General features: G+C 40.0%; 2 protein-coding genes across 6 annotated transcripts; both read right to left on the bottom strand.

Annotated features, from left to right (window-relative positions):
- Window positions 1-6,327: 6,327 nt before the first annotated feature.
- olfm3a (olfactomedin 3a) lies at window positions 6,328-36,786 on the bottom strand. Of its 2 annotated transcripts, none has more exons than XM_082546564.1 (6): window positions 36,257-36,786; window positions 13,799-13,942; window positions 13,249-13,404; window positions 12,208-12,427; window positions 7,816-7,922; window positions 6,328-7,551 (listed from the first exon to the last, which is right to left on the bottom strand). In XM_082546564.1, exons 1-6 carry the CDS (start codon window positions 36,374-36,376, stop codon window positions 6,874-6,876), a joined length of 1,425 nt encoding a protein of 474 aa, XP_082402690.1. In that variant the 5' UTR covers window positions 36,377-36,786; the 3' UTR covers window positions 6,328-6,873. The 2 variants fall into 2 exon arrangements, with proteins under 2 accessions (XP_082402690.1, XP_082402691.1); XM_082546565.1 differs by lacking the exon at window positions 36,257-36,786 and adding an exon at window positions 27,931-27,937.
- Window positions 36,787-72,219: 35,433 nt separating this feature from the next.
- On the bottom strand, window positions 72,220-141,253 carry col11a1a (collagen, type XI, alpha 1a). Of its 4 annotated transcripts, XM_082547319.1 has the most exons (68): window positions 140,773-141,253; window positions 136,126-136,290; window positions 135,575-135,788; window positions 133,197-133,359; window positions 126,615-126,737; window positions 125,146-125,238; window positions 124,281-124,442; window positions 123,964-124,062; window positions 122,299-122,583; window positions 121,068-121,133; window positions 120,700-120,741; window positions 120,522-120,584; window positions 118,506-118,580; window positions 118,289-118,372; window positions 117,479-117,535; window positions 116,542-116,595; window positions 116,383-116,436; window positions 115,362-115,415; window positions 115,191-115,244; window positions 114,287-114,340; window positions 113,825-113,869; window positions 113,571-113,624; window positions 113,432-113,476; window positions 112,655-112,708; window positions 111,195-111,239; window positions 110,633-110,686; window positions 108,871-108,915; window positions 108,473-108,526; window positions 108,314-108,358; window positions 107,218-107,271; window positions 107,003-107,110; window positions 106,877-106,930; window positions 106,021-106,074; window positions 104,991-105,035; window positions 104,761-104,814; window positions 104,569-104,613; window positions 102,311-102,364; window positions 101,661-101,714; window positions 98,614-98,667; window positions 98,067-98,174; window positions 95,882-95,971; window positions 94,740-94,793; window positions 93,504-93,611; window positions 93,298-93,405; window positions 92,297-92,350; window positions 92,089-92,142; window positions 91,891-91,998; window positions 90,060-90,113; window positions 89,922-89,975; window positions 89,692-89,745; window positions 89,180-89,233; window positions 87,315-87,422; window positions 86,871-86,924; window positions 86,668-86,721; window positions 85,618-85,671; window positions 83,167-83,220; window positions 81,636-81,743; window positions 81,257-81,310; window positions 80,731-80,784; window positions 79,880-79,987; window positions 78,862-78,915; window positions 78,739-78,774; window positions 78,588-78,641; window positions 78,258-78,498; window positions 77,526-77,638; window positions 77,060-77,128; window positions 74,273-74,506; window positions 72,220-73,722 (listed from the first exon to the last, which is right to left on the bottom strand). In XM_082547319.1, exons 1-68 carry the CDS (start codon window positions 140,885-140,887, stop codon window positions 73,576-73,578), a joined length of 5,589 nt encoding a protein of 1,862 aa, XP_082403445.1. In that variant the 5' UTR covers window positions 140,888-141,253; the 3' UTR covers window positions 72,220-73,575. The 4 variants fall into 4 exon arrangements, with proteins under 4 accessions (XP_082403445.1, XP_082403447.1, XP_082403446.1 ...); XM_082547321.1 differs by lacking the exon at window positions 122,299-122,583; XM_082547320.1 differs by lacking the exon at window positions 124,281-124,442 and having other exon boundaries at window positions 140,773-141,250.
- Window positions 141,254-144,179: the final 2,926 nt, after the last annotated feature.

Genomic DNA, 144,179 nt, shown 5'->3' with positions numbered 1-144,179 from the left:
GAGATAAAACTGAATGCAGTGAGCACCTCAAACAGCAACAACCGAAAGTGGCTCAAGTGAAGGGATAGCAGAGCATCTCTGGGAGAGAAACATAGCATTCAGTGATGTCCATGAATTCTAGACTTTAGACAGTTATAGAGAGCAACAGATTTTCATCCAAATATTGAAATCAATCTTCTTACTTATAACAATGTTCATTTTTTCAGTTCATTGTGAGGCTTTGAATATGGGAGACCATTGATAACAATGTGTAATGTAATTCTAAAAGACTTCAAGCAATGCTTTTTTAACACTATCCTGGGTAATGATGAAATAGTCCAGCAATCAGTGTTTTCAGGTGGTGATGTAGTGTTAGAAATCTAACTTTCTGCTCTTTGAATATATACCATCAATGATGATTTATGAGTCACTGATAAGCTCAAAATATTACTCTGGTGTGGGAAAGTGTTAAATCACTTGAATTAAATGTGAAAGTCTGCACTTGAAGCAGATCTTGATGTTTGATTTAACTCTGGTGGTGTACAGGGGTGAAATTACAAAACATGTTTCATTGTTCAAGACCTTAATGACCCAGCTGTAATATATAGAGTGACTCTTGTGTCTCACGTTCGAGCTAAATTGCAGCACTTTAAAACCCAAGAAGTGAATTGCAGAGCTGTACAATACAGCGACAATGGATTACCTGTAGTGTCCAAACATACTGCTTACACAGTGGCTCTTGTAGGTCGTGTCAGGCAGATGACAGTGATGCCTGTGATTTCTGATGGCTGCTGATGAAATTAACTGATTGCAGTCCACCCCCAAGCATGTGTCTGTGTTTGTTTATGTGTGCCAGTGCAAATGTATTTTGCCTCAGGCTTGTTTCATTATGTGTGCATGAAAACATGACTGTTTGTTTACCCATTAAAAAGAGATAGACCACACTGTGACATATTCAAAACTCACCATTGGGGACTGTAAAGTAAACATATTCTTTGTTACTGAAGATAGAGACACAGTGGTAAGGAGAAGGAAATGATAGTGAACATCCCAGCAGCTCATTGCCTTTTTATGCTGCTTGAAATGCCAAAGGATAACTCTTAAGCCATTAGAAAGTCTAATGTTGAGTGCATGAATATCCTCTTCCCTCTTACTGAGAGATGCTGTCATTACCAGCATCATCATATCTATTCATCTTTACCCCTCATTATAATGAATGAAAAGAAGGAGTCTTTTTATGTTACGTTAAGCCCCACAATACCTTGCAGCTTCCATCAATTCCTTTCCTGAAGTGGGATCCACACGAGTTAATGGTATGCTGCAAGTGTCTCTGTAAAATAGCTAAGCATATTTAGCTACTTTATATATTCTATTAGAAGCACTTAAGCTATAACACAATCTGAAATACTCTAGTTTAGGTTATCTTCAAGTGCAAACAATTCCTTCCCTCGCTACTAAAATCCAAAGTATTGTGCTAAAGTCTCGACCCACTCCTCATTTCTTCATATTTTGCTTCCAAGGAGCCAGATTTTCTTTTCATTTGTTGGAGAAGTATTCAGCAATACTTCTCCAGGCATTCTGAAGGTCTTTTGTAGGTTTGGCTGCTTGTCACTCATTGTCAGTCCAGCTCTTGTACCGGACCATTTTCAGAGGAATGTTTGTTTTATTTAGTTATTTTTGCTTGTTAAGCCATTTAATACTGACTTATGAATCGCACAAAAAGGCAACAAACACAAGCAATAAACCAGTCTTGTTTCCACATGTAACAGACAACTTAGCAAAGAGCAAATTTTAAATTGCCTCTTCAGGCAGGTTGTTGCTGGTGTTCTGTTGCAAAATTACTTAATTTATTCCTATTTCTATAGTTAAGTAATACAAATGGCAAAGATAATGAAGTCTGACAGGCATAAAGTAGTAGTTAGTTATTAGCTGAAAACTTGTCATATAGTATCTCAACATGGTGTACAGTGTGTTCTAAAAATATTTGAGGAAACTGAAACGAGGACAAAAGTAGAAGTGGCAGGGGGCGCTGGTTGAATTCAACTACATGCCATATGGCTGGGAGTGGCCAACCTGGGTTTGAGTCCAACACATGGCCCTTTGCCGCATATCTTCCCCTCTCTCTTTCTCCCTCTGCTTTCTTGTTGTTTCTTTACAGTATCTGTCAATAAAAAACTGTAAAAGGTCAAAAAAAAAAAAAAAGAAGAAGTGGCAGGCTTAAAAAACTATCTACAGCAACTGAACAGTATCTGTGTCATGGTCTGCGGTGGGTGGCTGGAATTTCCATAAGGCTCCTGAACTGACCTGGGATCCGCCCCTGGGCAGGGCCAACTCCAGCTCCTGCACACCTGGAGCCTATTGCAGGCAATCAAGCCAGAGGGATTTAAACCACACATTTATGTTCATTCACTGCCAGGTCGTCATCAGCACATGTTGGTAACAGGCCTTATACTTCAAGTTCTTGCTGTGCTCGATCTTGTTAACAAGACTCTCTTGTGCTGCAGTTGCTGTATTCACCTTGGCTCATGCTCCACCTCTGGACTCAGGATACCAAGCAATCATTTTGAAAATCTCTCTGTGCCTCACCTGCTTGCCCTCCTGCCATCACACTCCATCTGAAGCCCCGGATCTCAGGCCAGCCTTTCCACGCCACTCCGCTTCCCCTGGATTCTCATCACCCCCCTCTCAACACTCCATGTCCCCTACTGCAAGTAAGAATTGCTACTCTTACAACTGGCCACTTCAGAGCTGCCTCCACTACCTCCCTAACTCCTCTATCTTCTCTCTTAAGCGTGACTGTTCCCTGCTCAGCTCCACTCTGCATCTCAGGCCTCATTCCCTCGCCCTAGCCACGTTCCCAAGGCCACGCCTCGTCAAACTCCACGTCTTATTGTTTTTTTTGTCTTTGCTACGTTTTCTTTTTTTGCACTTAAGCCTAATAAATTGTTACATCATCTGCTGTCTCTGCTCTGGGTTTCTGCACCTGAGTCCTGTTCAGTACAGGCCACTCGGCCCCCTGACAATCTGAAAGTCAAGTCCTTAAGAAATTGAAAAGAAATCCAGCAAAGGCCTGATACAGGAGCTAAGAGATGCATGCAGCCTGTCAGCTGATCCATTTAGTGTTTGCCAAACCCTTATTAGACTTCAATATATATGGAGGGAGGTTAGGAGAGAAGTAAAACAGTTAGTGTTGGGTAAGTTACTTTTAAATTAGTAACTTAGTTACATTACTAGTTCTATCAAAAGTAACTCAGTTACTTCAAGTTACTTGTTACTTTCAAAGTAACTAGTTACTAGGGAAAGTAACTTTGGTTTTACTCAGACTTCTCTTGTTAATGTGTTGCTTCTTTAACTGGATACCCAGCAAGATTGCCAGTCTTCTAGCTTGCTTACTTGCCACAAGTGCACTGTGCCACCTACCAATAGAAAGGAAAAAATAATCTGCATATTTCCACAAGAGAAATCCCACGCCTAGACCGCCATTGACCGCCGCCATGATTCTAGCCTACGTCATAGCGTCATGTGCGCTTTTTACATCCAACACGAAAACTGCAGTCGTGGTGCTTTCGATTGTACTCGGAACTCAAAAATTCTGCCTTCTGAATAGGAAGATGTAGGTAACACCAGACTGCAGATGAGCTGCTTACATGGCTGGAGTGGGACAAAAAGTTGGCCCAGGCATTTTTACTAGAGACTGGCCCACCATTATAGGAAAAATCATAAAGCCTTTGAATGAAAACAAACGCTGTTGTGACAGTGATGTACACTGTTTTGATGGTATATATGTATCAATCTATCAATCGTTTGTTGTAAGATTCAATTATTTTTTAAAAGCGAGACATTTTAAATGAGAATAAGAAAGAAAAGTACTTTGTGCCCCCTCTCCCTGTTAATGCCCTACCTGCCCCCCTGGCAACACTTTGCTAGACCCGCCCCTGCACAGTTACAAGCTGTCAGCTACATAGAAAAAGGATCCTGGTGTTATTTGTCTCTCAGAAACAGTTCATAACTTCCCTTCAACTCATTCATGTCACCCAAAAGGTAAACCTGTTTCTCCATCACAGCTCTGATTCAGTAAGGACATCTCCTGGTTTCATCTTCATGTTTCCCTCTCACCAGATAACCAAACCGACATCATGACCAGCAGCTTTTACAGCTGTGGCTCCAACAAACATCAGCTGATACTAGAAAGTAAGATTAAATAAATTCTAACAACAGCTGATCAAGCTTAAACATGCTGCTGTTGTTTAGCGCGACATCCGCTGGTTTCTTCTTTCTGGCGCAAAGTAGGCGATAAACAAACAAGAGAGAAAAGCCGATCAGCTGATCATTGATCAGTTTCACGATTGAAGTAGCAACAGGAGAGGGAGGGGGGAGAATGAGAGAAGAAGAGGCAGCTGTTCAGTCACACACTGTTCTTTACTTTAAATCCATCACAGTACAGCAAACTACCCTGTTTATCCTGCACTAACCTGCACACAGTTGATCTACCTCAGTTTGCTTTGCAGCATGTTTCACAATATGAAAAACTAGGTTCAAATTTACAGACTCAATATCTGAGTTAAAACCATGAGGACTTACATGTAAGCTTTACATTTCCAGTTTATCAACACGTCATTTGTCTTTATGTGACATACCCTGGTGATTAATATACAAACAGGACTACCTTTCATGTGTTTCTGTTTAGGCTCAAATCGGTTTCATGTTTGAAGGCTCTCAGTGATGTGAAACAATAACTCCCTGCAAATTTGTTAAACCAAAAGTAACTAGCTCATTTTGAAAATATAAGGAGTAGAAAGTACAGATATTTGTTTAAAAATTTAGGGAGTGAAAGTAAAAAGTTGTCAGAGAAAAACTACTCAAATAAAGCGCAGATACTTGAAAATTCTACTCTTCTAGTCATGACAATGATCCCAAACACACTGCTGATAACAAAACATACCTGGTTAGAAAAACACACAATAGAGTCATGGATTGGCCTCCCCATAGCCTGGATCTCAACTTTATTGAAGTAGTGTGGGATCATTTTGACATAGAAAGGAACAGAAGGGAACCAACATCCAAAGGAAAGCTTTGAATGTCCTTCAAGAAGCTTGGAGAACTGTTTCTGAAGACTACTTAAAGAAATAACAAGAAAGCAGACTAAGAAAGTTCAGAATATAAAGAATAAAGATGGTCGTTGAATTTCAAGGTTTTAAGAATTGTACAAACTGTTTTTTCCCTGTACTCTGTATTTCCATGTATATTTAAAAAATACAGTATAAAGAAATGAGGTACGGCTTAACCCTCCTGCCATCCTTTAAAAAACTCACACCCATCACCCTAGGGACCATTCTCAGCCACGCCATAAAAAGACCATATATCCATATTTTATTCCACTTTAAATTAGCCAACCTTGTAAAACTACTTCTCCCTGAAATATTCATGTAAAGTTTTAATTATATTTTAACCCTTCAAATCCCAGTGTTATTACATGAGCGCCCTGTGTTATAAGCCCCAAAAACCAAAAAACGAAACTAAATATTTCCACAAAAAACCAGTTGAAGTAATATGTGATTGTCATTATAAGTAGGCCTTTAGATGGACCAAAGATTGGCACCAACATACATTTTGACCTGCCATTATTTTTTTTGCATTTTTTTTGCAATTTAAAAATTAAAACTTCAAGGCCCTGAGTCTTCATTGACATCCAAGAAAAGAAGAAAAAATAAAATCATATGATGATAATTTGGGGTTGAAAAATAGCGTTTATAATGGAAGTCAATGGGCAGAAAATGGTCCCCAGGGTGATGGGTGTGGGGATTTCTGCTGCTCAGCCATTTTAGGCTGATTTAAGGAATTCACACTGGAATATTAACATTGACAGGTAAAAACTATCCTGTGGCAAGTTTGGTTATATTCCACTGAACACAGTGGAAATGGCAGCCATTTAACACATAGCAGTGGCACAAAAAGGTCCCAAGAAGGCAGGAAGGTTAAGACTTGTGTGCAGTACTATACTTCTATTTTTCCATCACCTTTTAGGAGAAGTCATTTGATCAAATTGTCCTGTTTAAGATGATACAGGTTGGGTTTCAAAAGGGAGAGTCATCTGCAGCATACCTCAAACTCTTTTAGATGAGTGCTCATATGCTAATATGAATACTGCATGCCTATGATGGACACAAACCAAACAAGGCAAATGGCTTCCACTGTGGGATGCATCGTTTCCTGATTGGAATAAGCCGAATGACTAGACTAGGATGCTGACTGCTTCTTCATCAGATCAGGGGCGATATTCATTTTTAGCAGACAAAATAATTTGAATGAAATGTACAATAATTCGTTTTAATGAAAATGCGCCGATATCGTCTCATGGTTTTGGTTTTATAAAAAATACAAATGTTCTTCCACAGAGACATACATAACAATAATATCTTACAGGGCCATCTTTAAAAGAATGGCAACTACATTTTACAATCATTAATACGTTACTTTCAAGGTTTAAATACTTTTAAATAGAATTTTAATAAGACAAAGAAAGCAAACACTGTATGTAAAGCAAGTAACAATTTTGCAACAAAACACAGTCATGTCATAGCAAATCACTGTGGACAAAATGTTAACATTCATGCAAAAGCGTCTTGTGCTGGCAGACCTGACACTTAGCAAATAAGGCATACTAGTCTGATCAGCAGCAACGGAAATGTGTATAAACTGTATAGCATGTTTTTCAGTAAAGCATTAAAGTCCATGCTCAAGTCAGCCAAGAATCCAGAGGCAAAAATTAGAAAAGTTCAAGTAATGCGAAGTAAAGAAACCACAGTCCATTTCAAATAGAAGAAAACATGGTCAATAAGGAGGTCCTTGTATCACAAACGATGGTGCTGTAGTTGTAGTTGAAAAGTATCACACTTAAGAATCATCATCAGTTTTTATGACATGAAAAAGGGTCACATTAAATATTACCTGATGCCCATTATTCCAAGCGTACAGCGCCCTCTCTCTGGCATTGTAGTCGAGCATGGAGATGTGAAAGTACTGGTTGTGGAAAGGAATGTCTATGTATTCATAGGTTGAAGTCTTGGTAGAGTAAGCGTAGTAAACCTTTGCTCCCGACAGGTGAGAATTAGTAATATAAAGTGTCCCGCAGATCATGAAAGATTCACCTGCGTTCCTTTTGGAATATTCGGTGGTCCAAGTCTTTAGGACCTGCAGAGTGTCAGGGTCGATCTGAGAGATGACAACATTTCCAGCATTTTGATTGGTTGCGTACACAACCCACATTCCCAGTTCATCAGCCATGACGTCGATGTCAGAGTATCCCCCCCACGTATATGGGTACATGTTGTAGAAGCCGGCAAATTCCAAAGCTCGCTGGGCCAGCACGCTGCCCGTCTCGAAGTTATACTTGACAATGATGTTGCTCTGGTACTTGTTGTAATAAAGCGATCCATTGTAGACCATGTGATTTGTTCCCTCCCATTTAAAGGGGAGGCTGTAGGTTCGAGAAACCACCCCTGCTACAAAGTCTTCCATTGTCTTGTATTCACGTACAATCTTGCTATTGCTGTAGCTGTCCATATACCAAACCTAACAAGAGATGATGGAGAGGACAGATGGTTAGAATCAGCCATCAGCAATACAAAATCAAATCTGAATCATTCTTGATATTATGAAAAAACCCCACATCGTACATCTTTTTAAAATCACCCCTCCCAAAAATAAATAAATAAATCAAAACCCCATCTATAAATGCAAGCCTCTTCTTAAATTGCTGTGATATTCTGCCCACTTTAACAACAGAGCACATCGCTGATATTAAATGCATCGCACCCTCATGCTCTCATAACTCACCCTGTTGTTTCTGGTTGATGCGAGAGGATCAGTCATCCATGCCCCAAACCGGGTTCCAGATGTCTTTATTGTAACAGGTCCAGTGATTTTCATTAATTTCCCACACGCTGTTAATAAAGAAATGCAGCGATAAGATGTGCTGTGGTGCTTTTTGTTTCTAACTAGATTTCTGAAGCCAATTTCATGCCTGTTCCACCACAGAGTGTGCCCTCCGTGCATACTAAGGTAGCAGTGGAAGCAAGATGCTTAATTTAACTTAAAACAGAATTACACAACTGATGTTTTAAGATAAGATAAGATAAGATAACCTTTATTAGTCCCACACGTGGGAAATTTGTTTTGTCACAGCAGGAAGTGGACAGTGCAAAAGTTATGACGCAAAAATTAGAATACAATAAGAATAAATACAGTACACAGCTGTACAGAATAGAATAAAATAATATACTATATACAGTAGAATAAAATAGAATAAAAATATACAATAAGATAAAAATAGAATACGAATGCTATATACAACTGAGTAAAAATACAACGATGCCAGAAAAGATTATTGCACTTAGTGTTATTGCACATGTGTGGATGTGTGTGTTTGTTCAGTTAAAGTCTTTGTTGTGGAGTCTGACAGCAGTGGGGAGGAAAGACCTGCGAAATCTCTCCGTCCCACACCGTGGGTGCCGCAGTCTCCCACTGAAGGAGCTGCTCAGTGCTGTCACAGTCTGCTGCATGGGGTGGGAGACGTTGTCCAACAGGGATGACAGCTTAGCCGCCGTTCTCCTGTCACTCACCACCTCCACTGGGTCCAGAGGGCATCCTAGAACAGAGCTGGCCCTTCGGATCACCCTGTTCAGTCTCTTCCTGTCCCCAGCAGAGATGCTGCCGCCCCAGCAGACCACACCATAAAAGATAGCAGAAGCCACCACAGAGTCATAGAAGGTCTTCAGGAGTGGGCCCTCCACCCCAAACGACCTGAGTCTCCGCAGCAGGTACAGCCTGCTCTGCCCTTTCCTGTAGAGGGCGTCTGAGTTATGAGTCCAGTCCAGTCTGTTGTTCAGATGAACACCAAGGTACCTGTAGCTGTCCACAGCCTCAATGTCCATACCCTGGATGTTCAGTGGTTGCAGTGGAGAATGCTTGTGCCTGCGGAAGTCTACCACCAGCTCCTTGGTTTTACTGGCGTTGATCTGGAGGTAGTTCAGCTGGCACCAGTCCACAAAGTCTTGAGTCAGTCCTCTGTACTCCTTGTCGTCCCCATCAGTGATGAGGCCGACTATTGCAGAGTCATCAGAGAACTTCTGCAGGAAGCACTGGGTGGAATTGTGGGAGAAGTCTGCAGTGTAGATGGTGAAGAGGAACGGAGCCAGAACCGTTCCCTGTGGGGCCCCCGTACTGCAGACGACCCTGTCCGACACACAGCCCTGAGTCCTCACATACTGTGGTCGGTCGGTGAGGTAGTCCAAAATCCAGGTAGTGAGGTGATGGTCCACTCCAGAGTTCTCCAGCTTGTCCTTCAGAACCGAGGGAAGAATAGTGTTGAAGGCACTGGAGAAATCAAAGAACATGATTCTCACAGTGCTTCCAGCGGTCTCCAGGTGAGCGAGGGAACGATGTAGGAGGTGAATGACGGCATCATCCGCTCCAATGCCAGGCTGGTAGGCAAACTGAAGTGGGTCCAGTGATGAGCTTGTTAGGCGCCGAAGCTGAGCCAGGACCAACCGCTCCAGGGTCTTCATCAGGTGGGATGTCAGAGCCACCGGCCTGTAGCTGTTGAGGTCCTTGGGGCGTGAAGTCTTTGGCACTGGTACAACACAGGAGGTTTTCCAGAGCTGTGGGACTCTTCCCAACCTCAGGCTCAGGTTGAAGAGGTTTGTAGCTAAAGGAAACTCAACTTATGTCTAGTGCACAGTTCTTTAGAGTATCTGAAGATTAAAAATGTACACATCTCTTTCTCTATGCAGACCTCCTCCACCTGTTATTTTGGTAAGTTATAACAGGCTTGATTTAAGCACAATTAGTAATGGAAGGTTGATCTTCAAGTACGGAACAAGTGTCATTAAAATTGCCATCATATTAAGAAATCCATCTTCTGCTTGTTCACTTTGCCCCCCACTCAAAGCATAAGAAAACAGATCCCTGAAAGTCACCATGTAATTTGAATGTTGCCTACTGTACTAATTAACAGCTTAACTTCCCGGGAGAAACTGTGCTTGTAGATATTAAAGGCACAAAGTGCTTGCTTTTTGGCCCATTAGGAAGAAATTAGGCATGGCACATTACTCTCACGTCCCTCAGTTAGAGATTTTAGAACATTTAATGTTAAAGGCCAAACATTACAGCAGTCCTTAAAAAATGTCTTTCACCAGCATGAATTCTAGATGAAACACACTGACATTCACAAGGTTTTTTATTTCTCACAGTTGTTATATCTCAGAGCAACATTTGTCACTCTGAGATGTAACAAGAAATAAGCAAAGAATAGTAAAAGTATCTGAAGTTGGACATTCAAAGATTTTGAAGCTTTGGTTATATTAATTATATTATATTAAAGTACTTTGTGAAACTGTGTGCAAGTGTAAAGCCACTGCTCATTTTTTATATATTTTGCTTCCAAAGAGCCAGATGTTTGTGTCATTTTTAAGTGATCTTGAACAATTTAATCCAGATTCTCTTAAAGCCTTCGGGAGGTTTTCTTTGGACATTGGCTGTTTTCCCCCCCACTCATTTTCAGTCCATTTCCTGCACCTCACTGATTTTCTAGGGTTTCAGGATACAACCCTCAAGTTGCGTCTGGCAGTTCAGCTGATCCATCTACTGTTTGGTGAAGCCTCATCACCAATGGTCTCAGTGGAAGAGTGGCTGCCTTTCTTAATGAAGGAAAACGCAGTATGCCACGTTACACAAAAACTGGACTGAAAATCTCACGCAACAGGTGATGGAGTGATGAATCCACATTTTTGGTTCAATATGTTGTCAATATATATGGAGGAGATCAGAAGAGAGGTACAGCTATCTGTAAAACACCGTGGGGGCTCTGTCATTTGGGCTGCATTTCAGTGGTCTTGGGGATTTTTTCAGAACTGATGCAATCATTGATGCAGGCAAGTGATGCTGGATTTTGATCCATCTGGAAAACATCTAAATGGTAAAGGCTTCATTTTTCAACATGACAGTGATTCTAAAACTGCTGTAAAAGCATGTCTGCATAAGAAAACACACAATGTAACTGTGTGTTTTGTATTAATTAACATTATCTTATGTTCTTGTTTATTCTGGTTATGTATTCTGGTAAAATTTTCCTAGTTCTTCGGTTTTGGTTCTGAGCTTCTTCTCTTTAGTCTAGTCTAGTCATCCCTGCCCGTATGTTCCCTCTGTTCCCTGTCAGTATCTTGTCTCTGATTTCTGTCAGTCTGTCAACACGTTCTCACTCCCAAAGCGTAACATTTTACGCTAGGTGACAAATCATCGGTATATTGCGCTTACGGTCACCCAACAGGTCCCTATTTTACGAGTTCGGAAAAATGAGGAAACATGAGAGAAATGAATCTACACATTTACGTTTCTGTTACTTAAATCACTTTGGAAAACACTATCTAACACGATTAATGTGGTGGTTAAGATTAGGGATAAGGTTATGGTTAGGGTTACACGGCTGGAACGTGTTTTACTGCGGGAGTGTCATTCTGTTCGATTTCATCCACAATCCAGCGCGTAGCATAGGAACACAGAAGGTCACCTTTCGCATTTCCATGGAACGCCTTGGAATGTGACAAATCGTTGGTATATTATGCGTCAGGAGTGAGAATGGGCTGTGCTCTTAGTTCTGTCCTGGACATTCTCTGCTTCTGCTTGCATTTTCACCTTTTGGAATAAAGTTCACTCGCATCACAGCCTGTGCTTGCATCTCGGGTCTTTCTCATAAACAGTAACAGTATTAGTTCAAGAAGACTACTTAAAGAAGTTACAATAAAACTTGTCTAAGACAGTTCAGACTGTGATGAAAAATGAAGGTGGTCATACCAAATAGAACTAGTTACTTTTGTTTTCCACATGTTTGAATAAGTTGCTGCACTATTTTCCTGTTGTCCTAGCAACATACACAGAAATGAGCGATGGCTCTAGACTTAAGCACAGCACTGTGCATTTCCCTAGGTGGTTAATTTCTTTAGCAGGATTACTCACAAGTACACCATGATGGCAACACCTATAACATCAATACTCCTATGTGAACTTGTTACAACATACTAATGCCATTGTTTTTACCACACACAGTAGTATTATTTTTAGATGAGCACAGTTTTCTCAGTACACATGTGGCTTCTTATTTTAGTTTATTGTGATAACAAGAAGAATTCAAACTTTTTGTACTATCAGCAAAATGCAGTGCACACTACTCACTCAGCTTGCCCATACAGCTGCGGAGCCGACTGTCTAGTCGCAGGACTCGCTGATAAAGCTCATCGTAGTCATACGCCCCAAGTTCCTCCTGTATGCCTGTCAACACCGCAGACAGGTTTCTGATCTCATCCTTGAACTGAGAGATGAGTGCAGCATCCATCTTATACTGCTCCAACACAGGGATCAACGGCTTCAGCTCGTCCATCTTGTCCTTAAGCTCCTACAGAAAAGACAGCAGCAGAGATGAGAAACAAAGGGGAAGAGGTGGGAGATCGCGGATAGGTGCAAAAGTTAGGAAGAAACGAAATTACTGTATGTCAGGAAATGTCCATGGTAGAGTTTTATTGTACTGTAGTAGAACAGTCAGCCTTACATGAAAGAATAAAGTAATGCTAGCACTGACATCTAGTACTATTAAACACAAGGAAATGGACCAATTTCCTATTTGCAATGATACAATGACATTGGAATTTGTTGGTGGTCAACCAACAGCTCAATTTCTGATTTTCCAGCTGCTTGTTGCGAATCTTTCAGTTCATTTGGTGTCAGACAATTTGCCACACCAGAAATAATCCTACTCCCCTACCAGCTGTCCAGTACAATCCACACGGGGCAGTGACAGCAGCGAAAAGAAATCTAAGATTTGAACCCTTTCTGAATGATTTCTGAAGGGTTTGTGGTAAATATGCTATACATTTTTATTATTATGGTGAAAATTCAAGGGAATCTGTAGGGTAGTTATTAGCCAACTGCACTAAATTAAGCCTCGGACAACAGTGGCTTTCTATTCACAGTGTCAATTAACTCAACTAGTAAACCCTTTCATGACTTAGTATTTCTTGGTTTTCTCTTCTTTGAAATATATTAAGTTAAAAGAACTGTTAGATTGAACTTATGTAAAGACTTGCATGAGAAAAGATACTGAGCCTGTTTACACTTTAACAGATTCATGGTACAGAAAGGCATAAAAACAACTAATTCACATAAATGAAAACAAAACACAAAGATCCACTGAACATTAACCAGGTAAAAATAAAACACCTGGAAATTTCTGGCTATGATGGATTTCCTGTCATCCTCAATCTGTCTGAACTTGGTTCTCAGACCCTTCATCTGGTTTTCCATCTTCATGACATACTGGAAATCCCTCTGAGTGCGCAGGTTCAGCACCTCAATGGACTGAGACATGTTCTGCACCTAGAATAAAAGAAGCCACGTTAAAACTGGAACGGGGGTTCCAATGCACAAACTGAGACGCTAGCTACAGTCCATGATATGGTTGTAAAGTAAATATATGACCTCTTCTGTTCTTTCCTTCTTTCCAGCCAGCGCAGCTAACTGAAAGGCACTTTGATGGGTTTCCCTGGTGAGCCTGTGTGTGCCTGAAATTTGTAATGGGCTATTGTTGAAAAGAGAAAAAAAAATCCTGGAAAGGCCTAGCAGCACCCCACTTCAGTTAAATTTCACAATAAAATACCTCGTATCGGGAGATGAAAGGAAAATAAAGCTTATAGAGACTTGTTACGTCTTTATTCCTATCCTTTATAAAACAACGTGTGTGTGCAGGTGTGTGGTAAAATCGTGTGTTTACCTTCTCTAGTAGCTGGCGGAGCTGTCTGCTCTTGGCGTCTCTAGAGCACAGGCTTTGTTCTGGTGCCACCACTGTGCAGATGCAGCGCCCATCAGCATCCTGGGCTGAGCTGTACACCTGCCAGCCCTCCTTTGGACCGATAGTCTGTAAGACCCAACAAATATATGTAGAGTCTAAGGATGGATAATATATTACATATACTCTAGTATATATATGGAATATGTATAGACTAAGGTCTGACATCCTTCACTTGTTGTAACTACCTATGTCCCATGCAGTATATGATACATGACTACATGACTTGCCCGAAGTGACGCTCAGCTTGATTTTTACGAACATTTATAGAAATGTAAGTTTGTAATCAAGTGCAGGTAGTTGTAGAATGAAAGGGAATGAGAGAAAGCCTAAAAATATTAAATATTACTTTATAATTTTACAAGAGGTAGTTTAAGAGGCATGTGTCCATTGCTTCATCAACTAAAGCTGCTAAATCAGTCTTTTGCACTTTCTGTGATTTTATGGACCAATATCAGTAATCAGATTTGTGACTTTTATTTTTTGGGGATGTGCAGTTTGTCTGGCCAGTCTGAGCAGGTGTCGCACACCTAAAGCTTGTGTTGGCTATGCTGGTGTGTAGTATAGTAATCCACTCTGAATTTAATAACACCTGAAAATCAAAAAGAAATGCTGTTTAGCTTTGGAATTAATCTTGATACTGGGTTTGGTCACTATTGGTAGCAGTAAGCTAGTAAATAAAACTGCTAAACATTAGTAACTTACATTTAGAGCACACATAGCAACTCTGTTTTTTTGGAAAGGTCAAGAAAGGCCTCTATTCTGCAAGGTTCCTATACACACAGTACAGTATTCAGAGTATTGCTCCTGCGCCTGTGCACACGTCAACATCAATGTGTGGAGAAACTTAAGCCCTTACTAGCCTGCTGTCATGCTTGCCATGATTGGATAAGGCAATTCAAGGATGTCAATTAACCTGTGTTGAGTGCAATACTTTTCACCACATCTGTCAGAATAGCTTCTAACACATCGATTTGTCAGCAATCCCTTCGGTCTTTTCTTGTTTAATCTCTGCGTGGATACATTTTTTGACACTATTCCCCAACTTTTAAGTAAGTTTTTACTGAACTGTTATGTTATCATGTTTAAACTATGGGAATATCTCAGTATAATGCATAATATATGACCAGAATCAAATACTCTTAATAAAGTAACACAACAGATCTAAAAGTCATCTATGAAACTCTGACAGCTTTGAACTGTGTGTAACTTACGTAGCTTCAAGTACCTTTTTTCAATTATTCATAGGACTCGGGGCCATGCACTCTCTAGCTATAGAGATTTAGCTGACTCTCCAGTAAAGCAAACAGACAGAGGAGCCATTAGATGCATTTGTAATGATATAAATATTTATGTGCTTGTAAACCTTCTCATTCACTGTAATCTGACATCTGAAGAAAAAAAAATGGGAAGAGGAGGGATATGAATAGACAGAAGAGTTGAAGAGGTGGTTATGTAGGTAAACAACATCTGAAAAAGGGAAAGAAAACAGAACATTGCTGACAAAGAAGTACTTTGTACAGTAAGCACAAAATGCTGAGATGAGGAATAAACAGGTAGGCATTCAAAATGTACTGAGGAAAAATGAAAGAAAATTGCAAAAAGTTGCAAAAGCAAAAACATTAAAAAACTAGGGCAGTGCAGTCCATCTCACTGATGCTTAACTATTGATTGCTAAATATTGATTTATTAAAGCTGCCTACTAATGCAAGACAGCACAGCTATAAAGAAGTGTAACAAATCTTTTACAGTAACGTCCAACACGATGTACATATCTAAACCTGGCGAGCTACTGCCGTATCATTAAAATGTTGGGGTTTTTTTGCCTGTCCCGTTTGGTTCTTTTGCCATCAGAATTATTGTCTAAAGGCAAAGAAAGATGCCCAACGGATTTACTTTATTTACTTTACCAAATTGACCATCCCAGCCTGGGATGGTCTATTTGATTCTATTTGATTTGTTTATTTTATTTATTTTTTATTTTCACTTGCTAGATAGGGGACAGACTTGAATGAGGAAAAGAAAGGGGAGAAAGGAAGAGGGGGAAAAACTGCGGAGAAGAGGGACGGGGATAAAGGGCAAAAAACAAAAACCAACAGAATAAGCTGAGAAAAAAATACATATATCAATCACCTGGATCACCTGTTGAGAAAGAAAAAAGAAAACAAGCAGAATAAAACGAGAGCAATACAATAAACAACATCATGATGATTTATGGGAATATAACAGTAAATACTAAATATTAAACATTATTGTGCAGCACGTAAGATCGACAGTGCACAGTGTGCTTTGAGGAAGGAGCCCAAAAGGGTGTATGTGTGTGTGAGTCCCCGTGTGTACACCTGTGAGCGTGAGCGCGCTTGTATTTAAAAGGTTCCTTCATGTAATGATCTGCTAGAGGGTGTGAGGAGCCACAGCCCCGTCCTCCAGGGCATGAAGCAGGTATGGAGGAGAAACTCCAGACATCCAGAGGCCCCCAGAACTCAAGAGACCAAGGAAGACCAACAGAGGGGCAGCCGCGCCACTGTCCCAGAAAGAGCTGAGGAGAGTCTCAGATGAGGGGTCACTCAGCAGCCGCGGAGCAGAAGCCAGGGGGAGTTGCAGTGACGCGCCCGTGAGCTCCGCCGGCAGCCAGCTGCACCAGAGTGACCGAGCCCCAGGCCGAGAGGCCGAGGACACCCCATCCCCGAAGTGGCCCGAGCAAGCCCCAGGCTCCAGGCCCCGACAAGCAGCCACCAAGGAGTGAGCCTGGACGCCCATCCCCGGACACCAAGAACCACCAACGCACTGATGTCTGAGGGCGTCTGCCACCGGCAGGGGAAGTGGTGGTGGGGGGAGATAGGCCTCCAAACCTTGGAGGGCCTGAGGTGTCCCCAGAGAGGTGGCGTCTGATACCCAACCTGACATATAGACACAGACATACAGGCACACACAGATACAAACATCCATTCCCACCCTCATGCTCTCATATGCACTTACTCCACACTCAACCAACGTGGAGACAGACATAAAGAGACGCTGTACACACGATCACACTCCCCAAGCGTACTCTACAAACCGGGTCTAGGTACCCTTGCCCCTGGAGGGGGAACTGCACCCAGACCCAGGTGGTGTTACCCTTTTCCCTGCAGTGGGGAGAGGCAGACCGCCCCGACTCCGCAGCAGCAGGGAGGCCCCACACTCCAGATCCCAGTTGGATGGCCAACTCCTCCTCCCAGCCCCCCCGCTCCAGCAGGCCGCAGAGAATGGGGGTGTGTGAAGACTCCAAACCTCCCTCCACCCGCTCATTGTAGTGTTGATGCATGTGTGTTCTAAGGTGCATTTAAAACCCAGGAGCGCATGGAGCTACCTGCCAGAGAGCAGCAGGTAAGCGCATAGCCCCTCCTGATAGGCCTCAACGTCTACGTGTATTTAAAATTGAGAGGTGGGCAACGACACCAGGGGTGCCGTATCATTAATAAGGGACGATGTTTTTAGCTTGTTCAGCACAGTGACATTGTGTTTTACTTGTGCTGCCGTGTAGCCGATGAGGCAAACACTAATTTTCCGATATATTCTTCCTCCAAAACACTAAATACAAGAAGATCTTGCTCCAAGGCTACATGGGGTTTCACAGCTCTGCACACCAAAGCTCAGTCATTTATCATCCTTACAAAACAGCATCCAGCAGCCGAAAGCTCTGCCCGCTCATCCAGCGAGGTATCGCTCTCCTTGCAGGAATCATAGACATGAGCGCAGAATTGCATGAGTGGTCACATGCAGTATTTAACACGCACACAAGACACAGTATGAGAACAACTGTTTCCTGCAGTTGTTCTCATACTTGATCTCCCTATGTGTCTTTGCCAAGGTTTGACTCATGGATTTTTGAAAGGATGATTTACAGCAGTCATCAATATTTCTGGAGTTAGGTTGCCAACAGACACTATTTTGTGCCAGCTTTCAATATGTTTACAGTCGAAACCAGCAAGCAAGCCCAGAGTTTGTTATTTCCCCATGATTTATAACAAACCGGAGTAAAAACCTATGACACATGCTAACATAGGCACAGACGATTTTGTGAAAGCACTCAATTTTTAACAAACCTGTTATAAACATTTATTTTTCTATGTGACTAAGATTGAGGATTTTCAATAATATCTGAGCTTTTAAATAATATGTTTCAATATGAAACTGTCTCTATAGCCTCCTACTCTCTGAGTGACCTCACAAATCCAAAGAAAGTCCTTCATAAATAGCAAATCTCGGTTCATGTCATTTGAAAGAAAGCCCCTTTTGACATTTTATTGTGTCTACTGACAGATTTAGACTGTTTACTACAGCTTCCTGCTTCCTGGGAGATTTGGAAGTTTCTGCACTAAAACACAACATGTAGAAGAGTGTTTCAATGCAGAAAACACATCATGACATAATAACACAGTGAAATGAAAGAACAAACCTTTACTGGACCCATTTAACAACTATGTACCTGTCTCCAAGTCAGATCAGCAATCATCAAAACTCGTAATATTTTAACTTTTATTACAAATGTGTTCATTCAACATAGATGTAAACAATGTTTGCTGGTCTTGATTTACTGACTCAAAGATTACACAACACCTAAGTAATGAATGAATTGTTTTCGTTGCTTTTATTGCCGCCCACAAAATCAGTCTCACTTCTGGTCCTCTTTATTGTTGGACTTGTGTCAGGCTGCCTGAATGAACAGTGAATTTGCCCCTAAACCTTTTATGTCTTAGTGAATTCCAGAGTGACATTTACAGTACTGGATCTGTCATCAGGCCAACAAGCAATAAGCCGATGACAGGAAAAGAATGGAGGCACCCCTCACATAATATGACATGCAATACTGATGTCATTTCACCAGCTTCATGTTGATTGTTTTGTCTGTTGTTTTTATGGTTTATTGACTAGTTTACTGTAACTGCTTGTTTATCACTTATATTGCTACCAATATTTATTTTTGCCCAGCGGTCCTGAACAGCTGCATCTTCTGCTGAAACAAAGCTTGCTGCTCATGCAAGGGGCTGTGAAATTACAATGGTTTGATAATTTCAGCACAAAACATCTCACAATCTCATGGAAGAATGGTGGGATTTCTTAAAATGTAATGTAGATTATGAATCTTAGTTATTACGTTAATGATCCCCTGCCCTTTTCTTACTGTGGGACTGACATTTGTGAGTTTGAGAAAAACAAGGCTTTCAGTAAAGGCTGAACATATGCTGGTCAACAACCTAATATGATTCTTTATATTTATAGTAATTGGTTAATGTATACACAGAAAAAGCAGGTCAGTGTCATCTGCCTAAAATACCTCAGTACAATACACTGTGCTTTACAAAAGCTCAACGCGACCACCAAATTGCAAACAGTAATGATATAAACTAATCATGGTTAATACATCTCAATTTACTTGTCGCTGCTGAGTGAACCAATGTGTGTCCATTATATACAGAACAGTGAGTGAGTAAACAAGGAGATGATTCAACACAAACCTCCAGTCACATCTCACATTAGTGCATACAGTTTGTTCTACACCTCATGGGGAATTCATGAGAAATCACAAAGAGAAAAAAAAAAGTAATTGCCTGTTTGTTGCCTTGCACCACCAGAATCAAGTTTGTATGTTGAAATGCGTAATTGTATTGTCCTTTCATGGTCCAAGGGCTTTGCTGTTGGATTCTTGGTTAATACACTGTATTCGAGTTTTGGGTTTCTGTTTGGTTCTCAGTTGTGGATTTAGTGTTTCAAATAGTTTTAGAATTTTGATTCTTGCTTTAGTTTGTCATTCTAATGATGATTGACTTTAGTGATTCTGAGTCTTAGTTCTTGTGAAATTGAGTTCTGATGTTTGTTTGGCTTCTTGTTGTCATTCGAGCCTTGTGAGATCTCCCTATTTGTGTTTCCTCGGCCTCGTTTGTCTGTTTGTGCGACACTGTCTGTTATCACTCTTAGGTTAGCCTCTGGTGTCAGTTATCTTTTGTTTATTTCCTGCTTGATTACTTTATGATTACGAAGGTTACGTTAGACTGGTTTTACGTGCTTCTCTTCTGTTTTGTCTTTATAACGAGTTCCCCATTCATTTTTAGCATTTGTGACTTTTTGCTTGAGTACTAGTTTAATGCTCCCTGTTTTCCTTTAATATTTAGTATTCTCTTGCATTTTGCTTTTGGATACCCTTTAAGGTTAAATGATTCTGTCATGAATCGCTGTGCGGCAGGCGGGAGTTGGACCCAAAATGCAGGACTCACAGACTCGAGGGAATGAACTCAAAACACAGCTTTATTTGCTGGTAAAAACATACAAACTAAACTGGGAAGCCACAAACTAACTACAGCGAGACACAGGGAGATCCACACACAGCATGAGGGACGACGTCACACCGACTCAGCGAAACACAGGGTTTAAATACACTGGGGAGTAACGAGGGGAATGAGACACAGAAGGAGGGCACAGCTGGGAGAAATCAGGACTGACGAGACAAGCAAAGCAGGACGCATTCACATAAGAAACGGACCTTCAAAGTAAAACAGGAAGTATCACACAGACGCGAACTTGACACAGTGGAGACAGCAACTAAGAAATACAGAGACATAAACCATAAGGCAGAGGTCTAAGAACCAAAATACACAGGGAAATACTCGCTGGGAACACAAGAGACTAGACTAGAGAGAGTAACAAAAAAACCAACCATGAGAACATAATGCACAATGCAGAGTGACAGAAAACAAGAAACTCAAACATGCAAAGACACAATTACACAGAACAGAGGGGACACAGAGAGACATGAAGGGCAAGGGATCAAAACTAGAAGCCATAGAATAAATCACACACACAAGTACAATAATACGAAAATCACAAAGAACTAAAAACGCTGGGTCAGGAGACCCAGGACCGTGACAGTACCCCCCCCTCAAGGGCTGGCTCCAGACAGCCCAAACACAGAAAAACAAAACCAAACAGAAAACAACCCAGGGCGGGCGGCGGGGGCCCAGGACGGAGGGCTCGGAACAGAAAACAAAAGAGCACAGCAAACACCGGAGCCCAAGAAAACAACCCAAACACAGCAGTTCAGGGGGCCGACCATGCGGAAGGCAACGGCGGAGACGTGGAACCAGTTCAGGGGGCCGACCGCGCGGAAGGCAACGGCGGCGATGCGGAAACAGTTCAGGAGGCCGACCGCGCGGAAGGCAACGGCGGCGACAAAGGAGACGACGGAGCAGTTCAGGGGGCCGACCGCGCGGAAGGCAGCGGCGGCCCTCCAGTCTCAGGCGTGCTGGCCATGGCCTGGTGGGCACAGGACCAGACGAGGCAGGACCAGACGAGGCAGGACCAGACGAGGCAGGACCAGACGGTGGCGATGCGGGGGCCGGACCAGGCGTAGCAGAAGCAGAGGCTGAGGCCGGACCCTCCAGCTGACGAGGCGTGAGGCTGGACGGGCCCCTCGGACCCTCCAGCTGACGAGGCGTGAGGCTGGACGGGCCCCTCGGACCCTCCAGCGGAGACGAGGAGGTGCTGGCTGGGCTCACTGGAACCCCCAGCGGACGAGGTAGATGGCGGCACGGGAGCCGCGGAGTGCTGGATGAGCTCATCCGAGCTTCCAGCAGGAGCCGATGTAGAGCCAGAGAGAATTGGGACCCCGGGCTCAACGTTAAGCTGGCTAGAAAACTGCACTGCTACGGGGAACTGGGCCAAAGGTTCAGGTGCGAGCTGAGCTGCTGGACACACGGGGACCTGAGCTGCTGGACACACGGGGACCTGAGCTGCTGGACACACGGGGACCTGAGCTGCTGGACACACGGGGACCTGAGCTGCTGGACACACGGGGACCTGAGCTGCTGGACACACGGGGACCTGAGCTGCTAACGGTGGAGAAGTAAATGACTTTACAGGGGAATGAACTAGAGGTAGTGACGGTTGTGGTGCTGGTGGTTGAGTGGGTGACTGTGCTAAAGGAGGCTGCACTGGGGACACTGGAGACTGCACTGGGGAAAGCAGGGCTGCAGGAGGCTGCACTGGGGACACTGGAGACTGCACTGGGGAAAGCAGGGCTGCAGGAGGCTGCACTGGGGACACTGGAGACTGCACTGGGGAAAGCAGGGCTGCAGGAGGCTGCGCTAGAGACTGCAGTGATGGTTGTAGTGGAGGTGTGACGGGTGGAGGAGTGGCTGAAGTGGCCGCGGGTCGGGCGGCTAGTGGCTCAGCTACAGAGCATATTAACGGCAGGGCTATGGGTTGAATGTCTGACTGAGTAGCAGCCTGAATGGCTGGGTGTAGTGATGGAAGGGAAACAGGTGGTAGTGTGGATGACGGAACTAAGGGCGACTGAGTGGCAGACCGAACTGATGACTGAAGCGATGGTAGAGGTGAAAATGGAGCGTGTGGTGGAGTTAATGGCTGTGCTAGCGGGGACACAGGAGGCCGGGCAGCTAAGAGAGCTTCAGGAGGCCGGGCAGCTAAGAGAGCTTCAGGAGGCCGGGCAGCTAAGAGAGCTTCAGGAGGCCGGGCAGCTAAGAGAGCTTCAGGAGGCCGGGCAGCTAAGAGAGCTTCAGGAGGCCGGGCAGCTAAGAGAGCTTCAGGAGGCCGGGCAGCTAAGAGAGCTTCAGGAGGCCGGGCAGCTAAGAGAGCTTCAGGAGGCCGGGCAGCTAAGAGAGCTTCAGGAGGCCGGGCAGCTAAGAGAGCTTCAGGAGGCCGGGCAGCTAAGAGAGCTTCAGGAGGCCGGGCAGCTAAGAGAGCTTCAGGAGGCCGGGCAGCTAAGAGAGCTTCAGGAGGCCGGGCAGCTAAGAGAGCTTCAGGAGGCCGGGCAGCTAAGAGAGCTTCAGGAGGCCGGGCAGCTAAGAGAGCTTCAGGAGGCCGGGCAGCTAATAAACTGTTCACATTTCCATCCGTAGCACAAAACACAACCCCTGAACGAATAGTCCCACGGTTCGACACAGAAAAAGAGTTCTTATTCACCATAGCCGGCGATGTACAAGTCTGAATGTCCGGCTGTGGGGTGGCGCGCTGGCGGCGTGATCGTCGTTTCTTTTTTGATGATGGTTCTGACGGGCCGAGCGGCTCCACATCCGGCCCTTCAGGCAGGTGGGTAGTAGCAGCTGGGGGATGAAGGAGGAGTTCGTTGTGGATTAAATCCTGTTCAAGTGGGTGGAGCGCACTGAGTAGCCAGGGAAGACCAGAGATTAAACGCTGTAGTTTGGTTTCCACAGCACGGCGAAATTCCTTCCCCTCATGTTCGAGCCACAGATGCAGGAGTCTTTCCACGGAGTAGATAATGTCCAGACGCAGTTCTTCTAGTGGGTTGAGTGCTGCTGGGTCCATATCTGGTGACGTCGTACTGTCATGAATCGCTGTGCGGCAGGCGGGAGTTGGACCCAAAATGCAGGACTCACAGACTCAAGGGAATGAACTCAAAACACAGCTTTATTTGCTGGTAAAACAAACATACAAACTAAACTGGGACGCCACAAACTAAGAACTACAGGGAGATCCACACACAGCATGAGGGACGACGTCACACCGACTCAGCGAAACACAGGGTTTAAATACACTGGGGAGTAACGAGGGGAATGAGACACAGAAGGAGGGCACAGCTGGGAGAAATCAGGACTGACGAGACAAGCAAAGCAGGACGCATTCACATAAGAAACGGACCTTCAAAGTAAAACAGGAAGTATCACACAGAGACGCGAACTTGACACAGTGGAGACAGCAACTAAGAAATACAGAGACATAAACCATAAGGCAGAGGTCTAAGAACCAAAATACACAGGGAAATACTCAGCTGGGAACACAAGAGACTAGACTAGAGAGAGTAACAAAAAACCAACCATGAGAACATAATGCACAATGCAGAGTGACAGAAAACAAGAAACTCAAACATGCAAAGACACAATTACACAGAACAGAGGGGACACAGAGAGACATGAAGGGCAAGGGATCAAAACTAGAAGCCATAGAATAAATCACACACAAGTACAATAATACGAAAATCACAAAGAACTAAAAACGCTGGGTCAGGAGACCCAGGACCGTGACAGATTCCAAATAATTATGACATATCTTCAATGGTCTTTATAGATTCCCTTTAAAAAGAAACAGATCCCTGGGGCTTATTCTTTTCCTGGCCACTAAAGTAATAAGCTAGCCAAATACACTGGTTCTCATATAGTATTGTGCGTTTCTATCCTACAAAAAGCACTCAATACAACATACTTCATTGCCCCCCATTTATGCAAGCAGTTTTTTCAATGCCCAAGTACTTGCTTCCTAACATTCATACCCTGATACACATAACAGAGAGCAGCAGAAGTTCAGTATTGTGCAAGGATCTAGGATGCAGACTGGAGCAGCCAGGGATTGAACTATCAACCTGTCAAATAGTGAAAGAGCTGCTCTACCTCCTGAGCTGCAGCCATGGAGAGGAACTGATGCATTGGACTTCACCAGCAAGGCTACTCTGGGAGAGTTTCGCCAAAAGATTAGCGGGGTCAGCATCCAGAGGTAGACTGTCAGAGGTAGACTCACCTTAGCACTGGCTTAAACCAGTTTCTGCATGGCCTGCCAAGGAAGAACACCCCTTGGAATCAGAAATTCCCTTTAAATAGAGAGCCGGTCCACACTTTTCCCTAACCCTCTAACCTTAACCCCTGTATATGGGTAACTGACAGATCCACACACCTCCCTGTTGGACTTTATTGATTGCATTCCCCATATCCTCTTCTCAATTTAGCCTTCAGTGTAGATAGTCCTGTCTTACTTGAAGTATTTTCTGCATTGTCTGTGAATGTTTCTGTCTTGCTCCCTTTGTGCTGTAAATATATCAAGTCATGGATGAACAAGTGCCATATGGGAAACTGGGACTGTTGTGGTTGGACCAATAAACTTAAAAAGAGATCAAATAATTTTGAGCAAAACTGATTCCATCTTAACAGAGTTCATCTTGAGTTTAGTTGGTATAACCATGAATAGTGTAATCATACATTCTGCCAGCTTCACACCTAACTGAACCTCCACCTTGGCTACTACTCATTTGCCTTTAACTGTTTCTTCATTAACCTTTTTAATTCAAAAGATTTGGGAGACTTAGCTAGAGTCATTAGATTTCAATCACTTCCATTAATGATTGCATTTCTGTCCTGATCTGGTCTCTGCCCTCTTGCACTTTTCTTTTGCATTTAAAATTTTTTTCCCCTTGTTTGTGAGTTGTGATCAGTTTATCCGGATAAATTTGCACGTTGAATTCTGGACTTTTTTTTTCTTTGCAAGCATTTCTATAAAGTCACAGCAGGTATAACTTGATAGAGGATACTGTAGCTCTTTTTCAAGTGCACCCTTGTGTGCAAAACTAGCTGGGCTCTAGCAGCGGAATGATTTTGTTCAGTGCTGAGTAGATCTGTATTAGCCGCTGCCAAGATTCACAGCAAGTCTATATACCATAGCTGACTGTCTGCACTAAATGAACCCCCCTTCCCCCTGCTGTGTATCGCTTTGGTCTCTTGATATAATTTCTTTAGCCATTTTCATGATGGCTTATTCTATTTGCTACGCTCTAGCAGTATGAGTCTGTGAGCAACCCCTCAGAGGAATAAACCAGGTGAGATGCTGGGGCTGAAAAAATTAAAAGCTTGTCATTGACAGCAGCAGAAATCAATGCGTTATAAATACAGATTAATAGCAAGGTAACTGACTCCCTCAACAGTATCAGTCAGAGCTGCAGAAAAGCCACAAATAGTCTAATTCTGATAAGCTGTCATCACTTGTTTGTCACAGTACTGTAAAATATGGAGTTATGACTATATGAGGTTCATTCTCAGATGGTAATGTCTGAAGTGGCACTTCCATCTCCACAGTGTGAAGTCTTGACAGAAGAAGGTGACAGACTGGAAATCCCTTCACTGTCACACACCTTAACTTTACTAGTTGTCACTACAGCTCGTCTTTGTCCATTATGTTGTCGAACATTTGAATTCCACGAAGTTACGGCAAACATACATGTTTGAAAAGTTTCCCATATTCTTTGCATTTCCTGTCTTTAAACTCAGATTAAAGCTGGCATTGTGTGACATTAAAAGACCCGTAAATATGTATAGAAACAAATCTAGCTGCCAGTGATACCGGCAAAGCTAAATCTCATATCACAATAAGGCTGCCGTTCTGCCTGCGACAAGACAGAGACCTAAACAGATGCTATCTCTCCAGTCATCTATCAGCCTGTCCAAACAAAAAGCCACCAGGGTATTGGAGGCAAGTGGAGTGGAATGCGCATGTCGGTGCTGTAACTGATGATCATACGGCTTAAATGACTTAACATTTTAACTCTAATGGCACGGGAAGATGAACTTGCATGTGCAGTCTGTAAGCAGTCTAATGCAGACATCCAAAACAGCGCTGACAAATGGTGATGCCCCAAAACACAGGAGAAAGAGCAGCAATAATCCTAAAACCAAAAAAGGGTTTCGGAAAGATAGTGACAAAGAGATGCCGCATACTGTGGAGTAAAAAAGGGAGGAAAAGAAGACGCAGCAAAAAGCAAAAGCCATCTTTTCTCTCAGATGTGACTATAGTGAAAGGCAGCGAGATTATTTTTTCTAGAGGCGTGCTACCTTCTTGCCTTTTCTGACCCCAGTGAAGAGACGATTGAATAGATAATTTTGCAGGCGCTCTGCACATTTTGCCCTAGACAGTCTCTGAATGAACCACAGCATTATCTTGTTCACACGCCTGTGCTTCTTCTCCGGGGGGGTACTTCGATGAGTCTTCTTACTGAATATGATGACATGTCAGTCATAGGCACCACGGAGGATGATAATGAAACGGTCATCAAACATTATCAGTGAAGTAAGGCCAGTGGACAGCTTCAGGCCACTGTGAATGGCACATGCATACACAAGCAGAATACTAAGGAGATCTCCCATGTAAATTTATTTTGGGATACGCTGAGAAAAGCATGTGGATGCTGGGTGCCAAGACTAGAATCTTTGTTCTTTCGGTCTTTGTCAGGAGTGTCCACATTCAGCTGATTCATAAGAGCTAAAGCTATGGAGCCTTTTTGAAATGCCACTCACATCCAGTCTCAGGACCCAACAAGGATTATTTTAAAGTTAATGTATAGTAAATCTTGTAAAGCAGTCTGCCACAAAAAGAATCTCCATTTAATTGATGTTCAAATCAAATCTGTGTCATTAGCAATTACATGTCTTGGCAGCTTCTAAGGGTAAAAATGAGAGCATGCTCATTAGTATTACATAAGAAGGTTGAATCTTTGAAAAAGGACACTGCTGCCATATTAATGTCACAGAATCTGTAGATGGTCACATTTTACGAATTCTTGCTCTTTAGTACCCTTTGAATTCTCGCCTCCTAATTATGCTCTACGGTGGTGGTGGTGTCAGTAGGATGGGTAGGATGCTGAAGCTACAACGCAGATTCTTCTAGTACAAATTTAGACCTGGGTGCTGTGCAGCCCCTAGACCACATCTGGTCTTCTGATTCTCCATAACCAGTCGGTGTGTAGTCAGGAAAATTAGGATTAAAATGTAAATAAGTATACATCAAGCAGTTTGTCCCATTTCAGTCAACAAACACTCTTTTAAAAACTCCCCATCAGAGAATGCCTATACTGTTATTTGCAGTTTTGTGGAAAATCCCAATCCCAATATGGTTATGTTGCTTTTATTTTGAAGGTGAGAGCTCGCCATACTGTGCTTTAGAAATTTATATGATTTCAAATCATTTTGAAATATATTTAAAACGTACAAAAAAGTGAATTCACTGAACTACGTTTTCATACCAACATTTGAGCAGCCACACTGGATTCCTGTAAAAAGTCAGAAATTAATCAAGCTTAATATTCAACCACTAACCCAAATGGTTCTGATCAGGAATGCAAGCAAATAACTGTAATTTTGCATATTTATCAAAACAATAACATGCTTTACTATTTTTTTCTGCTTTTTTTGTAAAACACACCACCAAACAAAAATGTCACAAAAAGTATACTGATAAACCACGTGCACCAGGCATAGCGGAATTGGCTCGGTTTGTCCCCAGTGTACCTTTTTTGCTTTCTGCTGACCACTACTCAAGCTCGGGCCTTCATCTGGGTCGGAATTTTCTTCCAGGTCATCCAGGTCATATTGACTAATTTTTCTTCTCAAATATTTATCTATTGCTATAATGTATTTTCTCACTCACAGGATGACAATTATGTAATATCGTCTTCTTCTTCTTCTTCTTCTGTTTTAGTGGCAGTTGGCATCCCCTTGAATTAGAGCAGGTAGTTGTACTGCCCTCTAGTGGTAGAGAATGTAATTGTTCTCCCGCTACCCACACTGGTCGCTTAGAGTACTAACTGCTGGAACCAGACAATCTTCATCGGCACACCTGATCATTTCTTATGGCACACCTATGTGATAGTGGTTGAGAAACACTGGCCTAAGTACTCACTCAAAGAAGCAAGAGGTAACGCTGTGTGATTGTGTGTTTAAGGATTTTACAATCTGGATCTCCATTACAAGACTAAAGACAGAGAAGCAGAATAAGTTGACCAAAAATGTAGAGCAAAAATAGAGATCTGAATCTTTGCTAGCAAAACTGTAAAAGCAGCAAGCACTATTTTTTTTTTTTTTACCAAGCTTTGCACTGCAGGGATGTAGCGGTCAATTTATCAAAGAGTATTTGGTGGACTCTGATGTGCTAATAGAAAAAAAAGAAGAATTTCTAATGTATTTGCCTCTCCAGGCAAAGCGTAACAAGGTGGTCCAAGGAGCTTTAGCTGAAAATGTTGTCTTTTTCTTCTCGTCTCTGGATGAAAGCTGTGATGTAGTGTCCATTACACAACCCAGTTACTCATCTTCGTACATAGGAGAATAAAACATTTGATTTTAGGAAGAGCTAGCAGCAGTGTGATCAGTGAAAGAGAATAGGACAGGGAGTAATTTGTTCAACTGCATGCATGGACAGGCTTGGGCTGAAATGGGACAAACTAGTAGGTTTTACAACTGCTGGGTGTCTGAATCTGACTGGAAAATGTAGGACTTTTGAAGCAGATACAATAGAAGATAAAAGGACTGAAGTGAACCCTGAAATTGGTATTGTTTAATTCTATTATACACCAGGATGTGTCGTGCATGTCGCTGATGTTAACAAATTAACTTAATCAGGGCAAGAGAATCACAAATACTTTGTTGCACTACGAGATTGAACATGGTGACATAGGCCACCACATATCTGTCAGGTAGCTCAGGATGGGCAAAGTACTAAAAAGAGCATAGGACCTCAGTTTTGTGAGAAAGAAATTATGGATTTCCAGAGCTCTCAGATGCAGAATGGAAGGCAGATATTGTTCAGACAATGAACTTTTCAGTCCCAAAAAAGACTGTATTTTACTCAGTAACAAAGGAAAGGGAACTGAAAAACAGCAGATGAAGTAATTAAACTACAAGAACTATAGCAATAGCACACTGGATAAAGTTAAAAGTCTTCAAAATTTTGAACATTTTGCTTAGTTCATATTTTTATTTGCTTATTGTAACATCTACTCTCACCAGTAACTGTTTATAAAGAGATAAAATTAACATTGAGCAGAACTGAGTTCAGCTTATTGATGCAGCCCATCATAACACTCCCAGTTTCTCATGTGACCCCTTGGGAAGAGAAATGTCCGCCTCTGGTCCAAATCCTGATGTAAAAGCAAGAGAGCACGAAGTCTAAAAACTGCCTTTTACCCACAAAAACCATCATATTAGTATGTTCAGTGCATTTCAGGCGGTTCTTTGAAGTTGTGTTGCAATTTATTTGCTCTAACTACTTTCCTTAAACTGAACTCCAACATTTCTACTTCAGTTAATGAGTTCCTTAAAATGTCTCTTAACAACTTTTTGGGAATATGCTTATACTAGTTGGCTCCAATAAAGCAGCATATATAGATATGGACAGTACTGCCAGTGTATAGCAGTATGTAGGTTGGTAAATACTTTTTAAACTCTTTAAGGTTGTCTGAGGCCACTGCCAATGAAGGAATTGGTGAGATTCTCTCTTATGAAAGCTGGGTGTGTGTGCTGACGAGTGGAAGAAGAAAGAAATGATTTTGAAGAAAAAAAGCAATACCTGATGGTTAAACTTCAGACTTTGGACTTGTACTGATCTATTTTGTACACAATTAATTCAAATGACTCTTTGCTTAACCTTAACCCTAAACAATCTTTGTCCTATTATAGCGTAACCTGTTAAACTCTGTATTTTGTTGCATGTTAAAAATGAGTACACTGAACTGTACTAAGATCAGTCACTGATATTGAAGAGTTTCTGGAATTATATTATAAGAGCAAGCATGTAACACTGATTGTGTGCCTGTCTGCTGTAATGCGCTCTACAACATCTGTTATCAGTTACATGCACAACATTGGTTGCAGACTATAACAAACATGCTGAATCAGGCTTGGAATTTAACTTCATCTGGTAAAATACAGAGAGACGGTCTCCGATAAAATCATTCCCACCTCCACTGAAGCCACCAAAGCTGTTGGCAAGGTTATCTACAAGCTGAATGTTAACTGACTGATATGAATTCCCATGTATCTTTTCCCAAAGGGTCTGTCATCAACCACACTATCTGGAAAAGCCCGCTAAGTACAGCAACATTAAGAATGCTGCTGAGGCTGCTGCTGAGGAACCCATGAAAGGAATCCTCTGATACACAGAAGACAAGGTGGCACCTAGAGGCTTCAACGGTGACCCTCACTTCTCCATCTTTGATGCTGGAGCTGGAACTGCACTCAAACCACCACAGCAACTACAGAAACCTGCTGTGTGACCCATTCGTGCATAAGGAGTCATCATTCTGGATTCTAGATGTTACAGCATCTGCACCAAGAGCAAACTCGTATACCTGATGAATGGGGAAATACCTTTTAAACGATTGTTATCTTTTCTGTTCAGTACTAAAGAATGTACAGATTCATTGTTGTAATGTTACTGATCTTGCAGCTCTTTTGCACTTTGAACAAAAGGCTGTAAGGTAGTTTACATCTCTACCTAAAAAGCAAAAGGTCCCCAGTTGGATTCCAACATTAGCACCCGTTCAAGTTCAAGTTCCAAAAATATAAAGACCAATTTCACGGCACATTTATTCCTCCTGCTCCAGTGCCTATGTACTGGGCAAAACGCTTGTGAACAAGTGTATTAAATAAACACTGACAGTAAAGCACATGAGTGGCTTTATAATGATGCACATTTGAGGTCCATGAAAGTTTCAGCTGTGTTGTAGCAGGCAACAGTCATATGAAAACATATTAAGCCAAATAAAGCCCTGACTCAAAAGCTAGTAGAACCCTGTTAAACGTAACAGCAAAAACTAAAAGTGATTGTTGTGACTGTTTTTTTTTTTTTACAGCATTGCTTGAGTGCTTGAGTCTGGCTTCCTCCCACAGTCCAAAGACATGCAATTAGTGGGGTTAGGTTAATTGATCAACCTAAATTGCCCATAGGTGTGAAAGTGGAAGTGAATGTGAGAGCGAATGGTTGTCTGTCTCTGTGTGTTGGCCCTGCGACAGACTGGCGACCTGTCCAGGGTGTACCCCGCCTCTCGCCCTATGACAGCTGGGATAGGCTCCAGCATCCTCTGCGATCCTGAAAAGGATAAGCGGAAGCGAATGGATGGATGCTTGAGTTCATTGAGGTTTAAGGGCTTTTGTTTGCACATAGCTCTCTCGAGGTCCCACCATAGCATTTCAGTTTGGTTGAGGTTTGGACTTTGACTGGGTCATTGCAACACTTTGATTCTTCTCTTTTTCAGCCATGCTGTTGGATTTTTGCTGCTGTGCTTGGGATCACTGTCTTCCTCCAAGACCCACTCTAGATCACGCCTTAACTGTCACAGATGGCCTCACAGTTGGCTGTAGCATTGGTATTCTGGTATACAGAGGAGTTCAAGGCTTAGTCACCGACTGCAATATGCCCAGATTCTCATCAAATCATTACGCCTCCACCACGGTGCTTGACAGCTGGTATGAGGTGGTGCACATTAAAACATCTCCACTTTGCTCTTTTCTGCCCAAGGATGTTGTTCCAAATGTCTTTTGAAATATCTTGTGGTTTGTTCAGAGGCAACCTTTCAAACCTGCTCTTTCAAAAATGTTCTTTTTGGAGACATGCCTATCTCTACTAAGAACAATCCTATTATTGGCCCATTTTAGAAACACATCTGGTAAACACCGCTTAGAAAGAAATTCATGCATTCTGATGCATGTTTACTTTGACTCTAATGACTATTTAAATTATTGACATCAGTCTAAAAACTCAACTCTGCTCCAGTTTGTCAGCATCTAAGTAAGACATCAGGAATTATTGTCTTTATCTGGCTCTAAATACCTCTGAAAGTATAAGATCCATTTTTCCAGGCTAAAAAGGTCTTCCAGTCCTCTCATGTTAAGCCTTTCAGCTCTTATCCAGTAATATGCAGCTGATATACGCTTGGGCTGTAATTATAGTAATCAAAAGGGGAACAGGGAGAGGGCTGTAACTATGCCCCTGGTAGTTTCAACATCATGTTTCAACTCCTGTAATTATGCTTAGACTTATTATTAACTAAGCTGCAGTCACTCAGATGAGAGGGGAAAAAAACTACAAGTAAAATAAAACGAGGAAATGTCACTTCAAGAGTTATAATCATCACCTATATACAAAAAGATGGAAACTTTAAGCGATTGATAATTGCCCACATAACTGCAATCTCTTGGTAAGTATCTGTTTTTGAGTGAATATGATGGCCAGTCGCCAGAAAAGGGAGAAGCAAAGGTGCAAAAGTAAAAACTTCTTCAGGGCTTGTTTGTGGGTGTCTATAGTTGTCTGTATTTAGACACCGTGCTGCTAAACAAAAGGATGAATTCAACCGCTACAAACACAAGGTCAACTGAATTCTTCCGTCAGCCTGCCACATACTTCTCAACAGACAGGTACAAAACTATTTATTTTTCTTTAAAAACTGACAGAAAAGTCATTACAACCTCTCAGTGACTCAAAAGGTCTAACATCTCTTAGTCCAAAAAGTGCCTCATATTTATCCTGCTGTTTGCACAAACTGTCCCCATCCATCATCGGTGACTTGCTTTCTTTATTTCCAGTCCAAGAGCCCTGACAACCTCCTTCCTGCTTCCATCATGAAACAAGCAGCATCAGACTAATGACTTTGCGTGCCGACTTGTGGCTAACAGTTTGGTTGGTTTATGTTGACACATAGTTAGAAGATGTCATTTTTAATTTAGCTCCTGGTGGAAATAGTCATGTGAAGTGTAAAACCTCCATTGTTTAACCACTGTGTGGATATGAGTAGGTGTGTGCCTATGGCACCTCTCATCTTTTGATATGGCATCTGTGCTCAACAAATTTCCCGGAGTGTATCATCCATATAAATGCTAATCCAAGCTGAAAAACTGATTTCAAACAAGCAAGAGACAACATCAGTTCCTGACAGATAGCCTCCTTCAGCCCCGCAAAACAATAGCTACATAAATGCCTTTCTGTGTTTAAGATGATTAATGATCAGTGTTGGATCAGTCACAGTATGCTCTCCCATGCACCCATGATCATTTTTCATTTCATATTATTCATATGTGATCAAAACCTGATTAAGTGACCTGAAACATTTCAGCCAAAACTGAGGCTGAAAACAGCATCTCTGTAAACTGACAAACCTGGCATTTATATTAATAAAAGGGACTATTTGAACTCTGTGTGTGTGTGTGTGTGTGTGTGTGTGTGTGTGTGTGTGTGTGTGTGTGTGCGTTCCTGCAGGTTGTGTACTCCTGCCTGCCACCTACTCACAATGGCTACCAGAGAGGGCAAGTGCCTACACAAAGCTCCATCCCACTGGTGTTGTAACAAAATCCCCAGAAAAATTCACATTATTCACACCAGTTATGTTTTGTGCAGTCGTGCACATCATTTGTCATTTATATCCAAAGAAGAATTAATTATTCTAAGGAAACTGACAGGGATTTGCTGTTTTTGTCTCACCAAGAAAAAACTTTCCACAGGAAACAGCATTGCCCCTTTTGTCGCAAAAGACATGTCAGTCATTGATTACTTTAAGCCTCGCCATGAAAAAAAAAAGCCTATCGTGTTAAGCACTCGCTAAAACATGTTAACACGTAACACCTTACATAAAAGCACTGTGTGATTATTTATAGACAAAATTGCTGCTATTAGCTTGGACTATGAGGAAAGATATGGGTGTTGAATTTGAAGTGGGCAGTTTAATTTTTGGCATCAGGACTGATGTCAGACTCTTCAGGTCAATTACGTCTCTCGTTCTTCTTCAATCGATACGTCCTCTGGGTGCAGACTATCACGTGTAATCATAAAACACAAATCCCAGTCATCATTTTGATCATAATGAGAGTAACACTGTGCCGTTAGCAGCCACTGTGTAATTACCCGGCTGGCACAGACCATAAGGGAAAACTACACTATGCAAATATTTCATTTTCTCACAAAAGCTCTTTAGGGATCCATTGTCTACACTGCAGAGGTAATATCTGCCAAACCAGATTGTGCCACTCCGCAACAAAGGAAAATTCATACCATTAGCCTTAGTTCTAGCCTCTTTGTCCAAGGTCTGGTTTGTAAAAGGTTATTTTCAAGTTGCCCAACTGAACATTTGAGGGGTAATGAAGGCAGAATGAACAAATAAACTTAAATGCCAAGAAGTAACAGCTGCCACCACTTACTACACTGAAGAAAGCATTATGTATAAGGTCTGAAAACATGTGAGTGACAGCTTAATAATTTCCAGCTTAGTGTAATACCATAAAAGGTTTCCCTTTCCAGATCATTTTTAAACACTGAAGCTGAAAGGCCTTTGGGGCCATGCAAGCAATTTGCATGCAGCTCTTGATCAAGCACAATATCTCCTCAATGGCAACGGTGTATTCATCGATTTAATCACAAAGAGATAAAAGATAGAGAGCGAACTGAATGATAGTCAGAGGAAACCACAACTGCCTTTGCAGAAAAAACATCTAAAATATAGAGAGAATACCAACGAGCAGATTTACAGAGTTCACTAGTGATGAAATAATGAAAACATATGCAGTATATAGCAGGGATGAGCTAATCAACTGATTAACTTATAAAGTATACAGATAAAAGTTAGAGATGAAGAACAGAGGAATCATGAAATCATGTGAAGGAGAAAAATGAGGCAGTATTTTGAGGACGTATATGCAGGAGACACTGTCATCTTGATGACATAAAGAATGAACTCATTAAAAAAACTGCCACCTATTCATTTTCTGTCTGTGCGCTAATTGATTAATCACCTAATTGTTCCAAGACTAGTAAAGGATCAAGGAACTCACCCCTATGAATAAAGCATAGAGTGTTCTTATTGCGCTTTTGGAAACTGCATACAAATGTTGGATGAAGTCGATTTTCTGGTTTTCCAGTTGGGAAGAACCACAGTTTCAGCACCACAGAGTGGACAGCTCCACAGAAAACCTTGAGCTCGATAAACTGAGCTTCAGACTTGAATTTTTGAGCAAAAAAACTACACTTGAAATTCTACTTTCCTCCAATTTTCTGAAGGTTAAACGCAAAGACAAACCAACAAATCCTGACAGAAACAGCGTCACTGACAAAAGAGCGAGACGCTCCTTTGTGGAAGATTTTGCTGCTGAAGTATTCACCATATAGGGCACGGATGGTGGCTTAGGGCTGAAGCTTCACATCTATTAGACAGGAAACAGCCCATAGCTTACGGTGAAATGCTGTGCACCTTCTCTCACAACTGCATTACAACCTGTTCAGCTTTCAAACGAAATGACATCCACAAGTGGCCAAGATGGGTGACGAACCAAAATGTATTATTCACAAAAGAATGATTTCCTTTTATTTTCATAAAGAAATTGAACAAATTAACTACGTGGCCGTTTTTTGGCTTATTGGGAAAACAGACCCAGGTGAATTTAAAAAAAGAAAGAAAAGAACGCACGGTGTATTTGGTAATAAGCCATACGCATTTTCTACTAACTAGCACTGCATTTAGAAAAAATGTGGGACGGCTTCAGTTTACATTTTAGAGAATGGCTCCAGGCATTATATTTATTCAAAGTTTTCATGGAAATAAGGGCAGCTATGCGCACCAAACCCAAACCGACGTGCTGTACTTCCTGCACATTCGTGAACCTCATTAAATCCCGTTAAAGCACTGCGACTTTAGAGCGAAGTTGGGCATACCATCGTAGAACAAACTGTGGCATCTATCAGTGCGAGGGTTACTGTGGAGAAACTACAGGTTGTGCATCCTCACCCCTTAGCAGGCTAGTGCGCGGAAAACGACATCCTCGCTCTGTAACGGAACAAGTGTCAAAAAATCAAACTCACCATAGAGGGATACAATCCGAAGATGGTGAGGGAAAGGACCGGGTACAGGACGCTCAACAGGACCCGCATGCTGACGGGCTCCGGCCAGCCACTTTTCTCCAAGATACAGTCCTTTATCATGGAGCTCCTGTCCTTTTGTTCACCTCACGCGTTTTTCTTTCTTTTTTTTATTGCTGTGGAACCGCAGAGAGAGCGCTCCGACCGCGGCACTGCAACCACGCGTTCAGCGGCATCACACACAGCGCTCCGACTGAGGGCAGTGCCGAGGAAAAAAAAGTTTTGAGACAGGGGGAAATATTCAAATATTTCAGTTCCAGCAAGCTGCAGGGGAGGCGCTCCAACCATGTGACTGCACTTCTATCTATCTGCCTGTGCTGAATGCCTTGTGAAAAGCGACCAGATTTTTCATTTACACAACCTTCACGCAGATAATGTCTTAAATGGCTAATGAGGCCATTGTGGGACAGGAGGTTTCAGGTGTGAGATCATTATCCGAATGCTGAAGAGGTAATGGTTTATCAGTTTAGTAATGATGGGGGAATGATTGTTCGGTAGGATATACAGTGGGGCAAAAAAGTATTTAGTCAGCCACCGATTGTGCAAGTTCCCCCACCTAAAATGATGACAGAGGTCAGTAATTTGCACCAGAGGTACACTTCAACTGTGAGAGACAGAATGTGAAAAAAAAAAATCCATGAATCCACATGGTAGGATTTGTAAAGAATTTATTCGTAAATCAGGGTGGAAAATAAGTATTTGGTCAATAACAAAAATACAACTCAATACTTTGTAACATAACCTTTGTTGGCAATAACAGAGGTCAAACGTTTACTATAGGTCTTTACCAGGTTTGCACACACAGTAGCTGGTATTTTGGCCCATTCCTCCATGCAGATCTTCTCCAGAGCAGTGATGTTTTGGGGCTGTCGCCGAGCAACACGGACTTTCAACTCCCGCCACAGATTTTCTATGGGGTTGAGGTCTGGAGACTGGCTAGGCCACTCCAGGACTTTCAAATGCTTCTTACGGAGCCACTCCTTTGTTGCCCGGGCGGTGTGTTTTGGATCATTGTCATGTTGGAAGACCCGGCCTCGTTTCATCTTCAAAGTTCTCACTGATGGAAGGAGGTTTTGGCTCAAAATCTCACGATACATGGCCCCATTCATTCTGTCCTTAACACGGATCAGTCGTCCTGTCCCCTTGGCAGAAAAACAGCCCCATAGCATGATGTTTCCACCCCCATGCTTCACAGTAGGTATGGTGTTCTTGGGATGCAACTCAGTATTCTTCTTCCTCCAAACACGACGAGTTGAGTTTATACCAAAAAGTTCTACTTTGGTTTCATCTGACCACATGACATTCTCCCAATCCTCTGCTGTATCATCCATGTGCTCTCTGGCAAACTTCAGACGGGCCTGGACATGCACTGGCTTCAGCAGCGGAACACGTCTGGCACTGCGGGATTTGATTCCCTGCCGTTGTAGTGTGTTACTGATGGTGACCTTTGTTACTTTGGTCCCAGCTCTCTGCAGGTCATTCACCAGGTCCCCCCGTGTGGTTCTGGGATCTTTGCTCACCGTTCTCATGATCATTTTGACCCCACGGGATGAGATCTTGCGTGGAGCCCCAGATCGAGGGAGATTATCAGTGGTCTTGTATGTCTTCCATTTTCTGATGATTGCTCCCACAGTTGATTTTTTCACACCAAGCTGCTTGCCTATTGTAGATTCACTCTTCCCAGTCTGGTGCAGGTCTACAATACTTTTCCTGGTGTCCTTCGAAAGCTCTTTGGTCTTGGCCATGGCGGAGTTTGGAGTCTGACTGTTTGAGGCTGTGGACAGGTGTCTTTTATACAGATGATGAGTTCAAACAGGTGCCATTCATACAGGTAACGAGTGGGGGACAGAAAAGCTTCTTACAGAAGACGTTACAGGTCTGTGAGAGCCAGAGATTTTCCCTGTTTGAGGTGACCAAATACTTATTTTCCACCCTAACTTACGAATAAATTCTTTACAAATCCTACCATGTGGATTCATGGATTTTTTTTTCACATTCTGTCTCTCACAGTTGAAGTGTACCTCTGGTGCAAATTACTGACCTCTGTCATCATTTTAAGTGGGGGAACTTGCACAATCGGTGGCTGACTAAATACTTTTTTGCCCCACTGTATATATGGAAATGCAGTTGTGGTGCACAGCGCACTTGTTGAAAGGAAAAACGCGAAATTAAATAAAAATAAAAAGCTGAGGAAAGCAGTGCAGATGCACGACTGAACTTATGAGAAAGAGAGAGAAGCTTTAATAGTAAATGGAGAAATCTGTCCATGTTGAATATCTAAATATTTCAGGTACAGTGCACTGAATCTGTACACATGTGGTTCAGCTAGAGATCTGTGGATATAGTGGATGGAGGATTATGAGTGAAAAAGAAAGTTTTTACTGGACTCCGTGAAGTCCTGTGAGAATCTAAGTACACCCCATGATTTAGAATCACTCATAGCAACAACAGCTTTAAATAATCATTGTCTATATCATGCTGGCAGTGGTAGTCAGCAGGGCTGTTGATGATCTGGTCATCTGGTTTGTGACACTGTGTTGGGGGTTCTCGTTGAGTTCTGTCAGTCTCAGTCTATCCAGACTGCTTCTCTCGCTCTTCACTGTCTTACACTGATCTATGTTTCTAGACAACAAGCCGGTTGTTACGAGCATCCTTTATTCTTCAGGATGTTTGAAAGCTTTTGAGCTCTGTTCTCAAATTTCTAAATTTCTTATTTTTTTATTGAAGCAGCTACACACACTCACTTTCTACGTTTGCAGCTCCCCACGTTAAGATAAATATTTCAAAAAGCAAAGCACTAAAAGTGAAAAGTTCATCCTTGCTATTTTATGAATTGGAGATCATGGTGAGAATGCTGAAGCATACTTTGAAGCAAACTAAAAGCATAAATCAGTAAAATGTTCTTCACAGGGTCATCAGTTCGATGCTTTAATACATTTGTACTTGAACTTGTACAAACTTTAACCTTTAAATAAGGAGTATTATGGCTAATGTACATGCACATGATGATTAAAATAAGGTTATTTTGATTCAGCTGCAACACAGATCAAACAGACATGCAATTCAACCTTATCTTTCTTAGACCGATCTTAATACGTATTTCGTGGATGGATTTCCATGAAATCTTGCACAAACATTCATGGTCCACATGTGATGAATGCTAAATACTTTAGTGATAGCCTGGCTTTTGCTTTGGTTTAACCTTCACGTCCATGTTATCTTTAGATTAGACAAAGTATTACAGACTTCTGGGCATTGTAACGGTGGTGCAGTGGTTAGCACTTTGACCTCATAGCAATGAGCTTCCAGTTTCAATTGTCCTCTCTGTGTGTAGTCAGCATTTTCTACCTGTTTCTAGTTGTTTATATGGGTTTCCTCCTACAGTCCAAAGACACGGAAAGGGTAAACAGTGACTCCTGTTAGGTAATGGATGAGAGGTGGATAAAGTCCTAGTGTATAGCGTCTAGACTTGTGATCTAAAACAATTTAAATAGAGAGTAAGACTAGAAAAGCATTACATTGCATTCACACAGAATTTGCATATTGCCTCTAGAAAAATTGTAATAACTTCAGCCATGTATAATTATTAGCAGCATCACAGTTTTATGGCATAAAAATGGCATTCACATCACTATGTAATTAGAGGTAATTGACTGCTCTTGGTGTGCTAACACTCGAAAGTGGGATGATAAATATAATGGGATATAATCTTATAGCTATCTATATAAATTAGAGATGATGTAACATAAGCATGCTGACATGCTCGCTTTGAGCATCAAAGAGCCGCCAGGATGAAAGCACAATAGAAAAAGTGACATACAGTAAAGACAAAGTGTCACCAGTGACACTGTTGCCACTGTGCAATGATGCGCAGTGTTACACTGTGTAAACACAGGGACTTATGATTGGTTGATGCCTCAACATTATTTCTGTGCTAGAAATGTTGATCCCAGCCAACTTTGATTGGTCACCTTTCCTCTTCATCCGTACAAGGTCAGTCAATCCTTAAAAAATTAACTTAAATCTCCAGTTTGTCCTACTCAGAATGCAGTTCAGTAGATGCTGGTGTAGCTGATGAAATGTTTAATTCTGAAATTCATTCAAATAAGCCACATCCAATATCGTGTTATTATTATTCATGCTGCTACAAATTACGGGGTAGCTAAGTAGAATTGTGCAGAGGATTATGGCTAATGTACATGATGATTAAAATAAGGTCATTTTGATTCATTTGCTACACAGATCAAACAGACATGCAATTCAACCTTATCTTTCTTTCACCCATCTTAATATGTATTTACATATATAGAAGGAGGTCTATAAAAAGAAGAAAACATTCTTCATTCACTTCCCAAGCTCTAAGCCTTAAAAAAGTTATTATTGTTATTTTCACCTGGAAAAAACACCCCCAGATTTAGTCAACAGTAACATTCAAGCAAAATCTTGAGCTCTCTGAATAAGACACACTTTAGTTTCCTTATCCTCATGCCAAAGTGAGATTTCAAAAATACCAGAAAAAATAGTTTTACTTCTGAATTATATTATTAAACGTGCTTAAAAGACATGACAAAACAAAAAATCTAATTTTAAGCTGTAAATATTACATTTTTATACTCTGAGGCAGTGTCATTAAAATTAAACTCTAGTTTTCAGAAGTTTTACCTGAAAGAAAGAAAGAAAGAAAGAAAAACCTTTATAAAACACACTGAGCAGACAAAAGCAACAGGACAACTTAAACAGATAGCACCCAAAAAAGGTAAAAAGGCAATAAAGCATTGAGATCTCCAGGGGAATATAGTAATTTGAGGGTAGTTTGAAGGTAGTTCAAAGAAGTGAGAAGTCCATACTAACTGAAACCACCTTCATCAAGTGCAAACATCGGGAATATGAAAGGTTAAATATTAATTGACTCTTTATAAAGCTTTTAAAACAAAACAGTTAGGACACACCATAGGTGGACACTAAGCTTGTGTCTGGTTCACTCGTGATGCCCCCAAATGCTCTTAGAATAAATGTGTAAAACCTTTACCATGAACAAGTCTGGATCATGTTTTCCCCACCAAACCAATTAGATTACACCAGGTGAGATCAGATTAGCATTGTGCTTTGTGGCCTTTGCTTATTCACCCCCTCATATTTTACTTCTAATTCCTTAGAGTTCCTTAAAGGATGTTTTTCAGCAGTCTGCTGTTCCCGGTGGTTTGCTGTATTCAGACTGCAGCACAGTGTTTCTTCAGTAGCAGACAGAAATGTTGGTCATAGTTTTACAGCAATGGGGAGTGAAGCAGTTTTCTCTACACCACCATAAACACTGCTTACCAATGAGCCCCACAAAGACTTTCTCAGCCCTTCTTTTTTAGATGAAGAAACACTGACAGTGAAAGGAAAAGCAGCTTGCATCCGTGTTTGCATCTTAATTAAATGCGACCTCTAGTTTTTTTTTCCTGGGACAATTAAAGGAATTAAATCTGTAGTTGAACAGAAAAGAAATACCAGAAGTGATGCGATGCCTGTTCCCACCAGTATAATGGAGTCTTAATGGAGCAAGAACAGAGCCGGTTCAGACGGTTAAGTTCGAGTAATTAAAATTAAACAGACCTGCTACTGCTCGGAGAGCAATGGGCTTATTTCTATATTCTTTAAGAAGATTGTGTTTGGGAACTCCAGGCTCTGCTGTTTGTCATGTGCAAAGCTGTTAACACACATCTATGTACAATGCTTTTGCGTCATTCATTGCTCCATCTCTGAATAGTGCTATTTGTTTTGCTAATTTAAAGCTTCCATCCGATCGCTGTTTTTTACACCTTGAAACAGCTCAGTCTCACACTCTCTTTGCTTCTCATCTCCCTGTGGTCTTCAGTTCTATTTTGGACTTATCAAAGGTCATCAGCAAAACACAGAAGTACAGACGTCCATGATGTATCAGCCGTTTAGCTGGTGTATGAGACACCATTAGTGTTATTTCACATTAGCTGACATGTTTGCACATATGTCTGTGTGCTTACCAGATGTAAGCTGAGGTTAAAGGTTAATGCATCACTGAGGGATAAATGTTTGTGTGTGAATGCGTGTGTGTGTGTGTGTATGTTCATCTACATTAGTTTTCTTTGTAGGGCATCTAATAAGTAGTCTGGGGAGCTGGCCAGTCAGAGTCTCAGTAAACAAGATTTACCAGCAGCCACAGTGGGTTTTTTTGTTTTGTTTTCCCAGTGGTTTTGTTCAGAAGGGGACTCTTGAGCTTTAGCTCAGCATGGAAGGGCCGACTTTTAAAGATAGTTAAGCCGTGGATGATAAGAACACACCAAGTCCAAAGGAAGTGTGAGCACTTCACATGGACACATCTTAGTATGGGCACGTTTTCACTCCAGCATGGACTGTTTTTTCTGAGGTACTAGGTATCTGTAAAGCCTCCAGATATTTGAAGTAGCAGCATGGCTGTTAGATAAACACTGATGTCGACGGTGTTTTTAACTGTTTAGTACTTACCTTGTTCAAGCTGAAGCTGCCAGTCTCACTTCCAAAAATCAGACACTCCAAAGCAGGGCACAGCGGTATGATCGGGGCATGTAAAGTATATAATGGTACACAGACAATAAGAGCCGCAGTTTTATAGATCCTTTGTGTCTGATATTTCATGGCACCAGATCTCTACTGCAGTGAAAGAATTGTGAAAGATATGTTTGAGATAGGTTCGTTACTCATCAAGGCAAGTTTCATTACAGTTTATACAAAAAGTTTGAAAAAAGCACCAAAAGCGATGTGTGGATTCCATATGAACATGACTAATAATTGAAATAAGTAACTTTAATCCACTGATAACATAAAGCTCATGGTGAAGCCAAAGGAAAGGTCAGCAGAGCAGTAAAGGCTGTAGGATTCATCACCTGTGAACCTGTGAATGTGTTTTCAAGAAATCAATGAGTGGTTGTTAAACTGAGTCACCCATGAGAGATGAAGCATACCACGAAGCATGATGTGCTGCTTCATGCAAAGGAGTTATAGAGTTCTACTGTGCAATGCAACATTTTAACTTGTTGTCATCATAGTGGCAACAGTGACATAATATTTGAAAAAAAGTGCTTTGCATCCAATTTATACCATAAAAACAATGTGCCTCCATGGATTTCTCCAGTCTGGTTTAAAAGACGTAGACAGCCTGTCCATGACAAGTGTCTGTCAGAAAAAAGTGTTTGTTCACATTAATGAAAAATAAAAATGTTTCGAGATATCTCATAGAGCTATAGGTAGACTTGTAGTCAAGACCGCCTAATCCGAGACCAAGACAAGACCAAGACCAGAGGGTATCGAGACCAAGACAAGACCAAGACCAAGTCGAGACGAGACCAAGACCGAGACCAAGACCGGTCTCGAGACATCCAACTCTATCTATAGGGGTCTTGTGTTCTTTTAGTGAAAGGTAACACAAGAGCAGCACTTGTGCAAATCAGGGGGACATCTGAGTCACCAGGGGGCACTCTGTTTTACACTTTAGTTTTAGTTTTACACTTGAATTGCTGAAGTTCTTTTCTGTAACATGATTGATGTCACACAAGCATAAACACTGTAAGCTGATTAAAGGTGTTTATCTCCAATCAGAGGAAATAAGGAATAAACTGATTTTCTTTAAATAACTTTCCACAATAAAGATGCTACTTAAGTGTGTGTACAGTTAATACTAATATATGTTAGATATATATGAAATATATCAAAACTAACACAGTTAACAGGCATAAAATAGCAGTTTTTCGCCAACAAGGTAATTCCTGAAGACCCATAACCTGAAAACTTGAGCCTGGATCTTGTAATTGTTGAAGCAATGTGGGATAATCTCGACAGAGAATAGAACAAAAGGCACAAAAGAGGTTCGGTTGTCCTTCTATGTTGGAGAGCTATTCCTGAAGACTACTTAAAGAGAGTACAAGAAAGCTTGCCTAGGAGAATCCAGGATGTGTTGAAGAAGAAAGTTGACTTTCAAGCTCATTATAAAACATGCAAACTCTATAAAAATATAAAGAAAATAGGTTAGCTCAAGACTTGCTCAGCACTGCATGTTTAGCATTTGGTGCTCTATACCCTATTTAAGATAAGATAAGATAAGATAACCTTTATTAGTCCCACACGTGGGAAATTTGTTTTGTCACAGCAGGAAGTGGACAGTGCAAAAGTTATGACGCAAAAATTAGAATACAATAAGAATAAATACAGTACACAGCTGTACAGAATAGAATAAAATAATATACTATATACAGTAGAATAAAATAGAATAAAAATATACAATAAGATAAAAATAGAATACGAATGCTATATACAACTGAGTAAAAATACAACGATGCCAGAAAAGATTATTGCACTTAGTGTTATTGCACATGTGTGGATGTGTGTGTTTGTTCAGTTAAAGTCTTTGTTGTGGAGTCTGACAGCAGTGGGGAGGAAAGACCTGCGAAATCTCTCCATCCCACACCGTGGGTGCCGCAGTCTCCCACTGAAGGAGCTGCTCAGTGCTGTCACAGTCTGCTGCATGGGGTGGGAGACGTTGTCCAACAGGGATGACAGCTTAGCCGCCATTCTCCTGTCACTCACCACCTCCACTGGGTCCAGAGGGCATCCTAGAACAGAGCTGGCCCTTCGGATCACCCTGTTCAGTCTCTTCCTGTCCCCAGCAGAGATGCTGCCGCCCCAGCAGACCACACCATAAAAGATAGCAGAAGCCACCACAGAGTCATAGAAGGTCTTCAGGAGTGGGCCCTCCACCCCAAACGACCTGAGTCTCCGCAGCAGGTACAGCCTGCTCTGCCCTTTCCTGTAGAGGGCGTCTGAGTTATGAGTCCAGTCCAGTCTGTTGTTCAGATGAACACCAAGGTACCTGTAGCTGTCCACAGCCTCAATGTCCATACCCTGGATGTTCAGTGGTTGCAGTGGAGAATGCTTGTGCCTGCGGAAGTCTACCACCAGCTCCTTGGTTTTACTGGCGTTGATCTGGAGGTAGTTCAGCTGGCACCAGTCCACAAAGTCTTGAGTCAGTCCTCTGTACTCCTTGTCGTCCCCATCAGTGATGAGGCCGACTATTGCAGAGTCATCAGAGAACTTCTGCAGGAAGCACTGGGTGGAATTGTGGGAGAAGTCTGCAGTGTAGATGGTGAAGAGGAACGGAGCCAGAACCGTTCCCTGTGGGGCCCCCGTACTGCAGACGACCCTGTCCGACACACAGCCCTGAGTCCTCACATACTGTGGTCGGTCGGTGAGGTAGTCCAAAATCCAGGTAGTGAGATGATGGTCCACTCCAGAGTTCTCCAGAGTTGAGAAAAGCATTAAAACTTACAATGCTTCTTACATCCTCTTCAGTTTGTCAAGACTCTCTTCTTTTCTTACCAGAAACATCACACAGGCAGACATTAGTGCACCATCCATAGCTCTGAAAGCTACAAAAAGTGAGTATGCATGTGAATTGTGTTTTTCATGCCAAAGCTTAATAGACCAATATCCTTTTTTTCCCCAAATTGTTCTTTTACTCCTTCCTCTATTTCCCCTTTCTTCTGTTCTCACCCTACCATTTTGCAGGAATTGCATTCCTTTTGCTGTGCTCATCTAAAAACCTTATATGCTATTGCTTTGCTATCCTTTTACTGTCATTCCCTCTGCTGTGCTATTCCTTTTTCATATGCTTGCTTCCTCTTTTCTGGCATTAGTTGCTCAGCAACATCAAGTGGTATTTGTTGGTACAGGAAAAAATAGTGAGGCAGAAACAGCAGTTCATTGTGAGGGGTCTTTTTTCATTTTGCAGAGCTGCAGGGTCCAAAAAGCAAATAACTTTGAGTGGAGTTATACCGAGGCTGTCTTTTAGCGATTAAACATTTTGCTAGTTATTATTTCAAAACTTAGAAAATGAAATAAATATTGAATTTATTTATTTGATGTGTACATTTAAGTATAACCTTTCTTCTGATGTGCAATGAGTGACAAGCACACTGTTAATACAGGAGTGCACATTACTACAGCACCAGTTTGTGGCAGTTATCCACCGTACAATACTGGGTTTTATGGGATGATGCCAAAACCACATTCTTGATGAGACAATAACTTTACCAGTGATCTGCCAATATATGTATACATATACAATGGATACAGTGAAGGCTGTGAATATGAGTATAGTATTAAAGTGGTGGATGAAGCCACTGTGACATCATACAAGGTTATTTTAAAGTCACAACTGCAGTTCCAGTGCGGAGCCCTGGTGGGCAATCCACTGTTCCAACACATATGTGAGAACAAACTGCAAATTCTTTATAGAGTTTATTAATTGCACACTGACAATATTCACTTGTAAATTCACCTCTGGGACTGTTGCAGTATTTTAACCACTAAAAACAGTGACATGCCTGCCAGATTTCCACTTTGAAGATGTTTATATATATATATGCCACATCTTTTAAAGTCTCTCCGGTTACTCTGTCATCAAAGTGTACAAAAGTATATGCAGTTATATGTATCACATCAGGATGTGTCAGTAATGTGGATGAGGAATTTCTTCATTTTCAGGCCAAAGTTGCCAGTTAACTAGCTAATGTAAGTTAATAAACAGTTCAGCATTATCAGGATTAGTTCTCAGGACTAACATCAAAATTACTCAGAATTCTGGGGCAATAATGACAAATGAGAAGGTTATACAGGGAGTGCAGAATTATTAGGCAAGTTGTATTTGTGAGGAATAATTTTATTATTGAACAACAACCATGTTCTCAATGAACCCAAAAAACTCATTAATATCAAAGCTGAATGTTTTTGGAAGTAGTTTTTAGTTTGTTTTTAGTTTTAGCTATTTTAGGGGGATATCTGTGTGTGCAGGTGACTATTACTGTGCATAATTATTAGGCAACTTAACAAAAAACAAATGTATACCCATTTCAATTATTTATTTTTACCAGTGAAACCAATATAACATCTCCACATTCACAAATATACATTTCTGACATTCAAAAACAAAACAAAAACAAATCAGTGACCAATATAGCCACCTTTCTTTGCAAGGACACTCAAAAGCCTGCCATCCATGGATTCTGTCAGTGTTTTGATCTGTTCACCATCAACATTGCGTGCAGCAGCAACCACAGCCTCCCAGACACTGTTCAGAGAGGTGTACTGTTTTCCCTCCTTGTAAATCTCACATTTGATGATGGACCACAGGTTCTCAATGGGGTTCAGATCAGGTGAACAAGGAGGCCATGTCATTAATTTTACTTCTTTTATACCCTTTCTTGCCAGCCACGCTGTGGGGTACTTGGACGCGTGTGATGGAGCATTGTCCTGCATGAAAATCATGTTTTTCTTGAAGGATGCAGACTTCTTCCTGTACTACTGCTTGAAGAAGGTGTCTTCCAGAAACTGGCAGTAGGACTGGGAGTTGAGCTTGACTCCATCCTCAACCCGAAAAGGCCCCACAAGCTCATCTTTGATGATACCAGCCCAAACCAGTACTCCACCTCCACCTTGCTGGCGTCTGAGTCGGACTGGAGCTCTCTGCCCTTTACCAATCCAGCCACGGGCCCATCCATCTGGCCCATCAAGACTCACTGTCATTTCATCAGTGCATAAAACCTTAGAAAAACCAGTCTTGAGATATTTCTTGGCCCAGTCTTGACATTTCAGCTTGTGTGTCTTGTTCAGTGGTGGTCGTCTTTCAGCCTTTCTTATCTTGGCCATGTCTCTGAGTATTGCACTCCTTGTGCTTTTGGGCACTCCAGTGATGTTGCAGCTCTGAAATATGGCCAAACTGGTGGCAAGTGGCATCTTGGCAGCTGCACGCTTGACTTTTCTCAGTTCATGGGCAGTTATTTTGTGCCTTGGTTTTTCCACATGCTTCTTGCGACCCTGTTGACTATTTTGAATGAAACGCTTGATTGTTCGATGATCACGCTTCAGAAGCTTTGCAATTTTGAGACTGCTGCATCCCTCTGCAAGATATCTCACTATTTTTGACTTTTCTGAGCCTGTCAAGTCCTTCTTTTGACCCATTTTGCCAAAGGAAAGGACGTTGCCTAATAATTATGCACACCTGATATAGGGTGTTGATGTCATTAGACCACACCCCTTCTCATTACAGAGATGCACATCACCTAATATGCTTAATTGGTAGTAGGCTTTCGAGCCTATACAGCTTGGAGTAAGACAACATGCATGAAGAGGATGATGTGGACAAAATACTCATTTGCCTAATAATTCTGCACTCCCTGTATGGCATGAACCTAGTCAAAACACGAATAAATGACATACTAACAGCCTTGGCTGTTATACTATGGAGGAGGGATTGTGGAATTTGGCCACAGCATTTGCATGACAGCATTAGCAGTGTGTTCACATTCAGAGGCTTACCCTATGTTTTCCTAGCTGTTGTGCAAAGACTGAGTGGTCAGTTGTTAGCATTTTGGCTAGACAGTCCTGATAAAAAAGCTAGAAAGCACAAATAGGAGCTCATTTTGCCTTTCAGCTGTATTTTCCCTTAATTATGTGACATCATTTGAAAACAACAGTATGAAACTATTGTTTTATAGCAGCAAGAGGTGATGATACTTGGACAAGAGTGCAACGTCAGCCGAAAATGCTGCCTAGCTTGGATAGCAAGGTGTATCCTGTAGACTGCTCTGTCATACACTGTGCGTGCATACAGTCTTAAAAATAAATCCACTCCTGTAATCAAAATCAAATCAAAAACAGATGTGTGGCATTGCTATAGCTATGCTAGTCTTTTACTTGTTAATGCAGTTTGACTTTATTAACAAAACTTCCACTTTCATATGTCAGGCTGAAAAAAGTCCATTTGCAGAAATAACTGCTCAGTGAATAGCATTTAGCTGCAAAGCTAGGACTGTATTAGTGTACCTTATCACTGTGAGTCATTAATTTTGCTTCAGATGATGTCATTAATAGGAAATAGTTGTCATATTTTATTTATTATTTTTTTGAAAATCAAAAGCTCATTATTTTGCAGATTAATGTTAACCCACTATGTGAGAATAAAGTTTAAACATGTTTTATTTGACCTCTTCTCTGCTCTGATTAGCATTCTTGGCTTTATGAAAGGAAGTTTTGATAAATTCTCATGGTGAGAGATAAAATAGACTCATTGAAATGGTGTTTTCTATTCAAATGAAGCTCAAGAACCTTCAGTAACACACTGATCCTACTGCGCATAGCTAATTACAATGTATAGTGTGCCAATTAGCTTATACTTGGATAATTGGCTCTTGAATGCTGGAAGTTGAGTGGCCTCTTGAGTATGACTCCTCCTTTGTTTGAGCCAAATAAAGATCTCTTTATTACTCACGATAATAAAATAGGTTTTCGCTTGTTAGTCAGATTTGATATTTAAGACAGTTAAGATCAAACTTAAGAGTGTAATGCATTCTGCCCCTGTATCTGGTATTTACAAGATTATGCTAATTTAGCCAAAGGATTAGTTCGATTAGCTGAAAACCAATTTTATTAGGGAATATATATTTCTCCATTATACTTAAAGCTAATTTACCAATAGCTGTGCATTTAGGGAAAGAAATGCAGGATTCTCTGTCTGGATTTCCCACAGATGCTGAGGTTAAAGGTTACTATGTACGCATTTGACATTATAGAAAGGTATACTGTGTGGTACTTATAGAGTAGTAATGCACAATAAAATTAGAGTAAGCACTTTGCTCAATATGACACAGACAGTAAGTTATTCAGTTTTGCTGTGTCTCTCATTTCTTTATTGATTTATTCAAACATGCACAAACAAAAATGTAAATGCAGCATATAGGGAAAAAACCAAGTCATCTTTATTCTTCAACACAGCCTGAACTCTCTTAGTCAAGCTTTCTTGTATTTCTTTAAGCAGTCTTCAGGAATAGTTTTTCCCAGCTTCTTCAAATACATCCAGAGATTTGCTTTGGATGTTGACTGCCTTTGGTTCGGTTCTCTGTCGAGGTAATCAACACTTCTTTGATAATGTTGAGGTGCGGGGTCTGGGGATGTCAGTCCATGCCTGTTACTGATCCATATTGTGTTTTTCTAACCAGGTGTGATTTTACTGCATTGGCAGTGTGTTTGGGATAATTGACATACAGAAAAAGACGTTCCAGATAACACTGCATGCTGGACTAAAATCTGACCACACTTTTTTATGCATTCCCAGTCCATTTTGACAAAATCCCCAACACCACCACTGTGTCTTACAGGCACCTATAAACACTCATTGCTTTACCTCTGTCCTGACCTCCTCAGTTCCCACATATTTGATGCTACAGATAAATCTACAGCAAAAATCGTTAATTCGATGGAATCTTTTAATCTGACTCAGCAAGCAGCAGGCCACACTCATAACAAGGAACATGTTTTAGAGCATGTTTTTCTCTGGGCCTGAACACGGACTATTTTTATATCTGAACACACATGTATTCTTTTTAATTCCTCCTCAGATCTGACTCATCCTACCATCTATTTATCTCTCGCATCATCTTTAAGTAGATACATTTTCTGCTGTATTTAACCTCAATTATCCTTTTTTGTTTTCCTGAACAATTATGCAAATTTCATGGTCCAGTCATTTAATGATTACAGGTTATCTGTTTTAAACGAAGCAGCTCCTTTTAAAACCAGAAATGGCCCTTCTGCTAAATCCTTACCCTGGATGAATGAAAGTATTGACTGTTTCAAGTGTAGCTGACAAAAAGTGGAGCATTTGTGGAAATCCAGAAAGCTCCAGGTTCATCTTAAACATCATTATCTAAGAGAACTCCTACACTGTTTTAATCACGAGCGACCCAGTGTTTGAGTTTTATGTATCTTTTGTATTTGTGCCTAGCTTAGTTCACCTAGTTAATTTCTAGATTGCTGTTTAGTCTTGTTCCTTAGTTGTTTATGTCATCTCCCCCTGTACTAAGTCTCCCTGGTTCATGCGTCATGTCTGCGTGGTTATGTTTAGTTCATGTCATGTCTAATCTCCATGTTTCGTGTTTTACTTTGAAAGTCTGTATTCAATGTCAGTGTATTCAGTTTCACCTCTCAAGGTTCAAGGTTCAAGGTTCTTTATTATTTGTCACATGCATAGTTATACAAGTATAACACACAGTGAAATGTAGCCTGACACGCTCCTCGACATGTGCAAAAATGTCCTGTCCTGTCGTTAGGTTCATGTGTGTCAGCTGTGCTCCCATGTGTGGCCACTTCTCCTGATCATCCCTCATGTGTATTTAGTCTCTGTGTTTCATGTAGTCTGTGTCGCGTCGTCTGTGTTCCCACTCTCCATGTTGTCACAGCCAGTCTTTTGAATTCATAGTTATGGTTTCCTGTGTCTTCATAGTTTATCCTGGTATCACTTCCCCAGTTTAGTTATAGTTTAGTTTTGTCACTGCGCTTCTGCCTTGTTTGCACTCCTTGTCTTCAGCCACAATAAAGGCTCGCTTTTCGTTCGACCTCAGTTTTCGTGTCCACGCCTGTGTCTGCACCTGAGTCCTCCACACTCTCCACACTCTCTGCGACCGTGACAATACATACATACGTACGTACGTATGTATGTATGTATGTATGTATATATGATCCTGTGGGACTTCCAGATACAGACGGACAAAATGGTGGTGGCTAACCTACCGGACATGGTGGTGGTAGACAAACAGAGGAAGACGGCCGTAGTGATCGATTTAGCGGTTCCGAATGACAGCAACATCAGGAAGAAGGAACACGAGAAGCTTGAGAAATACCAAGGGCTCAGAGAAGAGCTCCAGAAGATGTGGAAGGTGAAGGTGACAGTGGTCCCAGTGGTAATTGGAGCACTAGGTGCAGTGACTCCCAAACTAGGCGAGTGGCTCTAGCAGATCCCGGGAACAACATCGGAGATCTCTGTCCAGAAGAGCGCAGTCCTGGGAACAGCTAAGATACTGCGCAGGATCCTCAAGCTCCCAGGCCTCTGGTAGAGGACCCGAGCTTGAAGGATTGACCGCCCACAGGGGCGAGTGGGGAATTTTTATATATATTTTAATGCATAGAGACTGGAGAAGTCACTTGGATGAGTGACAAAACGTTCCTCCCACTGGAAACGCTACATCCAGATGAACAGAATCAATTTTGGGTGATTTAATGCAAAGAGTTTAATATTTTGCTCCTGTACTTTTAGGTCTTTCTTCTGCCAGCATCTTTGGGTTAGCGCTGAATTGATTCTCTCCCTGTCACTCCCGTGCTTCCACTTGGACATCCTGAATGATTTTAAGGACATGACATACCACTGTTACACAGATGATATCCATCTATATAAATCATGCAGAATATACAAAAATGTTCTAAAGAACTGGATGGCAGCTAATTATTTCTCTTTAAAAAAATCATTTTTGTCTCTCTTAGCTTTTTTTCCCATGGACTCATTTCATCCTCCTGTGAAAAATGTGGGTGTTTTGATCAGTATTCAGCTTTGATAAGCATCTTGGCTGTTTTGTACAAGTTTCTAAAAAACAGCCAAGATTATCATTATGATTATATATGCTTTTACCTGATCATGCATCGATTATTCCAATCCATTATTCCTTTGCCTAAGGAAAACATCCCTGGATCACTTACAGAATGCTGCTGCAAGGCTTCTCACCAGGTCATCTAAAAGGTCCCATGTCTAAGGTCAGCTCATCAATGGTTGTTGGTGCTGCCCAGGTCCAAGTTAAGGACACAAGAAGACTGTGGAGACAAGGAGACTTAAAGGTTGTGACTCCCAGGTTGTGGACCTTGCTTCCATTGCACTTTCTGTGGCCGCTGTTGATACCTTTAAAAGAAGCCCAAGATTTACCTGCACATGTGTGCTTTAGTTTTTTAATTTAGTTTTGTCTATTCATACTTAATGGTTGTATCTCATTTTATATTGTAACACGTTTTGTGACTTTTGTTCTTGAAAAGCTCTATAAAATTAAACTTTACTACTTACTGACATAAGAACAAAACAGCTGCCCTTCCATTGAGGCCATTTCAGATCAAATGAAGAGCCAGTTGCGTCTCTCAGGACCTGTGTCAGGTCTTTATTGTATTTTTTTCCTATTTCCTAGGGACTTTCAGATTCATAGGTTCTTCTACCATATACAGTTTTAGATCTACCTACTACTTATTTTGTCACCCACTTTTCTCATTTCCTTAAAATGTTCATGAGCACAGAGCACACCATACCAAGTTTTTTGGCATATAACTGGTTAATCACCTTGTTTGTTATCACTGGCATTTTTAATAGATTCTGCTAAAGAAATGGGAACAAATGATATGTTTTTGTAACAGATCGCCAGCAACAAAGTGCCAAAACGTACTATTTAATATAGGTTCTTTACTCAAAACCATAAAATGAGGGGTGGCTAAATACTTGTGCATGGTAACGGATTATTTGTATTGTTATTTGATCCTAACTGGCCACCCACCAAAATGGTAGTAATGTCTAATAATTCAACCCCAGTGAATAAGCATAGCCTACATATTCATAGTGGTATCAGGTAAATATTAAGAAAAGTCCTGCTAACACAATGCAGCCTCACTTTCAACATACCAAAGGCGTGGATCTCTGCTCACTCACTTCTTTAAGAGAGCTGCTTTTCTGTTTGGAAGAGAGACCAAACCCTGAGACAGAGATCACAAAGCACTGCTAATAAACACTAAAATATGTACACTCTATGAATATTAGTGCAGACTTATGTCTGGATATAAGAATCTACTATCAATTTTTTGATGCCAACTAGAACTCTTAAGTTTAATATCGCGCTTATAAAGAACACCCTGAGTATATCTGATGACATGGGTGAATTATTCCATTGATTTATTCCCACTGTTACTCACCAGATTCTGAATGATTCACAGTGGCCTGGATCCTTGCTGCAAATATAATTAGTTTGTTTTCTATATCCTCTCCTCTTTTCAGCCCACTTTTCAGATCTCTGTGTTTTTTCTTCTTCTGTTTTGACATGAAATATTGTATACTACTGAGATGCGTGGACAAGTAATTTCACTACTCTTGCTGCATGACTGGCAAGTCTTGGGGAAATGTCAGCTTGCTCATGCTGAAACACTGCTGAATCAGTGTGGATTACAATTCAGCAAAATTAACAATAAAAATATGGACCAAAGCTGCTGTTGGCCTTCACACAGGGGACACTGGCAGCAGTTAAAAGTCCAGTGTACCCCGTTACTTTGTACACGGTACACCTTGGCACACCAAGTATTGTAATGACGTCATATCTTTTAGTAATGAAGTAATTTAACGTGTTAGAGCACTAAAATCAGTAATCAAATTACAGTTACAATTTTGTTGTAAGTTCACTTAATTTTTTTTCCTGTAAGTATCAGCTCATCAGCTGATACTTACAGCAGCAGGAAAATGGTGGTGTGGGCTACAGCTGTTCATGAGTGAAGATATGAACATTTCTTTTATTCTTAGTGCACGAAAGAAGAAGTGTGGAATGGTAAATGGCAAACTGCCACCACAACAAAAACACAATGGCATTATACTGCTAACACAACTTTGGCTCTCTGCAAGCATTTGCACATACAGCATGCTAACAAAAAGCTAGCCAAAAATCCAGAATGATGTTCAAGCTGAGTGTATGCTGACCCCCAACCCAACATCCAGAATCTGAACTTAAATAGGCAGCAATGAGAGGTCAGACCTGCAGCATTCATTTCTACCTGTTCATGTTTCTCAGCAGAATAACTGTGGAGATCGCATTGAAGTCTAGTTAGGCTGGTTTTCAATTTTGCCTTGTGTTGTCAACATTATGTTCACATGTGAGCACTAAAAGAAAGATAGTGTGTCCTCATTAGGGGCAGGGATAACTCAGCAGGTAGCGTGGTGGCCCCATGATTGGAAGGTCAAGGGTTTGAATCCACTGAACGGCTACCCTAAGGTACCGTCCCTACACACTGCTCCCCAGGTGCCCAATAGCTACCCACTGAGTGAATGGGTTAAATACAGAGAGGAATTTCCCCACGGTGATCAATAAAGTATACGTTGTTGTTATTATTATTATTATTAGGAGGAGGATCTGTATTGGTGTTTGGGACTGTAGCTTTTTATGGAGTAATACGAATATAATCTAATGAGTAGTACTTTCTCCAGTGAGTAACTGAGTAATTTAATGCAACACTTTTTAGAAAAGTAACAAGTAATGTGCAACAAATTATTTTTTATGAGTAAACACCCCAACACTGCTTATTAGTCCAGCACTAACCCATCTTCAGTATCAATTGCTTCCATCTAATGCAAAATGTTCGAGAGCATTGTCAGAAACATGTGGACCCATTGTGCGGCTGTGAAGAGCACATCTTGCCACACTCCTTTACTTGTGAATGACTCCTGCACTCCTTTCCAGCTGTACTATTAACCAAAATTTGGATTCAACAAGGACTTTTCTTAGGGGATTGTTCAAAGTCCTTCTGGAAAAAGAGGTTTAGTGAAGGAAGTAAACTGAAAGGGGCTAAAACAGCAGAGTAAATTTAGACATTTTTCATCACACAAACTCCTAAGTATTAAAGCTAAATGTGTGTGAATGTTTAAGCTAAGACCCATACAATTTTTAGGCATGCATTTTTAAAAAATCCCCTTAAAGTTCGTTTGAAGAGAACTGAGTGGCATCAACAAGGCAACGATTTTTCACCTTATTCTTAGCACCTATTCATTGTGTTAACAACAGCTGCCGTCTTTTGAGTATTCTTAATAGCTGTGATTATTGTTTCACTGTGATTTAACAGAGTAGAGACATCAAGCAAGAAATCATGAATTTGCTTTCTACATTTTTATAAATTACCTGTCTCCTAATTGTTTTGCAACCTAATTAATTTTATGACTAATTAGTTCTAAACTACAATAAAAGACTGCTGGTTCTTGTACAGTGCTTTTCTACTCTAACTGGGCTTTTAAAGCACTTTACACAACTTGCCTCATTCACAGAAGCACTTTTATCTAACATTCACGCTCTGAGCGAAACTTTAAGTGTCATGCAGACTGGAGTAGACAGGGATTGAACCATCAACCTTCTGATTAGTAGGTGACCTGCTCTACCACCTGAGCTACAGTCACAGAAATGATTCGTTTCCCCCCTCTGTCTTCTACAGGGAACAGAATAGCGTGCTTCATAGATGTCATTTTCCAGGTAAAATGTCAGGCTCCATGTCAACATGCCCTATCTCAAAGGTTCCAGCATCCACGATCTTCTCCTATGTGTAAGTGTTTGTGAGATTAAGGTGAAGATCAGTTCATTTTCTTCGGCCTCCTGAGAAGAGAAATGCTGTGACACTTTTTTTTGTTGCTCAGGCTACACAGAGATGAAACTGCTCTGGAGATGTATCATTAAAATGTCAGGCCAGATGGATCGCGGTCAAATGAGCAATGATTGCTTTCAATTCACCTCCATTCCCGAGGGTCTTAATTTCAAGTCTCAGTGGGAAAAATGCCTCCCAAGTTTTTCACATTTAAATGCAAGAATATCCTTTACTCCTGTCTTTGGTCTTCATCTACTTTAATTTATTGTCAATAAATGCAGTAATAGTGAGAGGCTGAAACCTCTGCCTCTCTTTACAACCACCTTTAATCAACATCCGTTGAGGTGATGAGGCTGTTAAATGAAATTTGCAATGTGTGAACAAGGTTGATGTCTTTAATTTTGAACTTTGCATGGACATAAAATGAAATTCTATCAGCATTTGAATGCAGGAACAAATGCTTTCATATCCAAGAACATTAATGTCCTCTACTCCAGTGGTTTTTTTTCTCCTCACACAATCTGTGCTGAATGTTGTGGAAAAATTGTTATGTTATGTGAAGGCTGAATGAGGACAGCCACATTCCATCATGTCATTTACTGCACCGAGGGCCTGTTTAAAATCAGAAAACAACCTCTGTGTTAATGTATGTAAGGAATACATAAGGGATAAGAGCGGACACTTAATAAACATAAAGGCATTGTCAAGTAGGACAATATAGTCCACGTTGTGCAGCCATGGAGGGGGTTCTCAGGTCAAAGGTTCAGACTGTTGATGTGAAACATCATCAATTTTTGGCTCAATTAAGAGATTTGGTTCAAAACAAGTTTTTCATTGCAGGTTGAACACAGTGATATTTACCAGGGTGATTTTCTGTAGATTTCTAAACCAATTTTAATGAGTCAGAAAGTTGTTAGTCATTTGAAGGTCATCACCATTCAGCAACACAATTTCAATAACAATGATAAAAGAAAAAATAGTGATAGGAACCCAACAGGCTAACCATCTACAGCCATATTGACAAACAAAGAAAGCAGCTGGCTCTGAAAGGATGACAGCATCTCAGTGGCGTATAGTTTATGTCCAAATGAAAATGTCAGTCTTTCAGGTAGACTATTTTGGACGTCAGGACTTCAAGTGGTCGTGATGTGAATAAGGCTGTCGAGGAGGTGCACGCTAAAGATCAGATCCATCAGTGGTGGGTGGATATGTGCGACCTTGTGTAGAACATTCTTACCTGTGAAAAGCAAACGGCATTCTTTGCAGAAGGAAGCAGTGAATGTGAAAGTGAATCCTGTCAGAGTTTCATGGCTTTCTCTTATTTTCCAGCCATCCTGTGACTGAAGAACTATTCAGACCTTTTTCTTCAATTAAAAAAAATGTGAAAGGACCAAGTATAATATCAGGAAATTTGTTAGAAATACACTCAAGTACATACTGAAAAACAGTAGTTAATATGCAAATTAAATGCATATAAAGTTAACACAGATGTTTGATAAGCATGCAAAAAAATGGACAGTCAGTTTAAAAATAATATTTTAATGCAATATTTAATTATATATGAAGGGGAGTAAAATGATTTGTTAGACCGGGGGAAAAAAAGTATCATTATGTATTATTCTGCTACACAAACTGCTGTTGTGAGTTCAGTAAAAAGGACCTGATTGCAAAGATGAACAGCAGTCAGTGAGGTAGAATAAACCAAAGGTACTTGGATAAAGTCTGTGAGAGAAGCTAACAAAGGTTGACAGTGAAATAACAACAGGTGGCTGATGAGTTGCTGGGTTAGGGTTTAGGTAACTCCTACACAGCAAACCCCCAGGGGACAATGTGACGGCACAAAGAGACACTCAGAAAGGATGCAGGACACACAGACAGTTAAGCAGAAGGGTGCCTTTAATTCAGCTAACATGTCTACATAATCTTTTCACTCGACTCTCATCTCCAGTTTTGAGCTCTTTCTAGCCAATATGTGAGTGAGAGCTGGAATCAGGAGAAGGAAGAGATGAAAAGCCAAAGCTGCCAAATGACTTTGGCTCTTCAGCCAGTCACAAGACTGAGGAGGCGTGGCTTTTTGTCACATGGCGCACCACTTGATAACAAATCTCTGTAGAATACAAATGTGTTCCCATTCTCTAAGCTCCTCCAAAAGCTGCCTCTTTACTTTCACCTTGAAGTTCAATTAAAAAACTGAAAGCTTATCCATGATGATGATGATGGAGGATGATTTTCCAGATCACAGGATGAGAGAAGTTGTGTAAGTTAGCATAAAGAAAAGGGGGGAGGATATGTGGAAGCAGGTGGAAACAATCCGAAAAAACAGGTGAAAAAAAAGAATGTTAAAAGCTCCAAGTAAGAGAACAAAGATGAAGGGAGGGAGATGCAGCAGGGATGGGAATAATGTAGTGTGAGTTTTAATGACACAGTATAGTAAACACACACACACACACAAACACACACACGCGCATACACACACACAAACTGACCAGGTAAGCAGAAGTAACTGCAGCATTTTCAGAGAGTTAATATTTGATGTAATCCTAGAGACAGACCACAGACTTCACTCAAGATGCTTATAATACACTCAGACTATGCAGGTTTTTGCTGAACTTGTTTACTTTGAGGTATTGTTTGTCTGACATCAGCTTTATTACAACTTTATAATTAAATGTAAATGCAGAGCCTCAATTCCCTCTCTGTATCGCCCCTTTGTTTCCTCAGATGTATCCCTGCCCTTTCAAGTAAAGAAATTACTTTTGAAAAGTCGACTTGTTAAATGTTTTAACAGGTGCTGCCAAGATCTATTCCGCCTGCCCTGTCTTCCCCCAGCCTGGGGTATTTGAATCCCGTGTCCTTGGCTGGTAAACACAATCTTCACGCTTGTCCCTTACCTGCTATTTAAGAGCGTATCGGCTCACTACTTCCCAGGAGATGTACTAAAATTTATTGGTAGTGAGGTCAGAGAGCCTGCTGTCCTGTTCGAGATTCATGGCCACGCACCGGCTGCAGCACCCGGTGCATAGAATGAGAGGGTGGAGCGCAGAACTCATCTAAACTTATTCAAATGAGAGTGTGTCTTTGAAGCATTGCATGGGGTGAGCTTTGTTATGGTTCCCAGTGGATGTGCCGTTGACAGTCTCAGGTTTTCTAACGAGGGGAGCCTTGACATTTGCCTTAGGGCTTATTCACAATCACTTCGGGTGCTTCTCTGATCACTCCCTCTGCTTCTTTATACCCTTCTTTTTAATTGTGTGACCTTGAAGTCCACTAGAGGATTTTAAAAGGCAAATATAGAACAAGAACAAATACACTAGCTACCAATTCAGGCCATTTTATTCAATGAATCACTGATAACAGTCCAAGGTTTTTCTCCAAGGATGTTCTGAGAGTGACTGATACCAGTCTGTCCACTCGGACTCCTTAAACTCATCCAGAAAACTCCTACATGGTTCTGTCTTTGCAGTCAGTCTATGACATGATTAAGACTGCAGACCTTGAGACATACCTGATGATGTTCAGCAAGAAGAAAGCATTCCACTGATTAACAATCAAGAGGGCATAATATTAACATATAATAAGTATGTCTGTTGCTTTCTTCTTAAAGAAACTGAATTGAAACGACACTGAGCCCTTGTGTGTCTGGAGTGTTGTTGGAACAGCTCAGATGCATATTGAAAAAAGTCTTGTGACTTCTAAACCCCAAAACACTCTATACTAGAAATCAGTCCACCCTACGAATCGGATCCCCCGGCACAAACAGACCAACGTAGCACACGTAGTTAAGTGCCAAGAGGATTTACATGAATTATACACTCAAACAACCTTTACCTAAGTGGATGGCTCAACACAGAAGAACTACCTTAGACCCGAACTTTGCATTTACATCCATAGCCCAGTGACCACTCTTTCAATGAACAGGATGTACATGATCCGTGAAGGGAGGGACACTGGTTTGAGCAGGGAGTTAGAGAGGCCACTTACATAAAAAAATGAAGTCTTAGTGTACATCTTCTCTGGATTCTCTAGTTCTCAGTGAAAAGTACACATTACCATTGGACAACAGTCATGGTTCTCAAAATCTAGACTCAACTCCAGATCAATAATAATGAAGGAACAATAACGAGGGAACATACATCACCAGCTTGTGGTAAACCTTTTGAATTAAAGTTGTAAGTCTGCACTTCAGCCACAAGTTGATTGTTTTATTTAAAGCCCACTGTGGTGAAGTACAGAAAAAAATCGAATTGTACAAACCTTTAAGGGCCTAAATTTGAAGTCTTTTAAAATGTGAAATTATTAGGAAAATAAACAGCTACTTGTTAAAAAACCTGATACTGGACTCCCCTCGAGGTCTGTCAGTTTAATTACAGGGAGTGCAGAATTGTTAGGCAAGTTGTATTCTTGAGGAATAATGTTATTATTGAACAACAACCATGTTCTCAATGAACCCAAAAAACTCATTAATATCAAAGCTGAATGTTTTTGGAAGTAGTTTTTAGTTTGTTTTTAGTTTTAGCTATTTTAGGGGGATATCTGTGTGTGCAGGTGACTCTGTGCATAATTATTAGGCAACTTAACAAAAAACAAATATATACCCATTTCAATTATTTATTTTTACCAGTGAAACCAATATAACATCTCCACATTCACAAATATACATTTCTGACATTCAAAAACAAAACAAAAACAAATCAGCGACCAATATAGCCACCTTTCTTTGCAAGGACACTCAAAAGCCTGCCATCCATGGATTCTGTCAGTGTTTTGATCTGTTCACCATCAACATTGCGTGCAGCAGCAACCACAGCCTCCCAGACACTGTTCAGAGAGGTGTACTGTTTTCCCTCCTTGTAAATCTCACATTTGATGATGGACCACAGGTTCTCAATGGGGTTCAGATCAGGTGAACAAGGAGGCCATGTCATCAGTTTTCCTTCTTTTATACCCTTTCTTGCCAGCCACGCTGTGGAGTACTTGGACGCGTGTGATGGAGCATTGTCCTGCATGAAAATCATGTTTTTCTTGAAGGATGCAGACTTCTTCCTGTACCACTGCTTGAAGAAGGTGTCTTCCAGAAACTGGCAGTAGGACTGGGAGTTGAGCTTGACTCCATCCTCAACCCGAAAAGGCCCCACAAGCTCATCTTTGATGATACCAGCCCAAACCAGTACTCCACCTCCACCTTGCTGGCGTCTGAGTTGGACTGGAGCTCTCTGCCCTTTACCAATCCAGCCACGGGCCCATCCATCTGGCCCATCAAGACTCACTGTCATTTCATCAGTCCATAAAACCTTAGAAAAATCAGTCTTGAGATATTTCTTGGCCCAGTCTTGACGTTTCAGCTTGTGTGTCTTGTTCAGTGGTGGTCGTCTTTCAGCCTTTCTTATCTTGGCCATGTCTCTGAGTATTGCACACCTTGTGCTTTTGGGCACTCCAGTGATGTTGCAGCTCTGAAATATGGCCAAACTGGTGGCAAGTGGCATCTTGGCAGCTGCACGCTTGACTTTTCTCAGTTCATGGGCAGTTATTTTGCGCCTTGGTTTTTCCACACGCTTCTTGCGACCCTGTTGACTATTTTGAATGAAACGCTTGATTGTTCGATGATCACGCTTCAGAAGCTTTGCAATTTTGAGACTGCTGCATCCCTCTGCAAGATATCTCACTATTTTTGACTTTTCTGAGCCTGTCAAGTCCTTCTTTTGACCCATTTTGCCAAAGGAAAGGACGTTGCCTAATAATTATGCACATCTGATATAGGGTGTTGATGTCATTGGACCACACCCCTTCTCATTACAGAGATGCACATCACCTAATATGCTTAATTGGTAGTAGGCTTTCGAGCCTATACAGCTTGGAGTAAGACAACATGCATGAAGAGGATGATGTGGACAAAATACTCATTTGCCTAATAATTCTGCACTCCCTGTAGACAAAGAACCAAAGAAAATGTGCTGCCTGTTGACATAATGACAGTCATTAAATCATAATTAAATCAAATCAGTGAGCATGCAACACTAGTGAGTGACCCTAATTGCTTACTCCGATATACTTGTCAAGACAGTCGAGCCCCCCCAAAATGCCTATTTACCTAATAATGGAATTATTTCCCAAATGCCCAGCAGTGCACAGTAAATATGGGAGTACTGAGACTGAGATTTTCTTTTAATTGGAACCAAGAATGTGCAACTGTGAGAGGCAATGTCTTGATGCATGCTCAATCACCCAGGTAAGGAATTCCCCCAAATGTAAATGTTTCCACCTGTCATGCGCCGCGGCGCGCGTGCACAAAAGGATCCAGACGCAGACTCCGCGCTAACAAAAGACACTTTATTGTAATAACGAAAGGCGACCTGGGAAAACTAGGGAGCAAAACAAGAAACTAAAAACCCGGGGAAACAATGACACGAGGAAGCCGGGATCGGGACCGTGGGAGGCTGCAATAGAAAGGGGAAATGATTACTAGGGAGCCGGGAAGCGGGGAAAACACATCAGGACGGAGTTAGAGTAGGGGGCTTACGATAGAACGGGACCGTGGGAGCTCGGGAGGGAAGTGTGGCAGTCCGTGAGCAGGAAGTCCGTGGGGATAGCGAATGGGCCAGAAGATGCACCGAGTGATCCAGTTGAGCCGGAGGACAGGCAGGTGGCAGACGCCGAGTCGAAACCTGGACACAAGTAGGCGGATTAAACACAGTTCCAACCAGAAGTGAATGCACGCTTTCGTGGAAGTCTAGTTACCACTGTGGGGGTGACTACAGACTGGCGTGGAGCATCCGTCAGCGCCGGGTTAAGTAGATCCTCGTGTAGTCACCGTGATGGAGAGCAGGTGTGCCGGTGATGGCCCAGTGTGTGGCTACCCGAGCATCACGCATTCCACAGACACAGGACCACGGACCATGACACCACCGTTTTAAAATGCCATGCTAAAATACACTTGTGTCTTGTGGCTATGTCTTCAAACCCTCAAACACACAATAATAACATGGACTGAACCACCACTCACAACCACTAGCACTTTATATAGCCTCTGTAGGAATTATATCTCACTTATCTTAACTGCACTACTGTATAGCTCTGTTTAAATAATCATTCTGTACATTTGATCATTTTTAATCCTACAACTGTTTACAACTTGCATAGTTCCCATTTCTGTATAACTGTATATCTCAGATTTCTGTAAAGTTATTTATTTCATATTCTGTATAGTTTTTCATATTTATATCCTGTTCATATCCTGTACATAGCTTGTACTCACTACAGCCTGTACATACTTATAGTTATAGAATATTCACAACATACTTCATACCGTGTACATTATAACATACCATAATAGACCCATTTCTGTAATATACTCACATATCTATATTATTGCTAATATATATTGTAATATATCTATATCACTAAAGCACTTCTGGATGGATGCAAACTGCATTTCGTTGCCCTGTACCTGTGCATGTGCAATGACAATAAAGTTGAATTCTATTCTAAAATACACGTTCTCCCCTTCAGCAGGAAGTGGTGGTGTGGTCCAATTATCCCTCTTTGTATTAAAGGCTTCAAACCACCTTTTGTCTGGCAACCCCCAGGGATCATGGCAGGTAAGAAGCAAGTAAAGAAACAAAGGTTAGTCAAAAATCAAACAAAGTAATAAACTGGTATGAAGACATAAGTAAACTAAATGTGCATGCTTGCAAATAGAACAAATGTACCTAAACCAATAAATAAACTTACTGGAAACTAAAATGTGTTATTGTGTTCAAGTGAAGAAATAAAAATACACAAGAGTTACCAACTCTAGAGTGTGGCCATGGGTTTGGCCATCACAGTCTTCTTTGGACGTTCCCTGGAATTACAGGTTCATTTATGTTTTGCCAAAGTCTGATGGTGTTTAAAATCAGATTTTAAAATACATATCAGGCATTTGATGCACCAAGTAGTACACTGTTTCATCCAAAACATGTTTCCTCTTATATCCTTTGAAAGACCCAAATATCTTTGTTGATGACACATTTTTATCCACTGCCTTGCTGCTGATATCTCTAGAATGTGACACAAATATTTAGATGACAATCTAGTGTTTTTGTCATTTTATTTCACATTTCTTCATCTTCTTTTTTGTTTGCTTTTGTACTGAAATTAGTTTTTTAAATAACGTGTAAAGCATATTTTCAAAGTCTTTCAGCTGATTACAGACAAGCTTGTAAAACATTTTTTAAAAAAATGTTTAAAAAGTCCCATGTAACTGCTAGTTGTTATCGATGTAATTTCAGCTCACCGGCTTCCTTCAGCCCTTTCATCTTCTTTAGACAATACAGTAACATGTGGGAATGAGGATGCTAATTAATTCAAACACAAAAATTGCTTAGAGCACACACAAACACACATAAAGTTGTCCATGTTTGAATGTGATAGTGACTGTCAGGAGATCATTTCCTTGAGTTTCCCAGCCAGTGTCTTGTGTTTCCTTATTTTTGACTATTGCATTGAGCAGAAATCCAGGCTGGTGCATTCAGATGATTGCCACTCACGTTCTGTGCTGACTGAGCAATCAGCCAGCATGTGTGATGCACTGTTTTTAGTTGCAGAGTCATATAGGAGTAGTAAAAATGAAGAAGTGCACATCTGGCGATAACCCAGCTGTCATGTAGAGATGTCCTGAACAGAAAAGAGAGTGAGAGGAAATTTGGAAGGGAGAGAAATAGCCGTTCAGAGCTGAGCTTTGCTGTTATTTCTTTCATTTGGGGGAAATTTCTGCTGTAATCATTTATAGTTTGAGGATTAGCCAATTTTAATTCCATAATAACAGTTGAAGTCTGTCTTTGAACACTGAAACCACAAACTGTCTGGTCAGATTTGAAGTGAATAACACCGGTCCCGATTGCCGCTAGAAAATTCAGTTTGCATTAAAGCTCGAGAGTCTCCGCTTAGCTAGTTTACCTCATTTGAACCATGAAGCTTCTGTTGCTTTCAGCCAATCAGAGCCTACTATTGTGGCACTGACAACTCCCTATTTTCAAATTGCATTCGATTTAAGTCATTTTAAGTAAATTGCACTTTTTTTTGTGAAACATAACATTGAAAATAAAATAATGATAATTAAGTAATGGAAAACATGATGTGACTCAGTAAGCCATCAGCCCTCGTGATTTAGCCTTTCAGGCTGTGTGTATTGACAAAATGACAAAATTACCTCCTGCAAAGGTAACATCAAAGTACCAAAATGGTAATAACGTCATTCAAAAATGCAGTTTGAATCAGCAGGATGCAGTAGATGAATGATCTCACTCCAACACAAGGCACACTGGCATTGACGCACAAGTTCCCTGCAGAAGAACGTGATTTGCTAAACTACTTTACAGCCAAAAGCAGCCAAGCCTGCGCAACAAAGAGCTCTGTAATTATACTGACAAAGCAAGATCTGGAGAGGTAATCACACCGGCAGACATTACCAGACTTAGAAATGTATTTGTGTGATCTACTGACGGCGTTTGAATGTATGAGAACAGACTCACCTTTATCATTTCCGTATTGTTTTGCAATCAAGCAGACCACAAAATGGTGTGAGTGATGACTAAAAATAAGTACAGGTTTTATACACGTTTTTATTTTACAGAACAAGCAGAGGAACGGCTCGGTGTGGAATAACTGACGTTAGTGGAGGAATTGATCAAATACAGTGGGGCAAAAAAGTATTTAGTCAGCCACCGATTGTGCAAGTTCCCCCACTTAAAATGATGACAGAGGTCAGTAATTTGCACCAGAGGTACACTTCAACTGTGAGAGACAGAATGTGAAAAAAAAATCCATGAATTCACATGGTAGGATTTGTAAAGAATTTATACCTAAATTAGGGTGGAAAATAAGTATTTGGTCACCTCAAACAAGGAAAATCTCTGGCTCTCACAGACCTGTAACGTCTTCTGTAAGAAGCTTTTCTGTCCCCCACTCGTTACCTGTATGAATGGCACCTGTTTGAACTGATCATCTGTATAAAAGACACCTGTCCACAGCCTCAAACAGTCAGACTCCAAACTCCGCCATGGCCAAGACCAAAGAGCTTTCGAAGGACACCAGGAAAAGTATTGTAGACCTGCACCAGACTGGGAAGAGTGAATCTACAATAGGCAAGCAGCTTGGTGTGAAAAAATCAACTGTGGGAGCAATCATCAGAAAATGGAAGACATACAAGACCACTGATAATCTCCCTCGATCTGGGGCTCCACGCAAGATCTCATCCCGTGGGGTCAAAATGATCATGAGAACGGTGAGCAAAGATCCCAGAACCACACGGGGGGACCTGGTGAATGACCTGCAGAGAGCTGGGACCAAAGTAACAAAGGTCACCATCAGTAACACACTACAACGGCAGGGAATCAAATCCCGCAGTGCCAGACGTGTTCCGCTGCTGAAGCCAGTGCATGTCCAGGCCCGTCTGAAGTTTGCCAGAGAGCACATGGATGATACAGCAGAGGATTGGGAGAATGTCATGTGGTCAGATGAAACCAAAGTAGAACTTTTTGGTATAAACTCAACTCGTCGTGTTTGGAGGAAGAAGAATACTGAGTTGCATCCCAAGAACACCATACCTACTGCGAAGCATGGGGGTGGAAACATCATGCTATGGGGCTGTTTTTCTGCCAAGGGGACAGGACGACTGATCCGTGTTAAGGACAGAATGAATGGGGCCATGTATCGTGAGATTTTGAGCCAAAACCTCCTTCCATCAGTGAGAACTTTGAAGATGAAACGAGGCTGGGTCTTCCAACATGACAATGATCCAAAACACACCGCCCGGGCAACAAAGGAGTGGCTCCGTAAGAAGCATTTGAAAGTCCTGGAGTGGCCTAGCCAGTCTCCAGACCTCAACCCCATAGGAAATCTGTGGCGGGAGTTGAAAGTCCGTGTTGCTCGGCGACAGCCCCAAAACATCACTGCTCTCGAGAAGATCTGCATGGAGGAATGGGCCAAAATACCAGCTACTGTGTGTGCAAACCTGGTAAAGACCTATAGTAAACGTTTGACCTCTGTTATTGCCAACAAAGGTTATGTTACAAAGTATTGAGTTGTATTTTTGTTATTGACCAAATACTTATTTTCCACCCTGATTTACAAATAAATTCTTTACAAATCCTACCATGTGGATTCATGGATTTTTTTTTTCACATTCTGTCTCTCACAGTTGAAGTGTACCTCTGGTGCAAATTACTGACCTCTGTCATCATTTTAGGTGGGGGGACTTGCACAATCGGTGGCTGACTAAATACTTTTTTGCCCCACTGTATATCCTACCGAACAATCATTCCCCCATCATTACTAAACTGATAAACCATTACCTCTTCAGCATTCGGATGATGATCTCACACCTGAAACCTCCTGTCCCACAATGGCCTCATTAGCCATTTAAGACATTATCTGCGTGAAGGTTGTGTAAATGAAAAATCTGGTCGCTTATAAGCAGGAAATTGACCAAAGCAAAGTTGTATGATTGTGTGACTGTAAAGCCTGTATGATTAAATTTAACCCCTAAATGTAGCTGTTTGAAAGGGGAAGCCTACGCCTTTCCATCACACACCTTTAACAACTTTAGTAAATCCTGAGAAGTTTTGTAATCCCCAGAAAGGGTTTGTTCCATTGAAAACATTTAATCTTATTTCCATTTATTCTAAATATCTTTTGCTTTCAATACTATATGTTTTCTGTTTTTAGTGGTATGAGGTTCCCTTGTATTATAATTGTATGAGAAACTGTTGGAACGTCTACACCCCAATCTCCAAATAAATAACATGTTCCTCATTTTCATGCCACGGTGTCAGGCATATTAGCTTGCTGTATATGAGCTTGCTAAATCAATCCTGTCTTGTTTTCATTAAAAAGGAGCTGTATGCTACAGTTCAAGGTGATTTTGATTAAGAATTACCGCTTTCTTGACTCACTAGAGTATCTTAGCCACACTTAGTTCTTGCTGTGACTGTGAAGTCCCTGTGTGATCCTAGGGGTGCCGTGTAATCTTTTCATATCCACTGATCCAGAGGAATAGAGCAGTAATTTGGACAGCCAAATGCTTTTCCTACCTCTCTGCTGAAGCAACTGAAGACTTAATGTTCCCTGTGAGTGGTGTCCTTGTAATTATTTACCTTCTGTATACACTGAACCAACACAAACATTTGCTGAAGTCAGTAAAACCGGACTTGATTAGGTCTATGAATGAGTTTAGAAACAAACTAGACCCATCAACAGCTTATAAAAGTGCTGTGGTTTTAGGTTTTGGATATCTTATTCCAAAGCGATCTTTATCATATCCAGTTAGGGACATGAAATAAAGATTTATGTTATTAAAAAGCTGCTGGAAACATGATCTTGTGTTAGGGACAACCAGAATATTGTGTTTTCGCTGAAATTTGAGGGTTTCCCCCACTTGACATTTGGCTTCTTTCAAGTTGCGCAGCTTAGTGTATCTTTGCTTTGTTGTTAACAAGCTATTGTTGTGATGCTTTTGAGCCGCGCTACTCACTAATCATCAATCATTCATGCAGTGCAATTGCAGCTTGTTTTGCCCATTGATCTCCTGTTAATAAAGAATGATGTTCTGTCAGCGGGACTCTTTGAGATCTTGTTCACCTCACAGTGTACGACAGCAAATGCAGCAAAACTGACATTTATATGGTAATGTAGGAGATTATTATTACAACTATCTTTCACAACAACTCCAGGAAGTTTGATTGCTTCATTTGAATAAACTCTGTGAATTGAATATTTAAAAAGAGCTATTAAGGGTGTGAGCAATCTCTTGAGACAAACGTGGTATTTGCTAAAGGACTATAAAGAAGGTGCGTGAGTTGTGGAGCTGAATTTGCTTCTGAACCCACGGGGAGCATTTCTTGATTGTTTTGCTTGTGTGCAGTTCCACATGAGTATTCTCTTTGGTCGCTTCCCTACAAAGACCCACTATCTAAAGGGGAAAAAAAAGATAAAAGAAAATGCAAAGTCCATTTCTTTTGCTGCCTAGCACAGACATGTCAGTTGTTATTATGAGGATTTCTTCTACACCTTTCAAGGAGAAAATAAAAGGTTTAGCGGTGGTCAGTCCTTTGAAGTGACACAGGCCATTGCTAACATTTGTTTCAAGAAGGCACAGGAGGACTGAATACTAATTAGGCCTGTTTTGCCCCTCATAATTTCAAGGAGAGAAGAGGAGCTGCAGAACTGCAGTGATTTGGCTGGAACAACCTACACAACTGTAATGGAATTACATTTATTAGAAAGACAATGGGCACTTTCAGGATGACTTAAGACTGTAGAGCAATAGTTTTACATTTGAAATGCATTTATTTGATTTCTCATTAGATAGATGAGGCCTGTCTCTGTTTTCGTTAATACAATCACGTCTAGTTACTGTGGAGTCCAAGAGGAATCAGCAAAGACACACAACACTGTATACTTGCCATACACGCTTTCATTCAGCTTTTTCAAGTTACTGATAAAAAAGCAAGGCCAAGTACCAAGAACTTTCAACTCTAGAACAAACCTGTGGAGATCAGCTATATTCTAATGACCTCAAAGGCTAATTTAAACTCATGTCTCTATTAAACAATGATAAAACTAGCCAAACTTTTCCTTCTCTCAGTGCACCAAAGATGTACTCAGAAACTGGATTTTCTCTTTTTGATTACACTCTGAAAATGTTTTATACACCAGAGTTAGTGATTATGTGGTATTTTGCAAATACTGTTTCCATGATTATATTTCGATAGCAATTTTAATATTTAATTATTAATTATTGCACTTTTAATATGCTCCTGATTTGATTTTGCTACCTTTGCGCAGAGGCAGACCAAGCTAGCTGTTCATTGCGTTAACTGGTCATTACATTAACCAGCAAAGTGTTTCTATTACTCTCTGACACAAACATTGAGCAAATTAAATGGTCAGGTTTGATGTAATTTGTTTTTGGGAATTTTATTGCTAGTGGACACAGCCAGGATAGTTCATTATGATTGCATATTTTCAGTTATTCTGTTAAGCAAAGCTAGCTAGCTAGCCTTCTGGCTCATATTTACAACACTTGATGGTGGCATTTCATCTTTATGGTCTATACACATTATGGATTGTAGGAGTTAAAACAGGCCTTAGCTCTCCAATTCTAACTTGAACTTAACCACTGTACTCACAATTTTCCTCTGTTTAAAAAAAATGAACTAGCGATTTGATGACAAAGTATTGCTAGTAGTAGCCATGTGCTGTTAATCATATGCACTTGATTAAGCTTAGCAGTTTGGTGGTCTGGAGTGTTCACCAGAATCTCACCAGGAATGGACCACCCAGCAAATTCACTACAAGGTCAAAGTGTGCACTTTGCAGAGAAATTGCAAAAAAATCCAAGCTCTACATCTGAGACTCAGTTAGCATGTGAAATGTTAAAGTTCATGTCAGTGCCATTAGAAAGAAGGCTGAAGTACTGTAGTTTGGCTTGTTTGGAAGAGTTGCAAGTTGTACAAACAACAAGACCTCTGGAACAATGACAGATGAGACCAAAGTGGAGGTATTTGGCCCAAATGTGCAGTGCCACAGTCAAGAAACCAAACACAACACATCAGCTCAAATACCTTATGCCATCTGTCAAGCACAGTGGTGGAGGTGTGATGATTAGGGCTTATTTTGTAGACACAGGGTCTGGGAACCTTGCAGTTGCCATGCCAACTGTGACCTAGTCAGTGCACCAAAACATTCTAGAATCAGATGTGAAGCCATCTGTCCAACAGCTGAAGCTTGGTCCAAATTGGCTCATGCAACAGGAAAATGATCCCAAGCACAGCAGCAACTACAACAGAATGGCTAAAAAAGAAAAAAAATCGAAGTGTTGCAGTGGCCCAGTCTGAGACCAGACATAAACCTGACCAAAGTGCTATTACTGATAGTCCCTGCTGCTGATGGTAGCTCTACGAGCAACTGAATCATGCGGCGTATGCAGTTTCTCACAGGTTTGCAGAGTGCTATGAAAACTTTCTTTTTACGATTGTATTCTTACTTATCAGATAGAAAAAAAAGGATAAAAATGCTTTAATGATACTGTAGAATGAGATTGTAACCTCATTCTCAGCAGTTATAAATTCCACTTTATTTTGTAAGAGTTCTGTAAAATAGGAATATCTGCTGCTCTAAATCCTTTTCGTTTAGGTAGCTGTTCTTGGCACCACACTGAAAGGTCACAGCATATCTTGGTATATCTATTTTTAAAGTACTATTAATGACTTTGGTGAAGGTCCCTCCCCCACCAGGGCTAAAAATATTTCAGGAGAGGCAAGGATACATAGATGAGTGGGGGAAAACCCCTCAAGTAAATTGCGCCCAGCATGTAACATCTATATGCAAAGAATAATACTCTAACCCTACTTGCTGCAGTCTTTACATCCTTTTCTGTATACGCCCAGTTTTTTTTCCACCAACTGAATGAAATAAAGTGTATTCCCTGGAATTAAGTGTTATTGTGTGCGCATGCTTCTCAAATAGGCATCATAGTGAAATACAGCATGTATTTCACAGGCTGATCAGGGGTAAATAAGCAGCAGATACTGAAACATTTAAAAATGAAGGCAGGTAAGTCTCTTTCATCCATTCCATGGCAAATAAAAAACATTTTATGTTTCCATTCATGTACTCCAAATGAACGTAAATTAGTGTAAGATGGTACTTTATTGGTTTCAAGAGATGGAATTGCACCAGCCCAGAGTCTTAGTTGAATGAACATATCCTTGATTTAAAGCATTTCACATGTACAGTAGGTAGATCTTCTCCAAAATCATCTTACACAAACTGTTGAGACATTCAGTTCACTGTTGTTTAGAATCCGGTTTTTAATATTTAAATGAACTATAAAAAGCACATTAAAACATCTTAGTTACAAAAATGGGTCACCGAAAGGGATTCTCAATGCATTCACAGAGGGATCTGAACAGTGGATCTCTAACAGTTAATGTATTTCTCTCTTTTAAAAAATCCCCACCCAAATATATATAAACTTAATTGCTTAACCAAGGTATATACAGGGCATGGCAACCTTGCATCTTAAAGGTTATCAAGAAAGTTTGAGGTATCCAACCAAAATGAAAGCCTGTCAGAAAATGGAAAAAACAAAGAAACAAAACAAAAGAAAAATAGAATTAAATAAAAGAAGATGAATGCCATGATTGCTTCCTACTAGCACGGGATCACAACATTAGTGGGAGATGTTGTCATATACGTGCAGGTGTAATACTTCCAGTTGTTTCACCTACGGTCACAAGGGCAAAACAGCAAGTAACCTCAAGCTTTGGACTGTCAATATATACAAAGGGCATACAGTCTAATTTAGCAATAGAGAACTGTTTGAATGCTCACTTTTATTTTCTTCATGACATGTACACAGTAAGTGTTGGAACAAAAAGACAGAATTATAAATTGACTTGACTTAATGATGCCTTTAACTTACACGGTATGTCTTTAAACCAGCGTTGAAATGAAAGAGCCAAAAGTGAAATCTGATACACATGCAAGTTTTGAAAGTGGATTTAGAAATAAAAGTTTTGTACAAAATAATAATTACAGTATTTTATAATTAGCAAAATACACCTTCTTTTGTAGCACCTCTTTTAGACTTTGTGTGTGTTTTGAACAAGCACCATTGTTGTTTTCATACAGCACCTGGAGAGTCCAGAGAGGAGACGCGTGTCACCCCCCTCGGTTATGTCCGATTCACCCTCCTCTGCCACACGATTCGATTGTCCTTCACCTTTGCTCCGTGACGTGGTTAAGTCATGTGGTTCGAGCCCCACAAGGGCAACAAGTATTTTCCTGGGTTACACATACATACATGGAAAGACATGTTTGCTACACCATCTCTTATTCAAAACTTGCATGTGGCATGGAAAAGGGTGGGGGGCTAAAAATGGGGTTTGGTAGTACCCAGAATGTCTCAACTTGACTTTCTTTGTTGGCCCCATCAAGTCCTTTTTTTTATTTTTTATTTTTTTATTTGACTTTTTCATTTGTATTTAGCCAAGGAAGCAGACAGGCCCAACTTCAAACCCAAACTTCTGGTTCGGATCCCCAAAGTCAGTCAACATGACATCGATAATTGGAACCTGATCAATTTTGGGAGTATTAATCTCCATCACAGTCTTTCCGTAGCCCTTCCTCGTCTGCAACAAGAGAGAGAGGAACACATTAAAAACAAGCAGTCAGATGAGAAATGATCAGGAAAATAAACCGGGACCTTCAGCTGTGTGCTCAATCTGTAAGCTCATCATAAAGCCATTTCATTTATATCTTAGAGAAAAAAGCTACTGGAAAAACTCTGTTTGAAGGAAGATGTTACCAACTGATAACTTTAATTGCATGAGTAATAAAAGTTGTAATTAAAGTAATTAAAGGTGCCAGCAGCTCAATTTTTTATCCATTCTCTGATATTTTCTCATTTTTCATATTGTATGAAGGTTTGGAATCAGTTGAATGATTTAAATTGTGATTTAGATCATTCAACTGTGGATGTAAAAGCCCAACAAAGGCCAGCATTGGAACCATGTCAAACTGCATTGTCTCTTTTAAGTAAATGAAATACTTAAAATAGCTCTATTCAACAAATGTGAATTAGATAACAAACAGAGATTATAGCCATTCAGAACAGGACTGCTCTTTATCTTTAATTTAATACACCGCAATAAACATTCTTATTTAGGCGGTCAAGCTTACCTCGCATCCATCTGAGATGGCCTTGATGTAAGGGTTGTTGTCGTAGGACATCTCCTCATCATTGGCACCCAAGAAACGCAGTGCCTTGTTGTAGCTGTCGCTAGAGGCGTCGTACCACGCCACAGACTGGTGGCAGCTGTAGGTGAAGTTTTGCCTGGCTGAGGCTGTCAGTAGTCTGAGGAAGGTCATTTGTACCATGTTTATTGCGTTCCCATCTGCGTCGACATAGGAAAACTGGACAGAGATGGAAAGAGAGAGAATGAGCAGCAATTACCAAATGTTTGTGAAATAAATCTAAATAAATGTGATGACTGATACTTGATCTTATTTAACAAGAACAAAATGTTCTGTCTCTCCATGCAAGATCGTACAAACTATGTGAAAAACAGTGCAAAATAATTTCAGATCCCTAAATACTTTAAGTTGAAGGACTCATGTGGATAGTAATGCATGTGGATAGTAATGCATGTGGATAGTAATGCATGTGGATAGTAATGCATGTGTATGGATGCTCTGCATCCATACACATGCACAGTCTTGGAAAGCTTCAAGAGAAACAAGACCTTTAGACACGACACAGTTCTGACAGATACTTTGTGTAACTCATGTCTGAACATGTGCATTAAAAGCACTCACTATCCAAAGTCAGGAAATGCACCGGGCTTTCAATACCTCAAAGTCGTGTCATTTTCTGTCACAGCCAGCCTTTGTGCTGTTGTGGAATGAACCATGACACCAGTTTGATGGAGCGGGACAAACCTGTTTCTTTCATTGGTGAATACAGTAAATAGATGACGTTTAGAGAGAGATTTTCACTGTCCAGGGACAGAAGGAGGACAGCTGGAATGCTAACATCCTGAAGAATTCTCCTCGGCTTCACTCTGATATTTTAGTGATACTTTCTTCTGTATATGGCAAAGTCTGGTTACAGAAATGTTTCAACAGTAACCATTTATGTGTGGTGTTACTGTCTAAGCAAGTTTTTGAAGTTCAATGAAAAACTTCAGTGTATGCACCCATAAAAAGCAAATCCATACCTGCTTTAAATGTGATTGCTTTCACTCTCAAGGTCATCTTCTTGTAAAGCAGTGCAGTGCTTCCAGCACCTCTGTTACATTTACATTACTCACTAAGAGTCCATTTTTGACTCCTTGACTTCTTGCATTTGTGATATTATCTTGATCTCAGGTTTGGCAGAGATCAACTTCTGTGTCAAACTGACTGAAACTTATGTTTAGGGATGGGTATCGAAAACCGGTTCTTGTTGAGAACCGGTTCCCACTGTTTCAATTCCTTGGAATTGTTTGCCATTTTTGCAAACGATTCCCTTATCGATTCCAGTCGCCCCGAATGACGTCACCACGGTGCGGAACATCATTTACCTGGCAGGAAACACGGCGCGTAAGCGGCTCAAACGCTCAAAAGTTTGGTTACACTTTACTAGAACGGATGACAACAGGGCAACTTGCAATACTTGCAAAGTAGAGATTTCATTTAAGGGAGGAAACACTACGAATATGCAAAAGCATTTGCTCAGAAAACACGTGATAACCTTAAATGAATGTCGTGTTTTTAATTCCGCTCCGGACTCATGAATCTCAACCCAGCAGCAGCGGTAACGTTTGCACGTCCTCTCCCGTTAATGCGGTCAACTAACAGTGCATATTATGTTAGCGCGATCTGCCTTATTACAAAACCTGCCATTACTGTGCATTTAGGTGACCATGATGAGAGAGACAGACAGAGTCTGGCTCAGATGCTGGCAGTTCTCACTGCAGTCTACCGGTAGCGTCTCCTTTCAGGCCAGGATAGACGAATGTCACCGAGCAGTGACTAAGTTTGTGGTCAAAGGCTTGCACCCATTTGCCACAGCAGATGCCCCCGATTTTAGGTAAGTGAATGTGTTTAATTGTAGGCAGGGACATTACTGGATATTCTTGTATAATTGCTACTGAATAATTTATGTTATATTTTGTTATTGCTACAGAAGAATATTTATTTTATTATTTTACATTTACAAATTTTTTTTCCTGGGGACCCTGTGACACCCCATTGAAGAGCCGTAGGCTGTGGATCTCTTAAGATCTCACTGTTGGGTTTGTAAGGCCATGTTACTCCTAAATTTCTATCTTGTTCAAAGAGAAGATATAAAACGAAGTTCCAAGCTAATCGAACTTAGTGTTCTCCTTTTTTAAAAAGAATCGATAAGAGAATCGATAAAGAATCGAATCGTTAAACAGAATCGAAAATGGAATCGGAATCGTGAAAATCTTATCAATACCCATCCCTACTTATGTTGCAGTTTGGGCCTCCAAGTCAGGAGAAAGTGCATTAGATCAGATCAATCTTTCTTTCTTTCTTTCTTTCTTTCTTTCTTTAAAAAAAAATATATTTTTTTTACAATTACAACTGTGAATCTTGCCCAAAAGAAAAAACTGGTAACAGGTTTTTGCATTTTTTTTATTGAAGTTTTTGCTAAAACAACACAATGATGGGACACCGCCTGGAGTATTTGCCCCTGTTTTGACACACTGGAGTTGATCCAGCAATTGGGATAAATGAACACTTCCAAGTGAAAATGGGACTTTGACTGAGTGACTGAAACCTAGCAGGACTGCTCAAAGAGACAACTTTGAAAGAGTTTGCAGCCAAATTCAAACTAAGCTTCTTTTTTTATTTTAATAGGTGCTGAATCATATTGTTGAACCAACAGCTGACTAAATATGTTTCAGTTTATGTTAGATCTCTAAGAGATGGATGAGAGATGAAAACAAAAAGAAAACTTACTATTTTACCACGCTTAAATTCACTAAACCATGATCCTGGGACTTCTTTGGGCCACGAAGATATTCTGACCTTTGGAAAATAAAAAGACAAAGTCTATTAATATTTTAGATTACCACAGGCATAATATGTGAACATTTCTGCTGTATACAGCAATGCCTCAAGCATAGCATCAAAGTTTATCATCTGGGAAAGAAGATAAAACTTATATCTCCGAGAGAACATTTTCACAAACTTCTTGAGTTGTGTGTAGTGTTTGCCTGTCGGTGGTGTTTGAGGTGCTTGCACAAAATCAGATCTGAACAGGTTTCTACCTGCAGCAGATCAAACAAGTTCTTATAAACAATGGCAGCCTTGTGATGTGCCTTCTGTTGCGTCATTGTCTTAGCATAATGGCTTAATAGTAATTTAGAAAGGATGATTAACAATAGTCAGTTTGAAATAACTCGTAAAAACCTAAGTTACTTACTCCACTGGACTTCTTATCTGGATAAATGCAGGTTTCGCCTCCAGCAGTGAAGTTACAGTAGACTTTGAAGGAATCCCCTGAGCAGCCTTGATTCGGGTCAATCCAGTACTCACCTGAAGAGAACCAAGAACAGCCAAAATTTCTCTTCAACTTACATCGACAGAAAATTGCAGAAAGCTCAGTTTCAAACGTTAGTGTGCTTGATTTCTTTACCTTAAGTAAAAATTTGTTGCTCATTTTCATGGCTCACACACAGCTGGATTAAATGATGTTTTTATGCCTGAGCCAAGGTACATTTTATTCCTCAAAGGAAGTAAAGCAGCAGTAATAAACCTACTGCGCAGCAACAGCTATGGTTATAGACTTTAGAAGCAGATAATCCCACATTGTACCGAGAGGAGAGACGGCCTAAAATTCATGCATTAATTATAAGGCAAAGACAGGGCACAAAGGTTTAAAAAGGAGATATACAAAGAGCTATCAAACAAACACTAATGCTCACTAATGAATTTAATTCTTTCAGAGCAGGTCTGCCAATCACTGTTATACCGGTTTTATTTTTTTCAATAGAGAATCCATTTGTCACAATAATGGCTGTTAGGATGAGCATTAGTATCTGAAAACATGAGGAGAATCTCTGGTGGCTGCTTCTCTCTGCTGATACAATGAAACATGACAACAACATGGGTGTGTTTTCCTTTCAGGCTGAAGTCTTGCTGGGCTTCAACTTACCATCGGCAAACTCTGGGTGGCAGAGCTGCAGATCTTTACATGTCCTGGCGGGGTTGTTTTGGGTGCCCATGGGGTATTTCATGCGTTCAATATCTTGCTTGAGGTTGTTGAGGGAGCCAAAAATGTCCTCCATACCCTCGCCATAATCCATGATGGTACCATCTGACTGGATATCACTGGAGCGCTTTGTCTTCTTTGGTGACTGAATTGGCAGAGGCTGGATAGCTTCACCTGGTGGGCCCTGTAAGGTGTTTTAGATTTCATACAATATAAAAATATACAACAGACTTTGTACAGGAAACAATGAAAACAGTAGTTTGAAAGACTCACAGGAGGACCAGGAGGACCAATTGTACCAGTGTCTCCTTTTGGACCAGCAGGACCCTTTAAAGTTTACAAACATGTTATTAAAGCTCCATTTAAAGTAAATGCTGATTGTCGCAGCAGCAATGCATTATTAGAAACATGGGTTTGTACTCACACTTGAACCCTTGGCTCCTTTGGGACCTTGAGGACCCTGTATGACAAAGAACACAGTACAGCAATTTAGCAAAGTCATTCTGTTATGACATTAATATATAAGTAGAATAAGTAACAAACATACGGGCAAACCAGGTGGGCCTGGGGGACCAAGAGGACCGCTGGCTCCAGCGATACCCTGTTATGAGATCAGATCGAAGTAGAAGGTACATATATTTGAGAAGAAAAACAAAACAACAACAAAAAACATTGCAGGGAACAGAATTACTGTCAAGCTTGAATAATTGGTGACATAAAAAAAAATACGATAAGAGAACCAGTGACATTCAAAGAAAACTATCAAAAGTGGTCAAACACTGCACTTGTGACAGGCCTGTTGCTTCTCAGGCCTTAAAGTAAACATACGAATCTGAATAAAAATGTTTACATTCTTTAGCTTTGATAAAAGGAGGCAGTGCAGTATCACATGGATAGATAACCAGCACACCACCTTAAATCACTAAACGAAGGCAGGCTGAAGACTACAGCAGAATGTGTTACAAATGTAACATATTCAGTGATCCTGCAGTGTGTGTGTGTTTTTAATGGATGAAGGCTGTCATGTCCTCCTTTCAGTACTGCTTCTTATTTAAGTGGAAAAGACAGAATAAAAGCGGTCTGATTTTTAATGATGTGGCTCAGAATGAAAGCAGTTTTTCACATCACACAGTGTGATATTATAACAGCAGTGTCACACACACATAGGAACTGACCACGGTGTTAATGAGTCGTCAAAGAACATCTATACTAGTGTTGATGCTCATATACTTGAACTGCTCGTTTCCATGATGTTGATATTCTACATGCTAAAGCAATGTCAACTAAAGAGTTTGGTTTAAACACCTCACAGCCATAATTATACAGTTTTCTCTACACATTTTAAGCAATTTGCATCAGTAATCCAATGAGACAAATGTTTTGGATACAGCAAGAGAAGAGATGTGCAGTGCATTGCAGAGCTCTAGTAAAAAGCTGTAGTCAAAAACAAGTGACTGTGGCAAGATCTGTGGCCACAGTAGAAGGGCAAATGGGCTAAAAATGGCAAGAGGTGCAGGGCAAGTGGCCTGTGGACCAGTGTGGGAATAGAGTCATCAATCACTTACACCGTCGCCCTTGCCACCAGGAGAACCTTGAGGCCCGGGCAAACCTCGGTCTCCCTTCTCTCCTTGCTCGCCAGGGGGTCCAATCAGACCAATCAAACCTGGGTGACCCTGCAGGATGAAAACAAATGTCACTTGTGAACTCTACCATAAAAAAATGTTCATATCTCCTGACAAAGGTGAAGTTATTTCTTTATCCGCAAAAATGAAATGCACGTGGGAGGCTGCAAAGGGTGAAGTTTCATTACAGTACAAATCCTCAGGGATTAAAACTAGAATGCTTTTCTTACAGCACACACCGAAGAACTTCTCTGAAAATCAAACATGAGCCAGGCCAATTCACAAGTACGTGATTACTGAGAAACTGGTGAGTTCTAACCGGGCCCGCTAAATTGACAACATGCAACACGGTGCCTAAATTGTGCACTTTTAAACTGCTCACTCCCAAGCCGACCCTGTCAGTGGGTGGGAGGCAATTTAGCTTAGCAATGTGTGCTGTCTGAATATCCTCTGCAGTTATATTTCATCAGCAAATTTGACAGTGTTTAGTTTAGACAGATTTACAGTGATACATCACATTCAACTGCATATTCAATCACTTTAAGGCATTTTTCCTTACAGAAAGTATGACAGAACTCATTTTGGTTCATTTTAATTTAAGGGTATAGTGGTCTTCTTAATTAAATCTGTTGCTTTTGATAATTTCCAAAAGGCATGGAAGCTGGGTAGAAGTTGTAGTCTTGACTCACTTCTGCCCCAGAGTTCCTCTCTCTAATTATAGGGTTATCTCCTATATCAAAAATGAGAAATGAAACCAGTCTGCAATCAGACAAAGAAGAAAGTGCTACGCTCACCTTTTCACCTTTAGAACCCGGGTCACCTTTCAGGCCAGGAAGACCGGGAGGACCCTGAAGAACAATAACTGAAGTTAAAAATCAATTTTCACAGAGACGAACAAAAAAAAAAAAAAAGAGAAAAGAACTCATGACAGTACAAGCAAAACTGTAAAGTTACAAGACTTGATTTTTTTTAAATGAGGCAATAAAGAGAAAGAAAGAGAAGACGGTAAGAGAGAACTTGGAGTGTCAAAATGAGAGGGAACAAAATAAGTGACTCAAAAATCACACGTTTCACAGAGAGGGAAGCAAAGAAACAACACAAAAGATGAAAACACTTTCAATTGAGACATTATTTAAGGGGATAGGCTATGGTTTTGTTAAACAACCAAATCTGGAACAAGTCTAATGTGAGTTAACCTCTGCAAGTCTGGAAGCAAGACTGTTTCAAAAACATCCCCTTCCAACAGCACCAGATCTAGTTAGACAGATAAATGCCAAGGGTAGAAGGCAGGAGAGTGTAGGGGACGCTATGCATACTAACCATAGGACCTGGTGGGCCATCTTGTCCTGGGGAGCCGGGCATTCCTTGTTCACCCTGTGAAAAACCATTCAATTGTAGTGAGCATTATAGGCTGCTGTATTTTCTCTGGTCTGCCATTGATTTTCTGTGCCCAGCATGATGATTAATAGCCCAAACAGGGAAGAAAAGTGTGCTGGAATAAACAAGCGAAACTAAAGTATAAGTCAAATGGGAGTATTGATTATTCCATGAAGTCTATCATCATGCCTTAGCCGTAGTTTTTTTTTTTTTAGAAAAAAACGTGTGTGCACTTTGAGTGTGAGTCTTAGTTTAAGCATGCGTATCTCTCTGGAGTATATCGTATGAACAGGAAGGCATCATTGCTGAAGCTTCAACTTACAACAGGGCCAGGGATTCCACGCAGACCCTCTGGACCAGGTTTTCCTGGAGGTCCCTGGGGGCCAACTGGTCCTGTTTTACCTGCTGGACCCTCCACACCTGACTCACCCTGTATGTGGACATACAAATGATCTAATGGTATAACTTAAGCAAAGTTTTGTACAGTTGAGCAAATGCAGGTTTTAAAGTAGCTAGTCCAAAGTGTTCAGTCATTGAAGAAATTTAGGAAATGTGTCCTGGAGCCTACAAGCAGTAAAACAAACAAATAAATCAACATGCACACGGTTTTTAGGAAAGCATAGCCTGCAAGCACTCACCACAGATTCAAAACCAGTGGTATAAAGCTGGTTATTCATAAAAGTCTTAATGTGTAATAGCAGTGTGTAATATAATGGGATAGATTAAAAACTGTATGTGGCGTTTGAGATCTGCAACACACACACACAACCTTATTAGCTTATTAAGTATTTTTCTGAAGCGACTCAGCACTACAGACTAATTTCAACTGCAGGCTGCTTTGAGTTTTAAATTATGCCGAGAAAGTATCTCGTCTTTAGACTGGGTAAATGGGGGCCAGTAAAAAATTCATATATAAATAAATGAATAAAATTAAAAAGATCCTGAGTTTTCAAAGTTATGTTGCTGCTGCTTTACACAGGGTTGAAAATTGGCCCAATAGATGGAAGTTACTCTGGCCATGTTTTTAATAAAAAGCTCATGAGAACATAAAGTCCTCATGTTCTACAGCTGAATACTGACAAGCTGTATTCTGAAACACAGCATTATGCAAACAGAGCACATGGAAATAAACCATGTCTGAGCTGCAAGGCACTTACAGATTAAAGGCTTATTGCAAAGCTGTCAGAACAACTTTACTGAATTTATTATGACCACTGTGTATGACATATGCAATGTTTTCGATCAGGAATCAGATAGTTAAGGCCAAATCTCTGTTTTAAGAACACCGTAGAGTGTCATTCATTAACAGTGATTATCAAACATGTATGCAAAGTGTGCAACACTACTGGCATTAAAAAATATTATTTTCTTCAGGTTAACATCCACATCCTCCCTGTTATCCATAAACAGAGAGGCATCTTGTTGCAAGCAGCATCTGGTGTTAAATGATTTTGCCTATGCACAAAGCAGCAGAGTATGTGTGTACATTTAGACAATGATGAAACAAAGAAATTGGCTTACAACAAGTGCAAACTCAAGAGGAATTTCAGCGAGCACAAAAAAGAGAAACGCACGATAACTGAAGAATACCTGAGGGCTATACGTAAATAGCCTTGACTTCCTTTGTAGGCCTCGAAATTAAGCCACAGAACAATAGGAGAAACGAGTGAATCTTGGTTTTACTCAAATAGACTGTGTTCATAAATTTCCATCTAATCTGCGATGGAAATTAAATGACTTCAGCGCTTTTTTTGCGATTTTAATTCCACAATGTGGGCGCAGTGAGGGAGGAGGAAGTCCGAGGGACTTGCTGAGACGGCTCTACTTTGCAAAGGAAGAATTGATTTTCCTACCTTAGCGCCCTTCTCTCCTTGCCTGCCCTCTGCACCAGCAGCCCCCGGAGGTCCCTGAGGAGGATGATAGTACACTGCTTCAGCATTCCGACATAACATCAGCACAAGCCAACTGTACAAGAAGACTGCACAAACGCGTACAGGAAATGAACACCAGAGTTATTCACAGAAGTTGTTACTCTGTCTGTTGGCTCATTTTTTCAAGTTACATGCAACTCTGCATCATGCATATTTTGGTCTCAAAAGGGGAATCGCTGGAAATTTTTGTCAGTTGTCTTTCTAATTAAATTCTTGGTGGATATTTTCTTCAAACAGGGTGGATCTTTCTCTATCATCCATTGTGAAGTACAACAGGTCTATTATGCAAAGATCTATCTGAATGACTCTTCTATGTCTGCCTTCAATAATTTGCAATCAGCCATGTTAAAAACAGAAAAAATCACATTTAAGAAACACAGGCGTCTTCGGTCAGAGCCAACAGTTGTTGGATCCTCTTATCTTTCTGGTCAGGCTCTTCGAGGCCCACAATGATTTCTTTCAACTCCACCCTCTTCAAATCCACTCTCCATCCAAATTCCACTCTGATCTGGCCGACTGCAGCCTGAGTGCTATTGACTGAGAGCCTATAATGTGAGCTTGCCTCCTGTCTTGGCGCTTTCATCTTCTCCTGATGTGCACCTCTTACTGGTGATGAAGAGGCAGGCTCTTGATCAGCACAAAGAACCATTTCAGTTGTGGCACAATATACAGCAGCTAGAGTCAATAAGTAGGTTTATGTCAAGGTTTCTAAAGCACCTTGACATATGCCATGTGTTTAGGACAGAGATTATTAGTGTTCCAGTTAAAAAAAAAGAAAAAAGAAAGAAAAGCTGTGGCCTGTACCCAAATAAAAAGAATTAAAGCCAGACGGGGTTAATACGTTTTCCCACCTCTCTTTTTTCAGGGAGCATAGGTGAATAAATTTCCAGCATTAACGCATTATAAGAATAAATGAAGCTAAATTTGTGGACAGGCTCAACCGACTAATTAAGAATCACAGGCTGAAGCAGACAACGATTTAAGGACGGTTACAGATTTTTAAAAGGCCAAATGCAGAGAAATTACAAAAAAGTGTTAGGAGGAGTTATGTATGAGCGACCGGGCATGGACTACCAAGGATCTGCGTGGAGGGAAAAATGGCCCTTATCCTAACTATAATCCCTAGGACATTAAGGTGCAGCATATGCTGATACCATGCTAAAGACTCAGAATATAAATTTGACTGTAGACATTAGAAAAGCAATCAACCCTGGTTTATAAATGCACAACATGTTTTTTTATCCCATTGGACCGAAGCCCAGTGCTTTTCTTTGAAATGCAGTGAGGCACTCACGATTGTAACTTTTCATTCAAATTTGGGAGAATAGCTGCTCATTTTCATGTGGACTTTGAATTTAATGTGGGATTGAAAATATGTTAATGTTCAATCCTTGACCTGCACATTCTGTTCAGCAATTTATTTTCTTTGATATTTTTCACCGAAATCTCAGCCTCATGAAGTATATGAAGGACATCTGCTTTACTCACGTTGTCTTTTAGTGTGGCTATATGCTTTTTTTTTGTTTTTTACATTTTAAATCAGGCCTGCAACCTTGAGAAGATTCTCCCAACGTTGAAATCCTCTATTATGGCAGCCAAAACCGCAGTGGTGACAAATCTCAGCTGTCACACATACTTTGACTGGTTGCTGTGCACTGTCCTGGCCTTGACATCACTCAGCTCTTCTCTTTTAATAACATCCTAGCAATTTTTCCATGTCCATGTTTTTGTTTTGCTCTGCCTGTCAGTCTAGCACCCATGGATCAATAGTGTGTCAGACTCGCTATATCTCTCTCTCGCTTTTGCTCTTTCTGCCATATGGACCTAAATGAGTTTGGAACCCACAGATTCTCGCTTTTTTTCTCCTCTTACCAGCAATTTTTTCGGTAAGCCTTTCCAATTTCTTGCTATGAAAAAAAAAATTGATTCATGATTTTCACATCCTGACGTTCATCTCTCAGTAGGCTTTAAGGTGGCTTCTCTTCGCAGACAGCGTAACGCCTTGACCCCTTAAATCTCCCACTTTGTTGTCCCCATTCTACTTTTAATGAAAATGAGTCTCTCCGGGCTTTACTGCCAAAATTGAGCTGTCGAGGAGGAGTTGTCGCAAAGCGAGGAAGAACACTCGCCCGCTGGCTAAAGAGGCTTTGTACAGTGCCAACAGAAATCCCACCTCCTTTATCTATTTTAAAAACGACCTAATACACATCTCAAATGAGCATAATAAGTTAAGATGGTGTAGCTGATAAAAGCATTAGTCAGCAATGACAACTGTAACAATGGGACCATCCGATTGGTCGATTGTGGATTGTAGCTGGAACCATACCAGTGATGCAAACAGTTTGAAATGAGTTTTAACTGCCTCAGGCTTACTCTCTTGCCAGGTGGTCCAGGTGGGCCGGCTTCTCCTGATGGACCTGGAGGTCCCTAAAAGAAGCAAGCCAAAAAACAAAAGAAAACAGAGAAACACTATTAACAGTTTGCATAAACAAGTAAATCTGTACTGATTATGATTTTTTATGAAAGCACAGCATTCGTCTTCTGTCTGCCAGAAGGATAATAACACAGAGGCCGAATACACATTTTGGGAATGCTAAACCCCTCCATAGTCTGTAAGAGTTACACCCAGACCCAAAGTTGGATGGTGCACAGCACTGCTTGAAATAATACACACTGTGTTCCCTGAGATACTTTCATCCAATTATCTCTGAGTTAATTGCAGACAATCAGAGTGTTTTTTTTTTTAAACATTCAAACTGGTAAATATTCACAGTGTTAATCAGCTCATTTTTGGGATGACTGCACAGTGACATATAAATACAAAAGTCATTGTGTGTAGATCTGATTTCAAAGAAGGGGAAGCCATCATATGAAGTTCACATTATGTATTAATATACCTTCTAAATCAACATATTTCACTGCAGCATTCAAAGATGCAAACCGGCTTCATAAACAAACAAACAAAAAAAACAGAATATGTAACATCGGTCGAGTTTTTCTCTGGCAATGATAAAGGCTTATTTACATCCATAAATATTCAGAGTTGTCATTCGTTGCACTTTACACAGGGCCAGCACATTAATACGTGGATTTTATTTCTAATTATACTTAATGAATCTACAAAGCAGATAAGTCCATTTACCCTACACCCATACCTATGAGGTAACTAGCATGAATTAAAATGCCGCAGTGTAAATTATTTACTCACTAAATATAATTAGAGCATTTAGTGGCAAACTTGTGGTGGAGTACTAAAGTCTAATATAAAACTAAAAAATTAATAAAAGCACTTTGACAGAGAAACTGACTATTAAGCTGATGTCCTCATATGATGTGCTTGCACCAAGTGTACCAAATGTTATACGTGATATAAGGTCATGCAGTCATTTCTTCATTCCAAATTATAAAAAAGTGTCAACTTACCGGTTGGCCAGCCTCTCCATCCTCTCCTTTCTCTCCTGGTTCGCCATCAGTGCCCTGCAAAAAAGACATTAGAGATTAGTCTGACACTGGAATATCCATTAGGACCATACTCTTTAATTCTTGCATTAAACATGATCCACCTGGAACAGAGTTATACGTACTCTGTACTCTATATAGGGCTAACATAAGGGTTTCATACTTACAGCTACACCTGGCTCTCCAGGAGGGCCAGGGTCTCCAGGGAATCCAACAGGACCCTTTGGAAGAAAGAAATAAGATGATGAGATGCATCCGTGTTTAAAAAAAGACATAATTTTCCTGGCTTCAAGCATTAAGGACATGGTTAGTAATTTCGACAGTGATTTAGACTTGGTGTACTTGGTTACAGCCTCTGAAGGAAATATGATGGACTTAATGATAATGTTGCAAATCTTTGAGAAAAGGCTTCACTGCATCCCATTTCTATGCAGGTATAAAATATAATCTCCATCAATAAAAAGGCTTTTTAGCTCATGAATATGTTCTAGGCTAAAATTGCCTGCCTTATGGCTGCAAGAGATATTTCCTTTGGAGCAGTAAATTTAAGCTTGTCTGAGTCAATCCTAAAAAACTCTTATAGAGATATTGAGAGTATGTGCCAGACGTACAGGGTTGCCCTTGGGGCCATCATCTCCAGGGGGTCCTTTGGCACCAGCAGGTCCAGCAGCTCCAGGTGGGCCAGCTTCTCCTTTCTCTCCCCTCTCACCTTTAGGTCCCTGTAGTGATGGGGGGCAAGGGAGGGCATTCATTACATCAATTCCACAAGAGGGAGCATTTTTTTCTTCCAAGGCTGACACTGAACAGGATGGGGTGATAAAAACAGACAAGCAGTCAGAGGCTGCTGAGAGACACTGGATCCAAAGATCATCCCAGTGTTGGTAACAGAGCACAGCAACCCTGGATGGTCAAAAACACTGATGTGAAATGAGGTGCAACATATATATTTTTAAAAGCCTTATTTAAATTATATAGATAAATAAAATATATTTTAAAACCTCCCTGATGAAAAAATATGCTGGTTATGATTTTCAAGTTTTCAAACCGTGTCTATTATTTGCAAGTCCAGCTGTTAAGTGTTGTAAAGGATTAAAGCTGATTTGGTGAGAAATCAGGAGAAGATTTGGATACATGCGAAAAAATCTTTTATTCTGAAAATTCTGACTTTAAAGTAATTTGATTGTAACTTTAATGGAATCTGGTCAGTATATAGTCAATTTATACAAAGATCCTTACTGATCAATAATTTGAGTAAATAAATCTTTACTTTTACACATTTCAGGCTATTTTTACTTTTTGCTTCATGTTTATGTGGGTGAAAAATCAAGTCTTTGAGCGTACGAGTTGGTAATTAATGTCCTTGGTTTCTGCAACATTTCTTAAAGTAAGATGATTCACAGTTCAGTTAAGATGTGGAAACAAGCAAAGAAACAGAAAACTAGAAACTCATGTAGTCCACTACTGTTTCATTTCTTAATATTTGTATTATTAATTAATTTATTGTGTCTGAATCTGATGTACAGCATGTAAAGGTTCATGCGTGTAAGCAAATAGGATGACAGCTAGATTTAGATTTATTTTATACTAACTAAACTATACGGTACCAACACTATTGCTTATGATAGGAATGTAAACTTCACCCTAACTCTGAAACTGTCACACCAGCAATTCAAAGAGGAACTAATAGAGGGCATACAGACACCTATAATCACACTTTTTTTACAACTTTTCAATCTGCTGTTGTACCTCAATAATGATAAGTTAAGAGCTAAAAAGCAAACACTGATGGGTGTTTTTCTTCGACAACAGCAAGGTCAAGTGTATGACTGCAGTACGTTAATGAGTTTAAAGCTTTTAGAAGTAACTCCAAACAAGTATGGCACTGAAGAGCACTTCCGATTTCTTGTGCAACAGCCCCAATGTAACTATCAAGGAGGACAAATCACAACTTAAGCTGCATTAACACGGATGTCTGATGTTTTAAAGGCAACTTGCTTCAGGGTTGCTGCAATCATTGTTCATAAGGTCAGAAGCAGTGTGCAGATCCTCCTGCTAATTAGGCTGCATGTGGATCCAGGGTGCAAAGCAGAAGAGTCATGCTGAGATGACTCTTCTTCTGTTAAATGTGAGGAACAATTACTATCATGGTGATGAATACACAGTGTCACTTACAAAAAACAAACAAAAACACCTCCTCATTAGGTTGGAGTTAGTGGTAAATATACCAAAAGTTAGTGAGTCTTGTTTTTTTTCCTTGTCACCATTCAATTGCAATGGTGTGCACAAAGTGAGTTTATCCATTTTAAAGACGGGCCCTTCAATCATGCTACAGTGCTAGAATCTACAGTAAAATACTGAATGTATGTCGATAAGCATGGTCCAGTGTGTAAACATCTAACATGTAACACAGTGACACAAATATACATTAGCAACACATATTTAGCTTGACAGAAAACAAAAACAAGAGCTTACTTACCTTAGTTCCAGACTCTCCAGGTGGTCCTGGGTTTCCAGCCTCACCTTGCTCACCCTGTGGTTAGACAAATGTCAATGTCAAAACAAATAAATCTTCAATATCACACTTTTTTTTTTTCCAAATTCAGATATGATATCTGAAATTGAGCCATAACTACGTAAGTCATACATGAGAATAAGTATTATTGTCAGAATAAATAATGATATTACTAACAGTTAACTCTATTAAGTCTATAACTGTAGCTGACTAATAATGTGCTACTATATTCAAAGTATTCGTAGTCCTAGTCCTGGAAGTGCTATAATTATTATTTTTTTTTTAAAAAACGACATTGTGTCCAAGCTCTAAGTCATAAAAAACATACTGAAATGAACACACGGTGTTAAAAAACAAGAAGGTGACTGGGTTGTCTGAAGTTGGCTGGAAGGTGTAACAGACTCTAATTCAGTCTCAGTGCCTAACATCCTTCAGTGCAGGCACAAAACACTGGGGTGCCAAGTTTTGATTCTTACCTTCTCACCTACAGATCCCATGGGGCCCACACCACCTGGAGGACCTTGTGGACCCTGCAGCAGGACATAAGAAAGAGATAAATCATCATCAATCACTACAGGGAAGGACAAGTAATGATATAAAGGCCTCACAATGTAAGTTGATAGAAGTAAAAAAAAAAAGTCACAGTCTAGTATGCATATGAGTATAGTTGTACTTAGTACAGTTGTTAACAACTATTTGTACGTACATCAGCTCCACTAGGACCCTGAGGACCTCTGGGACCAGGTGGACCAGGGGGGCCCTGCAGGAAAGAGTCAGAGAGTGTTACAGTGTATTTAACAAACTTTTATAAGTACTAACAAATATCGAGTGGTTTCTCTCTTACCATAGGTCCAACATCGCCGTTCTCACCCTTTTCCCCAGGAGGTCCTGGAAGCCCCTGTGGACAAATAAAATGAATAAATGATCATGTTATTAGAAAAGAAAACAATCATTTTACTAGAGTTGTTAACTGTAGTCACAACGGCTGATACTACTGATGCAGTGATGCTGTAAAATATTAAATGTATCTGTGAGCCAAATGTGCACAAATGAATTACTTGAATTCATGTTTCACCTGCTGTCCGTGTTCAATTAAACATCCAGTGAGTATGATCAGTAAGGTCAAGGAAAACTGCTGCCCTGAAAGGTTGAATTTGTTAGACTCTATGTTACGTACTTGTTGCCTGAGCAAAACGGGGGGGGGGGGGGGGGGGGGGGGGGGGGGGGTTAAGCTCCCTTATGAATTCTTCGGTGAAGGTGTCATGTTCTTATTCTACAATTCTTCCTGCAGCTCTGCAGACATGTAAGAGAGCACTAATCTATTATTTCTTTCTCCCTTTTGCAGTCAGTAACTTGTACATCCTTATTCCAAGGTGCAGGCATAAATCCTGCTCACTAATTCTTGTAAAATAAGCTGCGTGGTCCAGACCTCACATGTGTTTTTGATCTGTGACATTTCTACCAGTAATTGCCACGATATCACTGCTGAAGGTTGCTTTGCTTCTGTGTGATTTAGGAGTTGATCGTGAGTGAGTGGTGGAGGTTTGCTGGGGGAGATCGAAGAATTTATTTCTCCCCACATTACACTGAGGACACACAATGAAAACAAAGACCCTGTGCTGACTGTTTTGAGCTTGTGCATGCATGCGTCTCAGCATGTGTGTGCTTGCTGGGTGCTGAAAAAACGGTGTGTGGATGCATGCTAATGTCTCCTGTGCTGAGTAATATAATCTGTGTAAAGGTCCCGTCTAGTCTAAGATCATTAGCAGTGCTACTCATTATGTAGAATAGTAAATGTGCTCAATGAGGCCAGGCTATTGGAGTGGGTTAGTCCATGCAATTAATGGAATCGTGATGGGAAGTGAATTACTCCCAATTAAAAGTCCATTGAATAAAATCCTGCAGAGACAGGATAGCACCTCGGATTGATAAATAGCAGTCTATGTAATTTGATCAAGACAATGACCCCAATCTCTGCAGTAAATGCCCAACACGTCTAGCTTAAGAAGTTGATTACTAATAAACAGATAATTACAAAGAAATGAGGTCTATCTATGGGAAAGGTCCTACCTCGTTAGAATATTATCATAGTTCAGGAAAACATCATTAAAGTTTATGTGTATCTTTTTGTGTCAAAGTGTTGGGTTTTTAAAATGCACCCAATAACTTTAGTCTGGCCTCAAGTATTTCCTTGGATGAATAACCCTCACCAATGAATACATAGAAAAGAAAAGTACGCCACTGATAATAATCTATTTTGCAATACACGCACTGGCAGGCCTCGTTGGTTTTTGTGAATTCTTTGCGGGGGCTGAGACTGGCACTGCACAGAGAAGCCAGGCCGTGATGAAAAAAGGATTTTGCCGTTGAATGGAGGTGAGAGGTGCAATCGTTGCAGGTCAAAGCAAGTTTACTGGACGTGACATTCCAGATCCAATTAAAGTGCTTAAGCAATAGTGTAAATATGAATTTGTTTGTGTCTACCATTTTTCCACCGTAGCTTGTAACCTGAAGGTCACAGTGTAGTTAAAAAAGGTAAATGAGTGTTTCTGACTATAACGTGTGACATCATTAGACACACTATTGCAGGCAGACAGAATGGAAAAAAATAACGTGAATATTATCCTGTGTGACAGCTATATATTACAATTTGTATTCATAGTTATGGCACAAACCTGCAGACCAATAGGACCAGGAGGTCCAGGGAAACCTCTGGAGCCCTCATCTCCCTTCTGTCCGAACATGCCCTGTTGTCCTCTGGGACCAGGCTCTCCATCACCTCCCTTATTAACAACAAACAAAAGCAAAGATTTGAACAGCACTGCTGTGACCTCCTGCTCAGGTTTAACTTCTCATTCTTTGTCAGTACTTACAGCAGGACCAGGAGCGCCTACAGGACCTTGGAGACCGGCTGGACCAGGAGGACCCTGAAACATACAGTGAAAATAATGCCACCAAAATGCACATCCCCACAGAGTCAAAGACAAATCCAAGCACCCACGAATCACTTCCTGAGTAGAAGTCTAACGGGCTATTTTTTATTTTGAAGAAGGATGGATATAAATGTTCTGTATCACCTACCTGTTCTCCCTTGTCAGCTTTGCTTCCTTTCTGACCTGGTTCTCCAACTTCTCCCTGGTAAAGAAACAAACACACAGTCAGTTTTTGAGATAATGAAAAATGACTTGACTAATAAACAAAACATGTCCCAAACCCAACAATAAACAACAACAATAATAGTTATCAGCTAGTGCTGATATTCTTCTTCTCTGCATATTTGCAAATTCAAGCCCAAACACCAAATGTAGGATTTAAGACTTCTAAATGAGCACAATACTACATTCTGTTATTGCAAAATCATTGAAAACCTCAGCTTAACAGAAATATACATTATCTATAACTGTAATGGTGAGAGGGTATACCGACACAGTCTGCACAAATGCACTCCTGGGACTAATTTTTAGACCTGAAACTAACTATGTCAACCTTTCTGAGGGCCATAAAGGTATGCATATGTATAATATTTGTTCTCGATATTAAGGTGGAATATCAGAAAATGGTTAGGTTAGGCTGAATATTGTTTTCATTCCCAGTTTCAATTAAAGATAAATTACAGCATTTAATACACGGTGACAAGTTTCATTCTTAATCTAATTTTGTGTAATGGAAGAATGAGGTTCAAGAAGAAAATAAGTGCTTCCTGTCAAGGTGCAATTAGGTACTTTATTTCCCGAGAGTTCACGCTATGTATATACAAGTACAGAAATGTATTTTGTCAGTCAAAGTTAATGCACTGCAAATCTCTGCATGAGCATTTGTTTGGCAGCTTTTATAGAATGTCTGATAGTAACCCTAAAGGCCATAATAATTACAAGAAATGAATGATGCAACAGCATCTCCTGCAATTGTGCTTTCTGTTACATCTGTTTATGAAGATGGATAAGCAACAGTTAGAAAAAGAGGAATATATTTTTGTTGCAGATTAATATGGGAAAATGATTGATTTACCCACATGCCCCACTTAGGGAACACAAGCAGCTGTAACAGGATGAAATTGGTGGTGCTGAATGTAGGTAACTGACCTTGTCACCATCCTCACCAGGTGGGCCCTGGGGTCCAGCAGGTCCAGGCAGACCTACAGGACCCTGGACACCATCACGACCAGCTGGACCTTGAGGCCCCTTCTCACCCTATAAGAAGACAGAAATGTCTTTTAATTATATTCTGAAAATTGGTAACCAAAGCAAGGACAAGAAGAATGAAGCTTTAGGAGCAAAGTAACACTTACAGGTGCTCCCTTCTCCCCAGCGGGACCTGGGGGACCCTGAGGGCCAGGTCTACCAGATGGGCCAATTGGACCTCCTGGGCCAGCAGCACCTCTCTCACCAGGAGAACCCTGTAAGCATGAGCACAATACGGACAATATTAATGAAAAACAAGGGCAGAAGGATTTTTTAAAGATTTCAGTTTTGTTGGCCTGGTTGCACTGAACAAACACCGAGGACATTAGGAAGATGGCAAACAAAGACCCCACTGTGTCTTTCTGTTAATAATATATCAATAGATACACAGCTACACACAAAACCCTCTTTTTAAAATGGAAAGTGTGAAAACATTAGCAGAAACATGCAGTATCAGGTGGCTTTCAAGTTCTAAAAGAGAGCAAAGCTCATTGAAAGTAGTCAGCATTATCTCCTGTCAGGGAGCCGATGTCTTAGTGGTTCTCCAAGCCCTGAGCAACTCTCACCTGCAGCTGCATTACAAAATGAAGCAGACTTCTGTTGCATATATATTATACTACTCAGTGTTCAGCTCAATCCATAAAACATGATTATGAATGACACTCAGCACTTTTTGTTTTATATTATTGATGCAGTGAACCAACCTGCATACACACTAATTTTGGTTACAGAAACACAAGATAAAAACTCTGAGTATAAAAGCCAAACAGATCATTTAGACTCTGTTTTTATTGAACAAATGCTTTATGTAGAGACAGGGATGCATCTTCTTTTTTTAAATGATAAATTCATACAAACGACTGGTAGTTTTGGCTTACTGAGGCTGTTCTAGGCAAGGCAAGGCAAGGCAAGTTTATTTGTATAGCACAATTCAACAACAAGGTGATTCAAAGTGCTTTACAGAGACATTAGAAACAAGAACAAATAAAAAGCATGATTTAAAATTGATTAAAACTACACTAATCAAACTTAAAACACTACAACGTTCAACATAACAATAACCCTAAATATGTAAATAAATAATAAAAACTTAAATCTGGTTTATATTCTATTTAGCCAGTACTGTGTTGCGCAAGTGTCATGATGACACAACAAACAAATATCTGAATTAAAGTAGTATTTGAATATTCAAGTCTTAATAATACTTCAAATGTATAGTGTGGAACTATCTAGAATAACTATCTAGAAGAATCTAAGATGATAATATAAATGGCATGCAAACCAACACAATCCAGAGAGCATAAAAACAGTTATCTTTACATAGCTCTCAGTACTGTACTTACAACAGGACCAGGTGGACCCTGGGGACCCTCTCCTCCCTTCAGACCAGCAGGGCCCTGAGGTGAAGATGGAACAAGAGACATAAATACCTTCACACAGCTGTTGAACTTTGTGTTTTAATTGCATTTAACCAAGCCAATCTCCACTACAGCTGAGCGCTGAGATTTTCATCCTAGTAAACACAAATCAAAGGCCAAAGCTATAGATTGCTAGTGTATTGTAAATCTAATATCTGTAATACATATCTCAGTCACAATATACAACACTTCAAAAAACACATTTCATCTATAATTGTGTTGTTGTGAATACTGCAGGGAAAGTGTAGTGGGATTCTTTTGCAGATAGATGGCTGCTTAAAGTTGCAAGCGATTGTATGGGTGCATACAATTTTCTCCATCTTGTTCTGCATATGCAAGCTTGTAAATTCAGTTTTGCTCATGCAGGGGTGTGCATAATAGGCTAGACGCATGTGTGCTGTTTTATATATTTGTCAGTTCCCATCATGTGCATGTGCAGCTCCCCAGTGGGCCACAAAAGAACACATAGCAGTATGGGTAATGAGTTTTTGCTGGCTCTGGCTGTTTGCTGGAGTAAATTACAATGGCAGAAAACAATCAGTGGTGCTGCTGTCCTGCAGAGCCTGACTGACCTTGAGGATGGAGGAAGCACAACACTTCCTCTCCCTGCAGTATATCCATTCCCAGATAACCCAGTCTAATTGCCAACATTTCTCACTTAATAATTTATTAGGTAAATAATGCATATAGAAACAGCACATAACTTTGCCCTCCCCACAAGAAAAAATGTTTGAGTTAAACTTTTACAAATGAATCCCTAATCAACAATTCCCAATTCTGTAATACAGGCCCAAGATCCATTGCGGCTGTTAAAACAGCGCCGTCGGTGGCAGCAGAGCAATGCCGAGGCACGCCTGTTCATTTGTAAAATGTCGCTTTGGATTTCCTCTGCATCGGATTGATCACTTGGTGTGAATTCCGGGGCCGGAGTCGGTAATGAAGTGACTTGCTCTAGATAGATGCTGGTTCATTTATTATGTAGCTATGTTCTGTCACTTTCTACTAGCAAACACGTGTAAAGGAAAACTGATGATGATGAATAGATGCAGGTGAAATGGAGCACTTACCGGGGCACCGGGTAAACCTCTCTCTCCAGGGAAGCCACGAAGACCAGGGGGACCGTCTTTACCAGGGGATCCCTGTGGCCCAGGATCACCCTACACAAGCAATAACATGTGTTTAATTGGACTTACTATAATTCAAAATGTTGCATTAATTTTTGAGTATAACTACAAATGTGTCATTTGAAACTTTCCTGTACCATACTAATTCTTTACATTAAGACTGTTATAAAAGATGAATCATCTGTCACCATTCACAAAGATTAATTCAGGCACTGTTGCTGAATAACAAAAGCTCACTTTCCATAGAAAAGTATTGAATAGCTTCACTCTTCGTATAGTCTCAGTCTGAAAAGGTCTTCATTCTTTACTGCAGGAGTATGTCCTTGTAATAAAAAAGACTTACAACTACTGTTTTGGTATGTTTGATATATATAGAGAGATTTTTACACAAAACGACATCATCTACATAACAACTGCTAACGTAACTTTACTGCATAGGAACTGATGATGTTAGTATGGGTTTGGAGATGCAACACATGTGAAAAAAAAACCAAAGGATTTTTAGTTGCACTACAAAGAAAACCTTGAAATTGAGAAACTTATGAAATGACCAAGTCACTTAATGATTCTCATCCCACTGGTGGAATATGCATTGCAGCCATTTATGTATTTAAAAAAGGACTATACTGCAGTGCTGGCTGCTGAGTAGCAGGAGGTAGAGAGAGAGAGAGAGATACATAGTACTGGGAAAATGAGCAAATATGTGTACTAATGCCTCTGAACTCCCCGGCAGGGACAGGAGTGAACCTGTTTCAAAACTGACAGCCATCATGAGCTATTAGATGCAATTAGTTTTACAGACACATGTTTCCTGTGGATTCATTAGTACTGTCATTACACAGTCAATAAATAACTCTTAATACCAATGCAGTATTGCTTTTGCATCATCAGGCACAATATGAAACATAAAGACTTCAGTCAGATTTTAAAAAGAAAATCAAAAATCAAGAGTGCTCCACTCCAGCAGCCAGTTTCTTGCTGCAATGAAGCAAAACAAAAACCCAAAAAACAGAGAAAAAAACACAAAGTTCACATCCTTCTGTCTTATGTTAGGGAAGGGTTGCACAAACTCAACCCTTCCCTAACATAAGACATCTCCTTCAGAAGTTCTTTTGTGTTCTGCCTACAAGAAAAAAAAACTTTGTACTGCATCCTCACTGAGTACAGATTTTTATTCTGGTTTGTTTGTTTTTCTTTTTCTTTTATATGGTGCAATTCTAAAACAAGGACATTTGACTTCAGAAAAAGTAACTTCTGGCTTCGTCTTCTCTTCTTTAGTGCTGGCAGGCTGACTTTATCTGCAAACAGGGAGGCAGAGAAGAGTAGGCTTGAGAGGTATAAGAGGATTTGGGCTCTGCTGCCAAGGTCTCTTCAAAGTGTCCCTGGCATACTGATGCGCAGGTCTGAACGGAGTAGACCTGACTGGCACAGGGTTTGGAGTTAGCCGACAGACTTGATTAAACTGTCTGCTTGGGGAAGACAGGAAGAAAATGAAAGAAAAACACATGAGGATTTGAGGGTTGTGGGGGTTGAGGAGCAGGGTATGCTGAGTGGCCCTAGGAATCAGGGGGTTGGTTAGGAGCAGCCCATACGTCTACAAAATGCCTGCTGTCTGCTCCTAATGGGAACTCACTTCTCGAGCAGGGAGGCCCAGTGAGAGAACGTAGCCAGACACTGCTCAAATCTCATCCTCTGTATCTTCAGCAGTCACTTCCTTCAATTTTGCACTGTCTAGCATAGAGAGCAATGGTGATAGTCGGGTGATTGCTGCGAAACACATCCCACACTGTTATCAAAGGAATATGTAATCTATCAAGCATTGTATGCCCCCCAAAAGTATAAGTGTTTATGAGGACAGCTGGCTCAGTCTGCAAAATCAAATCATGTAGAACAATGTGTAGGTTTAATTTGCAGCCCGTTTATACCCTCTTGAACTTCCTATCAATGTCATGAGCATCCTCTTCTTCAGTTTACAAGAAAAGCCAAGGCCACTTTTCTTGTTTGTTTTTGAGTGTTTTCAGAAGGTTAGTGTGTAAAAGTGTTAGCTGCTAGAAAAGCATAGTTTGCTATTATACTATATCTAAAATCAATTGGAAAAGTAAAATTAAAGGGAATCCAATATGCATACCTTGGCTCCCTCTTTGCCAGCAGCACCTGGAAGACCCTGCTCTCCAGGTGGGCCAGGAGGTCCAGGGTGGCCTCTCTCACCGACGGGACCAGTTTCTCCTGTGGGTCCCTAAGATGTTATCACGCATTTGGATTTACAGGTCAACGTATGAAAATGACCACAAATCAGTAAGTTACATTTAGAAAATAAGTAATGAAAGGTTGAATTTCACAGCTGTTTTTTAACTTTTCTATTTTCGTAACCTTCTTTAAAATGTGCCATATAAATAAAGCTTATCAGTTTTCACTTATAATTTACGCCAGTACAGTAGAGCTCAAAGCCAGTAGGTGTCCAAGATCCAACTGAGTAAATGATGACCTATCTACTGTATATGAGCAATTATGTGTTTTCTTTTAATTGCCCACAGTACTTCTTGTTGGAATAAAATTGTAAAATAGAAGAATTTGATCCACAGCACTGCGAATACAGCACTTACTTTATATCACCTTCTGCTTTGCTGTTTGTTTAGTAATATATGTATTTGCCTCTTCTGTATATCTCCTCTTACCTGGGGCCCAACAACACCTCCTGGTCCTGGAGGACCGGTCTTTCCTTGGAAACCCTGAAAAAAGAAAAGAGAGAGAGTATGAAACCTTATTTATACAAGTTACAGCAGCATTGGAGACATAAATCGTATCTATTCAAGCCCATGTGCAGCAATTACTGTGATATTATTTATGATGATGAGCAGGGATTTACTATATGTTTGGGTCTGACGTTTCCTTGATTCTGGAACAAGAGTTTTTCAGCTTCTATCTACAGTCAAGGATATATTGTTTTGCAATACAGTGCAGGGTAGTAAATAACTAGAGTTATATGTACAGTTGTTTAATATGTTGTATATCTTAATGTCTATGTGGACATTAAGTCTATGCAATAAGCTTTGCAGCTTTTTTTGCTTGCAGTCCAAAGTAGACATGAAAAGGAAGGGTCACACAACATACGCCTCTTCTTTAAACCAAACCAGGCAATAAAGACACTCAGACAATAAAGTGGGGTACCTGTACTTGGATGCTGTAATTAAGATTTGAAAATAACACAACAACAGACAACAGATTTGACATGACATTTTCATTTGTTTGCTATGAGAGTGATGGATTTCTACATGAGGAATAAAAATGTGCAAAATTATGAACATTTTGGCTTCTAAGTCCTGTCCTTCTTCTTACACTGGGCTTTGGTCGCTAACAGAACACGTCACTCTTAGACTGCAGGCTAACTCGTGGTTCATAGTGTATATAAAAGCCTTCAACTTTCATGCCCCTCTTCTGTGGAACCAGCTCCTAGTCTGGACTTAGGAGACAGCCACACCCTGCACTTTTAAGATTAGGCTTCAAACTTTCCCTTTTCGATTTTGCATATAGTTACCCTTAAACATCCCTTAGTTATATACGCTGCATTTAATCATTAGTTATTATTAATCTCTGGCTCTCTTCCACAGTGTATCTATTGTCCTGTCTTCCTCCCCTCACCCCTACTGGTCAGAGCAGATAGCTGCCCCTCCCTGAGCCTGATTCCGATAAAGGTTTCTTTCTGTTAAAAGGGACCTCCTATGGTCCCTTGAGCAAGCACCAACTCATCTGATTGTTGGGGTTTTTCTTGAATTTAATTTGAAATCTTTAATAAAATACTGACTTTATGTCATTGAGGTGACATAAAACTCCTGTCATGTTGTGTATCAATGTGTAACTAGCCAACTTCAAAGCCAGCAGTATAATAGTGTAGCTGCTCTACTACTACTGCATACAGCGTTAAGTGTACAAGTCACCATTAAGTTATATGTTCTCTGGGAGAATACAGACCAGTTAGTTGTAGTTAACTTTTAAGTTTACATTCACAGCATATGGCTGATTTGCATTGAAGTACTCCCTGTGGATACGTTTAAGCACATTTAAACAGCAAAACAGGACGTGCCAAAAAAGATCCAAGTTCAGAATTTCCGAGCATTGAATCCGACAGTGCAGTGCAAATCCGATGAACTTCTGTCTTCAGGGAGAGGAACAATCCAATCCACATTGACCAGAGTCCAAGTGCACTCCAGTATATTCCTGAAATACTAATTAAACAGTTTTCTTAAAACACACTATTAAGTGTACTGATACAAGCAGATAAAGAATGGTATCTTCTACCTGTATCACAGCTGTAATAAGGCTACACACTTGTAGACAGTGAACAGTGTACAGCTTAATTAAGCTTCCTGAGAGTTACTGAGAAGCAAACAAGTACAACCCCAGGATCAGCACAAGAGGAGCGTTAGATGAAATCAGCTTTTTCTATTGGATCCCTCATTCTCTGGCCTTTTCTATAACCTGTACACACTGAGGTATTACAATCGCAGCACATTTGATTTGCAACTTATTATCCTATAACTAAACAAAGTTTCAAATGCAAACTTCTTACAAAGTCAGTACTGAAAGACTTATGACTCCAGGCCTATTGATCACTATGTGCTGTGATTTATGATGATGTATTTTTTAAAGGAAGCCCTCAAGCCAGGCTGCTGCAGCATCGGCTTAGAGACACCGGCTCAAATCTTTATTTGCACTTACTTAAATGTAACTTGCATTTCTGATGATGTGCATCTATGAGCATCTTTATTGTTGTTTGGAGCCCACTCATCAGCACATAAACACCTTAATGAAGACTACTATTGGGGCCTGAATTACAGAAAAGGCAGGGAAGCACTTGTGTGTGTTGTATTATATTATCTAAGGGAAAGAGGCAGATGGAAAAGGAAGCTTTGATAAAGGCAAAGTCAAGCTTTTAGTAGAATCATTGTCCTCCGAGCCTCGTCAAACCATGGTGCACTGATGCATACCAAGCGCAGAGGAATCGAAAAGCGGGGGATTCTAACTTCATTTGATCGAATCTTACTCCGCTTTGTTTTTTTATTGTTGTTATCTATGTGACAATTCAGCCATTTTTCATTTAGCTCATGCACATTTTGGAACAATAAACAAACAATACAAATAAAAAAGCAACAAACTGTTTTATCCTGCTGCAACAAATATTATGCTGGCTTAGTTATCTGTAAGGTGTTATTGTTAGACAGTAGGCAGTGATACACAAGTAAACCTTAGTGGAACTAAACAGTCAAGGCTTAGCATCTATTCATTGGATATTTGCAAATATGCCAAAGTAACAATAAGATAGAAACTCCATCAGAAGTGGATGGCTACACAGCCCACAGTCTGAGCCCTGTGGATTTACCTCGACGGTGTCTGTGTGTATTCTGTCTGTGTGAATAAAGACCAGCTGAGCAGCAGACTCAGGCAGTATTCACAAGGGCTTTCTCTTTTAGAGTTTGCTTTACGAAATGGGACTGCACCTCTGGCATCCCACTGAGATGTTGTGCCAACGATTTCATCGTTATCTACTGCATATGAAAGCACTATACATATGCTTATGTATAATAATATAATAATAAGTCTTGTTTTGAAGTAGTTTAAATGTAGAAAGCTAAAAAAAAGCCAATATGTATAATTCTTAGATCATGCTGGGTTTAAGTTCAACGTGAGGTCTGTAACGTTCATACAAGATATTGCAATTACTCACTGTTTCTCCGCGCTGGCCAGGGTGTCCGGGCAGCCCATCCTTGCCAGGTGGTCCCTGTCAGGTAGAAAACAAGACATACATTCACCAGTTTTTTCATTCAAAGTTTTTTTTCTAAGCAACAAGTTTTATTACTACAATTTTGTGCAAATGGTTTGTGGGCAGTGTAAACATAATATTGAGAAAGGAAAAACCCTTGAATATCTCGAAGTAGTTGAATGGCATGAAAATAGGCTCAGGGCTAGAGTTTTTTGTTTATTTTTGTGTGAAACAAACATCGTTACGGGCTGAGACGTGAGAGCCAGCTATGAATGTAACCGGAATCAATAGGTGGAAATTACCACTTGTCTCCTGCCTTGACTGGGTAGTGAGAAAATGAGCTCTGCTTCAATAACAGTTAGAGTAATGACCTCTGAACAGAATTAGGGATATTGCTATGTATTACTACACCCTATGAATTCTTCAAATTGAATCAATTGTGACTTCTAATGTTTGAAAACAGGCTATTTTGCTATTGCAACACCGAGGAAGGGTAAATAAAGTAAGAGATTAGACACAGAGCCTTGCAAAACCACAAAGCCTCAGCGTAGATGCTTTTTTAGTCTGAGAGGCCAAGTGGCTTTCTTCTGTTCCAAGGATGGAGAAATACTTACAGGGGGGCCTTTTGGTCCAGGGAAACCTACTGGTCCCTGTGGTCCTTGAGGTCCCTGCAATCAACACACGGTCAAATTAAGGTTATGACATTATGCAAAAAGGCAAAACAAAACCTAAAAGTGAAAAAGTGTCAGGCTCTGGGATTGCTTATGGCTAATTTCGAAACAAGGTTGGAGAAGTGGAGCTTTTCGAATTGAAAAACTAGCCTCACCCTGAGGTGAGTAACTGTGCCTCAGGTCATAAATGATATGATGTGACTACTGGTAAGACTCGCCTCACTTTCTAACCACACAGAAAAGTAGTGAGAGTAAAAGTGTATCTGGAGTTTTTCTTTGCAATGATTTATTTGTCCAGCTAACCTTAAAATTTCAGTAGCATGGATATTTTTTTGAAATCCAATATTATATTGTTATAAAGATAACTTCAAAAAAAGTCCCTATCTGATCTGACTAAATCAAGCAGACAACATCACAGGGAGGATTATAATCATGGCAATAATAATAAGCCAAAAATACCTTTTGAATTCTCCAAGTTCATCAACATAAACATTAACTCCAAATAAACTTTGTTGTATCCTAATATATTACTTTTCATTGTTGTAGAAAAGACCAGGGGGACCTCAGCTTATATAATTAATGAGGGGTTGAAACCAGCTGAAAGCTAAACTGCATGTTAAAAAAATCAGGGTAATGACTAAAAGCTGTTATACAAATAGTATCTTAATTACTTAAGGGGGGAAAAGTGTCTTGGCCACCCACAATGTTACAAATAGAGACATTCATATTGTGGGGTTGTGTATCCGAGTCTGTAGAGTCAAATATGCTAAAGAAGGATTTCAGTTACTTTACATTATTGAGGTAACAAGTGTTTTATTTAAGGAGATTAAACATAAATCGATGAAACATCTAATACAAGTTTAATGTTCTGCAGTCTAATAAAAGCTTCAAAGCTGACTCCATCATTTAAGGTTATCTTTTAATCATCCTTATTCATCAGATTCAAATTTATTTCACCTCACTTGTCCATGTTCATAGGAGTTTAACAAAAGAGGATGTTCATACTGTTACAGAGTTCATGACACTACATCTCAGATAGCTTAAATATCAAAGAACTGTTGACAGCAGTCCATTAATATCTGCTTCAATCACTGTGCCATTACTGTATTAGATCAGTAAAAAAGAAAACTTTAAGTCTGTGAAAGCATATCTATGATAAACATTTACCTTTGAGACTGAAAAAACGATTTTATGACTGATTAATGATGAAATCCCTGTACCTAGCCGAGGACAAGTAGGAGCAACATGTGCCATTATTTCATTTCTGTTGTTACCAACTTTCAACTTTCAGGAAAGAGGCTCAGTTTTCCCGATCAACTAAAATTCATCACACTGTGTCAGTACAAATAGTGCTGGTAGGTAAATGCTAATGGAAACAGAGCATTTGCTGCAGGTGCTTAACAGCCTTCCTTCTTTCAGGCCTTCACTAAATCAAGCCAATGTTTCTCATTTCTTTGATACACAACAAAATCAAATTCCACTAAAACGGCACTAGAAACCTAACAAAATCTAATGAAAGTTATTAAATAAGGTGTCACTGCTGGGAATCTCTTTTTGTGCAGCAACTGCACACTGTTTCCTTTCCTTTGTTTTGCTGAGTAAGCCACCCAGCACTAAACATCTAGTTTTGAAGCGCTTTCTTTCCTTTCTTTCCTCCTTTCCTTTCGGAGTGTCAGTTTGAAATGCAGCAAAGGAGCAATTTACTTTATTGCAATGCTGGGAGCCAAGTGATAGGGTGAAAAAACACAAAACAAAAATGCTGCTGTCTGTAGGAACAGTGATATAGCATTAAGGCAAAATCCCAGCTGACAACAACGTATAGAACAGAAGTCTTATTATAATATTATATGATGCCTGAATTACCCCTCATTAAAAATGAAACAAACGATTTATCGATTGATTAACTAATTTCTTAATTATTATTTATCCTCCTGTTGAACTAGAAAAGTAAAAGTAAGGCACAGCCATCATTTTAGTAGATGCTAGAGATCTACTGGGAAGAAAAAAAGCATATAGGTTAGCATCTTTTCTTACTATTTATCTTTAATGCTTAGAATCCAGTTTGATGAGATAGACCTAATACCAACAATTACAAGTATATTTCTAATGCAAGGACAACAAAAACAAACTGGTATGGACCTAAACCTTGTGTGCTTTTAAAATGCATAACAGCTACTGCAGGCTCAGTGTGTTGGACTTACTCTCTCACCAGGTGGGCCAGGAGGACCGTCGTTGCCTGCTGTGCCCTTCAGCACACAAGAACAAATCATCATCAGCTCAAATAAAAAAAAAAAAAGCAGCTCTATTTAATTATGTGACAAAGTAGCAATTTAATTGAAAAGTCTTGACTCTTTGTGAGTAGTGTTTTGTTGTAACGGCTATAGCATCAGGACCTTGGGTCCAGGTTTTCCTGTTGGACCTCTGGCTCCTCGAGCGCCCCTGGGACCCTAAAGAGAGAGAGAAACAAAGTCATGTTAAGCACACGACTTTATGGCAACAACAGTCTAGATCAACAGCTATAATATATGCACATAATTTGACTGGAAGAATAATTTAAACGATTCAACAATGTTTACACTAATAGCCCATTAATCACAAAAAATATGGCGTGAACAGGACCTACCGTCGGACCTCTTTGTCCTCGCGGACCAGATTTGCCAGCAGTGCCCTGTTAGGTAACAAAAAAATTAAAAAAGGCTTAAGCACAGATTCTGCTCGTCTGTCCTCATCCAGCATTAATCCACTTAACATATGAAACCCCATTAACATGTGTTCCACACAAAGCATCTCTTCTACATCGAGCAACAACCAGAGAACAGTGTGTTCCCTGTTCAAGCAGGGAACACACTGTAGTGACTCATTATTTCCTTTTAACTGATAAATAAACAATAATTTGTAATTACAGGACACAGTGCAATGTCATTTACCTGTATGGGCCTGCTAAGAAAACCTTGAATTTAAACTGTGATCCCATTAATAAATGTAAACGGCTCATATGGAAATATAAATAAAGAGTACAGGAGTTATGTTCATTGAAAGCAAAGAATTTTTAAGTAACTATTTGGCTTCTCACATTAGAAGAGAAATTTTGACTTTGGCTGGATTGCTTTATTTCACAAAATAACCTCTGTGTGCCAAATAAAGCTGTTAGATGGACCTGGCTTTGGTCAAATAATACAGTTTAAAGTATCCACTTAATAAAAGATTTTTAAGCCAATTTATTTAATAACTTTTTATACTTTTAATAATCTTTATATTAAAGTGGATTTCAAACTAATACTCTCTCCCACTACCTCCACCTTTAATAAAACGAATGGTGTTGAGCTGGGGATATCTGGCTTACTGCACACGTCAGTGGTGAACGTGCAAATATGAAAACTCAAACAGCGTCTCAGCAACTCTCCAAAACTGCGTGAGTGCAACTCTTTTTCAAGCCAAGAAATGAGGCCATGGGCTCAATGAAAGCACAATTGTTTCCGCACCTTTTGTTCTCTCCCTGACATTGATTTCGCTGCTGTTATTCATTTATTTATTTATTTTTGTGCCGAGTCACCGTGCAGATGCTTTGTAATGGGAATCAATTTTCTTTTGTGCTGGACCGTGATGTCGTGGTGATTTTCATACACAAAAACTTAATGCATGTGTTTTCTTACCCTGCCTCCTTTCTCGCCATTGGCTCCGGGGAATCCAGGGAAACCGCTTGAGCCCTGTCGACAGGAGGTAGATATGTCGTGGAGGGAAAGTACAGAAACACAAGAGAAGCTGTGAGGGTCAGCACGTGCATAATAATTAAAGCTCATCCTGTATTTATCTGCACTGCTGTTGCATGTCATCTTCAGTTACTTTTACACTGTTAACCCCACGCTCCTGTCAAATAGCCTGAATCTAGAGTTTGAAACATAAGGGGGTTAAAAAAAGCTGTTCCTTATCTATACTGCACTATACTTCTTGTTAAAGAACATTTTCTCAGTCCATATAAAATAATTGACACACTGAAACAAGAAGAGGGAAACTTTACAACATGGCACAAAATATCTTTAAACACGAGACAAAGTGACATTTTCTGTAATCATACTGTGAACAGGGGGATTTTTTTTTTAAAAAGCTTACCTATTCTGCAGAGCCTCAAATGTTGCATTGGGGACATTCAACAAAAATTGAATCCATGGCAAACTTTACCTCCGTAAAGCAATAACACTAAAATTTTGCACTGCCAAAATAAAGCTGTGTTGTTTACTCATTTAGGGAATTATAGCCTTGTTAGTGACACCTTATTAAAAAGTGATGCCAATTTTTTTAAAATATTTTTTTGAAAAATAACTAAAAAAAATAAAAATAACCAGCGTGCTATAATATGGGATGTTTGTCAGCTGCGTTATTTCCGAGTAACCTGGCAAACCCGATGACTTGAAGTACCACAGCCAACAAAGTAAACCACCATTTAATATTTGTTATCTATTATTATCCAAGAAAAACACCAACAAAAAAACTTGATTTTTACAAACGTACCTTAGGTCCTTGTCTTCCAGGATAACCTGGCAATCCTGGGACACCCAGTTTACCCTGAGAGACATTAACACCACAAGTAAGCACAGGAATACAATTTTAGCACAACTGCAGTCAGAGCTATGTTACCTTTTCTCCAGCAAGACCAAGAGGACCAGATTCACCAGGGGGCCCAGCTCTGCCTTTAGGACCCTCAGGACCATCCTCTCCACGGGACCCAATCAAACCAATTTCACCCTACAATCAACAAATATATAACAACATATCTTAATTTTCCATCCAAATAGTAAAGATTCAACTAAATGTTGAGTCATCAGTGTTTTTATTTCAGTCAAGCTCCTCACCCGGTCTCCTTTGATTCCCATGTCCCCCTTGAAACCCGGGAAACCGTCCTCACCCTGAAATGAGAGAAGTTAGTGAATTTTCTGGCATTTTTGGGGTTAATTTACTATATTCTTGCTAAAAGCATTGTTTAACTGTCTGAAATTGATTATTTTTTCTAAGAAACTCCCTGAAACTTTTTTTTAAAAGTTATTTTTTGAAAATCTTTTAAAGCTTCAGCCTTCTTAGGTTCACTGTGTAAATCACAGGATTGACAGTGCTATCTGCTGGTCAGATAGTGGAATAGCACCTGCATGGAAACGTAAAGCTGTTGACATTTTCATCCTCTACATTTGCAGCAGTGCCCATTCACTTTTATTTGTGACTGTTTATATACCGATGTACCAAATTAGAAAACATTATATAATTTGCTCTAGTTTTAAAGACACAAGACACTCAGTATATCTACAATACACCGAATGATGCTCGGGTTTATTGACTTTGTGAATAAATGGACTGAAGGACACGATTGAGTTCATCCAAACTTATTACTCTTTTCTTTGAAACTTTCACTTGTCCATGTTTTCAACTCTCTGATGCATAATGCAGTACTGAGCACGTCTGTTGCCACCAACTCGCATCGCAAAGACCACACGCACACACCTCAAGAAAAGCACATCCTTTATTCATAACAAACGCTTTCTCCTCGAGGTTTTGGCTTTTGGATCTCTTGCTATAAATAATTCAATAAAAAATGATATGAATACCTGTCATTGTAGTAAGAACAACATCTCTCAGTCAGATAATGGATTTTTTTTTACAGTGACACAGCTGTATTGATCTTGAATAAAAGTTATGCCTATCTATATATAAAAAATATTAGTTTAAATTCTACATGGATACATGCACAGTTCAACACTTCAGAAACTGCTTGGAGTTGATTGTAGTGGGCTTTCAAAAATATTCTAGAGCATGACAGCTTTACATTCAACAGTGGATCAAGGGTCACTTTAAGAAAGTCTCCGTCTTTGCTGAAGAAGGCTATCGACTGACCTGTTTATATTTTATATAAAAAAAATTGTGTAAAATAATATATATATTTTAAAAAGACATATATACCTTCTCTCCCTTTGATCCCTTGAGACCACGGACACCATCTGCACCCTGCAGGACAGAAGCCAGAGATTAGAATGATGACAATGATGTCTAGCAGGACAAACTCCTGTAGAATAATAAAAAGCGTTTGGACAATCAAATTTGCCTCATCAAACATCATACCTTAACACCACGAGGACCAGGATAACCAATGGGACCCTGTGGGCCTGATGGACCCTGGAGCAAAGAAAGAGTTTATGATTACTGGGGCTAACGCTTAGCAGATAAATGCAGATGGCATTAATAATAACTTGTAATTACATATTTAAATACCCGATTAGTGTCAATTTAAGATGGTTCGCCATTACAATTGCATCGTAAACAATCAGTGTTGGTCAATTATTGAACCAAGCTAAACTGTAATATTAAATACTGGCACAACATAAGCTCAGTTAACAAAAGGTTATGTGATCTGAATATGAATAACAATTAAAAAGTGAATGAATGAATAAATGAACAAATGAAAAAAATAAAAAAATAAATAAAAATAAGATAAAATTCTGTGACTTCAAAACACCTACTTGGGCTCCTTTCTCTCCAGGTGGCCCCTCCTTACCAGGATGACCCTGCAAAACAAAACAAAGACATCACAACATGGTTAAAACTTGCAAAACTATTGAACTTAGTGAATGCTGTGACCTAATGTGTGTCACTGAGCTACGTGATGCAACCGTTTATGATGTTGAAGCAACTTCACAAAAAAGAACCCCAGCGTTTCTTTCTGAATTCATATTAAGATCAATTTCTAGCTTTTGTGTTGTCCTTCAAACACATGGCAAACCAACAAAAGAGTTACTATTTCAGAGCAAAGCTGAATTGTAGTGCATTCACACAATGCTGCATTAATTATAAGGGTAAACTTGTGTGCTCTATGGTGCTTTTTTGCAAACAATAGCATAGTATATTAGCAGATATACTACAAGTACAAGTTTTTCTAGTAATAATATTAAATTAGATATTTGTGTGATGGCCACTGATGAAGTAAGGTTTATCGTACAGACAGACAGGTTGCCCACAAACATAATGGATCCTTTGGCCTCTGACATCCCGATCTGAAGTGTGACATTGAGGTAGAGGGCTGTAAATCACCAGGCTCTGGCGCCTGAGGCCAGCTAAGCCTGTCTGCCTGTTGAACTTACACACCTCTCCAAGTAAGGGCAGTGAAGGAGGTATGACATGAACAACTACGGGTCGAAATAACAAATCCCGTAGGCTATTTATCAAATTTCTGGTGATGGAAAATGCCACGAGAGATGTCTGAGGTACAGTTCTGCCATGTTGCACAAAAAGGATTAAATAAAAATCAAAATATTGTCCATGTGCATTTTTTGAAGCACATAGCTTGCACAACAACTTCATTTATAGTCTCAAATGCATATGAGATATTTCAAGAAAAACAAACAAACAAAAAATCGGGCCATTTCCAAAAATCATTACCAACAGACTGAAGGTATAACACAAATAAGTCAAGGAGTCACTGTATATGTGTGCATCTGTGTGTGCGCTGTCTGTTTTCTTAGCAATCTACTTTCCACTTGGTGGGTTTATGCAGAGGATTCAATAGAGAATACTGTTGTTTCAGGTCATTTGAATGAATGGTTCTTATTTTACGGTATAAGCTTTTTATTTTTTCTGCTTTCACAACTTCTGATAACTTGCAGGTGAGACGTGTGAGACGAATATTCTCAAAACCACCTCCACATGTAAATTTTCAATCTGTGTGAGTTATGGCCACCACAATTTTACAATGTTCCAGACATGGTTCCTGACTTTTAAGGGGAAGCATGTAACTAATTTAACTTGGGTTTTGGTTTGATTTTTTATTAATGACTGCACTTTTTGTTTGCATACTTAAGAACAATTTTTAGCAAAATGTCCATTTCATCTACTCAGCACCCATAGTTAAATTCTTAATCTATGGGAACTAAAACTTCCCTTTATTTTTGCAAAACAAATAAAGGAAAGGCTCTCAAAGTGGATTGTCCACAAACTAAACTTTGCATGTCTATTGTTTCGCTAATCCTCAATGATCTCGTAAGTACTTTAGCTGTGCAGCTATCTTTGAACTTGGTGGTTATATAAAAGTGCACAATTTCCCCATATTTAAACGGCAGTACTAAACTACTACTAATACTAGTACAAAATAAAAAGTAAAAAATAGCACCCACAATTTTAGTGAATATTAAATGAGTAAAGTGGTGTTAGATTATCTTTTTTGTGGGATATGTATGTATGTAATATTGATATACAGTATGCATGTGTTTAGGTCACAAGAGCACTCACAGGGGGCCCATCAGCTCCAGGTAATCCAGGCAACCCCGACCTGCCCTGAGGTCCCTGCATGAGGAAAAGAAAAAGACAGATTTAAAAAAACGTCCAGGATTCTTATGAAGGTCACGTGCAGGTTCAAATAAGCTAAATGCAACTTTTTGACTTTAGCATAGATTCTTAGTTTTGATGAAAGAAAACTCAAGGAAAAAGAAATTCTATCATAAACAAAAAATAAATAAACTGAATTTAAATTTTAAATTGTAGTTAGATAAATGCAACTAAGCTTCCTTAACAAAGAGACATGACAAAGAAGCATGCAGTACATAGCATACTTAGCATGAATCTTGCTAACCTGCAGATACCAAATTTGCCTTATTTTGCCAAATAATGCAAAAGTTACATCAAATCATGGGTCTTTATATCTTATATCAAATACAGTTTACTGATTCGGCAACTTAATAATTCCTCGCACAAGACTACGTTTTTTTGTACCAACAAACATTTCATTCACCAGGTACAAACCGTAATGCTTTAATAATAAGCTTTCAAATAATGAAGACAGAAATAAACACACTTTTTCTCCAGGTGGTCCAATGGAGCCTTGAGGACCAGGAAGACCCTGCAAAACAAGAGACAGATAGAGATGAGAGTCGATATAGCAACAACAGGCATGCTCAAACACATGCGCAAGCTGGATAAACTGAAGCATTTGTTGGAGCTGTAAATAGTTTAGCTGGTAAAGAAATGTTAAGCCTGTGTGTTTAAGTGTGCTTGTTCTTTCTAAGTGGGGTATATTGGTCCTTAGCATTCTTGCAAATCCTTAAATATTTGTTTATGTGCTCCCATATATGCATTTCTGAGTCCCTACCTGCCATTGCCCTTTATATTTGTTGGTTTGGTTGTGTTTCTGTCCTTGTTTCCCATGCTTTTGTCTTCATGTCTTTCAGCATTAGTTATTTATCTTTTGGTTACTTTCCGTTGTACTGTGAAAGTTCGTCTTCCCATTTGTCTTGTATTTTTACTTCCCACCTTTGCTCCTTTGCCTTCTATGCCTGACAGTCGGCCCATGTGCCCTTTTCCCCACTTGTGTGTCATTTTTTAAACCAATGCTCAGTGTATACAGAGGCTACAAGCAAACTGTCAAACTTGCTTAGGAAGAATCCTAACAGAGGGAAGTGACACAGAATCTCTCTTAGTGGCAGCCATAATAACCCTTAATAAAAACTGGATGAATTTTCTAATGACTAAGGAAAGGTGCTCCAGTGATTCTTTCATCCCCTCCTTCAGCAGTAGATAGACTAGACCAATCCTTTTATGAAGTGAAAGGAGATAATGCCCTCCCATTATTCATAGCGACATAATACATGAACATCATTAACTGCAATGAGCATCACTGACATGTGACAGCTAAATGTTCATTAGTAGTGCCGTTTCTATTTGATGCCAAAACGTGCTGATAAAATTTGAACCTTCAATGAGAGGTGACCTCTCCGGTGAACGTTATTTGTATTTAATGATGAGTCCGAATTCCGTCCTTTGTAACAAAGTGATATTTTTCACTGATTTCTCTCTTTCATAAGACCTGCATGTAACAGCACAGTAACACTGCATGAGGCATCTAAGATGTATTTTCTGTAGTCCATCTTTGAGACACTGTTTCACCACATCAACAACATCCGCTGCCACATTATTAAGCTGTCTGAGATTCTCTGACCGCTGCACTTCTCTTTTCCTAGGTCCTTATGAATTCTGCCTCACACTTTTCTTTGACCTCATAATGTTTTCCACTGAAGCACAACATAACACTATCTGATATGTGCTTATATATTTATGTGTGTGTATGTGTGGGTGTGTGTCAGCTTGAAGCAACAGTTGTAGAAGCTTTGCAGGAATTAAACCAACACAAAGACAATGAAAACCAAACCAAACAAATAGTTTTTCTCCTAAGATAAGTCCATGGAAAATATCCCTGCACTGCACTTGTCTTTGCTTGTTTCAGGTGCAGTGATGACACCTCGTGATTGATTCGTTCACCTGTGTCCCAGGGATTCCCTGCTGCCCGGGTGGGCCTGGCTCTCCTTGAGGTCCCTGAAAAAAAAAGAAGACTGTCAAAACTAGACAAGAAACATTATTCCCGGAGCAACTCTCACAAATACAGTGCAGTTGAATTACACCCAGTGTGGCACTGTTAACAGGTGTGCTCTGTCGCCAGGACTATTTACTCTCCAGATCACAAAGAAAAAACAATGATATCTCAGGGGATAAGTTACAGAAGAGTTTAATTAACTAATTGAAATATTTTGGTATGCCTACTTTTCCCAATCTGCTTCATATACTCCAATCTGGAATATAGCTGCCTTTTTACTGAGCTTAATGTATTTTACTTTGGTTACAAAAGCAAAGTCCAAAAAATTCCACTCTTTCCTAAAATACCGCAGCATGTTTACTTAGGAGTCCAGGACAGAAATAAATGAAAGAGAGGCGATACTCTTGGTGGACATTTAATTCTCAAAAGCAGCAAAACTTATTAATAACACATTTCTGTAAGTTGTTGTTATTTATATATATTTATCTTAACATAATGTAACTTTTAACACATCTTTAAGATATAATGATCACAGCAGACTCACAACTGAGCACTGAACCTTTGATCTCACAGCTGTGCATTCTACAACCTAAAAGTTAACTTTAACAATGCGCACTGAGTAAAAGCATCTGTATAGTTCAGCCCAGGGTCTGAAGATCTGCAGCACTAAAAGCTGATATGGTCACATGTTGGTGACTATAATAATGAGGAAGCTGTGTTTGTACCATGTTTCCTTTTGGACCTTGAGGACCATCAACTCCAGCAACACCCTGCAGAGGACACATTAAACAAGACTCGTGACCGATCATATTAATTGCAGGCAGTGATACTACATGGGGACATGGTAAAAGTCAGAGTACGTACAGGTGATCCAGGGGGTCCTGGAGGACCACGAGGTCCCAGCAAACCTCTTGGACCCTATGAGGAACAAACGAGTTCAAGTAAACTGAGAATTGTTTTATGGTCATAATATTCATGAATAATTGTCAGAGGGGCACTACTGCCCCTGCTGGATGCTTGTGTTAGCTTTTTTAAATGACTTAAGGAAGATCATGTTGCAGCTTGTTGTAATTTCATAGATCTGGGATGGCATGATATAATAAGACCAGGAGCCTTACACTCTCTCCAGCTAATCCTCGAGGCCCAATCTCTCCATCCTCGCCCTGAGGGAAGAAACAGACATAATCAGAGAAAATGAAATATAATGATCTTTACGGAACTTTTAGCGTTTATCATATTAATTCAAATAAACCAGACCAGGAAGTAAACAGTGGCATCTTGCATTATATATTAGTAATCATCACTTTTAATTTTAGGTGCTCAAAATCCTCTATCAGTTACAGCTTATGTTAAACCACTGCAAACATAACTGAATGCACCAACAGCCAGGAGTTGGTTAAGGTAGTTTCATAAGAAGAAAAGGTTAGACACAACCTCCCCTCGTTCCCAGTTCCCAGTCTCAACCCAGCTGCTGCTGCCTGAGGGCTGAGCTGGTGAAGCACATCTGATCTAAATAAGTATGTTGGTGATGCATCTCAGCTGAGTGCAGGTATTTGTGAGATAAAAGAGGAAGCATTTACTCTCTGTCCATCCTCTCCAGGGGCACCTGGGGGTCCCATTGGTCCTGGTTCTCCCTAAGAAAAAGAAGAAAGAGATCAGAAAGACACACAGGTTGAGGTTAATATCTCACATTATGATGTTCTTTTATTTATTTTGTAGAATTTTCTAGTTGGAGCTTTTAATTTGAAAACTACATTAGTGTCCTTTCAAACACTGGTTACTTTTTTGTTTCTTCATCCTTGCATACTAAACACATTATGTTTTCACTTCCTGCTGCATCTCACTATACTGTAAAAGCCTTCATACCAAACCTTTGATGCTATAAACCATTGCTCGGAATGAAACAAATACGACATCATAACACAGATTTCGAATAACCAGGTGACAGGCAGGATGTCGTACTCGACAGTGATTTCATTGGTAATTTTTCAATGTACAAACCAATTGCCGAGCTTCAGTGCGTGATTAATGCAGGTACATTAGTGGAAGCCATGTAGCAAATTATAAATTGTTAATCCATTTTCCCCTCTTGGCATAACAGTTCTTCACTCAGCACACTGAAATTTAAGGATGTTACTCAACATGATCTTAGAAAGATACTGAAATTCCAAACTACATCACCCACTACAGCCAACTAAAAGAGATCCAAGATATCCAAACCTTTGGTTATTATTGTAATCTAAGACGGCTAATCCTGTATAACTGAGAGAGTTTGTTTTAATGCCAGTTTTGTGACTTATCACACGAGGAAGCAGTGTTTTGTTCACCTGCTCAAAAACATCTAGAGTTGTTTCTCGGGCAAACGATGCTCTGTTTTATATTTACTCTCAGTGGATAAATCTCACAGCTATTCTAAATCAGAGAGCTCTGCAAAAGGAGCAGACTGCACATGATTTAACGTATGAAGTGCCATATTATGCTCACCCTGTGTCCTTTTTCACCAGGCAGCCCAGGAAGTCCATCAAATCCTCTGTCACCCTGTAAGGAAACAGTACGCAATATTACAAAAGCAATCTTTATATGGACAAGAGCACTTCCACTATTTGCTCTTTTCTAGTGAAATAAACTTTAAATGTTATGTAGCAGCATTTGTACCTTAGAACCTGATTCTCCAGGCATCCCACGGGCACCATCAGCTCCAGCACGACCCTTAAAACAGAAGCGAGATTAAAAATATGAACACAGATTTTGATACCGCGGAGACGTTCAGAACATAACTATGGGATTCTAGATAAGTAAGATAATATTTTTTTTTGTTATATCTGCTTTAAAAACACGCACTTTTCTATTTTGTATTTTAGTATCAGTCTCCTTTTTCATTTCTGTAGAAAACTACCAGCGACTACGTTCTATTTATATCATCAGATAAAATGTCAATATTTGTTTTTTCATTTAGATTTACTCTTCCTGTGAACCAGTTGGCTTCCTGGATGTTGCAAATTCTTACCGATAGATGAAGAAAATGAGTATTTGTTTGGTTGTTATAATCAGTAAATAATGAATTAAAACCAAAGAATATGTTTATTTTTCAGATTTGACTCATTTTTGAAGGGCAGCTTACATTTCTCTTATTAACTCTATCTCCTCCTTGCCTCACTAGTTTTTAGGGAAAACGTTAGAAATGACAGTGCAAGATACATTTCATCCACTGCATCCATAAATAACTAGCTTGCATACTGTTTATTTAATTAAGCAATATTTAATCACATTTTGTGACATTAAAATCAGCTAAGGTCCTGCATTTTAATTAAGCTTGTATTACTAACTTGCAAATGACTGGTTTATGTTTATTAGTATCCAATTAGGTCACGATGTTTGGCCCTGCAGAGGGACTGAACCGTGACACTAATTGCACCCTACATTCATAGTCAGTGTTAATGTTTTGGCATTTTCAGACAGATTAACTGCCCAGCCATTGATCCGAGGATTGGAGGGACCACAGGCCTTTAAGCACATCTCAAGCAATTGTTTGTTGGAGTGGAAATAAGCTTCTCAGCTACTGAGGAGAGACGACAAGTACAAACAACCACACAACAAACACAGAGGCATGCAAGCACACACACACACACACACACACACTGCAGTGCGAGTGCTGGAGGTGAGTGAGTTCACTCACCCGCTTGCCTGCCTTGCCAGGCTGCCCTGGGGGACCTTGGGTGCCACGAGGACCCTGTAAAAGCACATGAGGACCAGTTTGGTGATCAGCAGCACTATTTGTTTCTCAGTTTGTGTGAAATGTTTTCACTCATTCATTAAGTCATAACTTATCCCTCACCTGAGGACCAGGGTCTCCACTTTCACCTTTCAATCCAGAAATGCCAGGTGGACCCTAAAGTAAGAGAACACAAACCAAGCATGCTTATATATACACATCTTTTCAAGCTTTTTTCACAGTTTCCTTCAGGAAAGATTATGGAAAACAGTTCTTTAAAAAAACAGCAGATGGCGACATTTTACAGCACTCAAACCATATACCAATGCTCATCAAAATAAACATCACTGCACCGATTATTTTTAAGCACAAATTGGCACATATGATATTATAAACTGCAAGACACTCCTATCAGATTTTTGAATCATGGATTATATCCACCTGGCTTAAATGCTGATCTTTATTTGCTGCAAACAATCAGCTTCTAAACGCTTTGTGCCAAGTTAGAGTTCAAACTTATTTGCAAGACTAGCCTGATAGCTCCAGGTCTAGCTGGCACCAGAGGCCTAAGATTACACATACAGGTACAGTGATAGATCGGTGTTTTATCTGGCATTCATCTCTGGGCAAGTCTTTTGTAGGGTCTTTTCCTGGAGATAAGCTGTGGATCTTGTATCAACAAGCCCAAGAAAAAAAAAGTTTGCCCAGTTGCAATATGTAAAGCAGCTGTTAACATGTGTATTTTTCCTCTGTTTCACTGAGCAACAAAAAAAACGTACTACTCTGTATTTGATTGTACTTTCTTCTAGTACCAACAGTACAAAGAAAAATGCACAAGCAACAAAAGAAGATATTTTATAATCCAATCTAATAAAACACTGCATTTTTAAAAATATGCATTTGATTAACTTGATCTTGAATACTTGTTCCAGATATATACAATGGCTGTAAATGACAACTTTAATGAATACAATAAACACAAAACTATGAATAATAAACATATTTAGAGATTGAAGAGCTGTGTTGCAGCATAAATTCCACAGGATAAATTCTCACTCACCACTGGCCCCGATCTTCCCGTCAAACCCATTGGCCCAGGGGGTCCTCTCATAGCCAGCTGCAGGTATGGGCACAGACAAGAGCAAGGTCAAATTTCACTGAGGCAAAAAAAACATTCATAATACTTTTTGCAAACTGCATAAACAGCACATGACGCATATCTTTATGCATTTTTCAGAATTTTCCTTCCCATTTTACATATTTTGATAGTCTGTTTTCTAGTATCCTGGCATGTCTGCACTTAATAATCCTTTTTTTTTGGTCTTGGTTAAGAAAGTTGTGGCGCTGCTCACACTACATGATCACTACATCCTATTCTGAGATGCCTCTCATCTGGACTGCAGTAAACATTCTTTATCATCCTCCAGTTGCTGTCTCATTGTGATGACTTTAACATTTAATAATCAGATTTAGCAATTATTCGGTTTACCTGTTCAGTTATTGGGTCTAAAGTGAATTGTCTCTTTTTCTAAGTGCCCATCTCCTCTTCCACAAAGATGCAAAGACTACACCTGTTTCTTAGCCCACCCACAGACGCTGAGCCCCTGAAGTATTTTTAACAGTCTCTCCTGCCTGTCCACCTGTTCAAAGTGGCCTTTTCATGCTGTTGCTCTTTAGCCCACTCGGCATGTCTCCTTTTAGCCCCACAAGGACAACAAAATGCAGCACAACCCCTCCTCACCAAAATGCTGTCTCTGTCTTCCTTCCCCTCCTTTCCCCCTACAGCTCTATGTAGCCAGCAAGAGGGGGTAGGGGTTTGTCCACAGCCTTTTGGTTTCCCTGTGGCTTTTAAAATGTTGTTTCTACTTACTCTAGCCTGTGAAAGGATCGCCTGCGCCTGGGCTTCTTGGGCCGACACCACTGGACCCTTCTCACCATCCCCGCCGAAACGGAACTGTTGGACACACACAGACAGCGCATTTTGTTCAGCTCACTCTGTCATCACTACGCAATATCCTAAAAATGATCTTGGTTATGGATATATGATAAGTTTGGATGGAATGTAGTTCTGCTGTATGAGCACTTACTGGAAGCATCAGCATGGTACCAGGGGGCCCCGGCAAACCGTCAGCACCAGGCAGACCAGGGCGTCCAGGAGGACCCTGTGATACAGAAGAGGCAAAAAATTATTAATAGCATCAACATTGAAAACAAATTATGGCACGTGAAAAAAGTGTAAAAAATACATTTCCATAGCTGGTTATGTTTATAACATCTAACCATTAGCAAATCAGTTGTGGCAAAAGCTCTCTGGCAGTTTCCTGTGGACTTTGTCACATCTTTGTTGCCACTGTCGCCAAAGTGCTTGCTCATAGGGGGTCATAGGATTGTTGGGTTTTTCTCTGTATCTATTATTGTGCGATCTACTGGAAAAATATAAAGCGCCTTGAAGCGACTTTTGTTGTGATTTGGCGCTATAGAAATAAAATTGAATTGAATGGAATTGAATCTTTGTATGTACTACCATTTATATTTTGGCTGAATTCAAGAATTTATGATGGTACAGATCGCTAAAATGACTCAAACACGAGGGGGTGGAAAGCAAATTTATACAAAATGTAAAAACATAATTATCTATATGCTCTGCACTTTCATCAGTGCACCCTGTGACTCTTTATGTGTGTGTGTTGACACTTAAACAAAATGATTGCCTTTACTAATTTGCTGGGTGTTTATATATCTCTCTGTCGATCTATAGATTTTAACTAAACTGCATAGTTCATGTTCAGATTAAGGCTCTGGTCAAAGATGGGTTACACTGACCCTCACTGAGTACTTTTTTCCTCTTCCCAGATTACAGCCCTGTTTGACATTTTTTACATTTTCTGTCCATCTGTAACTACATAATAAGTATCTTTATCTGAGCTACAAAATTACAATTTTTACCCGACACACTGATGTAGCTAGTGTGGCTGTAATCATGTGTCTGTGTATGTGTGTGTCATCACGGCAAAAAGGCAGACGCGCAGATACCTGCTATACCAGGATTCACAGCAATTTGCTGCGTGTTTGTTTGTCCATATGTCTGTAGACAGGCTGTGTCATGACAGCATCAAAACTATACTATTTACATTCGGGACACTGTTTAGGTGTATAGATGGCAACAAGAAGATGTCAACTTTACAATATATATAGACTAGTTTGATGTTGGACACACAAAACTACTGAATCTCTACTCAGGTGATTTATTACTTTTTTTGCTCCTTTTTAGTTTAAGTTTTAATCTTATATTGTGCTATTTCTATTCATATCATTAACATAAATGCTTAATTGCACAGATACTAGGAGTGTCCATCGGTGAGCAACACAACCATCTGCAATCCAAAACTAACAACCTTTTTTCCATCTTTTCTTTTTAGCCGTATTTGTGCACATGTGTGAGCGTGCAGCAGAACTGTGGAACAGTTGGTTTTAAGACTTTTATAACAATACTTTACATCTCAGGTATAGTCTCACTCACCTTGGCTATTGCTGCTTATGCTAATGATGAGCAGCAAGGAAGTGAAAATAACAGCTCAAGACTATTTCTGTCTACTGACAATAATCTATTAATACACTTTCAAGTGCACTATTGTAGAAATGAATGACTGTCAGAGTTTGAATGTGCTAAAACTTGCTTTTAACCATTCTTACAACAAGAAGTTTAATTTCAGTGAACTGTGTGTAGCACAAGTAATGCCCCCAAGATCACTAGTGTTTGATATTCATATTAACTTTTAATGGTAAGCTACACACAGTTCATTCAGTATTATTCTCAATGCAGTTTTCAATGCAATTAGTGTGCTATAAAATTTCTATTCCTCACACTGCCTTCCTTTCACATATAAAACACTGACACAGATCGTTATTCTTCAACGCGTAAATGAAGTCTACCAATAAATGAACCTATAACAAAATAATTTCACTAATTCGGAGTGTCTATTAAGCTGTCCAGACATTCATTTTCTGAAAGAGTATAACCGGAAAGAACATAGTTGAATTCAGAATTCAGAGTAAATCCACATAAAAAACTATGAGCTTGGAGACATAAATGATAAACCTACCCTGTCCCCAGGATCTCCAGAGGTGCCTGGGGGTCCTTGTAGGCCTGCTGGTCCTGGAAGACCCTGAATAAGCAAAACAAAGTTAGCAGACCAACGGAGTGTCAACTCAGGAAATTCTGACAAGAGTTGATAATTTCGCATAATTAGGTCTCTTTTTTTCCCAAAAAAATATACTCACTGCTGGGCCGGGGGGTCCTGGTGGTCCTTCAATTAGCATTCCCTTAAAATACAAGCAAAGTGTTTATCACCACAAATAGTGGGATATGCAAAAGCAGTATCATAGATAAGTTCCAGATTAGATAATAATAGGAAAAAATTGTGTTCTGGAGATGTTTAGATAGCACTGCAATGGGATATTTAAAGAAGTATATAAATAAAACTGTGGTTTGGGTTTGTCACTATTTCGTTTGGGTTTAATATGATTTAAAGTTCTAATAAAAGTGAGACTGCTCGCTCTGAGAATAACATTTTTCTAAAAAATATGTGTACCAGGAAAGTGATAATAAGTCATAACATTTGGACAATTATCGACTTTTTGGAGCTTACAGGTTCAATCACAGCCGGCTCGCCCTTCTCTCCCTTCTGTCCAAAGCCTGCTACGGAACCAGCGACCTGCAGTTAAGCAAGAAAAGTGGAGGCAGCTTTATAAATGTAAAGCTAAACCATGGAGCAGTTATTCTCCACAGGTACAAATAGCACTAGACTAAGTAAATCATGGATAATACAAAGCGAGACATTAACAAACACTAACAAAGAAGAAGGGTAATCCTCATGAGCGACAACGGACCTCTGCATGCTTGAAATGGAGTCGTGCTGTCATTGCATCGTCACTGAGCAGTGTGGTTAATAAATGATCACCCAATATAACATACCAGCGGTTATCTATGTAAATTTAGTATATTTTATTTCCCATTATTTTTCCAACATTGCAATTTAGCAAATACACATGAGTAGCTGAACATAACAAATGTATAATATGAGTAAGTTCTTCCTTATGGAGGTGGAGAAGGTGTGGTGAGATTAGAAGGTGCAAGTCTGGGTGAGCTGTGTGTGAGATGGGTAGTAAAAGGCATATAAGGCCTCATCTTAACATTCTACAGTATCAATACCCAAAGGCGCACAGACACATAATGCACTTAATGGAGTCTGGTTGTGTACATTTAGCACAAAGTTGGGGCCAAATTTTCCAACATAGACACAAAATGAGGAGTTATGTTAATTTATATGGTCTTTATACTGACTAAATAACATACTGTGACAAACTGTTGATTAGTAAAGTCTGCATGTTCTTTACAACTGTGTGGGTGCACTATGCAGACAGCTGCCTACGATTTATAGGCTAATTGCAGTCCACAGTGAGACGAGCAGAGGGAGGGATCACAGCCAGCTGCTGAAAGATGAGGTGGGTAGGGAGGTGCAATAGGCCTTGTTTGGTATCAGTGGGTGTAGGCTGGGTCAGCATACACTGATTAAAAGATGTGTATGGAATAAGTGTCTGTGCTATGTTAAATAGAAATCCACCTTAATAACAAAAACTATAGCGAAATAGATGCATGCATAGTCCCTATGACCGCTGAATCACCAGACACACACTGTTGAAACAGCAGCAGATCACCTGATTCCACACTTAACGTGTCAATGACGCATTTCCCATGCCAAGCAACAAACAAAGAAGACGTGCACTGAAGGACTAAGTGAAACCACGACACACAGAGTCTCTAATGCATGCTGTTCATGCGCACACCCGTCAGTCACCAGGTCCGGGTGTGATACTTACAGTACTCTCCGAAACATCGGTTTCAGCAGCGACCCCAGGCCCCACCTCATCATCGTAGGTCGCCTCAGGTTTAGGCAGGGCTGTGCCATACTCATCATACGCCCCATAATCATACAACCTGCTGTCAACCTCGCCCAAGTCATACTGGTTTAGGTCATACTCCTTAAAGTCATATGCGTCCGCACCAGTATCCAAGGTGTCCTGTGCTTCTGCAACAACGGTGGGCTCTGGAGCAACGTGAGTGGCCTCGGTGACATATGCACCGACAACATCTTCCTCCTCAGCCTTTCATGTGTTAACCAAGCCAAGGGGGTGGGGATAATAGTGAGCAACCAAGGAAATGACAATGTTAGTTAAGCGACTGAGGTAAAATAATCCATTTTAAGATGTTATTAAAGAAAATTGCAAGTTCATTCAACAGGAAATGCAGAAAAGAAAAGAAATGGTAACACTTCACTTATTTTGAATACCATATTGTCAATCTTAGATTATCTTTAATGTGAGAAAAACAACTACACTCTTTTCACTCTTCAATATATCACTCCATTACAGCCAAGTACTGTGATATATGTATTTCAATAAATTGACTTGTTATACCAGAAAAAAAGGAATAAATAAAGTGTTACCATGATAACAAAACATAATCATTATCAGTTTGGCAATCATAGATATAAAGAAAGGCTTGATGTTATCCGAGCCTGCTTTTCTCTCTCATCGTATGGCCGTTCTGTAAATGGCATACTGATGCAAAAAGCAAAGAAAGGCTCAAACAGATGTCACTAAAGACATCAGCAACTTGCAAAAACATCAAATTATTTGAAGTGAAGTAACTGAAACGCAAATAAAATCAAAATTAGCAAATCAATTTCTATTAAAATGTTTTAGCCACAGCGATTTTCACCACAACCACGATTACCTGGCACAATAGTGCTTTTCAAACACAGTGGTGATCGCTGTGGATTTAGTTCTAGAGCAAGACAAAGTGGATGCAATTACACTTGCTGTGGACATTTAGGCAAATTAAGCATTAAAATAATCACATCAACTTTGTCAAAAACTGCAGTATACAATGCACAGTCATAGCTGGCTGTGAGCGTTAAGCCTTTTGATCATAGTTCTTTTCAAGGTAATAAGAACAAATAGTGACCAACACAAGGCTCATGTTGTGATGGACAACAGGAAATTTTATTTTTTGTTTAGCAGATAATCTCTGCTAAATAATTTACAATCAGCATTTTTGGATGACACAGCTTCTGCCATACAAACACACACACATATGTATATATATATATATATACACACACACACAAATATGTATATATACGAGCTAACCAAGCTAACCCGTTGACGCCGTGCAGCCCCACAAACGGGGCAATCCTCGCTAATGGAGATTTGCCGCGTTAATGCGGTTACAGCGTAATTTTTATGAGATCAACACTGACAGCACTAATATATATGTATATATATGTTTGTGTGTTTGTGTGTGTGTATTTTTGTTTTTAAGCATTTAAAATTATCCTCTGTCCATCAATTCAAAGGTCAAAAGACAGAGATTCACTGACTTGAATCTCCATGTCTTTGTCATATCATACCAGGCACTTCCTTGGGTAAAATCCTGGTTCATACTCCCCAAAATAACTAACACAGAAGTGAGTTGAAAATTACCTCATAGGGTCCACTCGTGGCAAAGGGGGACTGAGTGTGAGTACCATCTACAGTTCCGTAGTCAATGTCTGTATTGTAATCTCCTTCTAAATTGTTTATCTGAGTCATGTTGAAAAAAGCAAAGAAGAATAAAGGTTAGCATAAAAGCTCAGACTAGAGGTTATTTGCTGAGGTCTTCTCAAGCTGACTGAAGTCGCTGCTACCTCTACACTGAGAAGGTTAGCGAGGCTGAAATCTGCCATCACAGATTTTCCCTTCTGAATTCAGGGCGGGAAGATCTTGATGGGATGTTCTCTAATCTCGAAATGAATTTTTACCCTAATATCGCCTCGGTGTTGCTCCGGTGCTGTAGCCTGGTAGCCAGGCATCTGATGTTTCTTCTTAGTGGAATACTTTTTAGCTTTTAAGGGCTTGGGCTTAGTTTTACTGGGGGGCTTTCTGGTCATCTTCTTTTTCGAGGACAGACTACGTTTCTTTCTCTGGAAGAGGTGACGGTGATAAATAATACCAAACATGGAAAATGGAAAATGGAAATGATTTGAAGCCACACTCCTTGATTGATGTACAGTATTTTTTCAATACAATTGTGTTTCCAGAAGCAGCTGGATACACAGTACTTGGTCTGCACGTATCACTTTACATATTGTTCATGCAGATCAACTAAAAAGGGCTGCAACTGGAGCCCTGATCATGTTAATACTACTGCGTGACAGTTGGGTAGAACAGGGTGCTGTACAACAATCAAGGACTGAGCTGTTCATGTGACACACAGGAACGATTTTAGGACACAGTCAGGCACAAGCGCACAAAAAACAAATAAATAAATGCATAGATATGAAATCCACAGAAGAGTACAGAGTTGCTGATATTCCACAGTGTATACAGTACTTTCAAAGATATGCTGGAAATTCACTTAAAGCAGATGGCATTCCAAGAGAAGGCTGTAGACAGACAAGACAGGACTAGCACACTGTGTATGTTTGCATCCACATTCAAATTTACACCTGCAGTACTGCACACTAAGGGCATGATCTCAATATTTTCATGTCGCAGGGCAAGTCGACCTTTTTAGCTTTGACATGAATGTAAACATAACAGTGGGACACGGAGACAATACACGAAAGAACCAAAATCTAAATGAGACAACACAAAAACATCTTGTCCTTCGCTTTTTCCATTTACCTGCGGCTCAAAATCATCATAGGTTGGACTGGTTTCTGTCGTTCCCTCTGAATACTCATCAAACACAGAGTAATCTAAATCATCAGTAGTGTACTGGAGAGGATGACAGAGGAGGGAGAGAGGTTTTCATGTTAGCAATAGCAAGACACATCTTCTTTCAACTTCTTTCAACAAGAAAATGACACACATAATTTAAATCAGCTTCATCATCCGATGTGTTTAAACAGCAAACAGTTAGAAAATATGCTTGAGGTAAGGTGTTGACAGTTCAACTACATTAAGCATTATCTGAACTGCTACAAGACACACAATGTAATGCAATGTTATATTCCATTATAGTGTATGCATGAAAATTATATGTATATTTTATAGCTAATATTTTTTATGATGGTCTCTTCAAATAACAACGAGTTGCTAAATTAAATAGTAGTCTTATTTTAGGAAACTAATACTGAATCTAGCAATACAGGTTTGACCTACAAGCAAACAGGTGGGGATGGTGTCAAATCTCATAAAACAGAGAAAAACAACAGAGACTAAATTACAAGCAGCATTTCAGGGACATCGTAATAGAAATTTCTCACAGAAGTCATGTAAATTATACACGACAGGACTTCTAAGATCAGCTGGAATACCTGGTCTGATTAAAAAAAATAAAAGTGGAACTATTATATAGCAGTTCCTTATTAAGGAGTGATGGTGACTTTTGAACTTTAATTTGCAGTCTCAACATGATGCCTTCATGGTTAAATGATTAAAATATTAAGGCAGGTAGAATTTCTTTTAGCAGTTACTAATTGATCAAAAACAGGTAGATCACACTTATATTGGCCCTTAAGGTACAAATACACCTTCCAGGACATCGCTGTGGCCAGATGTACAGCAGCTTCTGACATGACTGTGTATTCACCAATGAATAATCAATAGTGCAATTTATGGCATCTTTCTGAGTATGTGAAAAAATAAAGGGCAGGTTTTGGACAGCTCCAGATAACCGAGAATTCATGGATGTGTTGGATAAATATATCTGTATTGTACTGAACACAAATGGAAAATCAGCCAATCAGTACTCTTTTACTCCTTATTTGTATAGTCTGCAACAAAAATACAACATTGCAGTAGTAGTAGAAGTTTTAGTCATGATTATTAAATCCTAACAGCTTTGCATGTCTGTCGGTATGTCAGCATGCATCACTCTAGTGCAAATGATGAACTGATTCTCCAGGATCATAAACCTTTAGGTTTGTGAAACAGTGAAAGATCAAGTCAAAGCATTGCACTTTACCCTGGGGAGTATTTCCCAATATCGAATTTATTTTAATACATTAAAATATAAAAAGAAGGGTAATTAAGGCTTTAAAACATCTAAGCCCCTCCTCTGTCACAGTTTAGTTTATATTCCTATTTTTATGTTAGCTACTATGGTTGATTTGTGGAATCTCCACCACCCTCCCTGGTGGTTGCCTGACCTCTTCTGGCTCCTGTGCCTGCAAAGAATCGCTGAGGGCAGTGTCACAGTCTGGGCTGTAATGTTCACAGTAGTCGTATGCTGCTTTGGGATCCTCTACAATCAGAAGCTGCTGGATGTCCCCCTGCAGAAAACAGAAAAACAGAAAAAATAAGCAAATTTCTACCACACATGAATTTCTTTGCCAGCTTTAAAAATATACAGTCAACATCTGAAATCCTTATTTCGTTGCATGTTAATTTGCATGAATATTACTAGTACTGACAACTCCCTAAAGGATTATGAAACCTGATCACTACCTCCCTGACAAGGCAATGCTGTACCCAGGCCTACTGGCATGAGGGTCATGCCTCATCTTGCTCACAGACTCACACAACATCCACACACACTGTGTAAAGTGGAATAAATGAAAATCTTAAATTATAGACACTTATAGAGTCTGGCAGAGTAGAGTCTTGTATGATTAAACAGCTTGAAGCACAGACCACAGAATCCACACCGACAAGGCGCAGGGAGGAAACCGAGTTCAGACACTGGGAAATTATTGTTATCAGCACTGGATTTTACCTCAGGAAAAATAAATAAACGAGTATCATCAAGACACAAGAAACACCTGGTGTAGTCGTGTGTTTTACTATAAATATAAAAGACTTTATACTCAGTACAACAACTATAGTGAACGAAAGATAAGAAAATGAAATGCAAACAATCCTGGCAATGCAGTATTTCTGTTTTTATCCCACATATGCCTTATCACATGTGCACAGGGAATATACATTGAGAAAAATAAAATTTAAGTGTCATTTGTGGTTTTGATCATTTAATTCTAACTTCATATCCTGCCACAGCACACAGCTTTTTTACACCACTTCAAAAAATAAAAAACATATTTGCCAAAAATGTTGGGTACGTAAAAAGCAAACACAAGAATCTTTGTTTCCCCTCGAATCCTTGTTCACAAGTCAGCCAGCTATCTGACTCAAACTCAGTATTTTCTGATTTGCCTAGCAAACCCACAAGACGACATGTTTACCCATAAAGTCGATTGTAGTGAGTGTCGAAAGGCAATTGTGTTACAGCTCAGCTGACCACTAAATAAAGACAACCAATTAAGCAAAATTTGTATTGCACACAGTTTTAAGTTCCTAAAACACAAACAAAGGTAGATTTCAAACATGATTTATGAATGTTTACTGTGTGACCGGATACCGCAACGCTTGACACCACTCCAGCACTGCCAAGCCCTTGGTCTTATAGCCAAATCAAACAGTTTTTTTCTTTGGCGTCTAGAACTGCTTGAACTGAGTCTCTGCAGACTGACTTTGTGCATCTACACGCTACACCACCACTGAACCAATGGCTGGGTGAAGGGTGTTGGATCTGAGGCAGCTCACAGGTACAATCCCAACATATCTGTGTCAGCAGAGGCACTATAGGTCGAAGAGCAGAACAGAGTATTGGAAGTCAGACAGAAGAGGAATCAAGGAAGCTGAAACTTGGCAGGAGAATGTGTTTGTGTGTCTGTGTGCACGTTTGTGTGTGCATGCATGAACTCTCCTTTTGTTAAAAAAACAGATCTATGGAATCCTTGACATGTACCTCAGAATAAACATCAATGTGTTAGGGCTTGCTCCGTGTATAACGATCCATCCGCATCGTGTTTGACTGCATCACTTTGGCAGTCCAGAGAATCCTGCCTATGTTTCTGAATGTAGGAATGCATTTGTAAAAATTAAACCTCATACTGTCAGTTTAAAGTTAAACACACTGCAACTGCACACAAAAGTCTATCTGATGTACCATAGAAAGCATCTTCTCTGTCTCTGGTTCTTCTAGCTACTGCAGTTGCTCCATTCCTTGGACTGCCAAACATCTGATCTTATCTGTCATACCTAATTCAAACTTTCTGTTTTATTAGGCTAGTCACAACAGTTCTGCTCATGCCAAGTCATTACACTACATATATTACATTTTAGTAGCCACACTCTTGGATCGCACAGTGGGACAATTAAATAGCTGTACCCACAGTGTCTGAAAGATACCACACAACTAAGCTTTTAGTAACCACTCAGTACCAAGGTCCGGTCTCTTCCCTCTAAGGACACAAATGGAGACAAACAATAGCAGCAAAATGCCAGACACAGAGCCCAAACACACATTTATAAAGCTTAAGGGTGATGTCTTTTTGTTTAGTTTGATTTAACATACCTGTCTGTGTATACATTTACAAATAAAAAATTAACTTGTGTTATCATTTGAAGACATTTGCCATATTGTTCATTAAATCAAAATTTTACTTGTATAATGATCATTGAACAGCTATAAATCAAGCCTGGAAAGAGATTTGTGTGTGCCTCAGTCCAAGTGTTTTGGGGGAGGGGACTCAATAAAAAAAGGTAAGATCAAGCTTTCTCCTGAATCAAGCTGACATGTATTACCTCACATGTGTCACCATAAGACCAACAGTGAATGCTTGAACCCTGATTTGAGTCAGCTGTAATTAGTCCACGTCTGAGAGCCACCCTTCTGCACACAAATAGGTTGTGGAGACATGGTGTTCTCACTCAAAACCAGCTCAGCACAATTAGTAAACTTCTGACTGCGTCATGACCAACATATTCAACAATAGTTATAATTAGAAAAAAAATGATCAAAGATGGGCATTCACAATCAAGAACACCAGTAAAGTTTTAATAGATAAAAACATTTTAAATTAAATTTAAGATTTTATTCTTGGAGACTGCTGGGATGATAAATGTTGAAGCAAATCTATATGAATCATCTCATCATCAATATACCTGCCAAGTTCTTCTTTCATCTCTCAGGTATAAACCGAAATCCCACAGACAGCTTCTTCCTTTAACGGTTCATTAAAATGTCTTTCCAGTAAATAATAAGACTGCTGCAGACCTGCATTACAAACAAGAGCCAAACCACAAAACCAAGACAAGGTAAGAGAGAAACTAATATTAAATCTGGAAAGTAACACCATGAGGGCTCCAGAGACAGACGGGGATTTAGAGAGAGCAGCTGGGATGGTAAAAGATGTTTTGTACTGGGAAACACCTGGGAAGAGTTACACCACAGTTCTAAGCCTGTCTTCTAATGTGGACTGCTGAGAAAAAAAGGGGTGAAAAAAGCCAAAGCAACTTGGAGTAAAGCCAGAACTCCAAAATATGCCCCTCCTGGCTACAGAATACCTCTGTGCAGCATGGAAGCAAGCCCATGAGGTTATACATTAATGACTGCACTGTTAGAGGTCAATAAGAAAAGGGAGGGCATGAATAAGAGCAGTGGGACTAAGATCAACAGCTGATACTTGTCAGTCCTTGTAGAAATCAGTTTGCTACTCTATACCTGCTTTATCCACCTTGTGAAGCATCCCATGCTACCAAAATAGTAAAGTTATGTAATGCCTTTGAAAAAAATCCACTTTCACAAAGGGCTTTGGCAAAGAAGTTAAAGCAAAATACAAGACTAAGAAACGGAGATGCACTGATCAACCAGCCAGGGACCACAATCAACTGATTTCCAAATTGTTCAAGGCGGTCTGTTTCAGGCATGCGCAACATCCACACGTGTGCACGCTCACAGCACTCACAGCCACATGCTAACATGTCGTTAGCATGGAAGCTCTTCACTGTGTGTGCAGACACAAAGTTTGCCAATGTAAACTGCATCTGTTGTCACAAAAACAAATACCATAACAAATGTAATCAGACACTTAAATCACCCTCACCCACACATCCAATGGATCTGTTAAAGAATCTAACAAGGGAAAAGTAACTAAAATTAAAGCTATGCTAATTTTAGTTAATCAGGATAAGCAGGGTCAAAGCAGTTACGAAGAACATTATTATAATTTTCAAATAAATTTACCAGTTATTACATTATTATCTGAAACATGTCTTTGTTTATTTCACGGATCGTTGTTAACATGTACTAGTTAAGTCAAGGAGTCGCTAATAAAAAGTTATGTTTGTTTTTTTTGGAAAAACTGCATCTGTCTTATACTTTATGTAGCACAAAGTGACAGAAATAAACCTGGAAAATAATCATATTTGTGATCTGCAAAGGGCAAATTCTGACATATATCTTTTTTTACATTCTACCTCATCCTAACCACAAGGCATCTTGGGATATAAATAAACATGGAAGAGGTCCACGCATAGTAAAATTGTTGGAATCGAGAGGTATATTGAAATAACATCTATTTTTTGAACCATTAGCATGCAGCAATGTCACCTTTTTCTGTGACAGTTAGCTATTTGTTTGTTTTTCTCTCTCAGTTAAAGTCCTACTTCAAGTTCTAAATACAGAGGCAAGTTATCACTGGCCAAATTTATCATCAGCATGTGTCCTTTGACATACTGTAGCCAAAGGCAACATACCTTTAAGTCTAACCACAGTCAGCTGTAATTAGACAGCCTCATACAACAATTACAACAATATGTGATTTATAATCCTAGTAAACACTAGAATGCGCAAGTAAGAAAAAGAACTCAAAAGGCAAAGTGATATATCTGTGCATTTATACATATATATATGTGTGTGTGTATATGTGTGAGTGTTTTCACCAGGCATGAATAGACAGTCTCGTTTAACACAGTAGGGAGGCCTGAACCTAGGGAGGATACAGTGGGAGGAGGGGGTGGTGAGCATGGGTGAGTATGCAGGGAGGGGAGGAGATGAGCAACTAAGAAGGCCTGAAGGCTCAATGAAAGACTCCCATTCATCTAAGCCAGATCCCTTTGCCATGGTGGTCGCCTCAAACCTGAGGCAGGTACTGCATGAATAGACATTTATGAAAAATGCAGGTGAAGTTGGGAAAATAAATTCCAAAATTTGAGTAAAGAAACACATAACAGCAATGTGTGCTATCTAACCCTATAAATCGAACACTACTCATTTAACAGAGAAGTAAAACTTTTGGACAAACTGGCAATTTTGTATTTCTTACATTTCAAAACATTTTTTAAATTTTCTTATACATAGTTATATTTTTACCAGGTCAAATCTCATAAAACTCGAGCAATGACCAATTTTACAAAAAAAAAAAAAAAGATCAAAACATCAGGGGGAGGTCTGACATCATCTCTCATTATAAAAAAATTGGCATGAATGTAAAAGGTCGAGGTATTTCCTTCCCCTCTACTGTACATCCCAGCATGCAATGGGCACTGAGGATATCTGAAGAGCGCAAGGACAGAGAACAGACAGGAGACCTGTTCCAAAAACTACACAGAGAAGATCCTGTTAGGTGACTTATGGCTCATATTTTCAGCCCTTCCACTGCCAGCCTCTGACTAGACACACTGTTTGATACAAACACGGGCCTCAGTGCCCCCCCCCCCCCATAAATCTAATCAAAACTGACAGGATATGTGAAAGCAAATCTGCTTATAAACGTTTAAAAAAATAGTACAACAAATAGGAATAAGTCGGCCATCATAAATCATAAACTACAATCTGGTTTTGTCAGCTGATAAACATTTTTTAGATGTTTTTAGAAAGATTATTCACTTGAGATGAACAATCCTTTTTTAAGGGGCTCTCACAAAAATAATCAGGATATACAACATAAAAAGCAAAATAATGCTTTATAAACGTAAACAGGATAAGCAAACATGTTCTCATAACATGAAGTGGTGTGACTGTTTGTGCTGTCTATGTCTTTGTGTCTGATTTGAGCTTTTAAAGGTCTTTAATGTTGGATTTATATATTAGACACTGATGTCTTTGTTTTATCTTTTCTCATCTTTGTGGAATATATTAAAATACATAAGTGAATCATCCACATAAATATATGCTTTAATATACACCTGCAATGGTTACTTTTTTAAATAAAAGTAAAAGTAGGCAGTAAATCTAGTCTGTACCACTTAGGCAAACCTCAGTCCAAAATAGTTCTCATGCAGCCACCCAGTGACCTTTATGTTTCACCATAAATATCATGACAATTCAGCCTCTGTTTGTCATTATTTACGTCTGCCTGACCCACTGCCACCATCAACCTCTGGATGACCTGCGCCTCAAAGCAGAACAAACATCACACTGAACGAACAAATGGTAACAAACCCAAACTCCCAGACAGTTACTCATACAGTCTGGGAGTTTGAAGCAGAACAAAGCAGATTTGTATTCGATTTATATTCAATATCCCTTAGTTATGGAAAATTCTTCTGTGGGAAGATCAAATAAAACAGCAAATGTTAAAGTTGCCACAAGGTAGCTTTACTGAAAATGAGAAGCGACAAAGCTCAAATGGTCTCAGATATCTCATATCTGATACGCATGTTGTCAGGATCACAAGGATCTGTGCCAGCGGGATTTAAACTATAACCTACTAAACAACGCACTTTCAAAACTGGGTAGACAGTAAATACTCTTTCAAATTAAACAAGGGAAAAATGCATTTAATACACACAGTAATGGATTAAACTTCTACTTTTTCAGTCACAGATGGCAGATGCATGGTTCCTAAACAATGTGCCAAAATACAAAGCAAATGTGTCAAAATGCAGATTAGAAAACTCAATCACAAACACTGTACATATGCAATCCACCACGTTGACAACCTTACCTGGAAACCCTCCTGATCCAGTATCCTGGTGCCGAACACAGTAATGCCATCGGTGCTGACGGAGGCATGGTCACTCCTGGGGAGGTTTTTGGTGACCTTGTTCTTACAGTCTACAATGATAGTGGCCACTTTGTTCTCCACACTGATGGCTACACGATGCCACCTAATCAAGGACACACACAAGGAGAAAAGCAATAAATGAAAAAAAGGAAACATCTATAAAGTTCAATAAGTTAACTGCTTGTTATTTAATCATTTTTGAAATGTTGTTGCATGTTGTTGCTGTGGGAATTCTCACATAATAAAAAGGCCTTGACACAGCAGATAGCTGCTAAAAAATATTATTATAGGTGTCAAGTACAAATTAGGATATCTAATTTAATTTAATTTAATCATAATCTAAAACAACATCAGCACTTTAACAGTATGTAGTCCACTTTGACTGCTTCACAACACAACTCAAGGAGAAAGAAATTCACAATACTCATTACAATACATGCTCCAGTGTTTATGGTATATTTTGATCGGCAACCGCCATCGATGCAATGGGTTAACTGGGGTCACACGTGAGTCTGACACCTTCCTTGCCTCTGCACCATTTGCGCTGCACTTGAGGGCTATTGCATACCAGGCAGCACTGGACCACATTCTTGCCCCCACACTTTGGCCCTGTTTAACACGGGATTACACTCATTAAACTCCAAACTTAATCCTCCTTCTGGGTTACTTAGCATGACAGACGTTGTGAACATTGTGGAAAGTGTGTGTCAAGATCCAGGAAGGCTTGCCTTGCCAGAGCAGGAGACAGACAGTCAAAACATTGTTCACAGGTGGAAGATGAGACCTGACAACATCTTAACTTAAGATAGCAATCAAAGACCTTTTTTTTAATCACAGATATAACTGTTTCTGATAATTCATTTATCTGCGTGGTCAATTGTGTTACCAAAAGTGAAAATGTGTCTTTGAATATCAGCTAAGTCATACAGACACATTCCAGGGCAGGAAATGGAGCTTGGAGAAAAATAAATGTGCAACACTCTCTGGGATAAGCACTACGGCACAAAGGACTATTTGTCACCTTATGTGGCAGAAAAGCAATCGTTGACTTCAGTCAGTTTTCTCAGACTTTAAGTGCATATTGATCGGAGGGGTAAGATTATATTTGAAATAGCATATTATTATAAAAATCATATTTAAAAAGTGTAATTATGGCAAAACTAAGTTGCATCATATCTTATCCATTTTTCTAAATAAAAGAATGCTCCTTTTTACCTCATTAATAGCAGATCATTGTACCTCCCTATTCAGCCTGAGTGTCTGCTTGCTAGTACCAGTGAATCCATCCATGCATGCAGCTATAGCCACTGAAGTTTTAAACAAGACCTTGAGCTGGAAAGTCCTCCACCAAAAACAGTGCACTCTCTAACAAAGCAAGTAGCACATAATGGGCAAAACCGCCTACAAGACTAGCACAAAGCCGGCTCAGAGTATCTTTCATTTGCTGAAAAATGCTCACGAAGCAGCATTATTGCTGACTTTTCAAGGATTTGTCAAGCTTATTTCTATTATGATAACAGCATATATACTATAACTCATCTTAAGCCAATTTAGAGCACAAAAATATTGTGACTGGGTTCTGACTTCCTTCTAAAGTTCAGCATGTTCAGCAAGTGCAAAATCCTTTAATAACACTGGAAGAAACTGTAAAGCACAGCATCCTTTCTGATTATTTATCCCCAGCCTGTCCCTGCACATGGACTCTTGACAGTGACCTAAAAACTCCCACTGAGCATTTTGTGATTTTTGAACATGGGAGAAGATAATCAGGTTTATGCTAAATGTTAAGAGGCCTGTATTTCTGGTACTGCCCCTTGCCTCTGTCTCTAAAATAGCAGAGGCAGTGAGTTCATAGATGAGGTCAGGTTGTCCATAGCAGTCCTGCTGTGCCCCAATAATCCAGTGTCTGTCTCTGACCTGTCTCTATGCCCACAGACCCCTGATGAGATGGCTAATCCGGTGATGAGCACCTGCAGCGCAACAAGGGGTTGTTTTCTCACTTTTATTAAAAAGAACAAGTCAGTGGGAATCAGAAAATATTTAGCTTTACATGGTCATTAAACTATTTTTAGGCTGATTAAAATAGCATTCAATGCATTATAGGAACGCATAGTCCAGCAAAACTGGCACCAATAAATAAATGCTGGATCACTTTGTTCAAAACTATTCAGTGCTGCAAAATGCCAAAGCACTGGCATGTTTCCTTTGCCCCATGTTGCATTTTAACACCCTTCACTCTCCACACCCATTCCCTCTGAGGTCCTGTGCATGTGTTCGAATACGTGACTACGTGAGTGAATGTTCGAGATCTGACGTACTTTCCGTCAGCAAGGTTAAGACCATCAAACAGGGGGTATTCCTCTGGGACTGGCTTGCCATTATGATCCTCATACAGGAAGATAGGTGAGCGTCCAACCTCCACGCCCAGCTGCTGGACTCCTTGCTCGTTGTAAATGGACAGCAAGAAGGACTGGATGCCAGATTTGGGACGCACTGTGGCTAGGATGGCGAAATCCTCAGGAAAAACACCACCTGCATGGTCAAAACAGAAAAGTTAATGTGACTGAGATGATCTAATAAATAAAATTTAATTTCGCCCAGCATCACTTTTCTTTTCAAAAGTAATAAATAACTACCAATAAATATTTTTAGTACGTTCTCAGTAAATACTCATTTTATCACAGTGAATTACAATAATAATAACACTATAATGATGCGACATTACTCGCTTTTAATTTTGGTAAAATATTAAGGCGCATGGAAATCTACACATATCTGCATGGTATGTTTTTCTCATGCTCACCTAATGTCGTGATAAAAGCAGTCACTAGCAGTTTGCACATAGCAGTCTAAGGTTAAAGGTACTTACCAGGGAATAGCTGTGTGGTGGGGGCACTGATCTGGACCTCCTTGGCAACTCTGTAAGCTGTATCTGGCGTCGATGCTCTTCGGTTTGCGCAAAATCCTGTAGTTTTTGTCACTCCTTTGGGGTAATTTTCAAATGCTAATACTTTTAGGACATCCACTGGCTCTGCTGTTTAAAAGGCAAAGAAAACATCAGGTTATTTCTGTGGGCAACATGAAGGTGCGCTTCCTTTTCATAACCACCTCATGAACGATTCAGGTTGGAAACATAAAACGCAGTCCATCAAGATAGTATGCTAAAGTGAAGGTGCATTCTCAACAAAGTCCAAAGATATTAAGGGAACAATGATGAGTGTTGGGGCTTTTAACATTTTTTTTTTATATAAATAAACATGTCATTGTGCTTGTAAATAAATGCAGGGCACTAACAGGACTTCTACCTAATGTTAAATTAAATTTTTATAAATTATGGCTTTTTATCAAAAATATGTGTGTTATGCTGGTTAAATGTGGAGTTCAGTTTCTTACAATAAATAGTTAAATTAGGAAATGTGGCCTTGCCCAGGCTCTACAATCTCATCTGACAGGAAATGTCTAAGCCAAGCATACCAATGAACAATGCACCAACAGAATTCGAGCTCTATAACACCTGGATAGGTTTACCTTGATAAGACTCTTCAATCTGATGTGCTTTACATAAAGGAGCCTATGTGGGTGCAAATGGACTCCCATGGGAAAGCATTGTAATTATGCCTTCTATTCAGACCACTGTCTCATCATAAAACATTAGGTTGGGAAAACATCAACTGCAACATATACCATATGTATATATACCAACATTGGCCATATAGGCCATTAGCAGCTGGAAGATTTTTTTTCCTGCCCAAGGTCTGATAAAAATGTGAAATATTTGATGGATAAATTCAGCAAGCGTTATTTATAGACAAATGAGTTTAACTCCTGAATATGCTCAAATGACAGTTGCTCAGTTTACTCCATGAAGCAGACAGCGGTATCTGAATAAATCAGGCAATACAACTGCAGACTGCTGGATGTAATAACACTAATGTGTTTTTCTGGAGCGGAAGCATGCAAAGGTGCCTGAAAGCATCAGTAAGCCTCTTCTGATCGCTCTCAAGCCGCTGTTATGGTTGGCATGTTGAGGTCAAATAACTCTTGTATTTCTCTAACTTCTTGACACAAGAGGATGTTAAAAAAAGTCACTGATGTCGATCTCAACACTTTCTGGTTAACATTCCAGCAATGGCAAGGAAAAGAAAAGAAAGAGCATGTTTCATTCATTCGGAGAAGCATGTGCTCTGGGAACAAGCTCCTGTCTTAACATCTACAACTGAATACTGAATGTGCCACTAGCAGCTCTCATACAGAAGGCTTGTATAAGATCATTAGATAGTCACAACAGGTCAAAATGCTAGCAGAGAGCTGATCTCCTTAAACTTGGTGCACTTTGAACTTTGAAATCTGAAGAAGTCACAAGGCCGTTCACAAACACCAACCGCTAATAGATCCCTCTAAGAAAAATCTGTGTTGGCTGATTAACTCACTCGCATTTCAATAAAACGCTCAAAGGAAGATAAGGCAAAGTATCTAAAAACATCTTAAATAAATGCGAAGTTGAGAGCATTATCAGCCGTGACTGTGGGAATACCCTCACTAAGGACAACATGGTCATTTTTGTAGCTTGTGAGGATGAAGCAACTACTTATTTTGGAGCGTGAACTGAGGAGCTTATTGTGAGTTCCCGCAGAGTTGCTTTCAGTTCAGACTCCAGGACTCATATGTTCCAGATGTGCCAATTTGGCCAGGCTACGACCCTCATACAGTGGTGCTGTGAAAACGTCAATACTGGCCAATCCATCAAGGTGGCCAAATGAGTGTGCACAGATTTTAAAAGAGTGCATCTGATGAGCTGGTGTGTTTGCCCTCAAGGCTAAGTAAATAGGCCACATAGCTGTGAGAAGAACTCAGGATGGACCTTCCTTAGTGTGGAGGAGGAACCAGTACCTGAGCTGCTAAATACTCTGTTGTTCCATCACTCCTTGCGTGGATGATAATGCAAACTATAGAGAAAGAGGAGAATGGGAGGAGCAATATAAAGCTTTGTTGCCATAAGACATCACAATGGACAGATTTAATTTATTTGTCATGTTCACAAGTGTACATCATTGTAAACTGCATGTTCCAAAAGATATCATCATTCACATCTGAGGCCAAATACTCTCAACTCTAACTAAACTGTACATAACACTCCTATAATAAATCCCACACTCACTTTCTCATTTTCAGCATTTTTGTCTTTTAAGGTAAAGAAATGTAAAATTGGCTGATAAATAGAAGAGGACCTTTTCACCTGCAGCTCCCTGAGACTCTAATAACATCTTCAGAGTGTCTCTCTCCCTCTCTCTCTCTTTCTATATATATAGCCCCTCTCCCCCACTCTCCCTCTCTGCTTCCTTTAACTTCCACCACGCTGCCGGCTAAAACAAGACGGCTTTATGCTGCTGTCATACCAAAGAAACTTCACTGAGACCAACCCAGTTTTCAAAGCATTTCCCCCCACTCCTCTTCCTTCACTTTACTTTTCCTCACACTATCTCTTTTTACTGTATGCCTCCATATGGAAATATGGGTTTGTTTGCCCCATTGTGTTTAAATCTCTAAATGAACTGACAATAACAATAAATGTGTGACAGCTTCAGCAGACAAAGGTCCAGCAAGGAGCTGATTAGCTCTTGTTCACAGTTGGGCATTTTAAGGAGAAGACTCTGGAAATGCTAGCTTTGTCTGCTGGAATGCACATCTGAGCCTACGCCCCAGGGGCTGAGAAAACGTGTCTGTACACTGCTAGATGGAGAGGGCACCCTGCAGGAACAGCTCCTACTGCCATAAAGAGTGGAGAAGAAATTAGGACCATAGAGCACAAAGTCTGCAGGAGGATATTTAAATTGTATAAAAATGTCTCTAGTTGTTTAGTTATTAAACGGTACATTTTCAATTTAGACCATAAATTCAGTAATTTTCATCAAATTTAACAGGTTCTGTAGTACTTTAACACAACAAATGATACCAAAATGCTGTGTGAAGTAGATAAATGCACAACAACGTAATCATGAACCCCTGCATTTGCACAACATCAAGTGAAACAATTAAACTGCATTTATTTCTTGTTTTGCAGAACACGCTTTCAGTCTACCACTGAAAACCCACTAGACAAACTGCAGGTATTGGATAAATATCACTATGAAGTTCATGTTTATCTCCAACAGCCTTTTTTTAAACAAGGAGTCCTTACAGAGTTGTCGGCCAAGATGTGAGACCCATGTAATCCTGAACCATGTCACTTGTGGCTGTAATGGTAGGCTAGGCCCATACGCAGGTCTGCTCTTTGAAGGCTCTTAAATCATAGGGAAGCTCAAAAAGGACCATCATCAAATAACTGCTCAATACTTAGAGAGGAAGCATTCCCACCACGGACACAACACAGCCTTGTCCTGCAGCTGACCAAACCTTTAAGTGCAAAGTTGGTGGGTGGCAAGGGGGAGGGGGGATGCACAGGCCAGTTTTTGGGCTTTGGTGTGGACCAGGGCAGTGTGGAGATAGGGTGAACCTGCATGACCACATTAGCACCCACACCGACAGTTGATTTGCACTCTGCTCTGACAGGTCGGAGATCCACTGAGACCTTTCATAAAAGCGGATTTCATGAAACGATTGCTGCTGTTCCGCAAACCACAACTTTCACGTCAAAATGTTTGTGCCCAAGAACCTTCAATTAAATATCTTTCCACACGTTCACACGTTAGAATTTCACCCACTGTATAATATGAGACTGGCAATCAGATCACGGCCAAAGTTAAACACCAATCCACTGTTGAATATATCTTCAGCCAGGCATGAAGTAAAGAACTGCATTCTGATATGAGTGGTGCAGTTAAACAGTTGTAAGAAACAAGTGAACAAAGTCCAGGGTCCGACAAATGTCCAGTGCCATCTGGCTGGAAAAGCCCACCCTGCTAACCGTGTTCCAATCCACCTAGGGGACCACAGTTCAAACAAAGAGGTTTCTTTTTGCCCAAGTGAATCTTACAAAAAAGAGAGAGAAAAAGCACCATGCTCTGTTTCCTGATCTTTATAAGTGCATACCAGCGGCTTAGGATGAATTTAATTAGGCCATGTGTTTCATATTTGCCGCAGACGCTTTTCATTCATGCGTAAAAGTAGCACGAGGTAAAATTTGCTTTAATTAACGGGATTTTGATCAACTAATACACGCATTTCAAGCGATTCCTCACGAGCACTACCTGCGCCGCCTGTCTCAAAGTATTTAACGGTTCTCCTCACAGTGGCAGTAACAGGGCACACCTTTGCGGTGCCTTTGGTTCGGCTTTCATCGGCTTCTAAATATGGGGCAGTCTCACCTTATTGTGACTCGTTTGTTTGTGAAACGGGAAAACACGTCTAATTGCGATGCGAGCATAACGCTGCCTTCTCCAGGTAAGTATGTTACACCCCCACCCCCCAATCTCCATCATCAGTTACCTAGGTTTGCCATCCAGTCGGCGTTCCGTACACCGTCCCCTTTTCGGCAATACAAAGTTTATTAGAGGCGTTTGGGACCTAGTAATCTTACCTGCTCTGACATTAGCAGCCTGTAGAACCAAGGTTATAGTGATGAATCCGGTTACAGTGGAATCCATAAGCCACCTTTTCGTTTTCCACCTTGTGGACCACCTTTGCATCTCCATGGTCGCGCGCCCACAAGTGTATAAAACTTCTGGGCGACTTAAGTGATTTTTACTGACGTCCCTTCCACAATCCCAAGTAATGATAGATACTGTCCTACAAAAAAGCCATATGTGACGAATTTAAGCCTCTTCTCTCAGCCACAACGAGGCCCTGATCCTCCTGTACCGTGCCCAGCCTTCACAGTGAAGGTAGTCGGGCTTTATCCAAAACGCAAAGAGTGCAATCGGTACACTTGGTGCGTCCACGGACAGGAGGGCTGGGCGAGCTCCACAAACCAGAGCAAGGATTACAGGGAAATGACAAGTGAACCAGCCCCCGATTAGCAAATCACGGGGCTGGAAATTCTCCTTCGGGTCCACCCATTGGCTTTGTTGTGCGCCCCCCCGAAGTCTCTTCAGAGCGCTTTTCATGAAAGAAAACTCTGACACAGCTCATAATGACCTGGGAAAACTGTGCACGCAGGATGTTCGGTAACATTGATAATATCTACAATTCACCAGAGACTACATCATTTGTTATCCACAATGTTTTCTTATACACCATTCAAAAATAATAGTAGTGAATTATAATGCACCATTGAATCAAACAAAACACCAGACAGTGCTACAGAGTCACTGAGGATTCAATATTTTACATCACTACAAATACTAATCAACAGGATTTTCCGTGGACAGAAACATGAAAAAGGAAAAGAAAACCGATCCTGAAAGGTCCTGCGGGTGTGGAATGAAAGAAAACACTTGAATAAATTAGAGGAATGCAGATGTTTTGCTTTGGGGTATGAGAGATCAATAAATGTTTTGATGTTATGCCTCATAAACATCCAGACCAACTAGACCTACGGAATATTTTAGTCATACACTGACCTTCAACAAGCTAACAGAATATTATTTGTTTGTTTGTTTGTTTGTTTTTGGTCATGAAGGGTAATGTTCTCCTGATGTGTAGTTAAACTAAAAAAAGAAATAACAACAAAACCTGAAGATACATTTCATTTTATTTGCTAATGTTATCGCTTTTTTATACTTACACCATGCTCTTATTCAAAGCCAATAAACCTTATGTTGTGCTTTCTAGATCAGTGATTAGGTCATTTTGCTTTTAAAGTTTTTTTAAAGGAAAGAAAAAAAAAGACAGAAAGACAGAGAGTTACTTCCTCAATTTCTTGGACCACAACACACTAAGGCAAGTTACCTTCTTTTGTTTTTTTTTTTCTTTTAAACAACTTTAACTTGTAATTGAATGAAGTTGAAGCATTCCAGGATTTAGGAGTCAGATCTGTATGTCTTTTGGCTCACTCCACTGATGGCAAGAGCTCTGATCAGCCTCTGTCTTTTCAGCCAGCTCATCCTCCCAGGCCAGCCCAGCCAGCTCCCAGCCAAATCGTATCAGATGCTAGTCCCAGTGCCCAGTGACCGAATCCATGGCTGGGAAGAATAGCTGTCTGGTCAGAGATGGTTTCATACTACATCTCATCCTAGCATGGTTCACAGAGCAGGGGCAGTCATTCAAGAAAAGTGGGCTCCAGTGACGTCCATGGGTTCTTTTGGAGGTCTGCTTAATCCTGAGTGTAATTTTATTTTTTGGTTCATAAGAAATTGTTCCAGTTAAAAATTTAAGACACATTTGGTGTCAATGTATCTAGCTTGTAGGATCTTAACTGTTTTTATTGTTATTTTCCTGATCAGATGTAAATCATGCACGTAACTTTGCTACATTGGTCTAATAAAACATCTGGTCAAATGAAATTTGCATGATTGGCAAGTCTTTCAGGGCAAAGAATCTTATTTTTGTGTGTATTTTCACTTATTTTTATTGCTTTAGAGTCAGAAGTGCACTTCAAAGGAGATAAAGTTGGGGTGAGTGATCGGACACACCCCTCTCACACACTCTTTACACTCCTGCCATCTGGAAAAAGGTACCGAAGCATTCGGGCACGCACATCCAGACTGTGCAACAGCTTTTTTCCACTAACCAACACAAAGCGCAAACACACTGACCTACACCACCAAACCATCGCACACACCAACCTGTAAATGCTCTTTTGCACAATATTATTACTAGATATATTATATATTATTATTTTTTTTGCACTAACTTGTCTTGTAGCACCTTGGTTCCTGGAGGAACGTTGTTTCGCCTCACTGTGTATTTTTAAACTGTATATGGTTGAAGTGACAATAAAGTTGAACTTGGAACTTGGAACTTGGAGTGAATCAGCTACAGTACAGTTCAAAGATGCCAGGGTGACAGCAGCAGCAGATGGTAGCCCCGGGGACATTGAGGCACACTTAAGGCTGGTTTGATTTCCTGTTGGACAATAAGTAAAGCAAATTCTCCCCCGTGTTTTAGAAATAGGGCGCAACCAAATAATTGTACTTAGTGATTATTTATGTTGTTACAAATATTAGATAGCTAAATACAAGTAGTGCCAGAAAGCTTTATGTGCCTAATCTGTTGGGTGTAATGTATGCTAAATGCATGTATAGTTAAAGTGACACATTAGAGGTGGACTTTAGAGTTGACATCCATTTAATGACGTTTTAACTGTTTCATGGTCCCTATTTATAAAATAAAAACTCTTTCAGTGTGATATATAGTCTGTCTCAGATATTCTCCCGTAATTACTGCCAGCGTGTGTATGTAGCTGTTATCAGCTGTGAATATTAGAACAATCAGCCTTTGTTCAAAATTATTACCATCTCCACTAATGAGATGGCCCTAAAACCAAAAGAACCAAAGCCAACTAACTGCTGCCAGAGAAGTGATGAATAATCTCTCTGGCTATCTGCTTTAGTCTCTTACTATTTCCACAGTAATGATTACTGATTCTGTTCAGCAACTTGTAAATAAGTGTTTATGTCTTACAGCCAAAATTAGTATATATTGCTGTATGAAGACTATAACTGCACAAGAGTTTGGGTAGTGCTCTGCTACAACTTTGGGGTTATGGTATTTACAGTTATACAATTCAATATTCATTATTACATGTATATCCAGAAACTGCTGAGAATGCTTTTATTAGTTATTATTTGGTCACAGTAGGAAAAGTGTAGGAGGAGTTAGTACTGGTTTAGTTCAAGCATGCTGTGTTATGGCTCAGTCACAATAGAGTTATAATAGGTCGGTAACCTCCTTGCAGCTAGGAAGAATTGATGGTTGCTTGATGACTGCGCTGATTTTTCTTTGTATTTGTTAACCAGTTGCAAGTTATTGAGGTGAGCAGCTGATTGTCCAGCGGTTGAACGTGCAACCCTCTCAACCTTGCTTTCAGTTCCTAGGTGACTGCAT

This window comes from Aulonocara stuartgranti (assembly GCF_965226115.1).
Source record: "Aulonocara stuartgranti genome assembly, chromosome: 9".
NCBI classification, from domain to species: Eukaryota; Metazoa; Chordata; class Actinopteri; order Cichliformes; family Cichlidae; genus Aulonocara; species Aulonocara stuartgranti.
The sequence above is the reverse complement of the archived record's forward strand: the minus strand, read 5'-3'. Positions and strand labels throughout refer to the sequence as shown.

Bases quoted from the DNA above. Each gene is read 5' to 3' on its own strand.
- olfm3a (XM_082546564.1), bottom strand. From the start codon at position 36,376: ATGATAAAGGACTGTATCTTGGAGAAAAGTGGCTGGCCGGAGCCCGTC. The intron at 12,428-13,248 runs GTGTTTTATTTT...TCTTTTCTGTAG, and splicing joins TCATAGCCAGAAATTTCCAG to GAGCTTAAGGACAAGATGGA. The intron at 7,923-12,207 runs GTGAGTAGTGTG...CTTTATTAACAG, and splicing joins CAGCTGTATGGGCAAGCTGA to CGTGTGGGAAATTAATGAAA.
- col11a1a (XM_082547319.1), bottom strand. From the start codon at position 140,887: ATGGAGATGCAAAGGTGGTCCACAAGGTGGAAAACGAAAAGGTGGCTT. The intron at 98,668-101,660 runs GTGAGTAATTGC...TTCTTTTTTCAG, and splicing joins CTGGCCAGCGCGGAGAAACA to GGTTTCCAAGGAAAGACCGG. The intron at 91,999-92,088 runs GTAAGTACTGAC...GTTGTTAATAAG, and splicing joins TAGGCGCTCCTGGTCCTGCT to GGAGGTGATGGAGAGCCTGG.